We start from the raw sequence: 139,113 nt of genomic DNA, 5'->3' as shown, positions 1-139,113 counted from the left end.
CAGACAATCAGATCAACAGGCCGAAGAAGAGAGAAAACTAACAAACAATCTTTGAGACCCAGATAGATATACAGATCACATAAAGATATACAGTACATAGTTACAGTGAACCTTTTATTTTTGCAACGCTTTCTCAGCACCTCTCCGCCTTAAAAGCATTTCATTTTCAAACCCTACCTTCTTGTGTGGGTTTGTGTGTGTCGCCTCAGCCACCATCACTAAGCAGCAGCCCGCGAGGTGGAGCGGGACAACTTATCTAGTCCTTGAGGGCTCACCCACATGTTGGCGATTGCAGTAAAGAGGTGCGTAAACAGGAAGACGGGAGGACAGACAGACGGACATGCAGACAGACAGACAGCACAAGACTGGGTTGTGGCCACGCAGACCACAACACAACGATATATCTATAATTCCCTAAATATGATAAGGATCACAATGTATTTATATGTAGAAAGGGACTTTGTAATTGGCATTTCATATACAGGGATACAGTGGCTATACTTGATTATCAAGGTACGTTCCCATGAATTATTTGTGAAGTGATATGTGAAATACTCTGGAGATGTGTTCGGAAATATTCTACTTTCTCAATTATACTATACAGCAAGATAAAAATCCTCTCAACACCAGCAGTAGTACAGTCATTCACACAGTTTGGAGAGATGAAAACAACACTCTCTTCCTGACAGCAGAAAGATCTGTAAAACATTCAAAAAGAAGTTGTCTCACCAATTTCACAACAGCTCCAAATGGCTTGGTTGCAATGGCTAAAAGTTATCTCATCACATCAATACTAAAAATAATATTAAACTGTGTCAAGAATGAACAGTGCAACGGGTGAATGAAAGAATGGATGGGGTCAGGAGCAGAGCCTGTGTCTTTGATCTTTGAGGAGATCGTGAAGGAAAGAAGGGTCACAAATGTCAGCAAAGCAACATTCAACACCTGTATCTAACTGGCTCGCCTATCTACATCTAACTGTTTGGCCACATCCCAAGAATGTCGTCTTTTGTGACATGTTTGACGCTTCCTTCCTTTCTTAAAATTGTAAACACAAATTCTGAGCAAACTTGGCAGCCTCTGCATCTGGTTTCCTTTTACCGGCTGTCTTCTCTTTTACTCGACCACCTTGATCCTGAAGGTAACGCGACCCAGGAACTTATCCCTTTCGTCGTCGTTGCGGAGGTTAGTGCCCTCGACCTTGCACTCCACCGGCAGCTCCTTGTTGTAGTCGTCCTTGGTGAGCAGCAGCTTCACAGCCACCAGGGGCTGAACGTAGTTCTCCTGTATCAGGAAAGAGACAGCTGTCTGTCAATAACACATCGAGGTGAGGCTGTTAGCGCACTTGAATCTGACCGGGGATGAATACTTACATGGGCTTTCTTGCCATAGTAGGGGAAATACATCTTATCAATGCGCCCCTCACTGGGGAAATACTGCATTTGAATATGGCTCTCTTTCTGCACAGAAGAACGCGTGTTAATCAATTCAAAGTATACATTAAATTGAATGCATCTTATTGTGGTAAATGAATAGCAAATGACACATTTTCCAAGATCACGAGACAGGACTTGAAAAAAAGGAAAAGCAATGGCCCTCTGTTTGTTAGTGAGGAGATTTAAATGAAGTAGAAAACATGTAGTGTTAATCTTCAAAAGGACATTTTTGACTGCGCCTATTAGATTAACATGACTTGAAAATAGCACTAGGATGGAGGCACCTGCATAATGACTTGTTACATAATAAAAATGTGTTAACACCCCTAATGGCCTTATCCTGATAATTTACATATTATCTTACCCTAACGCCGTCAGTGACAGCATGCAGAAAGAAATCGGACACAAAAAAAAACAAAAAGAAGGAAAAAATGAAAGATCAACAGAAAGAAAATATTGACACTGTTATGGACATCAGGGATTCTTTATATGAAGGAAATGGAAAAAAAAAATACACGTACAAGCAACAACAACATGTGGAGTACAGTGTGGAAAAAGTGTTTACTTTTACTGTGCAGTTGATGTAAGGATTCCCAACAGGCTTCAGGCCAATTATCTAGGAGGTGAGGGAAACAGGAGATGTTGAAGACTGTGTCGAAAGGCTGCAGCATGTGCGGAACCAAAATTAGAAATAAATCAAATTAATCATTTATTTTTGGAACTGTCAGCAGGCGATTGTCAGCAAGAAATGGAGATTAGAAGCTGTGGGAAGGAACGAAAGGTTAAAAGACGGCGATGAAAAGAAAAAACAAATTCATTTGTCAAGCGATTTTTAAAGCAAATTTCAGTGATTTTTCAGGTCACTGAAAGTGGGAGTTACCCTGTTCATTTTCAGCAGCACACAGGGTTTCCCGTCAGAGTATCCAAAGTTGTTGTCAGAGAGGCCGGAGCAGAGACTCAGGAAGCCCCTCTTGAAGAGGCAAGCTTTCTTTGTCATGTCCTCGGTGTTGTCCTGCAGAAAATACTCTCCGCGGGTGCAGTCCTCGTTGCTGTCCTGCTGTGAATCATTATATCCTGAGAGAGAGAGATGAGCAGAGGTTAATGGAATGAATTATTGGAAAACAAATCCGGGAGAAATGGAGCGGAATTTGTTTTATTACGTCCTGATTTCAATCCGTTTTAACATTAATTTCTTAGTGTATCAGCGGGAAGTGCACTTACTTTGCAGGAAAGACTCCAGGTGCTTGACATACTCTACATACTTGAGGGGGTCAGATTTGTTGAACGATAAATCCAGAGAATTTGGACGAATCACCAACCCTGCAACAAAGACATAACGTAAACAAACATAGAGTAAAGTAGTAGATTACCACCAGCAGGAGAAACTAATGCACAGCCTTCATCGGCGTTTGTCTCGAATTACAGCTGGACGGAAAGCCCCACTGCTGACATCACACAGGAACAGGCTTCAAAATAGATCAATACAAAAAGTAGCTGCAATGAAGCACATTATTGTGACAGCATCTCATTGCGAGTATAAATAATGAATGCCCCAAAGAGCAATGCTGCCGGTTACAGGAGCTGAAAGGCCCGGTCCTCCTTTGTGTGCTGTTTGGTGAGAGACACACACCTGGATAGGGAACACGGTCTCGGTACTTCGGCACGTAGTCATCCAGAGTGAGCAGCAGCACCCACATGGTCAGGGCGAACATGCCAGCCAAGAAACAGTAGAAAACCAGGTAGAACAACAGGATGAGGCCTGGAGCAAGGTAGAGGAACAGAAATAGAAAAGAAAGGAGACATAATGACAGGGGTCATGATTGACTACAAGCTTTAACCACACGTGATTTCGGACAAAATTCAGATTTCCTTCAGAAATTCTCATTTGAGTGTACAACCCCTTTGAGAGAAACCATTTAGGATCAAGAGGGAAATGCTACATGCTGCTAACAAATCTGAGGCCATTTTTCGCTGGAGATCCCTCGGTTTCAAATCACTCAAGATTTAGGGATGATGCTGCAGTGCTGAAAGCATCCGAAGCCTCATTTAAGCACAATGCAGGGCGAAGAAAAGGAGCCACAGTTATGGAAACATCTGACTGAAAATGGTTCACCACCATCCAGCTTGCACAGCACGGATGCCCTCTAAGTTGAACAAAAAAGAAGAAGAAAAAAAGGGATGGACCCCTCAGCTTCCTGTTGTACATCCCCCCTTTCTCTCATTCCTCTCCAACAGTATCCCACAATGCACCTGCCTAGTGCTTGAAAAGGACAGAAAGAGGAGAGAGGGAATCCCATTTGACCTTGACAGGCATGCTAATGTGGGCGGCCATGCAACTGCAATGGAGCATCCCACTGCACAGCAGCACAGGAGTCCGGGCAGCCTGACAGCCCGCGCTAGCCTATAAGAACTGGCTGCTGGAGGGAGGGTGGTGTGTTACTCCCTCACTCTGGAAATAACTGGAATCATTATGTAAAATGTATGGCCTGATCAGCTATGGATACAGCTCAGGAATGCTGGAGCACACTCCTCAGATATGATTAGGTAATGGGGGGTGGGGGGTTAACAGCTGGGGGCTGCACTGTGAATACAATTTCCTGATAATGCTATTAATTGAGATGATAAATATCCCCCCCCCCCCAAAAAAAAAAAAAACCTCTGCTGTTATGATTGATCATCACCTGGTTGATCATTGGTGAGAGTATGGTGAACCCCTTTAATAGCATCATTGGTGATCCTCTTGTCAGGCTTCTCTTTTACACCTTCATGTAGGCCTATGATGGCTCCTCCGCTAACCCAATATGTGGCAGGTATTTTTAATTGATCCATGCACAGACATATATAGCAGGCTATATGATCAGGAGGCACGCATCTGTTACGGCTGCATCTTTTGACTGCTGTGTGACGGGGATCCTTACCCCAGCTGCTGCCCGTGCGACCCAGCACCTCCCCGGTCCTCGGGTTGTAGAAGGAGTCCTTCCAGCTGGACGTGTTCTCCTTGTTGGCGGGTTTGTCCTCGGTGCTCGCCATGGTGATACTATTTTGGTCCAAAACGCGCGGTAACCTTTCCCTTATAAAATGCAGAAAAGGGGAGCGGGCGATGTAATGAGGCGAAGAAGCTGGCGAGGCGGCGGTGAGTGGAGTGGGCTGCGTAAAGCCGAAAGAGAGAGATGCTCTGGTGGAACAAAAAAAACCCGAGAAGGGGAAGGAAAGAAAAGCGAAGAAAAAAACCTGTGACGTCGACACCAGCCCCGCCGTGGCAGCTGATGCAGTGCGACCAGATGGATGTACATTGGTTAGTGACGGAGAGACGCACCGTTACGCGCACAAATTATAAATAGAGCGCACAATATATTTTCTGTCACATATTATATTATATTACATATTATATTGTAAAGTGTTTGGGAACAGGCTGGGAAATCCATTTGATACAAAGTGTCTACCGGCTGTGGGATCCTTCAGTGAGAAAAAACAGCAACGGTCGCCTTCTATGGTATCACAATAACATTACACGTCATCCTGATTTATCACAGTTCTTCACAACAGCTCTTCTGCGCACCAGTGGTACACGTTGATTCACCAAACCAGTAACCAAACCTAAAGGCTGCAAGTGTGATTCGACAGCAACGGATGCACTGATTCAGTCTGGAAAGCTATGGTTTGCACAACAGAGACACACACACACACACACACACACGTGTGCGCGTGTGTGTGTATTTATATATATGCCAGTGATCAGCATACTTGAAGCCCACCCATGAAGATGCCATTTGTGACTGACTGGTTGAGCATAGATATTTGGAGCATTTGTCAATCCTTGTTGCTATGGCGATTGAGCATTACTGAAACGTGTGTGTGCGCGCGCAAGAGTGTGAGAGAGAAAGAGAGAGAGAGAGAGAGAGAGAGAAAGAGAGCGAAAGAGAGAGCGAGAGAAAGAGAGAGAGAGAGAGAAAGAGAGAGAGAGAGAGAAAGAGAGCGAAAGAGAGAGCGAGAGAAAGAGAGAGAGAGAGAGAAAGAGAGAGAGAGAGAGAGACTGCGAGTCTGTAAACAGATGTGTCACAGTTAATAGAACATGTTATAGGGAGTAAGGCAAGGATGCTATATTATTACATAATTTCTTTATATTCATATTTAATAAATAAGCTTCAACTGCACAACAAATATATGTAATTGTATGTATATCCTAGTCTCTGCGTTGCCAGTTTGTACACATGATGCAGATTGTGGCAATGACTGAAATGAACTGAGCCGAGAGAGAAGGAGTTAGGTGTAGGCAGCAGGGGGACTGACTGAGACACTGACAGAAAAAAGTAAGACAAAAGCTTAACTTCCAACCTCGGCCCCCCAGCGAACAATCCCAGTGTCTCAAAGCGATTGAGGAAAGAGAAGAGGGAGTTATATAATGACCCTTGATGCAGGGTTCAGCTTGTGTGGGGGAGGGGGACTGGAGTAGTGGTCGCATTGCATCCAGTTCCTGCTGTCAGATTGAATTTGTTGCAAGGCAGAGTCCACTACAACTCATACAATGCGGTACCAAGCACAAAACCGCGCACCCAGACACACACACACACACACACACACATTCTACTGATTAGTGTGAAAGCCGGCAGCACTGATTCATGGGCTAGTCCTGTCAGTCTCACTCACTCTAACACATTTTTCTCTGCGAAGTCACCCCACTGCAAGCCAAACCCACTGGCAAGAAACTGCCCATGTTTGAGTGAGAAAGCTGCGATTGACATGTAGACTAGAGGACGTGTTTGGGATGCGGAAAGGCTGTACAGTATGGATCTGTGTGATGCACATAAAATGTCTGCTCTTCCTCCTAGAGGACAAGCACACAATCCTCCCATTGTTTAGGAAAACCCCCTTTCTGTGCACTCAATTAGCGCCCCCTTCACCATCCCGGCACCATGAGCAGGAAAACACACCCCATTTGTTCTCAGTCACTCCATCCGCAAGCTACCATAGCAACCCTCACAGTGAGGTTGGGCACATCAATGGGAAGCCATCCCTACACTCATCCAACAGCCCGTGTTCCTGATCATCCCCCTGCGGACAAGACAACAGCATTTCCCCAGAGTCTATGTGGAGGTAAAACCCTTTTGGCAGCGTCTGTTCACTCACCATGTCGGTGAAACCTTCTGTAGCCGAGAGTCACTCAAATCACCACAAGCAACTGCTGATCATTTACGGGTTTTTTTAATACTAGCTCTTCAACATCATACAAAAAACTTACAAACATTTTTGATCACACAAATGTATAATTTGTTCTGTCCCAGCAGCTCTGGGACGACATCTGCCATTCAACAACTGAAGGAAGTACAAGTGTTGTGGAATGTCGATTTCATCTGAGGTGTTCATTTTTGCATTATGCATAATGTCACGTTGCATAAGAAACAAAAGACATTAGAGTATTAGGAAAGGAAAAAACATTCAACAATACCCAGAAAGTAGAATACATATAACATTCAGAGTTTACATTGTCCTAGTCATTTGTTAGCATTTTCTTATAACATGATTACAATTCGTATCTTTGTCATCAGAGTTCATCAGGTCATGTAAAATGTCAAAATATGATCATATGACATAAACAAGACGGTACACCAGGGGTCTCAAACTCATTTTCACACAACGGGCCGGTTGGAACTACTCGTAACATATTGTTAAATAACTCTCTGCATTCACAGTTTAAAGTAGTCTTCAATGTACTCACAACATTTCCATGTCAAATGTACAGTAACCAGCCAAAGAGCTGCTTCTATGACTGTGTGTTTAAGTATCTCAGAATTATGACTTTCTATCTCATAATTTCGACGATGGGGATATTTTTATTATCAAGTCTAACTTTAAAAAAAAAAAAAATCTATATATATCTATATATATTTTTTATATATATAGTTTTTGCTGGCGGATTCGCGGGCCACATAAAATGACGTGGCGGGCCGGAAGTTTGAGACCCCTGCTGTACTGTAACTGTAACACAAACGCATATGAAATTATTAGAAAACATGGATTGAAGAGAAATACAGATTTTCATGTTCGCCTATTGTGTTTAATGCCAGTTCAGTACATATTTATATCCCTGATCAACTTGATCTGAACAGAACATGCGTCATCGCAAAATCTGTAATTTATGTGTAAGCGGACTCAAACCACACGACAGATATAACAGAAAGGCTTCATCTTCAAATCCCCACACACTTAAACGAATCCCTCTCACAGTCAACCTAAACAAACACACGTTGCTAGTTATTTCCAATGGAGATGTGAGGAACGCGGCAATAAGCATTTCTGACAACACGGTGCTAAAATACTAAAATCCAGTAGGATTGCCTGACACAGGTCGAAGCATATATGCTATTAGTTCATGTTCCAGTCACATTTAATGTTGTATGTTTTCTCTAGAGGACAAACATTTCCTTCAAAGAGAAAATATTGTTAATTTGAGAAGAAACAACTGTGTTAAAAAAAATCAATGTCCTTATCATGTGGCATGCGGTTACTATGGCGGTTCATAAATGAAGCCAGACATTACCGCCCCCGTGTGGGAACATGTACAAATATTATCCCGGCTGGATAACATACTGTAATAAGATGAGGCACCAGTGGCTTGAGATGTGGATTGAAGGAAGGACGAGGACGCTATGGCATGAAGAAATCAAGTAAAAGGTAGTCTGTATGTAGACAACAATTCAAGGCTGTGAACCAAAAACTCCTGTCTCTGTCAAACCTAGGATCTCCCCGTGTGTGCGTCCGGGCTCAAGGCTTGTACCAATTCATGGAGCGCCGGAGAGCTCTCTCCCAGCTATGGAGGACAGGGATGTATTCCTGACTCGGGCTGCAAGCACCGCCCTTGGGTGCCCCTTGTGGCAAAAACGTCTTGTCGGTGCGCTGCAGCTTCTTCAGCTCTTCCCTGCTCCTCCAGAAGCCTGCAGTGACAGTGGAGGACAGAGGGAGACTTAGGTAAACATTAACACAAACCCTTTACAAGAACAAGTCCTATAAATCCAGACTGTGGCACTGTGAGGGATGAAAATGAGTCCATGCCCACAAACACGGTACTAATCAATGGCTGAAAGTGGTGCAGCTTGTTTACATATCACTCAACACTTTTGGCTGCTGATCCACTAAGAACTAATGTTTCTCACATGATTCACATTATTATTCAGTCATCAGCACCACCTGCTTCTGGCATGTTATACAACAACAAGAACAAATCTATCCTGTGTGTTTGATTTGACTAAGCACTGACTAATGTACAACAATCTAATTACATAATGTGAATAATTAAGAGGAAAACAGGTTACATAACAAACAGCATCATTTCAGTTGGCTTCTTCTGTCTGTGCCAGATATGAAAATAGGGCTTTTGATCATAACTTTTCAATGCAACTCGATGTCACGATCAAGCGTTGTGATATTTTTAGAGAAAGACTAAGAACCACATTGGAAGTAAAGAGTAACGTTGAAGTGTCTAACTGCTTGACAGAGCTGCTTCTCTTCGTTTGTGTGCTGAGCAGCCTCTCTAAGACACACACAGCTGCACACGGCTGGCAGTTGTGTTTCGAAATTTGAAAAGCACATACAAGCATAATGTACGTTTCACGTGCAAGTTGTTGTCTGCGTACCCATTCCAAGTCCAGCGAGAAAAGCAGCTCCTAAACACGACATCTCGTAGTGTTGGGGTCTCGCTACCTTTCTGCCAAACAAGTCTGCAGTCAGCTGCATGACAAAGTCGTTGGAAGAAACACCGCCATCCACCCTGAGACGGAAAGAAAGAAAGATGAGTGCACTCAATTAAACTGCAACTCACTTAACTGTAACAGTATCAGAGAAATATCCAGCCGTAATGCATTGCAATAAAAGCTGAACTGCATTAGTAGAGGCTGGGTACTAAAGAGTACACGTCCAATTTTCTGGAGGAAATCCAAATCCTACAAACACATATTGCACCGTAAACTGGAATATCGAAGGGCTGTGAGGCGACTATACGAGAGCTAAATGCCTTTCTACAGCGAGCTTACATTACTACAATCACATACTCTTTAATTCACACAGAGGATGAAGAAACTGCACCTGATCTTTGTGATGGGAACGCAAGTTTCTCTCAGCATTATCTCATATAGCTGCTTGTTCCTGCAGAGAATAAGAGGCGTGCAAGGAGACAATATCAGTTGGCATGGATGAGAAAAGGAGGTCAAACAGAAACACTTCAAAATGACTCACCGAAAGGCGATGGACTCCAGAATGGCTCGGACCAGATGACTTTTAGTGGTAGAAGGTTTGAGGCCCATGAGGGAGGCACACGCTTTGGGATCATTATGAGGAGCCTTTGGTTAAATAAAGTAGAAACACAACCTGTCAGATGTCTTTCATTGAAAACCGGACCTTGTAAATTAATGTATGAAAGGGTCCTCAAGTGACCCTCAACAGCTTCTGGTCAGCTAGAGCGTAGCTATGCTATTTTACACATTTACTATATGAAGCTCTTAATCATACAATCATTAGAAAACATTAGACATCATATTCACATGCATGTAAACCACAAACATTCAGGGCACACACTTACAAAGGCCAGTTCACAATAGCGGGCAGAGAAAAAAAGAGACACATAACCATGTTACACAGAGACCCAACTGAAAAAACGAAAACGTAAATCCATGCCTGTATTGGTTATATGTGCTAAAATGAATACGATATATATGATTGTCTACACATCTGCATATAAAAGTTTCTCTGACACAGATGGACTGACATCATACACATCTACCTGCAGGCCACTGAAGGAAGGAACAAAACACACTCCGTCAGAGTTGCTGACACTGTAAGCCATGTCGCTGGTCTCCTGGACGTCAGAGAAGAGCTCTGCAATAACACACACACACACACACACACACACACACACACACACACACACACACACACACACACACACACACACACACACACACACACACACACACACACACACACACACACACACACACACACACACACACACCCTCTGAAACATGATCTCTTTCACAAAGGCAACTTTAACTGGTTCCAGCATTGTGTTTTTTGATACAACTTTATGAAGCCCTTCAACTACCGGCCACAGTTTCTATAATAATGTGAAAAACAAATAGTCATCAGAGCTATTCCGTTCATCGCTCACCGAGCTCCTGAGCCCATTTGATTGCAGTGCCGGTGTCGGCTGCATTGCCCTCCATCAGATATACCACCTCAGAGCCACTCTTCCAACCCACCACAGGATACAGACCTACAGAGAAGACACATTGGCTTGTAATGTGCCTGTATGGACAAATCTGCATAGAATCATCTTGTCATCTGTGTATTTTGCTTTACCTGCTGCGGACGTATGCGGTTTGTCCCCGGTGTTGATGTCCATGAAGGTGCCCGTTCCCATAGTGATCTTGACATCCCCGACGTCGAAGCAGCACTCTCCAAACATGGCTGCCTGCTGGTCCGCCATCTATGGCAAAGGGACAGAGGAAGCCGGTTGTATTTTGTGAAAACAAAACCCGAAACACGTTTGGTCTCGTTTGAGCAACACTGGAATTGTCTAAAACACAGATGGTGGGAAATAAGGGGGAATCCAAGTTTGACCCGAGGAAGACCCCCTTTCAATGCCTTTGTGTTCACATGAACTCTACTTCCTGTTACGTTATCCTCCTGCCACACATTCCTTGCTGATGATTAACTAAATATCTCGGCTCGATTTACAACATAATGACGGTGACATCAACTTGGACACTCTGGCATGAATAGGATCCAATGCGATTAGTCCTAATCACACAGATAACAGAGTGCGTGACGCCACAGACCTCGACAACTCACCACTGACATGATGGGAATGGACACTCCGAAGATGGACGGGTCTGTGGAACCAAATTCATGGCTGGTGCATCATGAGGGAGAGACCAGAGACAATGCATCATGTCACACTCATTCATCCAAAATCATTACAAATAACATATCGCACCCAGAAATGATGATAATGTGACAGAAATGTGCTTTTATCAGAGTTCTTCAAGAGCATAAATAAATCGGACACGTCCATAATCAGACATATTTAAAGCAGCTTAAAAAACCTCTTAAGAGCGATGATTTCATGTGATTTCATATGACTGAAACATGAGTTTACATTCACTTAAGTAAGTTAAACCGCTTAATACAAAGCAATAAGTATTGTTGTGAGCAGTTCCACTGAAGAATGATTTAGTTTGAGGCTTGAAGAGGGAAAAGTTTACAGTATTTTAGTAAAAAGTAGATTAAAAGAAGGGCTAGAAAACAGGCCAAAAAAACATAATAATTAATTCAAAAAACTAAATTCTGCTACACAAAAGGAACGTTTATAATGATATTTTGGGGGAGTGGCTTTGGAGGGAGGCCTGTAGGGACAGGATGTCAGTGTTGCCTACTTTCCTTGCTAGATTTAGCAACTTTTGGAGCTTCTCAGGATTACTAACCCGAGCTTTAAAGTGTAGTATTACTGTTGACATCTTGGTAACAGGTCGAAAACATTAAAAAATATAAAGAATTGTGGTAACTGCAATAAAATATATGCATTTATATGAAAGGACTTTTACTGGCTAAGGCATGATTCAAGTGTTGGATGGAATTTACAGAAAATGGTTGACTCACTCTGTATTTTCTACTTTGGGGAAAATAGAGAGCGGCAGAGAAAGAAGAGAGCTGAGAAAGCCACTCCAGCACATCTGTGAAAAAAAATCACATTACAGCGAAATGACAAAAAACAACCTTACACCAAAAACAGGAAGGAACCGTAAATAAACATGATATACACCAGACCTGGTAAGAGTCGAAGATTCCTGTTGAACTGGCATTCGAGTAGTCTGTGGCGTGGACCCGCCCTAAAACAGATTCAGGGACACAAATTAATATTTCACAAAATCACTTTCCAAAAGGTAAAAGAAACCCGTGTCTGAGCTCCCAGTTATTTTTCAACCCCTCCTCTCCCACGGGAGTTAGCTGAAACATTTCAGCCAATCAGTGATGCAACAGGATGTAAAACACAAAGAACATTCTGTCCAGGCCTTAAAATCCTTTTAGACAATGTGAAATGCAATCCACTGGCCAAATTATATATTAATGTACTGTTCTCAAATGACATTATGCTCATAGGGAGACGGCATTCGCATGAGCTTTACATTACAAATTCCACACCCACCTTTCGTGAGTTTGAACAGGAGCCAGGTGTCTATTGTTCCAAAGCAGCAGTTGCCTTCAGCTGCTGCTTGAAGAACCTGGAAGAATAAAGAAACATGACGAGGCCGAAACGAGAAGTGAACGAGTGAGGATTGTGCTGATGATGTGATCCAGCCACTCCCCGTTTGCTGTAAATAAATGCTTTGTTTTTTCTTTTGTATAATTAACCCTTAAACCCCCACAGCCTGGGAGGTCTGCTCTCGGTGTGAGTTTCTGTCAGTTAACTGGTTTGAATTTGATGCACACCTGTTTGTAGTGTGTTAGGGCCCAGACGAGGCGGAAGGTGACATGTTGAGTGGAGAAGACAATAAGACTTGCTGCAAGCGCCCGCTTCTGCCTGGTCAGGAAGTAGAGCACCTTCATCGTGCCCTGGATTGCCTGCAGTTGTCATGAATACAATCAACGCCATATTGAACGAAGGGTCTTGATATTCAGCAATGATCCTACGGTTGCATTCAAATAACTTAGAAGTTCTAGTATTTCATCTTGTCTCCTAACTTCTAAACGTATTCACTAAAAGTACAGAGATGCAAAGCAGTAAAAGACTCACTTTCATTGTGCAGGATCTGTTCCAGGATTTCACCAGGCCTGCAGCCCTCCGATCCTGCCAGCTGATGAAGTTATGGAAAGGAACCCCAGTTTTCCTGTCAAAGTGAAAGAGAGGAAGTAAAATAAACCTGAGATAATGCATGATGGAGAAAAACCAATATGAAGGCAGGTTCAAAATGTGTGCTACAGCAGCTCTCCTACAAGTCCTGTTTTTTTTAAAGGATATTATACCTGTCCCATGTTGTGAAGGTGCCTCGTTGAGTGGAGATGCCCAAGGCGTCTATCTGACGCATTTGTATTCCTGCATCTATATCATGAGCACACACATTCAAATGGATATGGTGAGAAACAGGACAAGGCTTTTGAAACAGGCACTCACACATTAGGATTGTTGTTTGCTGTTTAAGGCAAGGCAAGTTTATTTGTATCGCACATTTCAACAACAAGGTAATTCAAAGTGCTTCACATAAAACCATTAAAAGCATCAAAACACAAGGCTAAAGAAAAGGAGATTTAAAAACAATTAAAGAAACAGTGTAAGAAATAAAATTCAGTAGTAAAATGCAGAAATGCAGGAAATTGATTAATATATTAATTGAACGTGGTTCAATTAAAGGCAGCAGCAAACAGAAAAGTATTCAATCTTGATTTAAATGAGCTGAGGGTCTCAGCAGACCTGCAGCTTTCTGGGACTTTGTTCCAGATATGTGGAGCAGAAAAACTGAACGCTGCTTCTCCATGTTTAGTTCTGACTCTGGGAACAGAAAGTAGACCGGTCCCAGTTTTTTCTTCCTTTAACAGGATATCAAAGTGTTTCTATCTATTGTGGACAAAACAGCCTTTTCCATGTTAAAATAATGTAGTTCAATAAAACAACAGCACAGGATACAGCCTTGAAAATGTGCGCCTATTAACATGTCCAATGACTCACATCCCTATAACTTGTTGATATACCGGTAGTTGTAGCAACAGGGAATGGTGCAATTGTACCTTGCACAGCTCCTTTGACCACAGTGACAAAACCTTCCCAAATTGCATCTGGGTCCATCTCCACATGTCCTACTTCTGGATACAAGGGAACAACCTGGATAGTATTACCAGAATAAGAAACAAAAAGATTTGCCTCAAAATAATCTAGTTTGTGTGTATGTTGCATAAAGACCAGGATGAAAGTGGGCGATGTACTTGAGAATTGTAAAGCCAAATGGACAGCGAGAGGGTGAAGAATACCTTGGTGGAGCATGATCCTCGGACATTTGCCTCCTTGTCATAGATGTGACATCTGATTGTTGTTGTCCCAACGTCCACTGACAAAATAAAGCGTTCCTTCTTGAAACCGTTCCTCTGACTTGCCATTGTAGAAACGTATGTCCTACTAGTCCTCAAATCAGTCCCACATCCTCCATGGTCAGCTCATATTGGTCTTGTTTACCGACTGAATGTATCACCGGAATCGATACCTTATCTGCATAAAGTGAGTTGACGTGCTGAGGTTGCAACGTAACCTTTGCACCACGGATTCCAGTTCGAGTTCTACCTGTTGGATTAAAAGTTTCAGGTTCTCCATGTTCCCTTGCACAACAATTACAAAGAAGCAGTGTTGGCAATGGTAATCTTAGATCTCAGGCTCCCTTCAACAATGCTATAAAAGAAGGGTAACATAATACAGCCTGCAACTTAATGTGTAATTACCTGGATCTTACTGTGTAAGTCCACTTAACTTACAGTGGACTATTGTTATATGAATGAGTACATATAACGTTACGTTCTTACCAGTTCCTATAGGGACTTTAATGTAGGTACAGTGGAACAAGGGAGCAATAAGGGATTAGACCGTAGGATTTAGGTGGAAACAGTGAAGAAAAGGTTACCCTGAAACTGCACACTCCGGTACAGTAGGTCGCGGTATGCACCTATACAAGTTGGTTGCGAGCCGCCAATCAAATTTAAAGAAGAAGAAGGGAGTAATAATTAGGAATTTTAGAGGAAATGCTTTCGTTAGGCAAGTTACACCCACAACCCACACATGTAATATGTTTTTATCTTCTCAAGTGCACAACTACGGAAGGCTTACCGAGTCATCAGATGACGAAATACGAAACTACAGTACCGTAAATACAAAGTCACAAGGTTTATGCTATTCTTCTTTGTACCTTTTACTGACACTGTAAGATGGGGGACGCGTGTAGTTCATGCGTGTTTAACAAAAGAGAAGACGGGAACAGTACATACCTTGTTGTTGTAATTACAATATTGTATTTGGTCTTTCGTCTTTTGATAACAGTACAAGTCTAACATAGTTGTGCACTGTAACACATAAAGCGACCTGATGGGGGAGTTGACCAACTCATGAGTCGGTTTAAGCTAATAAGCTACTTAGCTAACGTTAGCAGTCAGAAAATACAAATTTAGCGGTTAACGTTAGCTGCTAGAAAAACGTCCTCATTAAGCATTTTCTCTCTTAAAATTATTCACCTGCTACCAATATTTACCATATATGTGCTCATAGCAGTGATCCCGTACACTGTAGTGTCACTCTGTTCAGGGGGAGATTCCGAAATTTGTCGTGGGTGAATCGCCAAAAGCTGATATCCCTGTGGGCACCCGTAGTACAGGACACGCTTGCGTACTGCGTAGAGCAAACTGGTCTCATGCGGATGTTTTAAGCTCAACACACGTGTATTTTCTGCTGCGACGCTTACGATCTCGTGGTGTTGTAACAAAAACTATGGCGAAGGAAAACGTAAGTATGACATTACTTAACTTTTATATTAACCAGGCTCCAACTGGCACAGAGTAGATTTTTCCACGGTAAACATGTTTTTAACGATATCTACAAACTAACAAGCTAGCTAACACTTGGTTAGCTTAGCTGGCGATAAACTGGTTATGAACGGTTATGCCAAACGTTACAAGCACTGTTTCAAGTGGGTAACTTGCAGCTGGAAAACGTGTCTGTATGTTTTTAAGTGGGTACATCGTCACAGTAACGTTATTACATTTAAGACTAGAATTTGTTAGTCGATTGACAGAAACTAATTTTAGTTTATATCAGTTTTGATAATCATTACAAGTTTTTAAGTAGTTACTAAGGGATAATAAAATACGTTCACTGGTTTAAGCCTGTAAAATGTGAGGATTTGCTGCTTACCTTCGCTACACGTATAATTTGACTGTGAGGGCCTTTGGGCCCTGTCACGTGGTTATTTTCATATTCCATTACTTTAAGGCATGGTGGGAATTTAATCTTAAAAACTAATTGACAAGTTAATCAGTATTGGACATTTTTGGTGTGAGGCTTGCGCACAAGAACACAGTCTCATTATTTGATTAACGTGTTTGTGTCTTTTTCAGGCTACAAGACGTAGTAAACGACAAAGCAAAGTGGACACCATTGAAGATGTAGAAGAAGTGGACAATGTGGAAACTGGCAAGTAATATCTTTAAAAAAATTACAGCAAGTATGACTACTCAATAATGACAATAACATTATATAATTCAATATATTAACAGTGGAGGGTGCCCCTAAAGAGGACCAAGCTGAACTAGGTACTGTGCAAGAAAAATGCATTACACAAGATGTCCGATTACAATTCTGAGCTGTGCCAGTAACAAAGCTGCATCTTTAGATCATCAGATGGACACTGCCATTAAAGTAAAGGGAAGTACGTCCACTGTGACTATATCCTGGGACAAGAAGAACGAGGGAGGAGAAGTTGATGATCCAGAAAAGGGAACTAATGCAAGTGATCAGATGATGGACAGTGGTAAGGATGTTTACAACAATCAAAAGTTACTATTGCATTATCTTTTTTTATATATATATTCCTCCACTGAAAAATATTCATCATTCATTTTGCAGGTGATATGTTAGTCTTTATGTTTTTAATCTTAAAGATCCTACTTACTCTTCAGGTCAAAAAGAAAGCAAATAAATCTTATTGTTTTTCTAATCAACGGGTATGTGTCTTGTCGTTTAAGTTGCAGGTGTTAGTTATGTTAGTCTAAACGCTGATGATGATGATACTCATCTTGCTCACCTGTGAAACACTCGCCCTCTGTAGGCTTCAATGGAGGCTGCAAACCTGGTTCTCACTGTCTTTAAATCAAATCATGACTGTTTTTGCCAGAAAAACTAACTCAGATCATCTCTTCAGCTGATGCAGTCGACTCCACAGAGGACGCTCCCGTTCAGAGTGCAGATGCAGAGATGAAGGAAGAGGTGCAGGAATCTGGAGGTACTGCAAAAATGCCACCACACAAAAGTGTCTGTGTGAGTGGTGTCAAATGATGTGTCATGAGGATGAGTCTCCTCCTTCTGGCACTACAGCAACACATTTAACATTGAAACTCTGAACATTCATTAAAATACCAAACTGAAACCAATACCAACGCGACAGATTACGTATATCTTGAAGTTGTAAAAATAAAAAAGGTGTTCTTGTGCAGCATAAAGTCTTAATGACAGGTGTCAAGTACGAAAAAGTTAGGAGAGACTAGAAATTGTGAACGCTGTTTACCATTTGAACTCACTTTAGTTAGTTATGACGTAGTTATAACACTTTTTATTCGGTTGCAGTAAAACGGAAGGCCCCCTCTTCTGCTGAGGCCTCCCCGGCAAAGAAAACCAAGCTCATCAATGATGGTATGAACTCAGAATCAGACAGACTGCTAAATGCTTCGTCCTGTAAGGTGCCTTATACTCTTGCCCTCACACATTTCACTCTCTTATTTTGTTGTAGGATATTGTCTTTTTGTTGGCAACCTGAACAACTCCAAAACATTCGATGAAGTCAAAGATTCATTAACAAGTTACTTCATGACACAAAGTCTCCAGGTTCAAGACATCAGACTTCACCGGTCCAAGTGAGTATGCTGTTTAACATTTTACTGTCTGCTCCCTTTAGGCAGGAAACCCTCTAGTAGGTGCATTTGATGTTGTTTGTCTCATCCTTTTCAAAGTAATATTGCTGCTGCTTTAAATACTAAATAAACTCTGATGTAATGTTTTGCTGTTGTAGAAAACATGCACATGTAGATTTGGCCTCAGAGATGGACTTGACCAAAGGTTTGGAGCTAAATGGAGAAATGATGCACGATAAGCCCATGAAGATCGCCAAAGCAAAGGTCAAAAGTGAGGAGATTGTTCAGAAGAAAACTCCAGGAAAAGACAAAAAAGGTAACTTGACGAAATATAATTGTTTGATCACACATTTATTTAACTTCTGTGTAACTTGCCATATTAGATAACGGTGCAACTTGTACTGTATGTTAAATCTACAAGAAGGAAATTCATCGTTTAGTCTATACAACTATTTTTTTCATTAACTGCTAGAATAATGGCTTCATGATATAATGATCTGTGAATGTAAAACAATTAATAGAAAACACAATGTCCAAGGAGGGTGATAAAGATGACATGTCTAACTTGAGTACTGTGCTGTGTTTAGAAAACAAAAATGAGAACTGTTTGCTTCTGAAGAACATCCCGTACAACACAACAAAAGAAGACCTTCTGAAAATCTTCCAAAAGGCCGTCGATGTTCGGTTTCCTAATGGGACTGATGGCCCAAAGAAAGGGTGAGAGACTAAAAACACCTTCGTTAAGGTCCACTTCCTCACTATACATTGGTGTGCAAAAAGATTTAATTTGTTTTAAAAGTATTATATTTAGGAATGCAATGGTTAAGATGATAATCTAAACATGCATTTATTGGATATTTATAATTAATACTACTTGAAATGTCCTTATTTTCCAACAGCATTGCCTTTGTGGAGTTTGAAAACAAAATGATTGCTCATAATGTATGCCAACAAAAACAAGGAGTCGCGATTCAAGGCCGGATTTTGATTGTGGACTCTGTCGAAAAACCAGATGTAGCTAATCCCGACGAAGAAGAAGGTAAATCACTGAACATTTAGAAATCTACCGTCGATGGATGACCTCATACTATAGCTGTTTAATTGTTCTTTAAAAAAAAAATCGGTACATCAATCAATTGAATCTGGATTTTGTGATTTATCTGTGTTTACAAAAGATCTCTCTTCTTTCTCACAGCTCCCGCTCCTCCAAGTAAAACCTTATTTGTGAGCAATTTGCGGCCCAACGTGAGAGCAAAAACCCTCAAGAAAGTCTTTCAGACAGCTCTTAGTGCCACCGTACCGAAAGCCGAAGGCAAATCAAGGGGGTAAGAACATGTACACTGGTCTTTATTTTGTTTCCAGTGAAGAGTATTTAAATATTCTAACGAAACATCTGTAATCCTCTGCAGGTTTGCGTTTGTCGAGTTTGCAGCTGTGGAAGATGCTGAAAAGGCCTTGCAGTCATCCAAAAACTTGAAAATCGATGGCAGGGATACCAGAGTGCAATTCTGCAAATTAGACGCAAAACCAGAGCAGGAAAAATGTGTGTAGGATTGTTCGTTTCATACTGTTCATGAAGGTCTAATATTCAATCGTAAAACATACATTTCAAGTGTTTCAAAAGTCAGTTTGTATTCATGAGTAATGAAAACACGCGTTTTTTCTTTAGTCCAAACAAAAACGCTGATTGTGATGGGCCTCACCGAGAAGACGACCGCAGAGACTCTGAAAAGTGCCTTTGAAGGGGCTTTCACCGCAAGAGTCACTGTAACTAAAAAGAAAGGAGTTTCAAGAATGTGGGTAGCCAACAGTTATCTTTTTATTGTCACAATTGTAATAATTGCTTCATGCTTCACACTGACTTGTTTTATGTTACATGTGCCTCAGGTTTGGCTTTGTGGAGTTTGAGAGCGACGAGAACTGCAAAGCTGTCAAAGAAGCCATGGAGGACTGCGAGATCGATGGCAGCAAAGTGACTGTGGCTTATGCAAAAGCCAAGGGTGCAGCAGCTCCTCTGACACCTGGTGGACAGCCTGCAGGCCAGGAGGCTGGCAAAGGAGGAAAAGGCAAAAGAAAAGGTAACACTTGAGTTTAGTGTATCAAAGTCTCATTGTTGTATTTTTTTTTTTCTCTCAACCCCAAGATCAGCAGGCAACTGCTCTGATAAAACCACATTTTGCCTTCTGCCCAGAACTGATACATGACAGACACAGTTAGCAAATAGCTAACATAGTGGAAAATTCAAAGTGTTTACAGCTTGTTGCGCTGCCCACTTGTGACCTGCAATATTCAGCTGATGTTTTGCTCAAATCCATCAAATGTTTGATACAGGGAGAGCTTGTTGTATCTGGGTATTTCTTTATTTTGCATTTGTGTGTGGTTTCCATCAACGACAAAGGTCAATTGATGTACGCCTTGACTTTACTGTCTTACTTTGGTTCTTTTTGTTTCGATGTTTTTTGAGGAAAAGTAAAACTTTTATTTATTTATTCCAGGTAAGAAACATGGAGCTGGCAAACTACAGGATGCTGCCAAAGAAGTGGAAATTAAAGGCTGACTTGCATGGGAAAAGTTGTCATGTAGATATTTTCCTCTTTATAAACGTACAACAATCTGAAAACATGTATGAACTCAAGGTTGAATGTGCACAGTAATGTTAGTCTACCTGATGGCATGACACGTGACTTCTTGTTATTTTAGTTGACATATTTTGGACTTTAATCCTTTTTAAACCTGTCATGAAATATCTCTGACTTGTTATCACATTATGTCGTTTTTGTTCATGTGACAATTTGATAAAGATATGATCCTCATGTGAAGACAAATAAATTTGAAAACCACACCAGCTGTGTCTTTGAGTCATGTTCTAACATCTGTGATGACGACCCGGAAGGTTTTCCAAAGACTTGCTGAAATCTCAGTCAAGTCAGACTATTTATTCTCTGCCACCGACACGAAATACCATCACCGCACAGGTTTGCCAGACAGTTAGGAGATTAGGGGTCAGTCAGTAGAACAATGTGTCATTCATTAATTCTGAATATGACGCATTCAAATTTGTGCTTTTCTTTTAGGAGAATGCTTGTCTGATGACAGTGACAGTGAGTCTGTGGATCAGGATGAGGATGAAGATATAGTAGAGGTTGAAAATCCACGCCTACCCCGGTGGAGAACATCCCACAATGCATTCTATGCTCACCCAGAATGGCAGGGCCGTAACATTTGGAATGATATCATGTCCCCCCTTAAGTATTTTCAGCATTTTTTCTCTGAAGACATTCTTAAGGATATTGTATGGCAATCAAATTTATATGCCATACAATGTGACCCAAACAAGCCCCTTAAACTCAGTACCCAGGAACTGGAGCAGTTCCTGGGTATTGTGGTCTACATGTCATTGTTTGGATTACCAGGCACCCGCATGTTTTGGAACGAGTCCTGCCGAGTGTCCCAGGTAGCCGATACAATGACACTCAATAGATGGGAGGCCATCAAAAAAGCCCTGCACTTCAATAACGATGACGAGAGGCAGGAGGAAAATGACCGAATCTATAAGATCCGACCACTAGTTACTCATCTAAACTCCAAACTGATGTCCATCCCAATGAGCGAGAATCTGGTTGTTGATGAGCAGATGGTTCCATTCAAGGGAAGAAACAGGCTCAAGCAATACTTGCCATCAAAACCAAAGAAATGGGGGTATAAGATACTCGTCTTGGCTGGCTCCGACGGTGTCCCCCATAACTTTGAAATCTACACAGGAAGAGTTGTGCAACCCCCTGAGCTGGCAGATATAGGAGCAAGCGGCAATGTGGTCCTCCGCCTGGCCCAGTCTATACCCAAGCAAGAGAATTACAAGCTCTTCTTTGATAACTGGTTCACAAGTGTCCCTCTTGTGCTCACACTGGCACAACAGGGAATTCACTGCATTGGTACTGTCCGTTGCAACCGACTACCAGGGGTCAGCTTGAAGAGCGATGCTGAGCTGAAGAGAACAGGACGTGGATCCTTTCAGCAGAAGATGGCCATGGTTGGAGAAACCACCTTGCATGTTGTCAAATGGTATGATAACCGCTCAGTCACTATTCTGAGTGACTACACTGGAGCCCACCCAGTCACAGAGGTTGAGAGGTGGGATCGCAAGAAGAAGATGCTCCTCAAAGTCCCCCGCCCTGCTGTGGTGAAGATTTACAATAAGAATATGGGTGGAGTGGATCTTCTTGACTCCCTTATTGCACTGTACCGCACAAAAATCAGATCAAAAAAATGGTACCACCGTCTGGTGTTCCACTTTTTGGATTTAATCGTTGTGACCGCCTGGCTGCTTTACCGAAGAGATTGTGAAGGGAACGGAATGAAGAAGAAGGAACAAATGAAGCTTTACGCCTTCAAATCATACATCGCTGAAGGCCTTTGCAAGAGTGGAAAGAGCCTGGTGCGCAGGAAAGGTCGTCCCAGTTCCACAATTGCTAGTGAGCACGCGAAAAAGAGGAGAAAAGGACCTGCTGCTCCAATTCCAGTCCCTGATGTGCGCCTTGATGCCACAGCCCACTGGATCATAATGGTTGAAAAGAAGGGGAGATGCAAAGTACCAGGGTGCAGAGGTACACCAAAAGCCAAGTGCCAGAAATGTGATGTCCACCTCTGCTTCACATCCAGCAATAACTGCTTCTTGAGGTTCCACACAGAATAGGACATGTGTTCACGTGACTGGACTGTGAATAGGACAGAATAGGACATGTGTTCTTTGTCACTGATTCAAACCCCAACCCACACAAACTCAAGCTCCCCAAGCTCCCCAAAAATGGGATCAAATATTTTTTACCCCCTAAAATAAAAAGTCATGCCATAGAGCTCCTCCTAAATGCATTCCCTCTATTCTCTCGCAGCTTGTTTTAGAATTTCCTGTGTACTTATATTTTGTACTTTAAACCTTTTTAGACCTGTCATGAAATATCTCTGACTTGTTATCACATTATTTCTTTTTTTTTTCATGTGACAATTTGATAAAGATATGATCCTAATGTGAAGACAAATAAATTTGAAAACCACACCAGATGTGTCTTTGAGTCATGTTCGAACATCTGTGATGAAGACCCGGAAGATTTTCCAAAGACTTGCTGAAATCTCAGTCACGTCAGACGTGGAGTGCGTGGAGAGAGGCAGTGAAAACGAGAGTCCGGTGGACAGGCTCAGCACCCGCCACTGCTCCTCGCACACGTCTCCGTCTTCTCCGATTTGTTGCAGGAATTCAGCCCAAACGCGGTGTCCTTCAGTGACCTCACATCCTGTTTCCCCCCCACTTCCTTCTGAATGGACCGGTTTAGGACGGTCCGATCGCGGCGCAGCGTGGATCCGTGTTGTGTGGGCGCGTGTCAGATCCACAGTGTTGCACGACGGCAGAAGGGCATGCGAGCAAACTTTTAGTGCAGCGGTTCACTCGCCGGTCTATGCAACGTCTCGTGCGTTGATAGAGAGGAGTCGTCGGTAAGTTAATGCGGACGCATTCGTGCTTAATGACACGGTGTTTATATTCGCGTCTGTCTCGTGAGGATATTAAGTTTGATCACAGCTCAACAGCGACTTGCGAAACAGTTACACGAATATGTAACAAGTGGTTCAAACTGCGACTGAAAATGGCTCCTCATTCATTATCTAATGCTGATCCAGTGTTGAAATGTTTGTTTTACGCTCTGATAGGAAACGTCCGATTTGAGGTTTCTCTGTTTTAGCAATTAAAACCAGATCAACAGTACACGAGGCTGTTCAGTGTCTGTAAAAAGTATCCACCTCATTTGACTTAATGTGTAACAACTTTTATTATGCGGGGTTCATTGATTACTTGACACCCACAAGTGTTTTGTCTGTGTGAAATATCTACAAATCTAATTTACGATAAACACAAACCAGGGATGTACTTGCTCCCTGAGGTCAGTGTGCGATAGTTGAGTCTAGGTAGATAAGTTTGCACATCGAGTATTTCTTATGTAAACCTAAAAAAGTTATGGCAAATTGCAATAGGGGACCCTGCAATCATTTCTGGATTGGTCTGAAACCTGGACTCCTCTGGCTCCTCCAGCACTGCAACATAGTTGTTTTAAAGCCAGCCCCGTGTAGCTTTGGCTGTGTTTGAGGTCTTTGTCCGGCTGAAAAATAAATCTTATCCAAAGCCCTGACTGGCTTGCAAGACCGCATTAGGGTTTCGAACAGGATTTGTATTTGTTTTTGCTGCATTTATTTGACTGTCTTACCTCCACTCTTCCATGACCCGCTACAGAAAAGCATCATCACTGCACACAGCCAGCCTTAATGTTTGGGATGCTGCTCAGGCTTTAAGTAAGATGGAGAAAAAGTTCCGCGCCTTACACTTTCACATTTTTCATAGCAGATGTAGTGTATTGTCTTACGTTTGTACCTAACCTGGATCAATTAGTTTTCTTTTAAAAACATATTAAAATATGTGTTCTTGGGATTTGGAGGCAAAACATATGAATCCAGAGGGATGTGAAGTAATCCAAAAATGTTTTGCTTCAAAACAACCTCATACAAGATGGTGCGTATTGAGAGGTCAGGTGTAATGGACTTTGAGTCGAATATTACTGCAGGTGTGACTGTTATTGAACATAAACATGTGTTTATGGTGCAACAGTTTCATTGAACTACAGCTTATCCTGCACTCATCGCTCAACACACAAGTTGCGATGCTCAGTTTACAATCCTACAGATCAAACTTTGACTTAATTTGATCAAGCCAAAATGAGGCTGTACTTCAATCTCCATCTCAGCTAATGCTCGATAAACGATTAAAGACTTTGAACACAGTGTCTGTTTATGTTCAGTCAGGTTGTTAGTTGAAAGAGATATTTCCTTTATTTACCAAGTAGATATAGAAAATTCTGTTTCAACGCTATATGTAGTAAATGAGTGACTGACTTTCTTTCACCATCTGTGTTTCTTTCGGCTTGTGAAGTCATAAAACTGAATATTTTCATACCCGTGACCTAGATAGAAGTTGTAACATCTCAGCTGATCAGACGGAGTCGAAGACTTCTGTGATAAGAAAGCTTCAGCGAGTAAAGCGCCTGTTGGAATCATAGTACATAGTCATCGCTCGTTCTTTTTTTGTTGCAGTAGTTGCACTTGTGACACAATGCAGATGAGCGAGGTGACGACTATAAACCAGGGTCTGGAGGATGAGATGGTAAATATAATTTCTCATTTCAACAATGCTTTCCCTGTCAACATTGTCTCTTCCGTTGACTCATCCAATGCTAACATTTTTATATTGTTAACAAATGATAGCAATAGGAGGTTTGTAGCATTTTGCCTTTGAAATGATATCATTTAAATTGATTATATTTGAATTGACAGCCACAGAACTCACACAAAGTAACTTGGAGAATTTGGCAATTTCACAAGTCAGAATAGAGGGTAAAACGGCTATCTTGACTCTGTCCTCAATAAAATCCACCAATCAGGTGCTCAATTATTTTTCTTATTGTCAACTCCCATGAAAAGATCAACAGTAGATGAATTCTACTGACAAGTAATCTCTGTGTAACTAAAGCCTGAATTATATTGAATATTGTCCTTTTTCATGAAGACATTTTGACATGTCACAGCAGGGAAAGCACAGATTAGCTGCTCTCTGGTGATGTGCATGTTGGCTCACTCACTGTCGTGGCTCACTGGGACTCTAGAATATAGAACAGATCGTTGATGTTATTATTATTATTATTATTATTAACCCTTGTTTGCTTTTCCAACTATAGCAAGTCAAAAGTTCTGCTATTAGAAATGCCTGTTGAGAGAGATGTACAATTACATTTGCCGTGTTTCCATTCACATATTGTTTTGCACATTTTGAAGTATTGCGTCAGAAAAACTCTATTGAAATGTCAATGTGAAGAGTTTTTTTTTTTTTCTTTTTGTCGAAAAAGACTTGATGCGCTAAATGGGTCATGGGCTTTGTTGTCAATAAGAGAAATACAGAACAGTACCAGCTTTATTTTAAGATTGTATTTAATTGTCCCACATGACGAGCCACTGAGCAGGACATTCGTCCCGCTCCTCAGTGTGATAACATGAGTGTTTGGCCGTGCAGGAGGTGTGTGGTTACCAGCCCTGTCTGTGGAAGAGGATCCTGGTGGGTGTAGGTGCTGTGTTCTCCGGGGGTCTCCTGCTGCTCCTGCTCTACTGGCTGCCTGAGTGGGGCGTTAAGGGCACCTGCACACACGCCTCGCTGAGGAACGCACACACACTTCTGCTCAGGACCACGGTAGGAAAACGGCAGAATTTCCGATCTTTTTTTTTTTCACGCAACAATTTTTCTCTGTAAGTTGATTTTCAAACAAGGAAAATAAGTAAAGTAAATTCAGCGTTTGTAAATGAGGCTATTGCTGTGTTCCTCCGCTTTTAAACAAAGAAACAAACGAGCGAATATTTTTACGATAGCTTTATTTGTGGGTGAATCCACTTCTTCTGAGTTTGCTCTTGTGCTGCCGTTACATTTTTTGACACACACAGAATTACTCGCCAAATTATAGATTCAGCATGTCTAACAGGCAAGGCAATTTATATTACTAAACAGGATGAGTTCAAGCAGTGGTTTCGAGCCAAAGTGCACGTGATGTCGGCTCCGGGGAATAAACCCTTTGACAGCTTGGATCTTCAGTCCGCTGCCCAGCTGCCGAACGGAGACGGAGAGCACGGCATCAGCGCTGAGCGCGTGGAGCATCGTGGGACATTTAGACAATCTGTTCAGGTGCCTCAGTTGCTCATCTGATGCTAATTCCAGATTAATATTCAGTTATACCAAAGGCATTAACTTAAGTTTTGTGTCCCGATCACTAATTGGCAGGTTTTGAAGTGTCTGTAAAGTTGTTACACAGTCAATATGTGACCATCTCTTTCCCCCTCTTAGATCCACTACTTCACCCACCACAGCACCAAATACTACTGGAATGATGTGATGCAGAACTTTGAATTGTACAAGTAAGAGTCCAGATGAAAAACAACGTGCTTGTATTTGGAAATAGTTTATTATATCTTTGCTAAATAAACTACATGTCTGCTATTGAACAGCTGGTACAGTATGCACACTTTGTGTGTTGCCCAGTAGAAATGAATGTGTGACTTTTCTAGAGGCTTGGAGGATGTGAAGGTGAGCTGTGCGAGCATCCACTCTGACCACAGCTCTGGACTTTCTCAAACACTGCAGGACTACAGGTACACACGCATTTCTATCTCTTCCTACAGATACCATGTTTCATTTAACTTATGAACCACAGAGCAAGCATCCACAAATAAACTGCCTCTCAGGCATGTGACCATGTTAAAGTTACAAACTGCTTAAAATTCCTATTTTTTTCTATTAGGAGGTTGTTTTTCGGGGAGAATGAGATTGCTGTAAGAGTGCCGTCTCTATTCAAGATCCTCATAAAGGAAGTAAGTTCAGAGCTCTTTAATATCGCATCTACCGCTTTTATTTTTGTTTAGCATACTAACACCGCCAATGCTAATCTTTGACGCGTTTCTTTCTCGTCCTCTATCAGGTGTTGAATCCCTTCTACATCTTCCAGCTCTTCAGTGTCATCCTTTGGAGTGCTGATGACTACTACTATTATGCCACAGCCATAGTTTTTATGTCTGTGATCTCAATAGCTACCTCACTGTACACCATTAAAAGCGTGAGTCATACAGGAACAGCAGTATTTGTAGGAAATGCCTTTGATAATCTTGTCCAGAGAAGTCTCTATTCAGCATCTTGTGTGTCTCCAGAAGCCTTCTATGATACTGTGTCTCTCTTATTCCAGCAATACGTGAAGCTGCATGACATGGTGGCAGCACACAGCGTGGTCCGTGTTTCAGTGCGCAGAGGAAGTAAAGGTATGTTTCACTCTCTGGCTATTCGTGAAAACAAGACTGTCAATTATTCAGGAATGACTAATGTTGATGTCTTAATGTTTTGAAGGCGTTATAGTGTTTACATTTGATGTAGTATAGTATTTAAGTCCTCTTCTTTTATTTCTGTTATTCCGTAATGCATGAATCACATTATTGATCTCCAGTAGCATCCTCATGATTCCCTGCAGAGAGAGCGTGTCTCATTCCCGCTCAACGTTGTTCCTAGATATTGAACTGGCCATGTCAACAGATCTTGTGCCCGGTGATGTCATCGTTATTCCAGCCAATGGGATGATCATGCCCTGCGACGCTGTGCTCATACACGGGACCTGCATTGTAAACGAGAGCATGTTGACAGGTTGTATATCCTTATACTTATAGTGTATACTTCTACTATCACACAAACAAATCTTAACCCAATGTGTACTTGTTAGCGTTTCCTGGTGCTTCTCACTGCATCTCAAGGTCTTCCTCAGCAGACGGCGCTTACTCAGTTTTCATGGAGTTTTCCTGTTGTACATCCTGGGAAAAGCTAGCAAATGGACTTTGAGTTTAAAAAAAAATTGTTTTTTGTCAAACTACTATTTCCAAGGTGTCTTATTTTCATTTGTTTTATTATTTAGACACACACGAGAGAACTGGCCTTCATTTTTATTGTCTTGACAAAGTGATTACCACTGTTTTTGAAAGATGATGCTGCTCAGCTTGTACTATTGGTCCAGCTGATGTATTTTAGTGCTTCCACTGCTGCTACTAACAGCGTTGTAGTCAAGACCACCTAAACCGAGACCTAAGTCACGAGACAAGACAAAGACGTTGAGGGGTCAAGACCAAGTCGAGACTAAGACCAAGTCAGGGCGAGTCCCACGCTGACACAGTTACGATAAAATGTGGAACATGCAAACCGGAGGCAGTTCTCAAATTGATCTGAAAAATTCACGTTTCCACAGAAAACAAATGAAGATTCCTCTACATTCACCTCTTTATTACATGACAAATATCTTGATCAATGAATCAAAAGGCATTGCAGAGGTGAATTAAATGTGTGTGAATAATCATAGTTTATGATATCAACAAATAAATCAGACAATTCACAGGCAATTTAGCGACAGCCCCACAGTTGTGGTCTTGAAAAAGAATCCAGAGTCCTTGACACAAAACCTACTAAAGCTGTGGTAGATTCTGAGAGGGGACAGAGAAAGACCTTCACTAATATGAATATCTGTCACAAATAATAATACAACAAAGGTAACTATGTCATGCAATCAATCGCTCTCTGCCATCCACACAACTATGAATTCATGAAAGCAAACAAAATAAATAGTTTTATCACATTCCGTGGGCAACTTTCTTGGTTTGGTGCAATATTTTGGTTGATTCATTATTTTAAATGGCGCACAACTCTGCAGCTTTTGTTCTGTTTTAAGGTGTTTTTATTTGATTTTAATCCTCCGTCCATCTTCAGGAGAGAGCGTGCCAGTTACCAAGACAAGTCTGCCCAGTTCAGGCGAGGAGGCGTCCATGAGCTTCAACGTGGAGGAGCATAAGAGATACACCCTGTTCTGTGGTACCCACGTCATTCAGACGCGCTTCTACGCTGGAGAGCCGGTGGAGGCTGTTGTAGTCAGAACAGGTGAGACAGAGGGAATAACAGCTTGCGGCCTTCTTTAAGAAAATAGCTTTGATAATTTAGCTTTCGCTGTAGACTGATCGCCCTCGGGGTTGAATGTATTCACAAGAAGATGAAAATAATCAAATGTCATCACTTATGTGTTGCCACAGGCTTCAGTACAGAGAAAGGCCAACTTGTGCGCTCCATCCTCCACCCTAAACCCACAGACTTCAAGCTGTACCGCGATGCTTACCTTTTCTTGTTGTGTCTGGTGGGAGTGGCAGGCATCGGCTTCATCTACACCATCGTCCTCAGTATCATGAAAAAGGTAACCTGTTCTTCTGGGACACGAGAGGAGAAGCTCACATTTGGATGCTGTATCTCACAGAGGCTTTCGGATTCTACTGTCCGATAGAAATCCGTCTTTGTCAGTCATTGATGGTTCCTCATCGATCTCATCCAGGTTCCAGCTAAAACCATCGTCATCGAATCTCTGGACATCATCACCATCACCGTGCCGCCCGCTCTACCGGCAGCCATGACAGCCGGTATCGTGTACGCGCAGCGTCGTCTGAAGAGAGTCGGCATCTTTTGCATCAGTCCTCAGAGGATCAACATGTGCGGTCAACTGAACCTGGTTTGTTTTGACAAGGTATAGTCTGAACCATCATATGTGGCTATACTATCATCTTTTCTAGGATTGCTTAACTTGGACTGAATAAATTCCGAACTTAGAATGCGTGAAAGTTAGTTATGAGGCATCCGAACCCACTTCCAGTTCAAGTGCAAGGAGAAGGACTTCATGGTTTTACGACCGTCAAAATCACAAATTACGATGAGTCATGATGTCTTGAGGCAGTGATGTAGTTGAACATTGATTCCATTTGGCCACAGCACCAAGCATAATGCTTCTTAAATTATGTTAATGGTATCGATTCACTTGGAAAGCATCTCAATCTATAATGTGACTTTGAAATATCTAAAAGAATAAACTTCCTACAGTGTGAAACAGTCCTCATTATGTCGCATTGAGTGAGTATGGAGATACTGTTGGTGCAAAAGGAACAATCAAAGTAGAGCTGAAACGATTCTGGCAACTGATTAATCGTTTGTCACTTTTGTAAGTGAAATGTGAATATATGTCAAGCAAATTGTCAGCTCGGGCATTTTTCAGCATCTTGAACAATTGAGAAATGAATTGAAACAAACATTCATTCATTTACTGAAAACAATAATTAGTCGCAGCCTGAAATCAAAGTTTGGTTCCATAGCTGTGGTTTCACACTGCCTGAAAGTGTCTCTTAACTGTTTTTTATTTTATTTTTATTTTTTTGGACAGAACTACAACATTCCAGCAGCCAAGTGTTGCAGTCAGACAATTTATTTAAAGAAGCTCACAGTTTGAATTCTTCAATGTTATTTCTATATATGTTGTACATTAAGAAAAGAGATTAAGAAAGTTCAATTATTTATTTTACTTTCATGATTCAAACACAAGACAAAGTACATTTCTGTACCTCTTAGAATTGAGGCTTATGAGCATTCATTTCCTACTCTGAGGGCCTGATTAATACGGTTTGTGTTGGTGCATTAAATGTCTGTTTTCCTCCAGACTGGGACTCTGACAGAAGATGGTTTGGACCTGTGGGGTGTTCAGTCAGCTGAAGGTGGCAGGTAAAAGAGAGCCTTTTGTATTTGTTGTCTTTTGCATAAACATCTGTATGAGTTTCTCTGAGAGTAACCACACAACAGATGAGATGACATTTCTATCGGGTATTTCATTTTCTATCTATTCTATCTCTAAACTGTTTCTCAGTTGATTGTTCAGTTTACACACCTGAGAGATCTGAAAGAGAGACTTGTGCCTGCTTTGGCCTTCAGTCCACCGACTGTACCTTCCTCGTACATTAGAGAAAGAAAAACAAAACCTTTGTTTACTGAAATCAGTAAAAGTGCACTATGTTTTTATGTGGAGTTTTTATTAACATTTAGATTCTTAACTCTCCGGAAAAAGGATAGTTTTTAAATTCCCTTCAGTTTGATTCAGCATCATCCATTTAAAATGGTATCCTCCTTCTCTCGTCCCTTCCTATCACAGATTTTCTCCTCCAGAGGCTGATGCAGCTAAAGAAAGTCTGGTCAACACTGTATTTGTGGCCTGCATGGCTGCCTGCCACTCACTGACCAAGATCGAGGGCGAGCTCTCCGGAGACCCTTTAGACCTCAAGATGTTCAGCGCTACAGGCTGGGTAAGCAAAGATTTTCAATGTTTACACCCAACGAGCTTAGTCACTGGCGCTGGGATCCCTGTCTGTACATGAATTATGCAGCACCACGCTCATCGCATTGGCAGAGAAAGCTCTTCTTGGCTAGAGTGGTTACAGTCTGGCTCCATGGATACTTCAGCATGAACAGCAGAAAATGCCTCTTCCTTTGAAGAGGAAGCACGGACTAAGGTTAGACTAAGTGTGAAGGAGTCTACAAGCTCAACGTGTTATTAAGATATCGTATGATCTCATTTTTGTTAGATCCTAGAGGAGCCCACAGAGGAAGAGACTACACTCCACAATCCCATAATGCCCACAGTGGTGCGACCTCCAAAGCACTCCGTCCCTGAAGCCAACCAGAACAATCCGCTAACTCACAACATGGTACAGTACCTCTCCGCGTCATTATTTTGTGATCAGTATATTTCTCTATAGCTGTAAAGATAATGTAGTTGCCTGACCTCAAATTATACCATTATTAAATCCTTTTCCCAGGAGCTGTCTGCATTATCAGTAAGTTGTCCTTTTTTCATGAAATCTTCATATTTCTTACAGCAAATACGTCGACATTTTGGAAAATACCCTTATTCACTTTCTTGCCGAGAGTCACATGAAAAGATTGACGCTAATCTCATGTTTTTATGTTAAATATGAAGCTACTGCCAGCGACTGGTTAGCTTAGCATAACATAAAGACTGGACTCACTAATTAACACGCAACGTCATGTTCGGTCAATCTGTACGTGTAAAAACTGTAAATTGTGGTTTTACAGGGGGGGTTACATGCAGATTGCCTGGCAACCTCGAAGCGATGACGTGACTCCAGGTCCTGGTTGACAGATGGTTCTACAGAGCCAGGCTAGCTGTTTCCCCTTGTTTCAAGCCTTTATGCTAAGCTAAGCTAAGCATCTCTTTGCTGTTGCTCCGTATTTAACGTACAGACATGAGAGGACGATCTTCTTATTCGTTTTACACTGAAGGTGAAATATAAACTGATTTGAAGTTGTTTTTTTGTTTTTTTTGCACTGAACATGTATACATCGTGTCTTCTTCTCCCCAGTCCTGTGAGATCGGTATTGTGCGTCAGTTCCCCTTCTCCTCCACCCTGCAGAGGATGAGTGTGGTGGTCAGGAGGCTGGGTGAAAAACACATGAATGCTTACTTGAAAGGAGCACCGGAGGTTGTGGCCAGCCTCTGCAGACAGCACACAGGTTTGACACGTCCTCTATGTTAAAGGTTTGGGTTGATATTTCCTCCCTTCATTTGGCATCACTATGAAGATACACAAAGTAATGAACAGTCAATAAAACAAGGATTTCAGTGTCTTTGATTCCGGCCTCTATATCTCTTCCACATACTGCACTCGTCTTAACAAAGGCCAGACTGACGTGGCTCTGTCGCTCTCTTCAGTCCCTCAGAGCTTCACAGAGACTCTGGAGACCTACACCAGGCAGGGCTTCCGGGTTATTGCCCTGGCACATCGACAGCTGGAGTCAAAACTCTCCTGGCACAAAGTCCAGAGCCTCAGCAGGTACTCTTCCCTCCACAGATAACACTGCACGTAGCTACTGGCAGAGACCCCAAATCACTGTAACTGTTAAAAATCAGTCCAAATATTTACAGTGCTACTTGCACTAAAACATAAACATGTCTATGATTTGTTGTTTATATTTGTTGCGTTTAGGGACCTGATAGAAACCAACATGGAGTTCCTTGGTTTGGTCATCATGCAGAACAAAATAAAAGAGGAGACAGCTGGGGTTTTACTTGAGTTACGGCAAGCTAACATCCGCACTTTGATGGTCACAGGTGACTCAGTTTTGTGACTTTATCCGCTAATTACGTTTGTTTTAATGTCATGTCATCATCATTGCATCGACAGCTGATATGTTAAGGACATCATTCTGAATTTCAACATCAGTACGTTCTCTTATTTCCCCCTTTTTCTCTCTTTTATCCTCTTGTTAGGTGACAACATGTTGACAGCGATATCTGTGGCTCGAGATTGTGGGATGGTGCGAGCACATGAGCGCGTCATTATTGCAGATGCTGCACCTCCGAAGGATTTCCACCCTGCCAGTATCACATGGCATGACACTGACAACCCAGCTCAGACCAACGAGGACAATCAGGTGAGACAAAAAGCCTCCGGGCCACTGAGTAACAAATAAAATCAATATATGATAAAAAACAGAAGCCTGTTCATGGTAGAGGATATTTGTATTCTCTATCTTTATTAGCCTGGGAAAATTAAAACTGCTCCAAAAATAATTTGAGCCAATCACGATGCCAAATAGGTGTCCCATTGAGTCTTCCACAAGTCATGTAAGATACTACAGTTTGATAGTTTTTTGGTGTTCGAGGGGTATTGACTCATTGATACTCCTTCAGACTGTGGAGATAAACCTGGAGGACGGGGTATATGACAAGAGAGTTACTCAGCAGGAGCAAAGCTATCACTTTGCTGTGACTGGCAGAGCCTTCGCTGTTATCACTGAGCACTTCCCTCAACTCGTCCAAAAGGTACCGGTTCGTCTTCAGACGCAAACACCTGTTCAGATTTGGTATTAGGTTTACATCGGGGGCAGTTTTCGTTTCTGTCTTACCACGGCGATATTGGATGTTGCTGTAATTATGTGTCTCTCCACACGGGGGCGCTGCAGCTCGTGCTCAAAGCCACTGTGTTTGCCCGCATGGCTCCAGACCAGAAGACTCAGCTGGTGGAAGTCTTGCAGAGCATTGAGTGAGTCTCTCATGTGTTTGTGGCTTCAGCTGTTAATCTGTTGATGATCTTGATTTTCGTCTGTTGACGTTCATGTGATTCATCACCACTGGCAAATGTACAACTTTCACCCGCTGTTCTCCTTCCAGCTACACTGTTGGGATGTGTGGTGACGGTGCAAATGACTGTGGAGTAAGTATGGATTATTCATTATTTTTTTCAAATCATGACATCAATGTACTTCATCCCATTACAAGACTGATGACACCTTTGTAAAGCAGTTTACATGCTGGTGTCTGATTGGCTCTCAGGATCTGCAGAAAAATTGACAGAACGCTTGAAACTTTGTAAAAGCAAATGAGTGTGAAGTGGTTTGTTGCTCCTTTACTAAAAAAAACCCATTATCACATTTGAAAAATAGTCAACTATCCAACAATTAAGAAACATTTTGTGTTGAAATATTTTTATAATTTAAAAGTTGTAAGTGGTATATGCAGACCCACATATATCCATATATAATATAATGTCGTGTTTCTAATGTAAAACCTTATATTTCAAAGTTACTAGTATGATACTAGTAAGTCGTTTCTAAAATGTAAAATATGTCTACCGGAAATGTAGTAAAGATCTGAAAAATCTAATTACACAAACACAGGGGTGTCACATTGAAGCTCCCACCTCTTCTTATTGGTAATATTTTAATAAACAGTGAGACCAACTAAGTTTTTTTTTTTTTGTTTTTTTTTTTGTTTTTTTTTCTCTCAGGCTTTGAAGAGAGCTCACTGTGGGATCTCTCTGTCTGAGCTAGAGGCTTCTGTTGCGTCACCGTTCACCTCCACCACCTCAAACATCTCCTGTGTCCCCAACCTTATCAGGTACCAACTCACAAAAAACATACGGATTACAGAATTTGACATTTCAGAAATACACGACAAAGTATGATCATCGTCGCATCAGTTCTGTCAGTAACCACCAGGGGTGTAACGAGACAGACACCGGGTACACGGTTAATAACATTCTCAGTTTTACTTTTACATTTTGGTGCCAACTGTGATAATTGTCCTTTTAACCTTTTTCTATTGACTCTGAATGTCGTTTCTTCGTCAGAGAGGGCCGAGCTGCCCTCATAACATCATTCTGCGTGTTCAAGTTCATGGCTCTCTACAGCATCATCCAGTACCTCAGTGTCACTTTGCTCTATTCGGTAAACGCGTTGTATTGATTTACGTTGATCAAAAAAAAACAAAAAACTTTTTGTTGTAACAATTAATTCTTCCTCTTTGAGACTGTAATATGTTTGATGTTTCCAGCTGCATACTGCTTGGTGTTTATTCATGTCCTTGGTGCTTTGAATGTGATAAGGTGAAAGCAACATGTTTTTGTTTCATGTTATTGAAGGTCCTGCATCTGTTAACTTGCGAGGTTTGTGCCATTGAGTTACAAACACTGTTACGGTTCCCACATGACAGACAGAAGGTTCATCGTGGTTTATTTCCTGATATTGTAGATTCTCAGCAGCTTGGGAGACTTCCAGTTCCTCTTCATTGACATTGCCATCATTCTCATCATTGCCTTCACAAGTGAGAAGCATGAAAAAAAAGAAGCTTTTAATCAACGTTTGAATTTGGTGGGGTTCGACGAAAAGCAAACGATTATTTTAACTTCTGTCTTCAGTGAGTCTGAACCCGGCATGGAAGGAGCTGGTGTGGCACCGCCCGCCCTCCAGTCTCATATCCGGCCAGCTGCTCTGCTCAGTTCTGACCCAGATCCTCACCTGCCTGGTCTTCCAGGTCCTGGCTTTCCTCCTCGTACGACAGCAGAGCTGGTACGAGACATGGACGCCTCAGTCAGAGTGAGTAACATACCTGAAATTAGCTCCAGCTAAAATTATGAATCAGTAAATCACTGGTTGGTAAATATATGTCAATGCTACTATATACAGACTTTTGCAAAGAAAATACACTGTCCATCTCATTTGATTTATTACTAGTCTGACTGGTCTACTGCCTTGTTTTTATTCATATCTGACGGGGAAATTGTGGTTAGATACAGTAACCGATTTTAAATAAGGTAAGCTGGTCAGTAGACAAACAGAAGAAAAACAGTAGAACAGAAAGCCCAAAAAGTCTGACATCTTTTATTGTTTTCTAATTTATGAATGCAGAACTTTCCAGAGGTTTTGCATTGACTATCTGCTTCTCTCCTCCTTTAGCGCCTGTAATGTTTCCAGCTCCGGTCTCTCTCACAGCCGAAATGTAACGAGCCCCCACGACCACAAAAACATCAAGAACTACGAGAACACCACCCTCTTCTACGTCTCCTCCTTCCAGTATTTGGCTGTAGCCATCATTTTCTCCAAAGGAAAGCCCTTCAGACAGCCGAGCTACAAGAACTGTGAGACTTATTTATTCGTAGCGATGATTGATCGTCGGTGTGTTGCGCATGGAAAGAGATTATAATCGGCACACGTATTTTTTACAATCCTGAAAAAGCATTACAGTTAGAAGAGGTATGACTTGAATTAATAAAGATGATAAAGATGTTATGTCAAATAGAAAGTTGAATGAAAAGTAAACTGTCATTTTAAACTCATTTTAAATTCAGTTTTTCAAATTAGAATTCATTTGAGAAATGCATCCATTCCTGTTTTAAAGGCATTTATTTATCACTTCAATACGAGTATTACAATCTCTACTGGCACTACTCACTTATGTTCGGTATTCTTGCAAATTTAAAACAGCCATTCAAGCTGGCGTCACTTCATTTTGTTTATCAGGGCCGTTCATGCTGTCCTGTGTCAGTCTGTATACTTTTGTCGTCCTCATCATGCTGTATCCTGTTCCTGCCATCGACAGCTTCCTGGAGGTGAGCTTGCTTTTTCTAATGTTTTCTCTTTGTTGTGCTGCCTGCTGTAAAATATACAACATGTGTCCCGGTTGTAGATTTGAATAGCAAGAAACGTGAAAGTAGAGAAAAGTTTCGGAAGAAGAGTGAAGGTGTAACAATGGCTGCCGGGAAGGTGCATGCCGTTGATGGTGTGTGTGTGGTTTTGCATTCAGTGCTCTCTTCCTGCTGCTCTGCCTCCACTCAGATCGTGTGTGTTCCCCATGACTGGCGCGTTACACTGGTCATCATTGTCATAGTGAATGCGGCGGTGTCTTTCATGCTGGAGGTACAAGACATCACACCCTGCAAGCTCTCTGTGACTGATCTCCTCTTTTGATTGGAATACTGTGACTGCATTGCATGCATTGATTTTTTTTTTTCCCTGCTTAATCAATGAAATCAATGAATCATATTTATTTTTTTGCTTTTGAGTTCTTTCTCTGTGTGTTTCTGTGGCTGTAACCCAATCTTCATGAGCAGCGTATTCTGAAGTTCCCACTGAAATCTCCCGTAGATTTTGATCCTTGACATCATCTTGCGGAGGCTAGTTTTCAGATGCAATCAGGGGGTAAATCGCCCCGCAGAGCCCCCCTCTGCTGACACGCCTCAGGTTGGGAAGCTTCACTTTTGTTTTGTCTGGTTTCACTTTCATGAACGATTTTGGTACATTAACTTTTAACTCTCTAATTCTCTTGCTTCATTTTTTTCTCCGATGTCCTGTTACATGCTGTATAAATAATCAAAATCTAAAAAATTAATATTAAATGTTATAATCCAATAGCTCATCTTTCAGTCTACGACGGTTCCTTTTGGTCTTTGTGTTTAAAATGTATTTCTGCTGATCTCGTGAATCAATCGGTGGTCCTTTCAGGAATCACTAGTGCAGGAATCTGTGACTGCAACTTGACAAAAAAGGATAAATGAAGGAACGCTCTTGATGATAATGCAATGAGCAGTGTAATAACTTAAAATTGTCAACCAATCCCAATATTTCCTGAAAGTAAAAAAAAAAAAGCACCGTGACTCATCTTGCAATGTGAATAAAATCTAACACATTCGGTGCTTTGGTCACAAAACTGCCTCACTCATGCGTTCAGCAGAGATAACGTAAAGACAAGCATATTGCTGACTTGCTGCCTGGTTTCTCATACTTTACGTGTTCCCAGGAGGCCAATGATCGCTGGGGCTCGTCCTTCCTCTCCTGGTTGTTCTGTCGGAGAAACAAGCCCCCGAGGGTGCGCTACATGCACCTGGCCCTGGAGCTGCAGGACGCCACCGACTGGCCTCCCAGACCCTCCACTGTCACCTACGCCAGCGATCTACAATCCCACATCTCTGCCCGCCTCTGACACCAACGTGACCAACAAGCAAACTACTGCACAGACTAAACCTAAAGCCTTAGCTTGAGTTGAGCTCAGAGGTGTGACGGACGCTCAGATCATGTGTGTGGGACGTGGAACCCGCTGGATGCCAGCAAACAATCCGGGAGCCTCATGAAGGTGAGGCCTCCTAGTGCAACGAATGACCGACATTGTGAGCTCCTCGTACATCAGAATGAACAGACACGCTGCACTTGTCGCACTGCTGAAACTGGAGCCAGAGGCTTCTGTTAAAGGAATAGTTCAACACTTTTGGAAATATGGAACGCTCTCTTGCTGAAAAGAGAAGAAAATTAGCATATATCCCAAAATGTTGAAGTATTACTTTAAGATGACCTGATGTCTTACTCAGTAAAATGTTACTACCAGTGCCATACAAAATGCAAAAACACTTGACATTGAGAATGGCATAAGAGTGTCAAATAAGTCTTTCAATTGTCACCAGCCGTGACAGAGACACACGGTATTGTTTTCTCCTCGTGTGTCTCGTCGTGGCAAAATGTGGTCCTGGAGACACAGGGCTGCGGTCGAAAAGTCCTTTTCGCTTGAAGGTTCCTAACCGAGTGGAATGACCCGGAAGTATCTAAGTGGCCGCCATGATAAGAGCTGTTCGCTGTCTCTCAATGCTGAGGAAAGGTGCTTCAATGCTTCCTTACTTAGCTCCTATAGCACAGGAAACACTGGAACATCCTTCACCAAAGGAAAGTAGATAAAGCCTTCCCCCAATTCCTTGCGGTGGCAACATTTAAAGTGACGCACCATTCGGCCATGAAAACAAACTTCTTTGCACATCTTGCCTATCTTGCACAGGTTTAACAATTATTATCATATACTCATAAAGTAATGGGATTCATGTTGATGAATATGAATAGATGGTGACAATCCTTATGTTTCATTTCATATGTATTTATTTGCTTTGAACATTTAACAAATAAGTAAGAAAACAAATCAAGAATACAAAATATAATGAACTGTCAATAAACAAATTCTCAATAACAAGAAGCATCAGCAACAAAAACAAGCTCGGCCTATGAAAAACTATTAAAAATACAAAACTAACCAAACAGTTGAATCCGGTCATGTTATGCGTTTTGTAGTCCTCCTTCGTTGTAGTTTCGCCATCGTAGACCTGCGTCAGTGACAGCCACCGTTGCATAATAATGATGTAGTTTAGTGAAAGTGGAGTCGTTTTTTCTGGGCAACGCGGTTCTTTCTCTTTTCCGAAATCCTTATGAATTCTCCTTCACATCGGTCCTTGACCTTTATGTTTTCCGTCGAGGTCAAGGAAAAGTGTTTAGGAACAGACGTCAGGAGTTAACTTTTAGATTTTTCGACCGCAGCCCTACTGTAGCAGAATCTGCCACAGAGGCGGTTTTGAGATCAAAATAAAGGTCAAGTTCAAAGAAGGGTGGGTTTGAAGTGGGTTAAGCCCCCCCACCCACACACACACTTTATGCCCCTGGCCCAATTTGGCGTTGTGACTGCTGTGATCCCATCGCAGCATGGTCTCCAGTTTTAAACATTTTTAATCACGTGAACCATTACTATATTCTAAATATGTGAACCACGTCCATTTAAGGCCTGAAAGCACTGGATAATTATTTCTGCTTCACTGTAAATACAAACGTACATTCCTCCACTATCTTTAGCTGCTGCTAAACTCTAAAAGTTGTAAAACAGTTTTAGGTCGTATGGATTCAAAGAAACGTGAAACACTTACGCATTTTAGCAATTTCATCAACATAACTGGTTCTGGTACTGTATTTCTAAGACAGAAAACATTCCACTGCTGCATTTCTGTCTTAGAGTTGCTTCGGTTGAAATTCTTCCTGTGGAAGAGAGAAGCAGAAATTCTGTGTCCCTTTTTAAAAACTGTATTGCCGCTGACGGTGTGTGTGTGTGTGTGTGTGTGTGTGTGGTGAAAGACGGCGCAAGAGTGCGTTAGTTCATAAGAAAATCTAAATTATTTGTCCGTTGATTGTTATTATAAAATCTTTCTGCTCTTTTCCTCAAATACGACTTTCTTTGTTTGCAAGGAAACATAACTACAGCGTCTAACATCACTAAGGGACTGTACATGACTGATGATGTTTTGGTTATTAAAGCAATATAATGAATAAATGAGACACTTGCTGCTGTGTTTTTATAACCGTTGATTTTAACGTTTGATTTGTATGTATTTTCATGTAACTATTTACAGCTGTTGTATCCGGTACATAGTTTTCTAGTTCCGGTTAAAAATGAAATAAATGTGAAACATGACAGTCACCTACATTTCCTCTTTATTACCATAAGAAATAACATTTACTAAGGGAATACGTTTCTTGAAAATTGCAATACAGTATTTGTACTTTTCTTATTTCCACAAAATGTTTCAGTGTTCGGCAACAAATATCCCCGTGTTTGCTCTCCAGAATCTCCCAATAAATCTGTATATTAAGCCACTCTTGCGTGCGTCGTTGGGGGGCTGACCCTGGTCACACTTTTTCAGCCAAGACTTACTGATCAATTATGGGCTTTCCCAGCCTCCTCGCTGCCTGGCATATGGGTGCTTAAAGGCGCGAGAGTGGAGGAGAAAGAGGGGTATCATTTCATGTGGAGATCAGGGCCTACAGGCAGTGAATGGGTGGATTTAAGAGGGACGGTGAAAAAGGGAAGGGGGTCCTCGCTTGTCCCAAAAAGAAAAGAATCTCCCACAGATCAGGGAAGAGCCTTTTTGGGAATATTCATGATGAGGATGAGGAGGCATCATGAATTCATGCGTGTCTCCCTGACTTGCACGGATCATCTTTTCAGTAAACACTGATGTGCACAGAGCCGGGATGTCTTGCTTTCGATCCGTGTTTGCGATGTAGTTTGGTGGATAGTGTTGCCTCTCCACAAAGCAATATGGGTTTTTGTGTACTCTGCTGTATTCCTTTTGTATCGGTAGAGCAACAGATGGAGATTGGTGGAGAGACTTAAAGAAGCTAAAACACACAGCCTTTCTTCCTCACAGCCAGCTACTCGCTCGAAAAGATTTTCTCAAGCTTGCGCTCAGACGTGTGCTATTTCAAAACATTTTGGACTTCATCTCCTTTCTCTTCTACCCATACGGTTTTTTTGTCTGAGTTGTGTACTTTGGGCCGATGCCTGGTCTTTGTTTCTTTACTCACAACAGTCCCCGCCAAGTGATCAGGACTGCTTAGAATAAATTGTAGAGTAACGGCCACTGTCACACACTTTTGTGCAGCGAAAGTTATCATTTCGGGTGCTTTCTCAATGTGCCTTGTTAGCAAACGCATGCCTTCACTTATTCTTCATGAAGTCTGCGAGCAGATGTCAATCTGCTGCAGCTTCTCTGAACGTATTTCAACACTCATAAGGCCCTTGTCTTGATTTATAGTCGGGACACAAGGCCAACCTGATGCTCACTTACGGTTGGCCTCATTTTACAGATGATACAAAGGCAACCACGTCTGGTAAAAGGTCTGTGACCTACCAGACGGCCACAAAGGCCTTCTCCTCCCTCCTGTCCCGTAAGCATGGGCTCCTTCTCCGGCCCTTCGTGGCGTCCCTGTCCCCCTTCCTTTATCAGTCCTACCAGGCCTGAATGGGCTCTGTGGTTGGTCAATAAATTCAGCGATTCAGGGGGTGGACAGATGCAGCCGTGTTAACGTTTGTTCACAGGCTTGTTGGAGGGACGGGCCCCACCCTGCAGCTCTTTGTCCCCCGTGGTCCCTCAACAGGTTAGAAGTCAATGGAGGGCCTTGTGTTGAGGTGGCAGGGGCATGGATGGAGCCGCCTCTCACATGGCGTTCACACAGGGGGAGGACCGGCCCGGATCACTGTGACACTTGTTAGTGTGGGGCCACACAACATTGCTGGGTTGCCTCTCTCGCTCTCCCTCGAGGGCCCGTGCGATATTCAGCACTTTAAACAAACTAATGGTTGAGGCTGCTGGGTTGCGTCGACGTAAGCTGATCTGCACTCAGAGGCCTGGAGTGACCACACTGAAAAGAAGTGCACAAGTGTATCTTACAATCTCAGTTTACAGATCAGACTCGCAATAGAAATGAGGTCAGGCCTTCATTTGGTCCACAATCTGTAGTTTAAATTTAAACTATGCACTTTTGTGGCTCCTGAAAGTGTCACACTGTTGCTGAGTCTGTTTCTCAGACTCGGCATGGGAACAGCCATACTGGGAGAAAAGAGACACAGAGAGCCATAGATGGAGCAACACACAGACAGAGGACGGCTTTAGGAGACACAGAGCAGCGGACAGAAAAAGGCGCACAGAGACTGAAGAGGGACTTAGAGCCATGACTGAAGCCGAACTGTCATGAGAAGATGAGAGTTGCCATGGCCACCCAGGAGCCACCCAGCAAGCATGTGAGCAGGGGAGGCTCGGGGGGCCATGGGCCCGGGCCTGTGGATCACATGCACTAACCAGGGATTATGTGCATAAGTGATGAGCACTAAGCCGGCAGGTGAAGAAGGGAGGCCCTGGGACAAGGAGCGCGCCATCCCTCAGGACAGCTCCCCCTGTAAAGAGCAGGGACTTTTTCCCAAGTGAGGCTGATCTCCCGTGTGAAGGGGACTCAGCCAGAGGTCCTCAAGTGCTGAAAGGGCATCCCCCGGGCTGCTTTCACAGCGTAAGTGGCCAAAAACGCTGGTCTTGTGAGTCATCTTGAGTGGCAAGAATGGGCCATCTTCACATTCATAAATCCGAATGCAAACACTCATGGTTATGGACTAAGCTTGGATCAGGATAAGCACCACATGGCAGTGCATCAGCAGGGCTCTTGTTGAAGCTTTTCGGCTTGGCGCTGGAATAAAACCACCGATTTCGACGGATTTTTATACATCGGAAAGAAAAAAAGAATCTAATTTTAAGCAGTAGCTAAATTCAATTTACAGTATATTTATGGACAGGAGCTTCACTTTATAGCCAGGATCAAGAGGTTGTTTTGATGCAAGGAATCAATGCTCATAATATGCATGGCCTTACAGGAATGTGTTTGAACCCTGATGGCACAAAGAAATCACATTCCCATGGTGCACAGAGGAAAAATACACAGTTAACCAACCTTCCCCCAACACCTTTTCAAGACGATAGTATCCCTGAACATATTAACATGTAAATACACTTAGATACTTTGACAATACACTGAAATGCATATAATCTACATGCTAACGAGTCCTTTAAAGACTTCTCCGCTGCTGAATGTGGTTTGGGAACACTTTCATGTCTGGGTTTTAAAAATTAAATGTGAGGCCTCTCTTAGAATCTCAAAAAGCGTTTTTCAATTTGATGAGGGATGAGGCGATGACTGGGCTCTCTTTTCAAAGGGGGAGACCCAGAGTTCAATAAGACTTCAGTCTCATTGCCATTGCCTTTGCCTCCAAGTTGAAGATCTAAATGCTGGCATCGTCCAGAGAAAGAACCCACCACGTTAAGGTGACAGATGGCAGGTTGTTGTGCTGGAATACCAGTTGCTATGGTCCCCTTTTCCGCCGCAGCTTCACTTGCCATATAGCTCAGCATCCTCTCTGCTGGTGTACTGACTTGGAATAAGCTGACTTGAAACTACTCAGGTTGTTGTTGACAAACATGAGCCTAGATGAGTCTCCTAATCTCCCGCTCCTTTATCCGCTCTTTATTGCCGTATAAACAGGGCTGAATACGCTAAAAGAAACTAAACCTCTGTTTTCAGCCTTCTCTTATCTCACGCGGGGTTTAATCTAATGCCCTCTACCCTTTTTACATCTCTGTCTTCGCTAAATACGACCATATTTTTGATTCAGCGGGTCGCCATGACGACCAGTTATTTCCCATCCTTGAGCCCCCCCCCCCTTCAGCTTCTCTTCTCCATTGATACTGCTACCTCCCCCTTTCCCTTCTTTTTTTTTTTTTGTCCAAATAAAACAAAGCTCGTGGTGAATGCGCTCTGAGGTAGGTAAATGTATTCAGTGACATCAGCCAGGACGAGTCTATTCTGCCGGATTCCTGTACCACTTGTTTCCAGCCTTGTCTGGGGGCCGGACACTCTGTTGGGCCCATTGTCCCACGTGTATTCCACACAGGCCCGCAATTAATGGAGGCCTTGTCTAAGGCTTCTGGAGCAGAAACTGCTGTTGGGGAGGGGGACAAAAGGCAGGCAGAGCCGGGGGGCTGGGAGTTGCTATGGGAAGGCCCCCCTCCCCTTCCCCCTTTAAGGGGGAATTCAAAGGGAGAAGAAGGGACGGAGAGCGAGCGGAGCGCTGGATGAGATGTTTAAGTGACCCCCTCTGTCTGTGCCCTCCCCTCGTGGCCTGAGATGTTTTCATACCAGCAGTTGAAAGGAAAACCTTCGCAGTATTTGATGATGAGGATGGTCATTTCACTGCCCACATCGCGGTGGAGGAGAAAGCATGCCACAGCCTTCAGACCAGGTGAACATTGACAGGAGCTTGGCAACTGTGTAGAGACTGCAAAGAGGTTTATCCAATGCACTCTTTTTTTAAAAATATTTTACCTTGCAATCTGTGAAATTTGTCTACATGAGAAGTAATTCCCAGGTTTAAAGTAATTTCATCCACAATAAAATGACTTTATGCTCATGACATGAGAAAAGTTTGCAGACAATTCGGTTGCAGATGATTCAGCTATCCTGTTGTCTCATAGGGACAATAAAAAAATACATCATTTATAAATATTAAAAATGACAACATCATAGCAGTTGATTAGTTCAATAGAATAAGGACTTGGCTGTCTGAGAATGGGCTTCTTTTTTCTGAGTCTGTCTTGTTTGGCTCAAAGTCTAAGGAAGGACTCTGACCTGGTTATTCAGATTAAAACCAAAAATGATTTACATCTTTCGGCTCCTGTTTTCCTGTACTTGTGACTATCACTCACATGCTAGGCCTTGATATCTTCCTCACCCTTCCTTGGCTCCCTGGAGCCTCCCACCCCAGGGTTTCCCACACTGATACACATCAGGTCTGCGCTATAAACTTCATGTCAACATCACCATCGGCGCAATAAAAGGGTTGTTTGTGGCGGAGCAGCAGGCTCACTGAAAACAGGACTGATGTGATTTATTGTTGTGTGGCCTCTTCTCCAGAAACCCTCTCATCTGCTATGAGCAGGACCTCGGGCTGTTTCAAAGGAGCATCTTGTTAAAACATCCAGTTAGGAGATTAACTTTAGAGCAGCATCACATTTCTCATTACATTTTGGCTCTTTTCCTGCTAAAAGCTTTACTTTGTTAACTCAATAAGCTGTTTTGTTATATCTTGTGAGTTTGACCTAAAAAGCAACAAGTCTGTCTTCATGTTCTATTGCAAATGAGAGCAACCGTCCTCGTATCCTGAATGAGTTATTTTGTTGAAGAAAACATCACCACTGATGGCCATTTATCTTTTGATTTATAACACATTAAACCCATTTCGACTGGGAGTTTGACTTGATTTAACGTCATTTGATATTGACTCAGGTAAAGAAGCCAGTGGTGCTTGAAGTTGTCACTCTCGCACACAGAGAAGAAACTGTGGATGCAAACACTGACCTGGCTTTTGGGGTCATTTGACTTCTGAGGATTTAGGTGCTTGAAGGAGAGCGTTTGAAGTCTATCAGGGGGGATAGAGGCATCTGATGCTAAACCTGGTGAGACAGAGATGTCCGTCAAAAGTATCCGCGCACATGTAGCACATGTTCTGTTTTTACATTCAATTCTCCTACTACTACAGCGAATACTTATTAAAGAGGATTTTGTTCTATACCAAAGAAAAACAATGAGCTTCAAATAAGAGTAAAACATTTCAAATTAGCAAGATAAATGATTTAAACAAGGGAAAGACTTGTTCCAAAACCTTTATCTATAAAAGCAGGGTAAAAAGTGCATTAGCATCATTTGTTTTGTAAGATTCCACGATCTTGCGAATGAACAGAAAGCATCCTTATCTCAACAAATTCAGTGTTCTTAAAAAATATTTTGAATGTTGGTGGAAAAAACCCCCATGAAAAGCATTTTCTATACATACATTTATTAGCCATTAAAATGGGTTTATTTGTGACATTACTTCGACAAAAGAGAAGGAATCTACATGAAAATGAAAAATAAAGGTTTCATGTGCAAAACAACTGGGCTCTTGGAAATATCTGCTAGGATTTTGTACACATAACCTTCCATACAATAAACAGTAACTCATAAGTGTATGTTTGACACATCTGGAGGCTGGTTTTGTAAAGTAACCAGTGATTAAAAAAGAGCAATTAAAGTATAAAATCTGAGTTGAAATGGCGCCATCTAAAAATAAATGGATAATACTAATTTTATATTAGATACACAGACAATATAATTCAGGCCCTAATTCTGAACTCTATCCCAGAGAATATGCACTGTAGATTTGTATTTGTATCATAATCAATATGTCCTTTAAATTTGAATTAAAGCAGTGACATTGATATGAAAACATAACTGTTTTAACTGCTTTTTAAAAAGTGAATGAGCAATTCAGTCATTTATGGACAAAAGAATAAACTTTACAAGCAAACGACAATTCAGGTTTTGATTTTTTTACAAAACAAATGCGGCCCTCTAAAAGTTTTGGGAAGTAAACACAAATATAATATGTCACAAACTTAATTATTGTTATAAGTCTTCAGATGGTTTGAAGTATATCTCTTTATCTTTCCTGCGCTTAACCTGTGATAAGAGACCGGAGGTGTCAGAGTTCACGGCAGGGAGAGGACAGATGAGTGTGTCAGAGATTTTCTACTTCACTGGACATCAGGCCTGGAGTGTGTCAGAGGATGAGGTCTTCACCTCAAAGTCTGAAGCACTCAATGACCCCCGAAGAAGTGTGTGTGTGTGTGTGTGTGTGTGTTAGACATACACACGGATAAAGAACCTGCACAATTGGAAGTGAATAAGTACTCTGGACAGTTTAAAAAAAATAAAAAAGATGTCCTGTTGCAGAAGCTGCATAGCTGAACTTTCAGGCTGTTAAACCACATCATTTAATTGTTAATTAACCTCCATATCAATCAAAGGCACCTTATTAAAAAATGCAGTTAAGTCTCATGAACTGTGACAGAAAACACCAATGGAACAGCTTCTGTCTTTGTTTATTTGAAAAAAGATATGCCAACTGATGAAGAATTTTTGATGAAGAGTTTTGAGTAAAACATGTAAAACTTCTTTAACTTATGGTATTAGGTAACCAATAATGTACTCAATAAATAATGATCTTGTCCATCACAAGGTACAATAGCCCAAAGTGACCTGTCAAAGCAATGCAATCGGAAATAATATAAAGCTAAAACCAAAAATGTATAAATAAATTCAAACAAGTAAGGCATGAGCAAATGTATTATTAGAACAGGTTAAACCACCAAATCGACTAATTAACATTAACATTAATTACAGTTTAATCTGTTGTTGCAGCTGCTGAGCGACTTTTTATTTTTTTTATTCAAGCAAAACATGCGCAAACACGCATGTTTTGTTTCAGCTAAGGCGTCATGATCAGATTAAATAAATCCACTTTGATAACATTTCTACAACACTAACACGAGGCAGTAAACCCATTTAAGAGGAAACACACCTGACTCGCTGCGGGAGAAGCAGTTTTCCTCATAAACCTGCTCAAACAGAGTAACTCTTCTTTGTAAAACAGTCTCTCAGCATCCTGACAGGTAGCCAATGAGAGCGCCTTGTCGCACGAGCCCGCCGCCTCCCCGGCACCGTGTCCCGCGCGCCCATTGGACGGAATGATGAAACCCGGGGAACTCTCACACGAGCCGCTCGCGTGCAGGCTCGCGGGCTCTATAAATAAACCCCATGCGCTGGAAAGAGGAGCGGACTGGATGTCAGTTTGGCGAGGAGACAGAAGTCACTTGTGACATTAGTCATCAGTAAACTGCTCTGTGGTGCGCCACGAGAAAGCGGGACGCACTGCACGAGACTGACTTTTTATTGATGCGTATCATTCTGTTAATGATAACATATTTGTTCGGGCGACTTTTATTTGTAAACCTGAAGATGCCAGCCGGTACTTTAGAGAGAACCTCTCCCAGCGCCGTGGCTGCCACACCGGCAAGTGGGGACCCCACACCCGAAAAACCCCGGAGTCTGTCAGAGAACAGAAAGGTAGGCTATCAGAACAGTTTGTTTTGTAAACATGCTTCTGTTTCACATCTGTCGTTTTATTTTTAAACTGTCATATGAGCTGTTTTACTTTTCTATTTCAAGTCCTCCAAACCAATCATGGAAAAGCGGAGACGTGCGCGCATCAACGAGAGTCTGGGCCAGCTGAAGACTCTCATCCTGGACGCACTCAAGAAAGATGTAAGGATCTCCACACTAAATCTTTGTTCCAAGATTAAGATGGATTGAAATTAGGAACCACATTCAGCATTTAATCGTCACTTTCGTCCGTTTAGAGCTCCAGACACTCCAAACTGGAGAAGGCGGATATCCTTGAGATGACTGTGAAGCACCTCAGGAACTTGCAGCGACTTCAGATGACTGGTATGTAGCTGCCGTTTCTGGATTGATGTTCATGTGTGTGCAATAATTCTTGGATGTCTAACTTTAGATGGTAAACATGTGCAGGGTCTCCAAGATTTATTGCCCACACACAGCTGGTGTGCTTGCCCTTAAGGCTTGATTTCACAAAGCCCCAACCGAGTGAATAAAATATTATTTTCATTATTCAGGTGAGCCAATTTGCCAATTATTTAATGATATTCTTTTTATTCGTAATATCTTAATGTCTTAATATTCCCTTTAGTATTGAACACAATCTTATCTATTTGTGTATTCATTTGTATATGTTTGTATTTCGTCTCCAGCTGCTGTGAACACAGACCCATCCGTCCTGGGTAAATACAGAGCCGGGTTCAGCGAGTGTGTAGGAGAGGTCACCCGTTTCCTCTCTACATGTGAAGGGGTGAACACAGATGTGAGGACTCGTCTCCTCAGCCACCTGGCATCCTGCGTGACCCAAATCAACACCGTGCACTTCTACACACCTCACCCGGTTGCCCTGAGCCTCGGACAGACGGGTACACAGATTCCAGCGGCCTCTGCTCCACAGATGCCGTCCAAAAGTGGCTCGTCAATGCACGCTTCCCCAGAAGCGATAAAGCTGTACGGTGGCTTCCAGGTGGTGCCGACACCGGATGGACAGTTCGCTTTTCTTGTTCCCAGCGCAGCTCTTATGCCTCTCGGAGCACAAAACAGTCATCACATCTCACCTGTCACACCTCGGGTCACCTTAGACTCAGATGTGTGGAGACCATGGTAGGATTTCAGCTCAACTGATTTTTTGAGGAAAAGGACGATCACACACTAAAACGTATTTTTGTACATTTTGTAAATGTTTTAAAAACCGACTTGAGAGGGATGTTTACACACACATTTGTGTGTTTTATATGGACATTAGATATTCCTGGCCTCTTGCTTGCTGTGATTTTCCCTGTTTTTGATACGACACATTTGCCCCAGCAGGTCAGGAACATTGTTGAAAAGCACTGTATTTTTTTGAGATGAATAAAAATATTTCTATGATAGAATACTTGCTGCTATGGCGTCTTTGTCATCTCTCCTCCCTCAAAAACCCCATCAGGTTGTCAAGCTGATGTCGACTCATTTAGAGGCAGATGAGCCTTTGCTGCTTTTGAAAAATGCTATAGAGCTTACACTTTGACTTTATCTCAAAGCTGTACAAATCTTTTCAATTACCATCCCGTGTACAGCAGCCCTTTAATTACAGCCCCCCTCCTGGATACCTTGTCCACACCTGACCGTCCCCTTTGCAGTGACAGTGACACCTGCTTTCTGGCTGAAAGTAAATACCTCTCTAATGAGGTGAGGAAACGAGAGGCGTGCTTTCAGCGCTGGGAGGAGGGTGGGGCAGGGTCTGTTGCAGACGGGTATGTTGCAGACGGGTCTGTTGCAGACGGGTCTGTTGCAGACGGGTCTGTTGCAGACGGGTCTGTTGCAGACGGGTCTGTCTCAGCTGCTGCCAGATTGGAAATCCCGCTGAAATAGATCAGGGCATGATCGTAAAGCTGATGACTGGGCTAAATGAAGACCAGAATAAATCAATTCCCGGGATTACTCAGGGATTAAGTGTATGCTGTTACTTTTTGAGGTGTCTGCCCTGCATTATCTGCCACCAGAAGAGCGATATCTGATATTTATAGAACGATTCAACCTTTTGATAAAGCCGACAAGGATGCTGATTTGATTTGATGTTAAATGTGTGTGCGTGCACACTAGTTTATCAGCAGCAGACCTGCAGAGCCCGTCCAATCATTGCCCATTTAGTGGACGGTTGAAGAGCTGACAGTCCCAGCGTGTGTCCTGAGCGTGGTGCTCACACAGCGGGCCACAAGCAGAGCGTGAACCGGAGGTCACAGGTTCCCCTCATTCACACTCCAAAGACGACGCAGCTCCATCAGCATGTTGTCCTAAATCTCGCAACCCATCAACAGACATGGCAGCCCATCACCAGAAGACAGGGCCTCCCTTTGACGGCATCAAAAGGTGGCACCTCCGGAGGCAAACACGCACACAACCCATTACCATTGGGTTGTTCCTGATTTAATATTCTGGGAAGGGTCATAACAGAAATAAATGCAGGAGTAACTCGTTCTTGTTTCTCAAAGAACTGAGAAACGGGTGCACAATATTCTGCACTCATGAGTAAATGTTAAAAATAATTTTTAATTCTGCATTTCAACACAAGGAGCCATATAAATGTGAAACAAATCATCAATCGGACACTCAAGCAGTTGTTAAAACTCCTCACTTTGTGCAAATGATACAGTCAATTAAGTTTACATCTTTGTTTTGGCACAGCTGAGAGAATACTGGCAGTAACGAGCTCTAAAAGACAAAAATAAGAGCTCCCCCTCCTATCAGAGTATCCTTTGAGAAGACCCTGAACACAAAAACAAAGACGGGCCCCTCAGTGGCTCAATGGCTCCTCTCTTTGTGAGCCTCTCCATCTTCATAAAGGGCCTTCCCCTTGTTTATCCAGGAAGAGGTTTAATGGCTGTGAGGGGGGAGAGGACCATGCTGTCACTTTCACCGTGCTAAAGAAGGCTTATTGTTGGCCGCTCTCAAAGGTCCTGGTCTTAAAGGCTTTTTGAGAACTCGTCAGGCCAGGCTGTTCAGATAAGAGGAGCAGTGAAGTGCTGACAGGTCGCTCCTATCCATACCTCTATATATATGATGCAGAACCTGGAGTGGTTTTGATGGAGGCGCTTCAATAGATGACAGCCACTCTTGAAGAAATGTGCGCTGTTTACCGGTGTTGGTCCCCTCCTTTCCATCCTTTGTCTAATTGTTTCTTATCCCCTCTCCCTGCACCCCCCCTCCCCCCCCCCCCCCCCCGCCCCAATCAAAACCCCAGTTTGATGCAGTATTTTCCCAAACGTTGTAACGCAGGGACGAGTTAATGTGAAGCAGGGTTCGCTGTGCTCCATGATTGATGGCCTCCCCTCACAAACAAAGTGACAACGGTGACAGGTTCCCTGCTTGTAGAGACGGTCTCCCCCTGACACTCACCGGAAACCCTCGCTGCCTCCGCCTCTGTGGGTGAATCGGGGTAGTATTGTTCTTAGGGTTGTTATGGTGTTTGATGGGGGTCGAAGTATTCAGCGATGGTTCACATCAATGCTAATGAATAGATTATGCAGTCGATATAAATAGTGAATGAACAATGCTCTTTGTCCCTTCACTCCAATTCATCCCTTTTTGATTTAGCTGGTTGTTTTTGAAAATCTCAACAACATACTGATGGAAGTGGAGCTTCCGGGGGGGAATTCTAGTATCAGCGTGACACAATAAGTGGAACATTTATCACTTTGGACCCACACAGAGTGATAATGGTGTGACTATTGAAAAACCAAGTAACTCTGCATCACAACAAGTCATGACATCTTCAAAGGAGATGTTGTGTTGAATGTCGGGGTGAGGGAGTGGACGTCTTGTTTTCTTCCCCAACGAAGACCGATGAAGAAGACCGTGAAGATACATTGTCACTGCAGGTGTCCTGTTGAAGTGAGAACTTCCCATAGAACAAATTCTCCAAGTTCAGCCTTAACCTTTGGGCCTGGCTACACTGACGAACAATGTGTGAGGCATGACCTGACAGAGTTTATAAGAAATAAAGGGAAGCCGACAAAATGCATGAATGATAGAAATGTAAAAAGGTGTGTGGGATCATCGTCTATAGGTCATTTTTGGTGGTATCATCATCTTCACAGTCGAGATTTGATCCATGATGGATAGTGGTAATGTCATCCAGCGGATTAAGTCATCTTCTCTTGTTTATACAAACAACATTTTCAAGGTTTCATTGAGAAAATCTATTGAACGCCCTTTCTGCATCTGACGACAGGATAACTGTGTTGGTTTTGGTTGTGTTCCTCAAATTAAAAAGGCGGCGTGTATTATTGGATGTATTGTTGGAGGAATGATTTCATAAATCCTGTCTGATCTGGATGAATAAGAGATGAAGTTATTGATTTGATTTGATTGTTGATACGTTACTCATGATTTTGTAATCTGAATGGATTAATGATATAAGGGTGATATAGCTTGCGCAGAGAGTTGTGGTTTTTTTAGGCTTTGCACTGAGATGAGTGCTGTATACATACGTTATGGGATAGATTTTGATCATTTTATCTTGTTCACCATTTTAGAGAATTTGGCCAGAATTCAGAAGGAATTTCATTCATTCAGGTACTTTAAGGTTTGACTTTTTCTTTGAGTGTGTTTTCATATTCTGTTAGTGGAGTGTCCAAGATGTCAGCCGGGTGTCCGTTGAGTATAAAGTGATTTTATGAAAAACAAACCTATATTTCGGATTTTTTTCTTCTTCATTTTTATAAGATTTACAGTATATTTTGAACCAAAATGAATTCATTCAGATTATGGTTTTGAGGAGCACTGGAGAGGATGCCTAGTTCTGACACTTAAACAAGTCTTTTATCTTCAAACTTGGAACCAAAACATGACAAGCTTTAGACCTGATGGTACTGTATTCATGATATGTTAAATCAAGGATGCTGAGCAGGGCTTTTGCTAAACCATAATTTGTCAAGAGCACTCAAACAACATTTTAGTATGTCGTTCCATTGTGGAATTGCTCTGGATTACTTCTGCTGCTGCTAGTTGGAGTGTGGGAGGTATTTTTTCAATTGTTTTGCAGCAACAAACTGCTAGGTTTGGCAGTGACCCTGCAATACAGGCTGCATGCATGCATAATAAAACATCTCTGAGGGGCTGAAGACAACACAAGTATAGGCGTATAAGAGCAGGGTTTGGCAGGGCCATAGTTCCTGATTCCTCCTCCATAATTGTAATGGGATGATAAGGAGCTTATAGCCTCTTGTTGTCCTCCAATAAGGACGGACAAGACAAAAGCCAGCGTATCATGCAAAAGATTACCATTCTGGTAACACCTCCACGTCCACTTAACACCCACATCAGGTCAGCTGTTCTTAATTTGGTCAGCGAAACCAGTTTAGCCTCCACCCAGGGGCCTGGGTGCACTGAGGGGTAAATATTGACCCTTGTTTGTAAGCAAGGCTCCCATTTTGAGTGCGCAAAATGCCTATTTGTGTCCTTGAGACGTTTAGGTCATCGTGTCATGGAGGATGTGTATCACAATCTCATAGCCTGAGAGAGAGAATCGAATAGACACCTGCCCTCATCATAGCAACTGGTGATGGTTATCATTTCACGGATGACTGAGCTCATTGAAGAGAAGCTGAAACCCTTCCAACACAATGAGCATCATGATCAAAGTAGAGATGAATGTACTATTAGCGTCTATAACTGTTGTCCTCCAGACATATGCACAGCTCTTTTAATACAGTATGATATCATCAATGATAATATTGATGACACACCTGATCTGACATTAGTTTACATTTTCAGATCAAAACCTCTCCTCTTGGATTCTTGCCCCAGGCATTGAGTCTGAGATGACCTCTGCTCTTTGTCCTGAAGACTGCCCAGCCCTTGCCACCTCCCTCCTCACAGACCGGTCTAAACTCTGTGGGAATCCCCCCCCCAGTGCTTTGTGGGTTTTTTTCGGACATTGTGCGTCTCACCAGATAATGTCTCCACCCCTCTGTTTCTTTCCTTTCCCATCTAAAGAGGTGCCGTATGCAGCGTGGTGTCCGGCACTAACGGCCCACTGAGCAGGACAGAGAGATGGGATCTAACCACGGGGGTCAGTGCTGCTTTTCATCGGGCCTCGGGACGGCACTCAGACCCCGCTGCTGTGAGTGTGCGAGGGCAATGAGAGTAATTGGCAGTGACGGATGCTGACGGGTGTTCTGGTTTTGAAGACAACTCTATCAACCTCTAAACCTATGCTGTACCGAACAGTAGTTTAATCTGTACAAATATGTTGTGCGACAAGCCGTTGCTCAAACCCGCGGAACTTTTAAATTCTCCTGCCGATGGCAAATTTATCAAAAAAGCAAAATATATCAACCACAGTTTGTGTGGTAAAATGTAACTTAAGACACAGAATATCCTGAATGCAATATTATCATAATTCCAGAAAAGTTTTTTCCTTGAAGCTTAAACCTGCATTAGTTTATTTTTGGCACAGCAAGGTGTAAATACAACATTGACATATAATCATCAGCTAACAACCCAGTGCTTTACATGTTAAATGTCCTGTTTAGACCATAGTTTTGCTCAAGTGTAGATTACCTTCAATTTCATGCCATCACTCCAAACTTTGGAAGTAAGACAGTCACCTCTTTTTGTCATGTGAATTGTGATGTCATTCAACTCGGACCGAGGACCCAATCGACCCCCTGGCCTTTGACCCTTATTAACCCCGGGTTAGAGTGCTGTATTCAAGGTGAAGCCATCTGTGAGCCTTGCTGCGTCGGGGCATCCCTCCTCCCTCACTCGTTATCGTCCCTCCTAGTGTTCAGGAGCAGTGGAGTGATCAGAGGGTCTTGATCAACTTTTGAAAGCCCTAGATGACGGGATGGTTCACATCTACAATCCTGTGAAAAATATAAAATAACATATGAATTAGCTTCACCGTGGCCAACTACAACGTTAAAATGCTGCATACACATTATTGCATCGGTGATAATAATGAAATCACATAATATTAGGGGTGTAACGGTTCGCAAAATTCACGGTTGGGTTCGGTACGATACAGTGGAGCCACGGTTCGGTACGTTCCGGTACAGTAGAAAACTATAAATACCAGAGAAATGTACTTTATTTTAAAATATATTTATTCATTACAACTAACATCATGAAGTTATTCTTTGACTTTGAACAATGATGGAACTATACCTGAGTGACCCATCTTCTGGGGTGTCTTCTTAGCAACACATAAGCATACAAAACAAAAACTGCTCCTTAATGTCATGTAGTATTGTTACTTACATCTTGCTTACATCTTGTATTGTTACTTACATCTTGCAAAAGAGATTTTTAATCTCAATGGGACTACCTGGTTAAATAAAGGTTTTTAAAACGTATTCTGTTCGTCATGCGTACCGAACCGTGAGCCTCGTACCGAACGGTTTAATACGAATACGCGTACCGTTACACCCCTACATAATATAGAATAATATATATATATCACAACAAGGACAAGAGCTATTCTACTTTTAAGTACATTTTGATGATCTTCCGCTTTTACTCGAATAACATTTTGACTTGAATTTTAGTATTTTTACATTGTAGTATGGAAACATTCAGTTAAAGGAGATATATCATGCTCTTTTCCCGGTTCGTACTTGTATTTAGGGTTTCTACCAGAACATATTTACGTGCTTGAATATTAAAAAAAACCCCATAATTTTTGTCTTACTGGCCTAAATATACCTGTATTCGCCCTCCGTCTGAAACGCTCAGTTTTAGCACCTGTCTCGCCTTGTTTGGGAAAAAACCCAGTCCGCTCTGCTTGGTCAGCGTTTTCAGTCTTCCCCATCTGCGTTTTTGTTGTCTTCACGTATACTCTCATTAAATAAATACCCACAATTGTAAATAATATTAATATTGTTTCACGTTGTCGTGTTGCAGCAAAGTGCTGTAACATTTGTATTTACACTATTTTAAGCCCTTACAGTCTCTCACACTCAACCATTTACCAGGTGACGTCAGTGAATCCCTGAGGGTTCAGGGTTCAAGGCCTTAGGGCAGGGGTGTCAAACTCATTTTCACTCTGGGGCCACATCAGCATCACGGTCGCCCTCAAAGGGCCGGTTGTAAATGTAAGACGGTGTAAATGTAACTACGGTACTCCTAACATAGTTAGTTTAGTTTCCCGGGATATCTGTGACTTCCACAACACGTACTTCCAGTTGTGTGATTTCTCCTCCACCATTGTTTCCTGTTGCTGGTGCAAAATGCATTCTGGGATATTTGGCTGTCCCAAGTACAGACAAGTCACCTCCGATGCATCCCGGGTAAAATGGGCAGAGCGAGCCACATCCGGGCATTAGGGCCGTGCTTGGCTCGATGTGAACTTTGAATTGGAACAGTACTTGGGCTGAGACTGATGACATTTCAGTACAGAGAAGTACGCATGTTGAGAAACTTGTTGGAAATCCTCTTTATGGGCTGTTGCATCTCCTGTCCACCTGTTGTGATAGTTTTAATGTCGGCACACAGACAACATGCCATCTCATCACTTCGACTTTCTATCTCATAATTTCGACCATGGGGATATTTTTATTTTCACATCTAACTTTAAATTTTTGTAAAAAAAAAAAAAAAAAAAATTATTATTTTTTTTTTTTTGCTGGCGGATTCGCGGGCCACATAAAATGACGTGGCGGGCCGGGTCCGGCCCGCGGGCCGTATGTTTGACACCCCTGCCTTAGGGGGACATTGGGATTGGGCCTCATTGTGTGGGTCAACCATGGATGTATAAAGAGAACTGGATGGAGCGTCGGAGGCGGCGGCCCATTCATTCCTATGATATTGCTCAGTGAAGCAAAAAAAGTTTTCGAAAAAAAATCGCAGTATAAAATGCAGATGAAATGATCTGGATCTTCAGGCGAGCAAGCACACGAACATTTCCTTTCACCCCGCCTCCAAAGCCCTGGTCCATCCTCGTCCTCGGGATCATTCACATGAAAGGAGGAAGGAAAATAACTCTGAACTCAGCTACTAGTGCACTTTACTACTTTTAGGACTATTCAAGTGTTCCTACTGGGAAGTTGATTCACCTAAAAAAAAAAAAAGAGATATCTTGTAGGTCTTTGGTCTTTGGTCATAGTTTGTAAAATGAACTGCTCTTCCTGGGGGCTTGTTGTCAACTACCGGTGACTGTGTTGCGACATCACAACCTTATGCAAGTCCTGATTACCAGTTTAAAAGCACAGTTCCTGAATGTGGGCAGTGTGCATCTCTCAGTGGAGTGAGCGTCTCAATACTTGATACAGTATTTATCGCACATAGACCTGAAAGAAGAAGAAGTCATGGAGATCTCACTTTCTACAACGTGGGATCTTTAGGTGAAGGATCTGAACACTGAATACTTCCTCCGACACTGCCTGAAGGGCAGGCTATGTTTCCTGCCTTTTCAAAGTGTTGTACATTTTCAATTCAAACAAATCCTTTTAAGAAGCAAATAATCCATTTTATTGACCTTTTACATTGGCATCTGTTCCAAAACATTCCTAAGTATTCTGTACTTGTTCTGATGATGTTCAGTTTGACAATGCCAGCATACATAAACAAGGGAGCCAGAAGCATCTACTGAGATTCAACATGTTACCAGATGATTACTCAAAGTTCCTTTTAGCAGCGATCTTAAAAAGCAACAGGTTGAACTTTGAACTTCACAAGAAAAGGGTTCATCCACCCCTCTTATCATTCAGCAGCATGCTGATCAAACAGTGAGTGAGTTTGTTTAGAGTATTGACTGTGACAGTCAGAACATATGTTGTGACCCTTTGTATGGAGAAAGGCTGAATGCATGACAATGTATTTGCACAGAGAACAAAGTCTGAATAAGAAGAAAAGCTACTGAACAGGGATCTCGATTATTGTCTCATTGCTACATCGATCACTTTTCAAAATATGCTCCATAATGCTGCCGTCATCCTCCTGAAACTGTACCTTCACTGTCAGTGGAGAGCATTTATCCACTTTACATTTGATAATTACAGTGTCACCGGTAGCTTGAAGGCTACAGCTCCTGAGATCAGGGATGTCATCTTTAGACACCGGACACACCAGCTGGTCCTTTTCGATGGAGACGACTGGCCGTCTTCTCAAATAATCGGGGCTCGCGCAGAGCATTCTGTCAAGCATCTCTATATCTCTGCTGTTTTCCAGCATCCAGTCGTGCAGATATGACATGTGGCAGTCACATTTCCAGGGGTTCCCGTGCAGTCTCACTGTGTACTGGATGACAAAAGGGTCAAAAAGGCCCAGTGGGAGAGTTTCCAGATGGTTGTCAGACAGATAGAGCTGCTGAAGGAGAATCTGGTCCTCAAACAGTTTACTGTCCACCTTTCTCAGGTTGTTCTTGTGAAGATAGATTCCCTTGATGCTAAATAGATGACGAAAAATCATTTCAGGCAGCAGGGAGAGCTGGTTTTCAGACAGATCAAGGTTCTCAAGGGCTGTAACATTTCTGAAAATGTCCTCAGGAAGGTCAGCGAGCTGGTTAGAGGACAAGATGAGGTCGGTAAGAGACGTCAAACTGCCCAGAGAGGACAGCTCAGTCAATCTGTTCCCTCTTAGATTCAGCTCCTTCAAATTTGTTGTCTCGAATCCAAACACTGTATCGCTGAAAATTGTAAGTAGGTTTCCGCGGAGGTTCAGCACCTTCAGTTTGGTCAACACAAAGAAGATATCGTCAGCGAGTTCTGATATCTTATTCCCCTGAAAGTGCAGCTCTATCAGCTGAGACATATTGTGGAACATATCAGATGTCAGATTGCTGATGAGGTTGTTGTTCATTCTCAGGATCTCCAGTCTTGCCAGACCAGAAAAAGTTTCCCTTTTTACGTCTTTAAGCATATTTTGGGACAAATCCAGGACACGCAGATTATGGAGGTTCAGGAAAGGGAATGGAGGCAGAGCTGATATGATGTTGCCCTTCATCTGCAGAGTTTCGAGCTGTTTAAGAGTGTCAAACGTGGTAGGAAGCAAGGTCTTGAACCGGTTGAAGTTAAGCAACAGTTTCGTCAAGTTTCCCTGCTTTGAGAAAGTCCCCAAATATAAATGCTCCAGCCAGGGGTTCCCACTGATTTCCAGCTCCTGCAGCTCAGTCAGATGCTCAAAAGCCTGAGAGTGAACACTTCGTAGTGCATTACTTAGGAAGATAAGCTTGGTGAGTTGGGGGCTCTCCTCGAAAGTGTGGGAGAACAGGTACGATACGGCTGAATTGATCAGGATAAAGTCTTTGACCTGCCTGGACATGTTCCTGGGTAAAGAGGTCATCTGCTCATGAGAACACAGTATTTGGACTGAAGTGAAACATTGGCAATTGTATGGACAAGAGGGTTGTGACTGTGTGTGGCCTCTGTGGCAGAGAAGCAGTGCCAGGAACAGAATCAGGCCCAATTCTTTGTCCATTTTTCACTGTCAAAACATGAAGAAAGTTTCTATAAATGAACAGGAAACCAAAGTCGACTTTACTTTGATATGAGAGCAGAATAAAGGTACAAAAGCTGTTTGTTCCAATGAGAGAAGAATGAGTATTAAAAAAAGAAAGAAATCCAACATACCTGTGTGTTACAGGGATCCCGTAGCATTGAAACAAATCCCGTGTCAATCCGCAGGCCAGCTGACACAAAGTGCAAACGTTTGAGTTAGGCAAGAGAAAAACCTTTGGTCAGCGGCCAGCTCCTGCCATGGTTTCATTTGCTCACAAAAAAAAGGGGACACTCCTTTTGTCCAGCAATTCAACTCACAGAGCAGAAAATAGGAAACTTTTATTTGATACTTTAATATTAATGTACAACATGTCAAAAAAAAAATACGGTCTTCTGGGTGACTGAGTCTTCTGTCTTTTTTATTCGTATTAGTTTCAGCAGAAGTCTGTCAGAGATGTGTCACTATTTACCAAAACAAAGCAAATAGATACGAGCGGGAATGTGCTGTCACGGGAAAAGTTTCCAGGAATTATTTTTGGCCACCAGAAATAATTCTACAACCAGTGCGACTTCTACTTCTATTTATTTAACCTGGAGGTCTTTGAAGACACATCATTTATTTAATGAGAGACCCTGGCTAAAAACAGCCAGGGTCTCACTGAGTAATAACACAGAGAGGCATCAATTAGAGAGCTTGAGCATTGCAAATGATCCGTTCAAATTCGTTTTAATTGCTTTTGAAAGGACAACCTCAGCTGTAGTGTGAATACAAAATGTGAATTGTGTTGTTTTTAGTGTGTTTGAGTCCTGTGAGGTTTCAGTCGTCGAAGGAGACCATCTCCTCCACTAGGTGTCAGCCTGCTCCTCCTAACTTTGAAGTCAGAGTTGATGACATTCTTGGATCCTCCCTCTCCTCTGGGATGTTCCTTGAGGATGCACAGGTCATTGTACACTGTTTAGGATCAGCTCCACCACCCCAAGCCTCCGGGAACGACATCAAGACAAATTTAGGATCCTTTTTATCTTTTTGAACTTTTTCCACTTTCATCGTTTACATTTTCTGAAATCAAACAATGGCCAATGCAGGTATACAGCTCCTCGGGTTCACGTTGGCCTTCCTGGGCTTCATTGGCTCAATAGCATCCACAATCATGGTGGAATGGAAAGCTTCGTCGTACGCGGGAGACAACATCATCACGGCTCAGGCGATGTTTGAAGGGCTGTGGAAGAGCTGTGCATCACAGAGCACTGGTCAAGTTCAGTGTAAAGTGTATGATTCACTTCTACAACTACCAGGTAATGTTTTACATATCATGTTTTCATTATACTGTACTACTGATCATATCATCAGGCCCAGCACAGTGAGCGTATAACAATCACAGTATATTGTGTCGTAAATCATTTCCCTTCATCATCATTTCTTCTTCTACAGAAATATGGGTGTGGGAAGAAAATGAGAAATGGGACAGTGAAACATTGTTCGATTTTTTTCAATATTTTATGAATATATTTAAATATAATACATTTTAAAAGTAAGATTTGTGGGCCTGTATGCTGTAAAAGAGGAATGTGTGAATCTCTCTTCCTAAAAATGGCTTGCAAGCTGAGACATGTCCGTCAAATACCAGCAGATGGCCGAAAAAAAAACACCTATTCTTCTTTTAAATCAATTTAAGAGAGATAGAAGTTATGGATTGTGTTGGATTTCAAATGTAAATGTAGCCTTTTGTAAATAGATGTTTAACTTCTATATGATAAAAGGTTGATATGTGCTTCATCAGAGAGGAATGCTATGAGTACACCTCATGTCCTCTGCACTCCCCCTGTTTTGTGCCTGTTGTAAACAAGAAGAACAATGAGATTTAATAAAGAACTTTCTTCAGCTTAGGTTTTGTTTAAGATACATTAGAAATAGGGGCACAAGTAATCACTGTTTGCAATTAATATGTATCTGAAGTCAGAACAGGAATGACCCAGACGGAAATTAATTAAAAAAATTAGAAAGCTGGGGAAATTGCATGAAACCTGCTCAAATCTCTGATTCTGTCTTTGTTTCCAGGGATTGTACAGGGCACACGTGGGCTGATGCTGAGCTCCATCCTGCTGTGCTTTATTTCTATCTTGGTGGACATGGTGGGCATGAGGTGCACCACCTGTATGGCAGATCAACCGGAGCAGAAGGACAAAGTGGCTCTAGCTGGAGGGGTTATCTTCATTATCGCTGGTCAGAGTCCACTCACTTCACACATGCAGGATGTTGCACCACACTACTGTGTGTTTTGTTTTGACCGCTGTACTGCAACACATCTTTGACATGATTTGGCTTGAGATGAATTCATGGGTTCATATAAATGTTGGTACACGACAGATGACACAGTCTTGCATTTTTTTAACCTGCAAATCTATCAAATGTTTTTCCGTTCATGGTTTTCAGGTGTGCTTGCTCTGGCGGGAACATCTTGGTATGGCCACAGAATAGCCGCGGACTTCTACGACCCATTCACTCCGACTAATTCTAGGTGAGGCCGTCCTTCTCTGCACATTCAGTCAGGAATCCACACTAATTATCACTGTGTCTGTGTGGAATGACACAGAGGACAGACTCTTGCCAAGTAAACTATCTTTTGTACTGTACTGTTGTAATCAGGTATTACACACCTAAAGAAAGTTTTGATATTTTCAACGGTGTAAAAGTTTTTACTGAAGTATCAATACCATTCTGTAAAGATTCAAACAAGTAAAAGTCCTTCCCTCAAGATATTTCTCAAGTAAAAGTACAAAAGTAATATCAGTAAAATGTACTTTAAGTATCATAAGTGGAATCCTTTGCTGGGCAGCAACTATTTTCGACACTATGTTTTGTAAATGGATCCTATATGTTGTTTGTAAAATCTTGATCTGCAAACTAACTGGTAATTATGTGTCACATAAATGTACTAGGAAAATACTCGTAAATATGAAGCTACAACCAGCAGTCGGTTAGTTTAGCTCAGCATAAAAACTGACAAAAGGGGAAACAGTTGACCTGGAGCCGTGTTGTGATCTTTGAATTTTACTGCTGTAAATCATATCCAGCCCCATTAAATACAATACATTCAGCTTGTATTTAGACTTGATGACTTGTAAAGCGTGTCCTTTCCAAATGCCAGCATTCGTATCAATGTGATGTGTGAATAATTCGCAGGTATGAATTCGGAAGTGCCTTGTTTGTTGGATGGGGAGCGGCCAGTCTCATCATCATAGGAGGGAGCTTCCTCTGCTGCAACTGCTCCAGCAAGGACTCTGGGAAGTCTCCCCGCCACCCAGCGTCCCGCTCTGCAGGCCAGCCAGGCAAGGACTACGTCTGAGGGAGAACGTGCTCTTTGCAGGGAATTGTCGTCTGCTACTCAGATATTTTACAATGTGTATATTTGCAGGTGTGGTTTTTGGTGTATGTTTATGTTTGTTTGGAAATACACTCCATTCTTTGGTAGTATAGCTCATAGACAGCAAAAATTTGAAAAAATGAAAAAAATATTGCACTGCAGGGAACTTCCACATATTCACAATGGAAATCAATATTACAGATGACAACAACTATAACCCATTTCATATAGATCTGCTCAGTGTGTCAGTTTTATTTTTGTGAATTGCTTTGTTCGGATTCTTACCACGATTCTATCAAATCATGTAAAATAAAATCCTCATTGTTTTTGTAGTATTGTATGTTTTTATAGCATTCAGGTTTGGTTTGGTTTGATGTGTAACATATGGCTGGTGTACAAATCCTATATAAACCCCTGCAAGCCAACAATGTTCTTGCATCTCTCAGTACTTTTGAATTTTCTTAACTCTGTGTGTGTCACTCATCCACATGCCCACTCGTTCTTTTCATGCTGTTGGAATGGCCACTTAGCAGCCGGACTTCAAAAGCAGCATGCTTGACACAGAGGTTAGGTGCAAACCAACCAGAGATGTATTTCACCAACAATTATCACCAAACATGACAGTCATCGTAAGCGTGGTCCTGGCAGCGACAGCACTTGATTGAATCTGGCAGCTTTACTGGCGAGGACCTCGAACCCCACTGCAGTATAGGTCACCTGACAACACAATTACTTACACCACAACAAATACGTTCAAATACATTGGTATCAGCCTAATAGTATACCAATCATCTGCATGATCTCTATTGGTGTTACACATCCCAACAGAGATCACATGAAGCCCGAACAGGGAATTCAACTTCTCGAACGCCCCTCTACTCATTAATACATGGTAACTCCCGGAACTAATAATTGGTGCTCAGGTACTCTTTTAACCCGAGCACCCTGGAGAGGAAACACAACAGAGGTAAGTCACTTGAACATAATATACATTACATGTTATTGGATTGCATCAACAAACAACAGATTATACCCTCAATCATCATTTTGGCAAAGACAGCCAAATGAGTCATATGTTTGTCTTTACAGGCCCAGCCTTCAAACTATTCCACCTGAGGCTACAACATCTACCAGAACCCAATGATCAACACAGTTCAATAAAACATTCAACCCTTTGAGCGTGTGTCTTATTCCTTGAAGCAGTCCTGTATACAAAGTGCTACAAATGCTTGTAATGGAAATGGAGAACAGGGTTACAGATATTTCAAGGGAATTATGATTTCAAAGGTGTGTGTGTGTGTGTGTGTGTGTGCGTGTGCGTGCGTGCGTGCGTGTGATACTCCTAACCAAGGTTCAGTACCTTTGTCGTCGCCATCTTGTATTTTTGGCCGCAACCAGAAGTGACACAAAAGAATGAAAGTATAAGACGTCTGAACGCTGAGTAAGACATTTGTAGTCGACCAGTGTTCATTTTAACATAAAGTTGTCAAACAAAAACAACTTCCAGACTAGACAACGCAGTGGTTGCAACATGTCAATCACAAGGTAGCCACGCCCTAAAGCGTAGCTTGCTTTATCGTCTATGTTACACCCTGTTGGCTATGACAAAGAATGCAAGTTTAAGGCACTTTCACATTGGCTTCATTTATCAGAACGAGAGGTTGCTGCCTGAGGGTGGCACTAATGCACTTTGCTTCAGTATGGCACCGTTCCATCTGAGAAGGATGTTAATCACGACATGTTTTTTACATTTGAATGATAATGTGTCTGTCATGTGTTTTTTTGCACCTCTAATTTATGTCAAAAAAGGTCCTGAATAAGTAATGTTATAGTAAGAAATTAAAAACAGTAATAATATAGTATGTAAAAAAACAGTCATAGTATAGAATTTCAGAAAAAGTGTAGTATAGAATAATACTCGAAAAGTACAAAATAGTCTTAGTTTAGTAGTAGTAGTGACATTTACTTTTTATGACTTTTTTCAACATACTATACTGTGAGTTTTTTCGACATGTCGTACTATGACTTTTTATGACTTTTTTTCAGTCAGTGCAAGAATGTGCGTGTGTGTGTGTGCGTGTGTGTATGTGTGTATGTGTGTGTCTCCCAAAGTGATGCATTACAGCACATCCCTCCAATGCAATGGCCAAGATATACCGTGCATCTTCTAAGACAGATAGGGATCTATAAATAAAATGTAGGCCTATCTATAGACTAATGTTTCGGAGTAACTAAAATAAATACGAGCGGACAAACAAACACTGTAGAAAAGTGACAGCTCACAGGACCGTCAACCTAACCATTTAACATAACTTTAGAGCAAAATAAAGACGTCAGAGTGAGCAATATTATGTTTAAGATAATTAAAGGAGTCAAAATAATCGGTAAAACGTTTTTAAAAAGGAGAGTTTTCATTGTCCAACATGTGGCGGCAACTGCTGCAGAAATGTGTTGCCTCAGGGACAACAGAACCAATCCAGTCAAAGAGAAAGGAGGCTGGGGAGCGGCTCCTGACAAGCATACCTCAAGCCAATGGCTCTTGTCCAAACATGCCTTTTCACAGCGAAAGGCATCACAGTTTATGAAAACCTGATTCCAAATAATTTACACCCATCTATGTGTAGTATATAATCTCACACTGTGACTCTCTATATGGAGGTGTGATGTTGAATTGCAACCCCCCTCATCCAACCAGCACGCTCACAACAACACTGTATATGTTTTAGTATACTGTATGAACAGAGAGTTGTCTTCATTGTACCTCGCACAACACACACTGTGCAATGATTCTGCAGCAGCGAGCGCCACCATCTGGTAACCCAGGAGTCTGCTGCTCAAATAACAGAAATAACAGAAATGAAAAACAGAGAGAAAATGCAATGGTTTAAGTGTTGTTTGAAATGCTGGATGTCTCACAATAAAGTTCAAATTGATGTTGAACTCGTTTATCCAAAAAAAAACCCAGCCTAAACAAAATACATAAATAAGAAGAGGGACGACATGCAACAAAGGTCCTCATCTGGACTCAAACCAGGTTTTGTTGCAGTAACATCAGCATCTTAACAGCACGGACCATCAGGAGGATGACCCTCCAGATCACATTCTTTGCAAAACACTATTTTAAATTAAAATAGGTTATTCGAAAAAAAAATGCACCTTTGACATATTGGCAGTTTATGTGCCTCAATAATGTTTAACTGATTTAAAAATGCAAGCAGCACAAACGATTGTATTCCTTCATAAGCAACAAGCACACAGTGGTCATTGGCTCCCTCTCCAGAGACACAACTACTGCAACAGAAACTCACTGTGCAGCAAGAGGAAGTTGATGAGATCCAAATGGAGAAAACAAAAGTATTTCTTTAAGATATGAGTAGTCTTCATCATAACATTCCTTCATCAATTCATAATTCCTTCATTAACGATATCTGAAGATGTCATTCAATCATGGCTTGGAAACGTCAATGCCATAACTGACTCATCATTTTGTTAAGAATTCCTGTTGGGGTGCCCTCATATTTTAATGGTTGTGATGGTGACCATTAACTGCATCGTAAAGAAGCTGAAAAAGAATTGTTGAAGAAACAGCTTTTTCTGCGTTTTCATCATTTATTTTTGTGGGATTTTAGCTCATGCAGCTGATCCCAATGACGCTCTATTGACACATCAATGAATCTTCAATGTCGCTTCCCGAGAAGTCACAGAAAAATACAGAATGAATCATCAAGACCCTTCTACTCAAATGCCACAGCCCTCCTTTTCAAGTTCCTGAATTTGAAACAGCGAAAGTGCACTCAAAGTTCAGGTCCAGCGGTTGTGGTGTGGTGATGGGAAGATGATCATTTATTCTTCCTGCCTTACTTCCAGGAACTAAACTGGGCTCATATTACTGTCAGTGACACTGCTATGTATTGTGATGTACAACCACAGTACAGTTAAAGATATACTGACGGCACATATTAATAAAAGGTATCCATAAACAGCAAACTCTGGATGCATTGAAAAGCCGTGAAAGAAGAATCACAATATTTGAAATTGCAAGCTACAAAAACATTAAGATATGATTCAAAGGGAAATTTTAAACAATGTTATGCTGATATAGATTTTATCTTTCCATTCTATTAACGTTTGAGAAAATTACAAGATGAAAGTATAAAGTATCTGTTGTTAACTTAGTCAATAAGTGCATTGTGAAAATATTCTGTAGAAAATGTGTGAAAAGTGATCATGTGTGGCCACTAGAGGGCAACAGAGGCAAAGTTTTGGATCAATTTCCCAAAACCTGCCATACATGAGAGGTATACACATAAAAACTGTAAACGCCATTGATCGTTAGTAAGGTTTAAAAAAATAAAGACGAATAGATAATAAGCGTATGAGGTTTATTCTGATATGTTTGTATGACGGTTGTATTGTTTTGACCTTACACAAATCAACAAAGAGAATCATTTGATGGGAAATGAACTAAACAATGCAATATCACAACTACCAAATATTTCAAATCATTGAAAAATATTATCAATCAACATAAATCATGGATACCACTAGTTTGATAATATCACAGAAGACGCAAAGGAGGACAAACAGCAACGCACATCTCGTGATCTTATAAGCACCGTGACTTTAAAAGGTAAACGTATCATTAGCATCGTTAGCATCGTTAGCAAATAAACTATATTTGTATTCTTATTTTTCTTAACTATTACCCTCCTACTTTGTTAATCATTTGACTTTTCATGACACTGTTTGCACTTCTCTATGGCTCTGACTCTCACTCTAGTTAACATTAATGTCTTTAGAAGTGGTATAAAATCAACAATCATGCACTGTTGCAGGTCAGTGTGAAGAAGAGAGTCAGAGCAGCTCAAATATAAACGTTTGGGATTCTTGGAGTCTCGGCTGCTGCTGTAGGTCAAAGGAGAGGAAGTATGCAAACAATAAACCACAGCATCTGACAACATGTACTCAGATCTGACCTTTGCTCTTCTTCACACTTTATCCTCAGACAACGGTCTTAAAAGAATTGCCCAAATCCGATTTCCCCAAAGTTACGATGTGCACAGCTGCTATGCAGAAGTTACTAAAGGCATGTTTTATATCAGCAAATGATCCATAAAGTATGAAAAAACGCTGCAGTAAAGATCATTCAGAGTGACATTTTTATGATCTTTCTAAAACAACTGCACACTCAGACTGAGGAAGTGCATCGACAGAGCAGCACTTCCAGTAACTCCAGGGCTTTTCCCCTCTTTAGCCTGGGATTGGATCTGGATCTGGACCAAACTCCAACTCAAACTGCTGTAATCAGCAGAGAGCATGCTGCCAGATATCACAGAAAAATCATTGGACGGATACAAAATCAAACAGCAAACTAAGCTGCTGTTGCTAAAAATCGTTTCTTTCTTCTGTGGCCTCTTGAACATTACAGAACTATCCTGAAAGTACAGAATGAGGGGATGCACTTTACTTAAAATAGTGTGTCAGCTACTGTCAACGCTAGCTACAGATCAGCTTTATCTCACGGTGCAGAAATCCAAACCTGATTTATATGAGATGTGTAACTGACTAAAGTTACACTGACGCGCCCTTAAGATACATAATTACTATATATAGAGCGTATATAGAAATAGCTCTGCCTGTTACCAGAGAGTGAATATGAGCGAATCAAATAATCACACAACAGTCTTTAGAAAAGGATATAATGACTTCTTAAAGTCGTTATACAGACGGTGACGGTGAAAGAAATGTCCCTGAAATGTAATTGACTTTTCTTTTTCTTTGCTTGCTTGCGTCATTGTTTTGTCCTCTAATCTTCGATTCTCTCTGAAAGATAGTGACCCTATCTTAATATATTCAACATATTAATGGTATATTGTCTTCTCTGCCTTCTAGGGTTTCAAATTACTGCATGAAAAGTCTTTATATTCTAACATGCTGTACATTTATGGTTCAGGCTCTGATAGAAACACTGGAAATCTATCTCCTTTAATGCCCTTTACAGTATGAACCATCAGTTAGATCCATTTTTTGCTCAGTTGTTATATCGTCTTATTAGCAGGTGTTGAAGGTATCGCAGTCAAGAACTTGAGGGCATCCATTCACATTTAGCTTCTAGACCACTATATATATGTAGATATATATATGTATATCTATGTATATAAATTATATTTGCTGTTAGACATGACTCTGACCTCCCTGTGAAGGCCATGTGCATTTATTGTCCTGATCCGCCTCCTGTTCTCATTGTTGCATTTGTATTTAAATGGTACGTCATAGGAATAAAAGCACTCATTGAAATGAATTGAGAAGATGCACATAAAAGCACACTCACACACACACACACACGCACACACACACACACACACACACACACAGGCAGTGCAAACAACGACGCAGGCAGATAATCCTTGAAGCTTATAATGAGATCACCTCAGTTGTGTGTAGCCGTGTGTGTGTGTGTGTGCATCATATTGACTTAATCAACTCTCATTGCATCTCAGTGCAGCTCGCAGCTCATCAACACTTATTCAACATCCGCTGACCTCCTCAAACACCTGGACCACTTTCTGTACGAAACAGATGACCGTCTCCATGGGAACCATGGGTCTCCTCCTCCATCTTTGTCATGAGTAAACACGAGCGGTGCTTTTTATGTAACGTCTCCATCCGCTACACCACATAGACCACAGAGGGAGACGGAGACGTGTGTATGCCACGCTTGCCTGTGATGCACATGGAAATTCAGCTTTTTGGAGTAATATTAAATTGAACATTTTAAATAATTTTAATCACATCTTATGTTGAGAGTGTGGTAATACACAAAGACAAGCTCGTTAGCAGTCGTTAACAATATGGTAAAATAAAGTAAAACCTCAACAGAGATACTCACTTGCAATCTTATAACCTTCACCAGAAAGCAACAACATGAATACAAACAATTACACCATCTGCAGTGCAATTCTCTCTGCATTGAAGCTGTAACGATCAAAAACAGCGTCCTTCAACTCAGCAACAACAAACTTAAGGCATGTAGTCGGCATTTCTTTATCAGAGTATAACATATATACAAATCTTCACCTTTTCAGCAGTCGACCCTCTCTCGACTTTCACCTGCAAGATAAAACATTTTGCATGGTTCCCTCTGCTTGTATTTTAGGAATATTTCCACATTCTCTCTTGCTCTAGCAGGTGCATACTTTGGATCCCTAGCAGGAGTCTCCAAAATATCCAGAGCAGCATGACCAAGATGTGGACACGAGCGGTTTAAACACAGAGACATTGCCAGGCGTTGCTGCTGTGGCTCCCTGCCTCCTCCCACCTGAAGGAGAGCGGGAGCCAATTGAATTCAAGACCCGTCACCTCTGCTTTCCTGAGTGATGCCACAGCCGACGTCAAGACACATATTCAAGGTAGGCCAAGGGTCCCTGGAGTCATAATTTGTCAAGATATACAATGTATGAGAACATTGGATTTATCAATTTTGTGCCTGAAAGGAAAAGACAGCACGGGATTTCTCCTTCAATGCCCCCAAACTATCTGAATATACAATTATTTTATTTTTCACTGCTCTGTTTTTAAATACAGTTTGATTCAAACCTTCAAAACATGTAAACAGTTAAAACGTTTTCAAAAACATGATAGGGGAGAAATAAAATGTTTCAATGGACAATGTTCCCTTTCTGAGCAGGGGACCACGATGGAAGTACAATTAAAATATCAACCAATATTATTTTACCTGGTCTAATAAAAGCTTTGGTTTTAAGTCAACACTCACTGACATTCATTTATCTGAATCAAGTTTTTTCTTTTACTTTTACTTTTTCTTTGCTTTTCATGCAGACTGTGTCATGAATAAAACTCTAGACATTGACATTATCACATCCACACATCCGGTATTTCTTAAACAGTTACGTAAATATGGTTGTACATGTGGTATCATATGAACTCATATTTTGTCCTCAAAAGGCCGTGGAAATGTTTCTCCTTGAGCCTTAAACGAACACAGCACTCCACGTGGCGGACAGATGGTTCTGATCACGAAACATGGAAAGCCAGAAATGATATCTCTTTTCCAAACACACACAGACTTGAGACCACTGAGCTGCTGGCTTGTGGATTTAAAACAGGTTTTTTTTGTATTTAGTATTTTGTCAATTACAGTACTGCTTCATTACATACATTTAAGTTATTAGTCAGTGTTCTAAATGTCCCTATTGGTCTGAATTTCTAAATATTGCTGTTATGCTTGGCATGAAGGAAGAAGTCAAATGATGGTGCCCAAATGTAACTTCAAACTGTCAGTTAAAAGCCCTGCTCACCATGTTCCCAGTTACTTTGGCTGATTAAAACTTTCCAGGTTGATTTCGGGTGGTGCTTTGCTGAGAGTTGAGTAATTTGATCTGCTCTAACAGGGGCAATAAGACAAAGAGTGCCACCATGCAGGACCATGTTGTCAATCCAAATGCATCTTCCTTCCATGTTAGTGGTTCACAAGGGAAATATATTAGAACGGGTGCGTGAATATCGTACATTTTAACAACAGGCTGCAATTTCATTTACATCTCACTCCTGCTGCTCTGGACAACAACGTTTCCATCAGCAGCATGCAAAAGTTTTCAGCATATTGATGTTTCCTAAAATACCAGAGGGGGTTGGGAGAGAGAGAGGCCACTGAGAACACGAGGAACTAACGGAGACTTTAAGTGAGTAAAAAACACTCAAAGCTCTCTGTGAAAGGTGCCTGGCTATTAGAGGAGTTTTATTCCCGAACTACTGTATGCCAACAGATGGAGATAATAGTGACATGGATGATAGTAATCCATCATCCTGAAAATAAAATTCAGGGGAAATACTTTTATTTTCCTTATTCACCTCTCGTAGTGTTTCAAATTGAAAGGAAAAAATAAGACATTTCAAAATTATCAGTCGCAGTTCTCCAAAAAAGGCAAATGATTGGAATTATTTTTGTCTCATGCCGTCATGTGAAATTTATCCATACATCCAATTTAGTCATTTTGTCTGCGTGGGAAGCTAACTGGAAACATTAAGATAGAAGTTAACTCAGTAAGTCTCTTCATCACTGAAGGACTATTTTACTGCTTGCCGGTATTGAGTTTAATTTTCATTTTTCTGTGAATGAAAAATACACATAATTTCCCTTGTTATTTGTGGGAAATCACATATTAAATATGGATGTTCAACATATGTTCATTTTGTCAGTACTGTCATTTTTCCCTTTGAATCATCTGTAATCAGCTGACAAGTAAAGCCTAGTGAGATTAAATACTGGAATGTATGTCATATGACATGTACTTCAAATATGATGATATGATACCATGGTATTTTACATGTGTAAGTGTAGTTTATGTCAATTAATAAGCATTAAAGTGCCCTTTATTTCCCACCATAAGGATACGGCAGCCCTCCACTGAGGTTTTGAAACAGAAAAATAATAAAAAAACAATTATTCCAACATCTTGGTTGTATACAATATATTCTAATCAAAATATCTCAAAAGGTAACATATTAAGATGTATGAAAATACATTTGATAATACTTCATTTCATCCTGTTCATCCGGCAACCAAACACTGAAGTATATAGTGTGTGTAAGGCCTGATCAACATCGCTACCCTCTGGTCTCTGACAGTCATGCAGGCAGAACCAGTAATAAACATGTGCTGAGGCACTCTGACGTCCGCACATTGAAAAGACACTTCATCATTGTGTTGCATCCCGATTTAAAGGATCCCTTTGAAGTCTGAATAAAATCATTTCAGTCCTGTCAAAGAGCTGGATATCTACCCTTTTGTTGAGTTTTAATTTCAACAGTTTGTGAAGGGCTTTTGCTCTGATTTTGGCAATTTCAATCGTCATTATGCACTGAGATATGAAGGGACTGTGGTGAGAAAAAGACGAGGCTGACAGTTCATCTTCAGTGGTATAATTATTGAACTGAACATTGGTGGCAAGGTGGCATAAGTAAGTATACATCAATCCCATTTATAGCGTCATGCATCAAACAATGTATTATTGGTCGCCTTTGCAGGCGCAGGCTCTAACAAGGCTGCTGATGGTGAAAAGAACATATAGACAAAACTACATTTATTGCAATTTGTTCTAAAGAGATCAGAGCATCCAGATTCAAGCCGGACACGGTGTGTATGTAGTGTTCCCGTCTGATTCAATTTACAAAGAACATGTGAGTGTCACTCAGAGGACAGAACAGAAAATTACAGGAAGATGACAAGAGGAAACTGAGCGCACTGCTGCTGTTATTTCAGTTTGAAAATTGGCCAAAATGTTCAATCTGTATCTGACGATTTGATTTGATTCGACTCCATCCACCCCCAGAAAGAGACGTTCAGAAGTTAGAGTTTGATATTTAAAGGAAACATTCAACATTTTGGGAAATACTCTTATTTACTTTATTGTTATTTCCGTGTTTATTACTGGAGCACTCATGGCATTTGACATGATACACTCGTCAACGTCGGAGAAGGAATCGAGGGGTTTGGATGAATTAGTGGGGAGAGGACCCTGAGACGTTTACCGACCGTGGACGACCACTCAGTCAGAGCTGCCGGACCAAACCACCACTGAAAGAGGAGTCGAGAGGGAGGAAAGCTGAGATGGGCTCCGAATGCAGCAGCAGCGGTAGGTCGGTGACTGTTGTGTCGACGTCTTCACAGAGACCAGGCTCCATCGTGGCGTCCTAAATCAAGCTGCACTTGAAGGGCGGGCCGACAGAGCGCAGGACTCAGGTGGGACTAGCTTGTTGACATCAATTAAGCTTGGTGCTCAAACATAGTCAAAGTCGGTGAACAGTAGTGTTTCCCTGATGTCAAATTCTTTATCTCAAGATGGCGTCCATATTTGTTTCTGCTGTTTGTATTCCTCCTGATTCCAAAAATGCACAACAGGAATGCACAACTGTTTTTGTTTTGTCTTGTTTGTCTTCGCTGTGCAACCCTGTGCTGCATAATCACAGTAAATTGTCCTTGAATCCTTGAATTATGCTACGCAAGCTAACACGCAGCTGGTCTTAGCTTCATGGTTAGCATGAAGCAATGAAAGCGTGTATCGACCTTCTCATCCAACTATCAACAAGAAAGAAAAATAAGCGTATTTTTCTTTTCCCCAAAACGTTGGGTTCTTCCTTTAATGTCCCTTATTCGTGAGCACATCTGATTTTCCAAGTTTGCTTTGTTTACTGGTTGCTTCTTCTGTGCTGAGACGAGGACAGGACGAACCAAGGGAGAGAGCTCGGGTAAACAGCAGGGTGTTCAGTCCCCAGCATCGATTGTGGACCCCAGAGACTGTCGGTTGCTAAGGCCGATCTTGGCCTTTAAGCCACGGTGCTAAGTGTTCATTTAAAAGTGATTCATCCATCTATGAAAAAAATCAAAGTGGCTGCTTCTCTGCACAGCCAGTGGAGATATCACATGAAGAGACCACACGCATGCAGCATGACACACTGACTGGTCGGGGATTGAACTTGTGTAAATCAATACCCGCAATCATTTGGGGATACGAAGCCAATGAGGGGAGATTAATGGAAATCTGTGAGCCTGTTGAGATGTGATGGTGCTCGTGAGACTTGACACCAACACTCTACATACTAGAGTTCCTCTGACATCCAAATGCTGTCTGGATAGCTCTCTGGAAACAAACATGCATAACTGCTTTGTTGATAAATGCTCACAATGTGTGGAGTCTACTTCAGTTCAATGCCTTTTCATGAGTGAGGTCGTCTATGGTTAATGTTCCCTCAAAATATTTTATTTATCACCTTTTAGGGAACAGAATTAGGGATAAGAAGTTTCATGCACATTAATTATTCTAAATTTGCAGACACTACATTTTGGCCGAGTGCACTAAAATACTGTTGAAAAACATTTCTTTCCGATGTGCTGCCTCTGCAGTTAAAGCATAATTAAAAATGATATATTATAACGGATCCACTTACTATATGTAACGTGAAAGGGGTCACTTAGACACATCATTATCACACAAATCTGCAGCTCCCCTCCGCACAATGAAGCGTTTTAACTTCTTTTTAATTGTTTTGGTTACACAGATGACAACTTTAACATCAGTGTTGCTTCCAGATGCAGCAGGCAGCTGTCTTCAGCAAGAAAGCTCTGATGAACCCACTGTACTCTACCTGCTTACCACTAAACAGCTGACAGACAGTTAACCACTGGCTGTGAACACAGTTTAGCATTTTGCAGCTAAAGAGGAGGTTATTTCCCTCAGGAGTTGGTGGGGACAGAAAACCGAGCAAACCACTTTAAATGAATACTAATGTTGCTCCATGTCTGCTGGATGTTGGAAAACAATCAGCTATTTGCTGACACATACACCAATGTGATAATATATCAGTGCAGCACTCAAGTCGTCTGAGATTAGGAAAATATCATAGGAAACAACAGTGACTGCATCCAACACAGCCAAGCTGCAGTCTCCAACGACGATGCAGCCTGAAAGTGTATTTTAGCCAATTTCCTGTATGACATTGAGACAATGCAACAAAGAGAGGTATACTTTCTGCGATGACAAAGACAAAGCTGCCAGGATCCGCAGTCACCAAAAAACGAGTCACTGTGCTGCCGTGAGTTTTGCCGTATTACTGGGCTGGAAAGTATCCAGTAAGACAAACTGAACAAAACAGTTTTGCCAGCAACAAAAACACGGTTCATGTCTGTGTCAATCTCACACCCAAGTCAGCACAGAAATCATTTCGGACATCTTTTCTCATATAAAACTGGACCTGCATGTATATTTCGCCTCCAGTCTTGGGGTGGTCTTGGAAAAGTTTATTTTCCCACCAAACACCTCATGTCATGTTTACTCCTGTTTCCCTTTCCTCACCCTATCTCTCTCTGTTGACCTCTCTGGTTTCACATTATAAAGAATAAATGGCAGTATAATAAAAGTGTGTTTTTCCAACCCATCGGTCAAATGAAGCAATGCTGTTTGTGATGGTTTCCATCCTCTCCTGTGTGGAATGTGATCTCTCAATCCACCCGGATCTCCTGTGGCGGACTGAAAACGTTGTGTGAACTGTTTGAGCCGGACGGGGACTATCAAGCTCTGGATCAAGACTGGACCCTTAAATAAAAGTTTTTGTGTACCTGTTTAGATGTACGCAAGAGATTCAAAGACTGTATTTCATCCACACCTGTTGAAAAGATATATAATTAGTTATATATATATATATATTTATGTAGCATTGCTGTAGGAAAATAATGTTTGCAGTTAGGAAATCATGAATTAACACTACAGTTTCCCCGATGGCTTCTTTCCAACACATACAGTCGAGTGAACAGTGTTGATTACAGCCAGGGGCTGCTGTCTCCAGCAGACGTGCAACGTTATTATGTTTCCTCCCTCTCGTTCCTTGTCCGTTACTGCACCTCGTTGCAAACCGATCCAGCCAGCGAACACCAACTAGTCCTGGAAATCTGTCACCTGCAGGTGCCAAATGCAGAGCAGAGACAGAGGGCCTGCACCTACAACATGGCCAGTACCCAAATAACCCAGGATGATTAGTCTCATGTACGGCGCTGGCCTCTTTCACACCTCCCTGTCATTCCCGTGTGTTTACCTCTAGCTCGGGTTACACTTGTGGTTGTGCCTTGGCTAGTCTTTTGAAACCAAAGCGATAACCTGGAATTCTATCCTTTGACCCCTGTGTGAAAGGTGCACTTGTGACCAAGCTGTACTCACATGATTGGGTTCTTTCTTAACCCCCCCTTCAAACCATTTATGGGCAAGAAAGACTAAATCAACACAGCCTAAAAAATTGAACCATACACGTTACATTCAATGGAATAAACATTTCTGTAATGAAGAAGGAAATCCTCCATTCAACACTTCAGGGCAAAATACGGCTCTATCTTGTTTCAGGTCATACTCTTCAAACTGGATTTACCATCTCTGTGTCTAGCCCAACGTTGAATGGCCAACAGAGTGCATAGCTTCCAAAAACATTGTGGCCCCTGAACAAAGGATTGTTTCGGCTACAAGAAAAGCCTGTTTACAGCATCATGAACAATCTGCTACATTACAATGAGAGAACAGAGCAGCAGGTATAGCAACAGGTGAAACATTTTTAGATTCTTATGACCACAACGGGAAATGTGACAAATATAGCACGTTACTGTTACTTCACAGAGGAATAGAAATAGACTCATCACTTTCTTTGTATCCGTGTGTGCTGGAGCCACTCTGGACAGAGTGAACTGAACAAAAAGTTAAAGGACGTAAGGTGAAGCTCCCTCACTGCCACACACTATTGATGCAACAATGCATATTTGTTAATAATTGATAATTACACAACTCTTTAAATAGAAGTACATGTTTTTGTCAGACTAAACAATAACTTAATGGGACTTGCTTCATAATCCACTACATTGGACAACAGGCTGCATGCTGCACAAGTCAATTGTTTTTGGTCAAGTTTTGCTTCGTTGAGGTTTTTGGTTCCTCAAAATGCTATGTTGTTATCCATGACTTTTCAGATTTCCATGAATGTTATGGACCTCAACTACTAAATGCTGACATTGTTATTTAGTTTTTTTAGCAACAGTGGAATCATCACAACAAGAGTGTTGAGTTTAAGTGCACCTCATTATACGACACGTTTGAAAATTTCAGGAAACTCACTTGTTCGCTTTCTTGTCCACATTGAAATGAGAAGATTGATACTCTTGTCGTTGTCCATTGAATATGAAGCTACAGTCAGTGCCGGCTATAGCTTAGCTTAGCTTAGCATAAAGACTTGACATAGGGGGAAACAACATGGGCCGATGCCAAATGTAACAAAATCTGCCTACCAGCACATGTAAACCTCACGAATTAACTAACATTGAAGAGACACATGTAAAGAGACACAGCAACAGTGAGAACAATTCACAAAAAAATGTTTAACAAATTTCAAAAAATCATCATTTTATTCAAATATTTCATTTAAGATTAAGAAAAGAATATATACATGAAACTTTGGGTTTATTCAAAAAATATATCGACACATATAGATAAGCAAAGTTTCATTGATGAAGATTGATGAGATTGATGAATCTCAGTTTGCTCTCCATTTCTTAAAAACAAGTTGGACATTGAAAACACAATGGTATTTGGTGACGAGGAAGGTTCCAAGTAAAACATCAAAAGCTTCAGCAATATGGATGATTAAAAGCACACCATCTGCTCTGCGTGTGACACTCCCTTTTTTCCATGTTCCACCAGCATTCCTGAAACAAACAGCACATATATTTTAACTGTCAGACAAAAAACAAGCCACGTGTATCTCCCACACAACCCTGCAGAGAGGGGGGGGGGGGGGGGGGGGGGGGTCCACTGCTGGGGAACGTCATATTTTCTGAGCTGCAGTTAAAAAGATTAACATACCCATCTGTCCGACATTAACGCGGGTTCTTCTTAAATACCTCCACTGCAGTAGCAGCATAACTCTCTGTTTGTGTGTTTCTCGAGGGCAGGTGTTACCCTTTTAGAATGTGGAATCAATCACAAGTTGTTGGAGTGACCGAACAGGTTGGTACCAAACCGGATTTTGTGAGAAGATAAAGCGTCGTCTCAGGTGCTGGCACTGCAAACTGAGAGGGAGAAACAAGGACTAGAACCATGCAGTCAAAACCTGTGGACGTATTTGTATTAAAGTTGCCGTGAAGAAAAGGATATATGTTTTAGGGAAGAATTCATTTCACCCCATCACAATACCAACGGGTCATTTTAGACCAGCTGGTCTCAATGAATCACATCAGTGCCCGACACTCAGGTTACACAGTAATGAACACCATTAGCATGATCTCCTGGAGACATCCAATGACAGTCACTGCATAGCTTACATATGTAGCATGCAGGGATGTTCTGTGGTTCACGCTTCAAATGCAACCCCGAGGGCGGATCTGTGCCTTGAACATGCATGTCAGAAAAGGGGGAGGGGGGACCGATGTATTTTTGTTTTTTTTAAGTTGTCTAAGTTTTTTGGGGAGAGAGAAGGTTATCTCTCGAGGCAGCATGTCATTTGTTTTTCTAGTATAGCAGCTCCTTCATTTTTGCCTGCATCTTAACAGAAAGCTGAGCCACTATGTCGTAAAATATGTATCAAACTGTAATTATGTCACATAAAGAGATAATGAAAGGAAGATTATGATGAATGGTTACACTGTTCGTGGAACAGGATTCGTCACTTGTTTGCCTTGATTTTGGCGTTTACTTGTTCCACTTCTATTGGACATGGAGACAGTTAAAAAGAGGTCCCTGAAAAAAAGACTAACATGAAGAAAACTATCTGATTGCCATTGAAAACAAAATAAATGCTCGAAAATATCAAAAATAATTATGATTATAAATAATGATAATAAGATTGTAAGTGCATGGTCCAAAAAAGAACAAGTGTGTTGCAGTCATTCTTTATTGGAAGCTTGGATTATTTTGAATACCAGTGTTTCTTCTTTCAGTTCAGGTTTTGCCACATGTGAAGTCACTGTCCTGGCTCCTGGCAAATCTAGAATGAATGTTTGTCCTCGGAACTCCGTGTTCCCTCTTTCCCTGCAACGTCAGTCAAATCTTCCTGCAGCCAACTCTGTTTACACCATCTGCTTTTTCTCACGGGCTCACCAGCACGGGACGCAATGAAGCTCTGGCTTCTTCACAGGTCACCACCGAGTTGTAGAATTCACACATCACATCCGGATTAGCTGCTCATCGGCGTGTTTTCTTATGACAATTCTTATGACGGCAGCTGACTAATATCGTCAGCTCTGTGCTCTCTTGTCCTAATCTCAAAGGAAAAATCAGGAACAATCAGCAATTTATTCGCCTCTTGCTAGTTTGAGTGTGTCCACTTTTGATGCAAGGGATTTTAGACAAATAATGTAGCATAAAAATGGATAATAATAAAAATGTTGTCAACATAATTACTTACTATTGCATACAGTTAGTTCATTAAATAAAAATCTGGGCCTGGGGGTATTTTAAAAGTGAATGTGTGCAATTACTGTCAGTTTCAAAGGAGGGCACCTGGCTACAGTTCATCTGCACTGTGCTGAACTGTTTAGAGAGCAGGCACAATAAAAACATGTCCACAACATCATGCAGGGAATACATACAATCCTCCGTGTGAAGCTTCTAACGTCTACTTTTCTGTTCTATCAGAGAGGAGCTGACTCAACGCTTTGGGAGTTTTTGATACGATTGTTGGGTTATTGCTCAATCTGGATCACATCGTATGATTAAAGTAGTTCTTGTTTGCACTTAAAATATAATAAAATCCAAGATAACATTATAAACTATGGCCTCATGTTATGCAGCGCCTAAAGAGTGCGAAATGAAATTATTAATTTACATTTATATTGAATTAAAGCTGCATTAACTAATGAGATTAGTTGATGTGTTCAATCTCAAAATAAATCAATAACTTAATTTCGACAATGAAATTAGAACACAAATATATTTTTAGTTTTTAAGTGACCTTGATTTTATCACAGTCTGTTTTCTTTCCCACAGTCCCACGTAAGTGTTTCTCCTGCATTGTTTCCAAAATGTTGCGCAAACATGCACAAAAACCACCAGGCTGCCTTTCAACATCACCCAGAGCCATTGTTTATGTTTCACTGACATTCACACAACTGCCATCTTTGGTTCGTGCTGTGTTTTTGCAGCATCTCTGGTAAGAGCAGAACAAAGCAAACAGGTTTTTGCCAGGTCAATGAGCAAAACAGCACATTGTTCGGCAAACAGCTGACAGAATGAGGTTTCTCGTTAGAAATATGAAAGTGAAATTCAGCTTTAAAATATTGTTGTAGATGATAAAAAAAAGATGGTAATCATTGACTGTGCGTGTGATTGGTCGTTTGACTGATGGAACTTCCTTGTTGCTACAGTATGTAGCAGATAAGGACGGTGTATACGGCTAAGCTATACATAAAACACAGATACACACACAGACACAAAGATGCTGCAGCCACTGTTTTTGTTACATCTTTAATATGTGAGCAAACTTTATTAAAAGAAGATGACTATCGGAGAATTATTAAATCTTAGAACGACAACAAATAACAAGCTAGTTCAGTGGGACAACCTGAACTCAATGTTTATTTTAGAAAACATGTCATTTTTAATTCCATCTTAATAAATGTACTGCAATGTGTGCTTATTTGTGAAGAACCCATATTTAGAGTTTTCTCAACTTAAATATTGACTCGATGAAGAATAATTGATAAAACTGGTAAATGCTGTCATTGTTACTTAAAATGCTGAGTTGAAGAGTCAAGCAATTGAGTAATTGATTTTACAGCAAACTTCAACAAGTACAAACAATTTGGCTTTCATTTTAGTTTCTCTCAATCTATTAGTAGATGTTGAGGGGAAAGATGTCATTCCTCACACAGTTTTCTCATTGAAATATTCCCAGCTGTTCTATTGTGGAGGTAAATTTCCATCCACAATCACATCAATAACTTTCCTGACTCTCTCTCTCTCTCTCTCTCTCTCTCTCTCACACACACACACACACACACACACACACACACACACACACACACACACACACACACACACACCTCTTGTGTCTGTGCAGCCCCCCCCCCCCCCCCCTATCGTCCTCCCTGAGGTTTAGCTGTAAAACAACAGGGGAATCAGCCGTGTTGACGCGTCCCCTGGTACTTTTCCACAGATAACATGAAGTGAGAGGTAGAGTGTTGCAATATGTGTTTATGTTGACTTTGCACATGTATTGCCTCACATTCCCCATATCCAAGGTAAACCATGCTCAAGTATTCCTTCAGGGCTTTAAAAGTGGGCCGGGTTAGGCCACTTCTGTCGGACGATGCTTATGGTGACACGTCTTTGTCTGTCCATTAACCTATTTTCAATAAACTCTGATTGTGAACTGTTTGTTGTCCAGATAAGCCACAGGCTTTTTTACATGTTCGCACAGTTGATGTTTTCACATTTTGGCTTATTTTGGGCGATCAATATTCAAATAAGCCAAATGTATCAATTCACAATTTAAGGGATTTTTGCTTGAAAAATACTTCAACTATCAATCCATGATTAAAACTCTTGCCAATTCATTTTCTGTGGATCGACTTATTCTTTCAGCTCTACAGTCTTGTGTTTCACGTCTGCTTAATTACAATATAGATTACAACACTTCAGCTAATTCACACTTATGGTAACATATCATCTCAGCACTTTACTAGCAGTTTGACACCACAGTATTTGATGGATCCAGTCACCCGAAGTTCACCGGTTACATTGTAAAAACTGCATACCACCAGAAATTTAAATATGTATACTTCAAACTACGTCCCATGCAAGCGGCATGAAGGCAGTTCAAAGTTCACTTTGTTTAGCTCACATGGACGTTCCATATTCAATGTTTAGGGTTGTGTGCAGTGTTGATAAACAGCTGCTGAAAAATGACACTGAACTTTGTGCTATAAATAAGTGAGTCAGGTATTTTCATGCATCTTCTTTTACTTTTAAACATGTTGACCGCAAACAGGCTTCACATTTTTCTTATTCTTTTGCCTTTCTGTGGAACGTTTGTGCCGTGCAAAACTACTGACTCATTATGTTGCAAATTACTTTTTCTCTCATCCATGCTGCTCCCCAAATTCAAGTGCAGTCCTGCTTCAACAGACCTCCCTCTATCCCCCCTTTGGCTATGTGTCTGTGAAGACTGAGCTAGTTTTAGAGTCATATTTTACTGATATGACCTTTGATCCCTGTCAGACAACCATGTACCTGGGTCATGTTTTGGGACAGGCACGTTGATATCCGTCTGCGTCTAGGTCCCGGGTCAGCGGAGTTCATGAGAGGGGGGGAGTGGGGGAGCGCTTGTTAACACATAGCACAGCCTCTCTCACAAGCCGAGAAGGAGACGGGAATGGCAACAAATTCGTTCCAGAGCTGGCTGGAAAAATCCCATGCAGTGCTGTTTTCATGACATGCATTCTTCAGATGGGCCCCGCGGAAAATGAAAAAAGACGGCTGTTGATGTATGACACGCAGGCACAAATGTTTAGAAAGGAATTACTCGTTTTTTTCTGTTGATCTCCAGTGGTTTTTAAAAATGATTCACTCCACCCATTTCACTGATATCAGTTTACTTATCATGGCTACTGCTTGTCAGTCGGTAAAAACAATAAAGAAACATGTGAAATATCTTCTGTCTTTGTCCTCCAAAGACAGAAGATATTTTACATATAACAATGAAGATGTCATTTGTGATGTCATCAGGGTGATACCTTGATTAAAAATCGGAATACATCTGCAGCATTGACTTTTAATGTCTTTTGTAAGCCTCACAACATCAAACACATTGTGGAGGTGCAACAATAAATCACTGCAGTGCCCCTTGACCCTTTAACCCATCTCTGTGACCAACAGCAAAAGCAGACACACTTTTTACATTTTCAGCATCATGAGGAGAAATATTTATTTTGGTGGTGCAAAAAGAATCAGAACCTGTAAGAAATGTATTCTGCAAATCAAAGCAGAAGCAGCATGTTTGTGTGATTATGGACTCTTAAATGAACGACACACAGCAGTTTGTATGTTTAACATCTGCTCTTATCTGCTATTGCACTGCAGCTAACTGCTAATGTGACATTAAAGATGCTGCAGCAATATGAGCAAGAGAAATGCTGACTGACCAAATCTATGCATCATTGTCTGCAACAACTTTTAACCAGGAAATCAGATGTATATTTTCAGCCAAGGCTCTCACTGAACAAGTTTTGCCTCATCTCATTCAGACCAGAAAGTATCACTTCTTTCAAAGGATGTGAAGATGATCAACCCACAGGAACTTGGGCCACTAAAGATAACCGCAGGGGAAAAACATCTAGAGTGAAAACATTAACTAGAAATAGACCTCTTTGTTGCCATAGCCACCTGAACAGCTGTAATTTAGATCTGTTGCGCTGCACTGTTCATGTATCTCACAGGAAAATTCAGTCAGTTTTTCTTTTCTGCAACAGATAAGCATAAAGGAAGGTCTAAATGCTTATTTTGCACTGTTTATGGGTAATTCAAGCAGTGATATAATATTCATACAAGACTTCTCTGAACAATTATTAAGTATCATTTTTACTGTTCCTTGTATTTAATGCTAAATATGACCTACACATTGTAAAGTGTTACTAATGATGTTCCATGCAAGACTCACATTTTCATTGACACTTATTGGAAGCTAGTTTATGACTGGTTAAAAACAAAGGTGTTTGCAATACTAATATGAGCATGTTGTAAACATATACGCACACCACGGTTAATAATGGGCATAAGGTAATATTGACATAATGTATGCTAAATAAAACTGGATCAGTGAAGTCTAAATGTTTTACTTCAGAGACGAACATGGTTCTTGTTAAGTCACAACTACTGGCTCTAGTTCTCAATTACTGTGGTTGTGTCCCCCCCCCCCCACTCACTGAATCCTCCTCCAACCTGCCTGAAGTGTTTGTTCAGCAAAGCCTCGCTGCAGCTCTCCATGTGAGAGTGCAAGGTGATGCCAACGGAGGTTAATTCTACATATTCCAAAACACAGAAAACCCTTTTGTTCATCATTAGCTTTGACTAAATCAGGAAAGTGAAATAGGGAAAAATGATCATGTTACAAGTGGTTCCTTATAACGTGTCATAATTCAACAACAATTTAAATTCATTTACAGAATATAATGTCATTAAAAAATCTAATTTGAAAACGTGAAAACGTCATATTTTGTTCGTATGCTCACGTGCAAAAGAAAAGAAGCCTGCCACTCTCCGATAATGTTTAACATACTGTGCGCACTGTGCAGAGGAGCTGAGGTTATACATATGAATAGGTTACAGATTAGAACACATTGCACAAGGCAAACACAAATCTGCGTAGTTATCAAGGAACAAGTAGGAACACACGTCTTGTCTTAAAGGGACACAAAATAGTAACAAAGATGTAATAAGTACTTTAGAGTTAATCAGGAACGAGTCATTGAGAAAGCGGTCGGATATCTAGAAAATGTCATTACACACTGACACACTGGTTATTTTACATAGTCGATGTAACAGTCTTGTTTTTACAATCTTATCATTATATACTGTTATTGACATTATTTATACATGTACAGTGGAGTTATTCGGGAACTTCTTGTAAAGAACAGTTAGTTCCTGATTTGTTGACTTATTCATTGGAGGCATTTAGGATTTTATATTACCCAGATGAATATACAGCTGTGATGGTGTGAGACAGGAAGTGGTGGGAACACAGACGAGCGCAAGTGAGCCTTTTGGAGAGTTGAAAACGTTACACGCTCACACACGTTGCTTTCTATACCCTACGTGTGACATTTAAAAAAAACCCACACAGCCCCAGCACACACTGCATGCAGGAAGGGCTGCACATGCGAGATCCGTTATCAGTAATGCAGAATTCCCCAGGAAGGTAATCAAATGCTCAGTGCAAACTTTTACAAAACATACTTTATATGAGAAAGTATTCACATACAAATATTGCCAGAAATCAAACACAAGACAGAAAACGGTGGTGGGGAGATGTTCGAGAAAACAAATAAAACGGGGGCATTTTATTGCTACGTATTAGAAAATAAGACGACTGACTTTTCTCAACTCTCCGTGGCACCTCAGGCAGGTTAACTCACATGCTCTCATAATCCCCACGGTATTTATAACTCGGTCAGCTGACCTTGCACTCGGACCCATCCACTACACAGGGAGCTAACCCCACTAGGAAACACAGCTATTAACTGCTGAAACTACTCACACAATACTAAACCTACACAAGTGATTAGTAATGAATTGTAACTGAGCGTCATTGTAATATCGTACAGTATTGAGGGTAGAGGGTGGAAGTGACGCAGATGGGGGCGAGCAGCTCCCCCGTCTCACAGATAATGGTACGGTCCTCTGTTGAAATTCCGAGAATTGAGCTGTTGTGTTTCTTAGAACTGGATTCTCAGAACTGGTGATGCACAGAGTTTCGAGGAAACTTTTACAAGGTGACTTTTTTTCCTTCCTATTCTCCCAGCATTAGGTCAGAAGTGTAGCGAAGTAACAGATGCTCCTGTGACTGCTCCGGGGCTGGACTCTTTTCAATCATTTTGAATATTTTGTCATTCCGTTTAGCTACAAGTGAATTCACAGATTTGAAGTTTGATAGTTGACTTTGATGGCTGTACCGTCTTTGATTGTGTTTTTTTAACGTTAGACGGAAGTGCGACTTTCTAGGCTGCGTGCGGATTTCATTTGACCATTTGTACTTTTAACAGCTGCCTGAAAACAAGTAGATTTTGTTTTTTTTTGCGGCGTTAACCTTTAGCTAAGGCAGCATTCATTTTATTAATCGCGAGCTCGGTATGATTTAGACCGTTTTGTAGTTGTATTTGTTGCAGCATCTGGCAAGTTAGAGGCGCAAGAAGTGGCCCAACAGGACAAGTCGATCTGGTTCAGTCACCCGACTTTTCTCTCTGCATATTTCTTATGTCGAGAAACAATCTTCACGTCACTAAATGTCGAGCAGAGCGGGTGACTTCCTGTAGTTCTAATGAATAAAACAACACATTGCTATTATACAGGACAATCCGCAGACTTGACAGTTCAACGCCGTTTCTGAACTTGAACCGACTTGTGCTGGCCTGCTGGCTGGTTCACAGACGAAGTTACGCAGCAACAACTAACCACTCCTTGGAAATAAAATCCCACCAAATCATTCCGTCTCCGTGTAGCCGAATACTGCTTGCGATAACTGTAGATATGTGTGTAGCAGGAGGCGAGTGAATGTTAATGTGCGAAATGAAAATGAGTGAGTTCTACTTCGGGGGAACAGGAAACCTCTCTGTAACGTTTCTGGCAACTTAATCTGAGCAGCCAGGACGGAATGTGCTCAACGTCAAACACGTTCGCAAGCCCTGTACTCTGCCCTGTAACTGCACGAGGGGAAACACAAAGCATGCAACCTACAGCTACATCATGTATCCTTTATATGCGATGTGGGATTGTGTGTGCGACACATGTACACTGTACATTTACTGTCTGAACGTTGCGAAGATTTTGTCGTCGCCTCGAAAAAATAGGATCAGCGTTGCTCTATAACAACTGACAGATCTCACGATTTTCAAAAGTGCCATGTTGAAATTGCACAATATGTCATAATAACACCGTCATAGCGGCCAAGTAAGAGAAGCAAGGCATGGCTGAGAGGGTTTAGTGAAACTCCCTTTTGACTTTTCTGTTTGCAATGGCGCCGCTCATTGATGAAACACTGTCAAGACACTCGTCAGGCTCAATGTTTTGATCCCTGGCGGCAGGTGGCTTGTGGTAGAGAAGGATGAGTCAGAGGTGATGAAATGAGAGTGTTTATTATCTTATAAGTCTTAAGCGATCTACAATTTACTCATTATAAATCATTACAAGTCCAATTGTTTGGCTTACAGTGTGATTTTGTTCGAAATTCAATTGTAATGCCGCCATTGTTTATGCAGTGCATATATTATTATTGAGTAGTGGTGAAGCAATATCTTTTTCTGAAAACTGCTTATGCTCATATTGGTGCCAATACATTTCCCCCAGCCTGCAGTATGTCACTCCCGACTGTCTCTTTGTTGCTTTTAGAGTCACCAATAATGATGAAACGATTTGTTATTTGTTGCTCTTGCTCAGATTGCGACAGCATGGCCACGACTGCAGATGGCTGCATTCAATTCACGCGCCATGCAGGCGACGTCCTGCTCAACTTCAACCGCCTCCGCAGCAGGAACATCCTGACTGATGTCACCATACAGGTGGACGGACAGCAATTTCATGCTCACAAAGCCATCTTGGTGGCCTGCAGGTATTCACCTTCATGAGTTCAGCAGCATGAGTACTTTGAAGTACTATTTCTGGGACCATATTTTATATGTTTTAGTTCTAATCGCTGCGCCCGACACGACCTCATCCCAAATCAACAATTTTCAATAACATCGTGTCTCCCGCTCTCTTGTTCTCTCGCAGTGGTTTCTTTTATTCTGTGTTCATGGACCCCAAGAATGCAAACCTTAGTGCCATCAGCTTAGACCCCAAAGTGGACCCCAAGGGTTTCTCCATCCTGCTGGACTTCATGTACACATCCTGTCTGGACCTTAAGGACTGTCTGGTCCTGGCCACCATGAACACAGCCATCTACCTCCAGATGGAACACGTGGCCGACACCTGCCACAGGTTCATCAAGTCCAGGTAAAGGGAAAAATAAAATGTTCACACTCTATTGTCTGGGTAAAAATGGATGAGATGTGAGTCGGAGTTAATAACCTCTCATGAATTATGTTTGTGCAGGAATGAGATTGAAGAGGGACAGATCAACTCCTCACATGTGGCTGAGGAGATCCCTGCTTTGATGCCTGTTGATAAGAAAGAGCCAGACTATAGAAACAACCACATGTCAACATCAGACCCTCTCCAGGAGTGCAGGGGCGTCATCCCTAATGTTTTCAGGGGGATCAACACCTCTGGTTCCTATCACGTCTACGGGGACCTTCCCGTCCCTGCTGCGACGCTGGAAGGTAACCATAAGGTCAGCGACCTTCCCAGAGGAGGGGCGTTGTCCCAGAAACAATGCTTGCAGGTGCCCAGTGCCAACATGGCTCACAACGAGTCCACCACCACCTCCCACCCTGTGCCATCCCACACAAGTTTCCCCAGCCCTATCATCCGACCTGCAGGAGCCCACGGGAGCCTTCAAAGGCCCGTCTCTCCCGTGGAGGAAGACGGCATTCAGCATCCCCAAACCAGCTGCCTAAGATTGTCTCCAGGTTTTAGCAAAGGTGTGATTTGCAGCCCTCTAAGCCCCCTCAGATCTGACTGCCAGCCCAACTCGCCCACTGAGTCCAACAGCAGCAGGAACGCCACGCTGAGCCTCAGACAGACCCCAGACTGCCCCAAAGACGCCAAGGCCCGCAACTGGAAGAAGTACAAGTTGATCGTTATGAACCGATCTCCTGATGAGAACGAAAAGGAGGCTCAGGGAGGCAGTGCTGAAGCTGTAGCCATGTCCCCTACGCTGAGCCACTGTAGGCGCGGTGCATCCGGTGGACACAATGAGGTCCAGGCAGAAGACGGAGCCAGCAATCACAGAGAGGAAATCATCATGTCTCAGAGTGTGGACAGCTGCAGCAGCAGCACTTGTAGCAGCATTAGGTAAAACTCAGAATCATTGTGAGAACTTAGTGAGTTGGAACTTAATACAAATGTTTAAGAGAAGAACTCGACTTTATTTGAACTCTGTGGTCGTCTTTCTCTGTTCAGCTACCGCAGATGCTCCTCCTGTGGCTGTGACAGCCCCCAGGGCATGGAACTGGGTCACCTTTCTCCTGACTCATACAGCCGAGATGACGCCACCAAACTGCACTCCGAGTATTCCTCCTCCAGCTGTGGTAAGTGGACTCCACAGGTGGCAGACCATCAGCACAATGATTTCAAACAAAACCACAGAGGTGTGTTGTATTCACATTGATTGTGTCGCCTCTTTGTACAGAAAGCAGCGTCTACTTCTGCAACGGGTGTGACTCCAAGTTCACAGAAGAAGATTCCCTGAAAGAACACATGGCCCAGGTTCACAGCGACAAGCCATACAAGTGTGACTGCTGCCAGGCGGCCTTCCGCTACAAGGGCAACCTGGCCAGCCACAAGACCGTTCACAGCGGTAAGAATAATTATTCCTTTTTTAAAGTACCATCGAGCTGACTTCATGGGTGCGACAGCTTCATTCATTGCACAATCTGCTGATCTTTCCTTCCAGGTTCAAAGCCCTACCACTGCAACATCTGCGGCGCTCAGTTCAACCGGCCAGCCAACCTCAAGACCCATACTCGCATCCACTCTGGAGAAAAGCCATACAAGTGTGAGACATGCGGCTCCAGATTTGTCCAGGTGAGAGAATTTCTTCTTCTTCTCATTTGCAGATATCAAACCACTGTCTTTAACTGTACGTATTTTAATATATGTTTTATTGTCCTCCAGGTGGCCCATCTTCGCGCCCATGTGTTAATCCACACAGGAGAGAAGCCGTACCCCTGCGAGATCTGTGGGACTCACTTCCGCCACCTTCAGACGCTTAAGAGCCACATGCGCATTCATACTGGAGAGAAGCCTTACCATGTAAGCCTCCTCGTCAGTTCCTTCCTCCTTATCCAATGTGTCTGCTGGCTAAAAAGAGAGTAATCCTTTCTCCCCCATGATCCATGTGCCTATCAATAGTTATAAGTCCAGAGTGGTAATCCTGGAGAGCTGTAGCTGTGGGGGTTGGGGGATGAAACTGTTAAAAAAAATTAAAAAAGTGATTATAAATGATTTCTCTCTTTTCTTCAGTGTGAGAAATGTGACCTCCACTTCAGACACAAGAGTCAGCTGAGGCTTCATCTGCGACAGAAGCACGGCGCGGTCACCAACACCAAGGCTCAGTACCGCAGGACTCCTAGCAACATCATCACAGGCCGAGTGAAGCCCTGCTGAGCCCGCTACAGTCCCCGTGTGTGTCACTTTTGTTTTCCTTTTGCATCGCCCGCCAAGTTGTTAAAAGGCTTTTATTTTTACAAACAGAAATATATATATATATATTTTTACATATATATTTATATATATATATTTGTCCTTTATGCATTTGTAAATGATGCACATACTTAAGCTCTTTGGTATTTCAAAGATTGTAGAAGTTTATGCTTTCGTTGTGAATGTCTAACAACAGAATGTACATTTTGAGCGTACATTTGAGCAAATCATTGAAGGACAGTCCGCTTTCTCATTCAGACAGAGAATTACTGTTACAGCTTTTCTGTAGATATTGGTATGAATTTGCCCGGTAATGTGGTCGCAGTTCATGGAGTTATTTTCCATTAGGGTTTTATTTTGTAAATAAGATAATATATATTTTCAGATTGCCATCTGCTGGCAGAGTACAAATATATTTACGTTAAGTTTGTCGTGAACAAAAGGGCTTGTTACTTTTGCCATCTCAGTTTGTGGTACGTATTGTCATTGTATAAATTGCAATGTACATATTTCTTTTTTTTTCAATCATTTCTAGCCTGTTGGTATTTTGCACATACTGATAATGCTGTAATTCATATATTTTCATAAAAGTATTTCTGCTTAAAATGTTAAAATGACACGTTTGAATTGTTGTTTTGACCCCGTGCCCAGCACTTGCTTTTCTCTTATTTATATTCAAAGTTTTATTTGATGTGTTCTATTACATTTTGGTGCTGCAATGATCCATGTTCCTCAGCAGTATAATTTAAATCTGATTGTATTTCATCTGACGATATGTATTATAGCGCACTCGTACGAACCGGTTCAAATAGTGCCTTACATTCACACTTATATATTTGCTACCTACCCGGACTAACCATCAATGTGTTAAAACCGTGACTATATAAAAGCCCCGGTAGTTGTAAACTGCTGTTGTGAAGCATTTTACATTTGGTACATTGTCCTGTTGTCATGTGTGCACGTCTGGTACTGTTGTTTTGTAAGCTGATTATCTGTTGAGTGTTGCTCTTAAAATGCAGATGCATCAGGCCTCAAGCTAAAAAACGCTCAGGAATATTCAATATATGTAAGCAAATTTCTTTGTAACTGCAGATTATATATATATGACATACGTCATATCATACAAATAAAAAAGTATTGTGTAGCACTTGTTGCAATAATGTTCATTATTTTCAAGCGAGTGGTTTGAGCAGAGACGTAATTAAACCTTTCAGTATTTAATACAATTTGAGTGTAGTTTTGTATGTATAAGTAAAGTATACTTGCTTCTCTGTGGCTCACCCTGGTGTTCACTCTTCAGAACCATCATTTATTCTCCTACAGTTAAAAAAGAAAAAAAAAAAAGAGACTTGCCGGGAGCATTTGGAGGAGCACAGATGGTTTAGTTAGCCAATCAATTAGCCTCCATTTGTGTTTGGGTAAAGTGGTGAAACCACAGAGGCCAAAAGATGACTTATCAATAACATGAATAAATTAAGTGACATTTGAAGAATTGCCCATTTGAATTACCGTAGTAAATAACTTTCTAAATATATGAATGAATGCTGAAATAAATCCAGAAATGCTTTACTATTTTATACATGTAAATATTAAAACACTGATATAATTTACTATTTGATGATGAATGAGTCTTTCTTCTTTGTAAAGATCCAACTGACAGTTCATTGCAAAAAAAGGAACCTGGTCAAAATATAGTGGGTTCTAGCGCCCCCTGTTGGATGAAAGGGGTTGAACTCTATTACGTGCATTAGGTATTGTGAGTTTGTAAAACCTTATGCAGCAGTTAAGTTAAGGCGCACGAGCGAGAGAGACAAAATGTACAACCCTCACTTAGTATTTGCAAAATAATCTCAATTAATTGAGGGAAAAAATTCATTTTTACTTTTCCTTCAAGCAGATACAGTACAGATTTAACAAAAAGTAAATTTTCATTTCCATGTTTCCTCTATGATTAGACCCAAGCGTCATAGCTGTGATGAAGCACATGGAGGTGTTGTGGTACAAAGTCAAATATTCATTGAAGAATTGGCCTTCTACCACAGAAACATCGACCGGATGCAATACTGCCCATTAAACACGAGGCCGATGGTTCGCATATTTTATTTGGAGGCTGTTGGATGTTCTGTCAATCTTCAATCAATCCCAGTCTGTCGTCATCAGGTCAAACTATTCGGTCGGAAGTGTTACCGCTGCTTCCAACAACATGATACTCTTGAGGATAACATGTTCGTAGAGAGTTTCACTCCTAGATGCATCTCTAAAAAAAAACAATGTGTCTATCGAAGCTAATGATACACTTTGTTCCTATGCGAAGGCTTCAAACTATGATGAGCGCGCTCTTCTGAGCAGGAACTGTAGTTGATCATAAGGAGCTGCTCAGCAACTCTACTTCTCATTCATACCAATACATATTGTACACACACTCACAAACAAAGCAGCATTTTACAAAACAGATGGCAAAATGTAACCAAAATTATGTTACCAAAAGAGGAAAAAAAGGTAATATGAATGGACATATAAACTTATTATAGTGTACGTGTAGTTTATACAAAGAAAACTTTAAAAAAAAGTAGATAAGTGAATGTTGTTGGCAGCTGGGGAAACTCAACCCTCTTTGTCGAGGATGGCTTTCACATCCGCAAACACCTGAAAGAGAAGAAACAGGTGAGAGTTCCTACATAAACAGACTGAACTGTTCAAGTCATTACGAAACTCAAACTAACAAGAGTAGCCTGAGGTGCCGTCCATATTCAGAACTCACACCACAAGTAAAACGCAGAGGAAAGCATTTAAACATTTCAGATTTGGGGATGAGGTGACACGGCTCCAGTGGTCAGATCATCAGACAGCTTTTAACAAATTCCCTCAGAAGGATTTGAGCCGAGTTAGAGCTGCAACTAAGGATTATTTTTACAATTCATTATAGAGGTAGAGCAGTTTGTCTTAGGATCAGTTAGAATGGGCAAGAAAATAACAAATTCAGGGGTTGAAAAATTTAAATACCCAAACTGTCCCAATCACCCATTATCATACATCCAATGTTACACCCCAATAAAGGTGTGTACGGTTCATGTTCAACCCGATTGTTTTTTTGCTACATCTGATGGATGTTTACAACTATTCAGTTGGGGAATCATTTTGGTTTTCACGTACAACAAAATTCAAATGTGGATTTGTTTCCCTCTTCAGTAGACAAATGTGAAAACAGCCTTCAGTGTCAGACTTAAGCATCCAAGTCATGAAAGAATAAGCAAAACATACTTTTGAGTGGAGGGGGACTTGTTGTTGTTTCCCACATTAGCCAGAGGCACTCAATCCCCAGATGTTAGCAATCAATGCCAAATTAAATAACACATAGGTTAAAAAAGCCATAACAAACTAAACCAAACTGTTTCCATTGCCCCGTTGAGGTTATGCAACATCTTGGACGTAAGTCTATTTTGATCAACTACTTAAAAATCCAGTTTTTTGTTTTCCTGCTCGAGTTTTTAAGAGCATCTAGTGGCCACCAGATGAACTACGTATTAAGGCATTTCCTCTTTCTTTAGACTTGGGGAAGTTTTCCCTTCTGCCTGACTGGAGGAGTTCCCCGCTCTACCGTGGATGTGAAACAGTGACGCCCCTAAGCCCGAATTAAGTGTCAGTCCTCCGTTTCCCCTGATTTTTTCTCTAAAGCCTTTGCTGACAAATAGAACAAACTACTTGACAACTATTTGGCCACTAATGTGAGACTGAACTCAATCTGGTAAATGCTGCTACCTGACATCTTATTTTTTTGTATTATATTATTTGGTCCAACCTCATTAACATGTCTAACACCCTGATGTGCAAGCTATTGTGGAACTGCCTGTAAGCTGAATGTCTTCAAATTACCACAACAAGCTGGAATTAAAAGAAATGCATTAGACTGAGAATATTGGTGGGAAACCCCTCTCGTGTCTTTTTAAGGACTTCTTTGCTCCAACCACAGAATGTCTCTTAAGAAATATATGGATGGCGCTCATGGATGCCTTTTACTCACCGTATCCAGAGAGCGAGAGGCGTCTACATTGCGCACCTTGCCTTGTTTCTCATACAGCTCAATGATTGGTCGCGTAGACTGCAGGTAGGTTTGGATTCTGCATGAAAAATATGCCTGGTTATTGGGGCCAGATGACACAGGGGACTCACAAGAGACACGAATTAGGTCAGAAACAGACGTGCAGGTATCCGACACTCAGCTAAATGGGTCAGACAACTCCATACCAGTCATATGCTTGATGTAGTTTGTTACAGACAGAAAGTGACGCATCTTTTTTATGTTGCACGATTATACCTTTTCTCCAAGCTTTCTCTGTTGTCGTCTGTGCGTCCACTGCTCTTCCCTCTTTCTAGACATCTGTCGATGCAAACCTGTGGACAAAACACAAATAAATCTAGTGCTCAGTGTAAGATGTCTCTGAGGATTTCACCTCAGTTCTCTGTATTTATCTGAAAAAAAGCTGCAAGAGTTTTAGCTTTCAAGTTTCCATGACGCACCTCGTTGCTGCAGTCAAAGAAAAGCACAAATTTGACATCTGCTTTGTCAACCATAACGGTATTCCACCCCGTAAGGTTGTCCTCGTTGCGGGGGAAACCGTCTATGAGGAAACGGAACTGTTTATCGTCTTTGTGCATGGTCTCTTCCATTGCCTTAGAAAACAGGAAACAACGTGAATTCATTAAACAGCCGTTTATTCAACTGACCAATCAAAATAAACATTGATGCACAAATTCTACTCAATGTTCTCTGTATACGTCTACATTAAAAAAAACCTAGTCTTGGATTGGAAACCTTACAATTTTATCAAGAACAAATATAGAGCTGCAACTACTGATCATTTTCTTTAATTATTCTTAATTTCATTCTTTCATGTCAAAAATAATAACAGCAAATCACAATTTACCTTTTTACCATTACATTTTGCACTACCCTCATTCCCACTAAACCAAAGTCTCTCAAGGAACATAGTATAGTGTGAATATAAGTAACTTATATATTATTATTATTATAATATATTATTCTGTGTGTAGAGCATGAAGGGGCTACAACTTACATTTTATTGTGTCATTGTGTAAATACCAAATACAGTAAATGAACCATGTAACGTAAACAATGTCTTCAAATTATACGTTATGTCTCACCAACAGTCCAAAAACATAATCCTACTGATATGAAACTGGAAGAAACACCGAATAAGATAAGTGCTGCCCGGATACTGGCATTATTAACCAAGAGAGTAGAATCAAATTCAAATATTTTTTTGTATAAGTCCGTGTCAGAGTTCAGTCGAGTTGTGCTAAATTACAAACAGGTCCTGAATAAAAGTGTCTGCGCCCAGGCAGGCAGACTGGTTAGGATTTGTGTCTCGCTAGGCCAACACAAACCTGATCTACAGCATGTTTTTGGTGCATACATTTCTGAGTAGGTTGATGGTGATCTCCACAGGGACAATGTCACCCTCCTTGATGTAGCGGTCAATGAGCTGTCCAAACTCTGATCCCTCTCGGGCTCGCTCTGCCCGCAGCAAGTCCCCAGCCGACAAATGGGTGTAGCTGTAATTCTGGGAGAAAGTGGCAGATGGTCATTAAAAATAAAAAATAGTTTGTAGATTTCTATTAACACTAAAGATCTGTATTTGACAAGACGGCTTTTACAGACGGATTAAAGTCGTCTCACTCACAGGCCAGAAATACGTGTACTGAATGAAAGGAGCCTCTATGGATCGCTTCCATTCAGGTCTAACCACCGTACATGAAGCACAACGGCCAACACCCAATGACATCCCCGAGCAGAAATAGTCTCTCTCTCTCTCTCATATCAAATAATCCACAGTGGGCGGAGTGAGTGCATAACAACTTCAAAACAGACGAGATCAAATACAATTTTTCATGAATGGAAACTGTAATCATTTCTTGAATTTACAGTCCGCATTGCGGTGGATTACAGATGTTAAAGTATGACTCGTGATCCCTTACACCTGCATGGGTGTACGTTACCTAGCAGGTAAATGCCTACGTCACCAACTGCTTCTGTTTGTTCAAAGTCGATGGTGGAGTGACCGAGCCCAGTCCAGACTCATACTGACCATTACATAACGTCATAGATGAGTCAAACACAAGGTTACAACATAGAGGAAATGTCAATAGAGTATCTCTCTGACTCTATCAGGTATGTGTGAAGCTCCTTAATTTAACTTATTCATTAAGGCCTTTGACTGCATCCGCCATCTAACAGTGGGACACATTTTAATTTCACTGCTTTGACTCACATATGAGAAATTAATACTGTGGAGTTTCCGAAGAATGAAGAATATTAAAACTGTACTTTGTAGCTCCTGTATTCCTGCACAGGGCTGTATATGGGCGCATAAACTGAAGGCTATAACCTGTGTGGCTAACTAGCTAGCTGGCTAACACACAGGTTCATTAGAGGACAACCGGAAGTCAATGAAATCTAGATATTACCTTATTAAAAGGCCCAACCACCCTGAAATCATCTTAATAACATTTTCGTCACGGCATGCTAAATCTTAACCATCAAAGCCGGTAGTTGTTATTGTCCTTTCTCTCGCCATCCTTCGTAAATTACCTCCACGATTTTGGAGCATTGGGTCCCTTTGCCGGCACCAGGCCCGCCCAGCACGAACACAACCTGCGGCTTCATCATCAGCGACACCCGGTACAACAAGCTGTGCGCCCTCTGAGACACGTTACCGAGCAAAGAGCCGATCATAAACCAGCGCCAGCAGCTACAGAAGTGACCCGGCTGGGGTGGGGACAAATATAACGAGCCGAGCTGAATGCGTGTCAGTTTTAGTAAGTAGGAAGTCGATGGGCCAAACGACACCACTTCCGGTGTTGACTTCAGCGACCAATGGGGGTTTCACACAGTAGTGATGCAGCGCTGTAGCCACGCCCACTTGCACTTGTTATTTTTTTTTTCAATGCAGAGGTCGGGTGACGCCCCTCCCCTGCCTCTCTAGCATCAGCACCTCCAAATTGAACAAGGCGGCTGGAAAAAGGATGCTCTCCGGTCCGCGATGCTCACCAGCTCGAGGAGACGTAGCGATGAGACGACACACCGCGAGACGCTCGGTATAGTCACTGTTTGTGCACGTTTATGCTGCCTCGCTGCCCCCATTCATGATGCACCATTCATGCATCCCCAAGAATGGAAGCACACTGCGAGGAAAACATTAAAATAGCCTTTTACAGCCCTGTTTTCTCGAATTTATAAGACACATTATCGCTTTCTTTTTTTTATGAAGCTTCTTTTCATGTCGATCAAGGTGATGAAGAGCCCGATTTTGTCTTTTGAGGGCGCCGCGCGAATGTGGGGCTAATACAGGAAAGCCAAGCAAACAAAAGGCATCCAGCCCCCCTCCTCTGACGCACCTGGCTGCCCTGTCGCAACTTGACATGACAGCGCAGAGCCGGGAGCAGAGCAGCAGGATCAAGGGGCACCGACGTGCAGCCGGACGTGTGGACTCGACGAGGAATAGAGGAGCATCCGGACGCACGGCGGAGAAGCAGCAGCTGCCCAGGGGAGGCCGGATTGCAGTTTCTGGGGACGAGCGCCAAGGGCAGTGCGGCAGTCAGCAGGCAGACCGGGGGGAGGAGGCTGCGGAGATCTGTGCTACTTCCCCCCCAGGCCCCACCGCGCTCTCACCTCCGTATCATCCTGAAAATACGATGGTGGACGCTTTTATGTTCAATCTATGGTGACTCTGATACTCCCCGTCATTTTCTTTCCTTTTTTTTTTCTCCTCCTTCCCAACCAATCAGTGGTGATGGGCAATTCAAATATTTAGATCTGCTCTTCAGGCAAGGGTGGACCCCGGAGGGGACTGATGTGCATACTGGCCAGGTATCATTTGCTCCCCACTTCTCTGGTTTTGCTCATTTTGCTCGTCGCCTGCACTATGGGCTGTATTCAGAGCATTGCATGCAAGCCCCGCATCAGACGGGAGAACATTGTGGTGTATGAGGTATCCGCCTCTATCGACCAGTGTCCCACCATCATTGAGGAGAACTCACCGATTGTGCTCCGTTACAAGACGCCTTACTTCAGGGCCTCAGCAGGGGTTGTGATGCCACCAGTGCCCCGCAACGAAACCTGGGTGGTCGGCTGGATCCAGGCTTGCACCCAGATGGAGTTCTACAACACCTATGGTGATATTGGCATGTAAGTATATAAAGCAGACCCTGATCAGACACACTTTTTGCCACTGAATGCGCTCAGTGTGGGTGTTTAGGTGTGTTTAGTGTTTGCATGTGCACACCTGTCTCCAGTAATATAACACACTCAGAACATCTATAGATCACAACCCTGCACCTGCAAAAAACGCTGTCCTCTTCCGTCCACTGCCGCAGGTCCAGCTGGGAGTTACCAGAGCTGCGAGAGTGTCGGGTCAAGGCCATCAGCGACTCAGATGGCGTCAGCTACCCCTGGTACGGCAACACCACAGAGACAGTCACCCTGACCGGACCCACGTCCAAACCGTCACGCCTGACGGTCAGCATGAACGACAACTTCTACCCCAGCGTGACCTGGGCTGTGCCCATCAGCAACAGCAACACGCCCATGCTGACCCACATCACCAGGGACCAGAGCTTCATCACCTGGCTGGTGGCCATGAACTCCGTCACCAAGGTAGGACAAAAACATGAGCAGCTCGACATTGGAGATATGTCAGTTTGCTCCCACTTGCATCAAACTCGTATCTTCATAATGCTGCGTTGTTTCTCCGGCGTTTTCACAGTTGTTTTGCAGATTTGTCCTGTGCAGTTTAATATGAAGAAGGCTGGCTATGCATCTTCAGAGACTGCTCTTGCATTACACACACAGACTGTCTGTGATGTAATCATCTCCCCCTACACTTTCTCTTTCTGGTGTAAAGTTACAAAGTACCTCCTCATTGCCTTCAACTCTGCTGAATAAAGCCCCCGTAATGGCCCAATAGGAGTCAGTCTAGCTGACGGTAAAGCGTGTATCAAAACACTTCCAGTATTCATGTATTGGCTTTGTGGAAGAGTTGTATTCTTTTTAGGATGTTACAGAGAAGGTTGTCAGGCTTGTTTGCTTCATTGTTGGTCAATAAGTTAGAAGCAGAAGAAGAAGAGTACGGTAAGAAAACTGGTGTTAAAATTCTGCATTTTAGCCAATTTGTCTTTTGTGTAATTTAAGATAAAATTACATTTAACAAAGCTGAAGTAATACATTAGGGTCTACAATAACTACATATCTATTAGCAGTAGAATACATGATGCACAATCAACTTAAGCTTCAACAAAACACTTTTCATGTACTTAATATAGAATGTACCATGCACAAATAAATGTATACAGTACTGACCAATATAACATTCCCCTCCTCCAGGAGCGTATTGTGTTGCAGACGGTGCGGTGGCGGATGCGGGTGGACATTGCTGTGGACCCTGACATGCCTCTGGGCTCTCGGGCCTCGTTGCTGGGTCGTCCCTACCAGGAACAACCGCACATCCTCAACTACCAGGAGCCCATCCCTCCCAACGCGCTGGGGAGGCCGAATGCCAACGACGCCCAAGTGCTTATGTGGAGGCCACGGAGAGGAGCGCCACTAGTGGTCATACCGCCAAAATGAGAGGGTGAAATGGTTGCACAGACAAAAGAATAATTGTTCCCTCCTGCAGAAAAGTGGGCACGATGAAGGCGATGAAGTCATGAAGCCTACGTGAGAAGAGAGAAGTGACGGTTTCACTGCGCTCAAGATGCCAGTTACTCATGGTCCCTGAAAGATTGAAGTGGGCCATTATAACAAGCCAGAGTGGATATTACATCGGCTTGGTGTCAGAATGGAAGTCGACAACAAACTAATGTCAAGGGCCTGGGGTTGCATCAAGGCTTTTTTGGCCCCCAACAAGTTTTGGACTGCATCAAAGAGTTCTGCCTGCTTTTTAGTGAAGAAGGAACGCTGTTTTTAGACGTACCGCAAAGGTATTAGTACACAACGAGAACTGCACCCTGCATCCTTATGTAGATCGTATTGCATGAGAGAGTGAGCGTGACAAGAAAAACTGTCCTTGAGAAGTTTAAGAATGGCATTTGTTTTGTATAACTTGATACCTGAAGACATTTTGATTGAAAAGTCAGCCAAAAAAAAAACCCCTGTGGGCTGGTTAAACCTCGTCAGTGCCAACAATGGCCTTCAGCACACTCAGCACAGAGTTAAAGGATGTATTCAGAGAATTTAAAAGAGAGAAAGTATTATATGAATCTTTTTAGGTTAAGATTAACTCATGCATCAATCAGATTGTATTAAGAGCACCCACCTCGCATAAAAGTCTGGAAGAAAAACAAATATGCTGTAGTTTTCACTGGAGCTTTTCTAACACACCAAACTTATGCACCAATTTATCAACTCCCTTGCCTCTTGTCCTGCAGCTGATATTTTATTCAGATGGGTGACAAACTATCAGAGAGGGGAGTTGGAGCTGTTACCACACTAGATACATAATGTCAGCTATGCTTTCAATAAGTGCAGTGTAAATGACTTGGATTAGTGCCATACAATGAATTTTAAACAAGAGGGTGACAGCTGGAATGGGGCCGAATTGTACTCAGGACTGAGGTAGATTTGATGTGGCACTAAGCAAGCCATGATGCACTACCAAGTTACATAACTCTTCCTACAATCAGGGAATCTAAATGTACTCTTAATAGTTTCCTTGGTGTTGAATTAAACCAGACTGAATTTTGAAAATGATTCATTTGAATTAGTGCCATTATTTAACATTGGTTTGTATGAGGTCATATCTCGGTTTCTCCTCACGTCATTTCATGAAAATGATTTGCAGTAGTTCTAGATTATCTGCAGATAATCCTCGACGAAGGTTTCCTGTGTCATGGAATGTCCAGTGGCTCATCCTGGGCTCAGTCCAAGTTCCTGCCTGCCACTCCACACAGGAGTCACATGACTCATCCTCCATCTGTGCTTCTCTCCAGGTTCACCCCTCACCTTCCCAGTCTGCCTGCTCGTTTTTCTCCCATCTGTCCACCTCACCACACTCACTATCGCCATCCAAATACACTCATTCGCTCTGAAATCCACAACTATGCAAAGATCATCTGTGTCTGTAAACAAAAGCAGAAAGAGAAAGATGTGTATTTTTGTGCGTCTGCCTCGATCTCTTTCTTATTTGTCAGGGTCATTGTTGAACAAAAATGGCTGTTGTAAATGTAAAATACTCAGATATTAAAATAGGTCATATTAAATCAGTGTGTCTACATGTGTCGCCGCGCCAAAGCTCATTCGGCCATCTGTTGCTATAGAGACATGGTTTGGTTTTGCAGAATGCACTGCAACTGGAACTGAAAGAAAGCGGTTCAAAATATTCATGGGTGTGCCCGGCTCTGTGTGTACGCATTCGTGTGTGTTGGAGAGAGTGTGCACACATACACACTCACAGCTCCAACGTATCCATTAATTTCACTTTGAAGTAAGAAAAAAGATCAAGGCAGAGCTGGTTGCTTGAACATGGAAATATGCCTTAATTTATTCATTTGTTCTCACACAAAGACCCTTTTTGTTTGCATTTAAATAACAGCAGAATGAGCGCTTATGATATGAAAACTCAGACTGTGAGCAGCAAGGTCAAAGCAGTCATATCCCATCTCATCTCATCTCATATGAAAAAGGACATTCAGCATCTCTGACCAAAGGTAACCCCTCCTCTTTGCAGCAAGTTTGCTCCTCATTCCACCACTAGATGGAAGCTCTGTCGAGGAGTTTCCTCTCTCCGAGGAAGCCGCTGTCAGCAACATCAATAGACTGCCCTTTTTATTCAGTAAATACATTTCCCCATATCAAATCACACATAATTACACATACAGTATGTTGAACGATAAAATAATGGCTTCATCACAATCTCCTCCTGGTCCCTGTAAATTGCACTTATAGAAAGCTACGTTTCGATGGGATCATTCTGTCGTACAGTATGTGAGTTTTACTGCAACAGTCTCTGTTGGAATGGAAAGTTAGCTCCACTGTGAGAAGAAACTTCAATAAATACATCGACAAAGGACTAGTACATATTGTTGAACCCCATCTTTTGTGCATAGCAGCATTTCCCCAGGAGTGACGGGCAGCCTTCAGCTGTAATTGTTTGGCAGTAACAGGTTTCAGGCTGAACTCTCTGTCACAGTGCATTGAGTCCTGCTCGGGTTTCTGTCGTCCCTTCTGTCGGGTAGCACTCTTCACAGAGCGTCTCTGTTTATACTTTGATGGTGCTGCCACTGGCCGGTTTGTGCTGTTTGCTGTAGAGAAATGTGGCAGCCATAACCAGCCCTGCCCCGAGGAAAAATACACTGAGCAAGGCGGGAACAGGGAAGAGAGAAAATAAAGAGGCATTAAAAAGTGAATTCAGTCAACAAACAGTTGTGTACTCGGCTCCTGTCATGTAAACAAGTCAACAGTTTGGACACTGAACCTAATGCTGCTGACAGCATGCTAACATGTTCACAATGACAATGCTTACATGATGAACATTTCCTGATGTTTAGCAGGTGTTGAGTTTGCCATGTTGACCATCTTAGTTTGGCACATTACCTAGTTGAGGCTAATTGGTTTAGCAGCTATCTAGCCATAAACCAAAGTATTGGAAAACATGAAACTTTGACCTCCTGTTGCATTAGATTAAAAGTCAGAAGATCATGAAGCCATGCAGCTCACTAGCATTGTAAAAAAATAGTGAGCGAATTATTAGTCATGAGGAACTCATTTCAAACCGTAATGAAGCCTTGTGGGGGTGTTCATGAGCATGTATATGTTTACCATGTAGGGTTAAAGTCCTCCAACAGGAAATATGAAATAAGTGAGGACACGATGATGGACACAGAGGCGGCGAATCCCTTGAGGATGTTGTCTGCGTATTTAATGACAACTGCTACGATCAACCCGCCCAGAGCCTGCAGGCAGTTAGAAAGTAGTAGTAGTTTCAATGACAATTTGACAAATGTGAGATTGAAGAGAAACTTAATGATCAAACCTGCAAGGCCACGACTGTGCAGGTGACGGTGTTGTAGCCCTGAAACATACCAAACTCCCTCACCATCTGGCCGTCATACACTATCATTCCTGCCAAGCCAAACACAAAGCTGAATAAACCTGGAGGAGACAAGGAGACACACAGAGGTTAGGTTTGGGTTGAAACTGCAAGGTAGAGTGATGTTTCAACTGATCCTAGACAGGAAACATGAATAAACCACTCATTAACTCTTAATAGGTCAGTAATAAATCTCCCCGGGCGCCTGTCATTGGCAGCCCACTGCTCCCTATATACAGGGATGGGTCAAATGCAGAGAAAGATTTCCCCCTCAAAGGGATAAAGATAGTATAAATTCTATTCTATTATATTCTAAAACATTAATAAGACCAACTTTTGGGATGCCAGGTTGCGCAAAATCCCTTTCCCCAGCCAAAACTTTTCAGTTGAAATTTGTTTCTTTCAGAAACTATTTTTATTTAGGATACAATCAAGAAATAATTTGGAAAATGATGACACCTTATTCCAGTTTATGTTTGTGACACACGGAATATGAATTTCTGTGAGTGTGAGATGAGGATGGGTTAGTTAAAACGTCTTATTCTAGTTTATCTATCTAACACACACCATTATTGACTCAACACATGTCTCCAAGTCATCTAACCAAGCAAGCGGAGGTCATAGTTACCCACCCAGCTGTATGTTACGGACCCACACGCTCTGTTTAGTCTCCTTGAGCATTTTCTCAAAATAAACTCCAGCGAAGCCACTGGACACACAGGCCATCAGCACAGCCATCAGTCCCACAAACTGGGAGGCTGTCGACAGGATCTTCTGCTCAGGGCCACCTTCAGACTTTGTGGGCCACTGTGGAGGTTACAACACTGATCATAACATGCAGGGACAGGCACAGACGGGAAATCTGTCAATTAGAGTAATACAACTCATTTAGGACTAAAACATCTGATGAGTCAAGATAGTCATATTCCACATTCATGCAGCAGATGAAACGGTGCAGATGTAAATTGCTCAGGGACTTTGCAGGCTCAGTGTCAGCTGGTACCTGCACTAGAGTGACTCCTGCCATGAGGAAGAGCAGGGACAGCCACTGGTAGAAGCCCAACTTCTTCCCCAGCATGGAGATAGAAAACAGTGCTGTTGTGAGGATCTTCAGCTGGTATGTGACCTGTGTGGAGCACAGCACAAACGCACCACGAAGCAATAGTTGGGTATGTGAATATGACAGAACACTTATACATCATCCTGAGCAAACTTAGAAAAGTCAGCTGGTTAGCTTAGCTTCCAGTCAAGGTAAATTAACCAGCTGTTGGCCGTAACATTAATTGAAGACAGATATGAGAGTGGTATCAATCTTCTAACTTTCGCTGATTGCTACTTATAGAGTTATGAATATGGTACCAATCGTTGGGTCAGCCACTTTTCACCGAAAACTTTCTATGGTGTACGTATTTGATTCTCAAAAGGGGATTTTGCATATATGTCTTTATGTTATTTGAGGTTACAAACTGATGGAATAAAAAAGGTATAATTAACACATTTCATGGAAAGTTTAGGATATTATGCATTCTCTTTAAAGAGAGACTTTATGTCTCTCCAGACAGCAAGCTTTAGTGCCTTATGCAATGACGAAGGACAGAACAAGATAAGATGGTCTTCATTGTTCTGTGAGATGCTGTTTTTATACCACGAAGATAATGTGTACTCGACAGTCTCCAGTGTATAAAACACTGGCTTCTCCTCTGTCCTTTGCTCATTTTAATTAATTTGACTGTGCTGTGAATCCGACTGCAGGAGCTTGAATTACACTTACAGAAAGGCAAACGTTGCCTTTGTTCTTTATTCAACAGAAATTGCAACGTTACACAAAAAATAATGGAGAATATATTTTAAAGGATTTATGTAAAACTATTAAAAAAAAAAACATTTCCCCCTGACACATACCAAGCTCTGTAAATTCATGGCTACACAGTAAGGCAAATACCAAACCATATGGAAATCAATAACACACACACACAGTGAACTTGAACCAGTACATTCATGTGCTACCTGATAGGTGGCTGCGTCCAGGTTGGATAAGGCAACATAGAGCAGATTGTTCTGCAGAGTGTAGATCCCTGCAGGAATAGCCAACTTCATGGTCTCCACAGGCTTGTTAACAATCTCCTCCTTCAGCAGCCGCACGCTGAAATCTGGCAGAGACAGAGAGGGTGTTGTCAGTAATTTAATCAAGGGACCACCCAAGGACTGAAGAGACATTGAGCAGAGACAGAGAGAATCTGACAGCCAGTCTGGTATTAAGAGGAAGATTTGAGGACATTTATATGAGATATTGTGCCCTGTAGAGCCTTCAAATAGACTACTAATGAAAAACAGAAACTGCTTACTGTCACCCTTCTAACTCACTGTTCTCCTTGAAGACGAGGAGGGTGCAGACGAAGATCTTGAGCAGCTCGGCCGACACCACGGCGGATGAGGCCAGGTAGCGGGGGCCGTCTTCCTTCAGGGTGCGGGAGTAGCGCATGGTGAGCACCAGCGTGGTGGTCTGCAACACCAGCACCCCCAGAGACAGATACTTCAGCCTGACGGAGTGTGGCGGTGACACCACCATCGTGGGGGACTCTGTGCCAGAGTCAGCAGACAACTGAGGAGTCTTTGGGATGGACAAAAAAAAAGGAGGAAGATTGAGTGAGCCTGTTTCAGTCAGAGACAGGGATTCCCCTGCAGCTATATAATTTAATAATATTAAGAAAAACCTATAGAGGGAGCGTGAAAGTGAAAAGTAAAGGAGAACAGTGGAGGGTGTCTCAAAAGAGTCTGAGAGAGGAGCAGTATCAGACAAGAAATAATAATTATGGGGTCAAGGGGGAAAATATGGTATTTTACAGTACAACTCAAAGTACAAAACAGCTGTTATCTTCTGTATACTTAATAAAGAAGACTGTCCACCAACAGAAACAAACTGCTTATTCAGGAAGGAGGGACTGGTGAATTATGAATGAAGCTTCAAGTGACCAGTTTGTTATCAAAAACCACAGCCTTCTTTTTCTTTTCATACCAAATTTTTATTAAACTTTTAAAATTAAAATGTGTCTGTTATATTCCACTCATCATCTGGTTGATGACAGACCTGTTAGTTAGTTCTGCCTGTTTTAATGTTCTAAGAGAGGAAACGTTTTATGTGCTTGTGTTTGTGATTCTGACATCCACAAGGCAAATTTGTCCACTGAGGCAATACAGGTAAACTATATTTAAGTATCTCATGAAAATCAAATTAGAGCAAAAACTGTCTGTGATCAGTAGAAGTACTCGCCAGAGTATTAGCTGCTATTTTACATGGATCTTCTTAATAACATTTGATAATGCTATCAGTGGTGTAACAGTCAGGGGGTAGAATATGTACTCAGATCCTTTAGTTAAATACAATTACCAATACAGCAGTGTAAGATACTATACTCCAAGTCCTACATTAACAATAAAAGTACATAAGTATTATATACTGTCGAGTGTTCAGTCTAGTTGTTATTCATAACCTGTCATGCATTAAAGGTTAGGTCGAGAGAAATTAGGTAATTATTACCAGTCTTGTGACTATGGTGTCCTGGAGGCTTGAAGACGGACATTCTTCACTCTTTTGCCTTCCGTGACAACTTGACTGAAGCATCGTTTCATCATCCGAATGCCCCTAAATTAAAAAGAAATTGCAGGCAGAACATGAGGCAAACCATACTCAACTTCTGCAGCGATGTCACTTCAGTAGGTCTGCTACAGCCCCCTTGAAGAGGTGAGAGGAACTGAGGGACCGTTGCTGGGTTTCTGAGGTAACTGAAGCGTGTGAATGGCTCAGGTGGATTATTCGTTCTAGCTAATGTGTACCTGGATCTGACTTACCATAACACTGGTCTTTCCGTCCCGCAGTTAAATCATTGTTTTCTTATTTCAAGCACACAAACTGTAAAAGTGATTTGGTGAAAGTACCGCAGGAGGGACTGTGTAAATATGTGTGCTCTTTTACTGAGAGATAAAGTCCACTGAGTCATGTCATAAAATGGTTGTATATATATTCTACTATAGTTTGTATCTTTTGATCGAAAGAGGCTGTACAGCAAGCCACGAGGGCCAAAGAAGTGTTGACAGTACAAGAGGTGTGGTGCGTTCAACACACTGACCTCCCTATGTAGCAGCTCTGCTTAGCTGAGGGCCACGGCTACACAATCCCTCTCTGTTGGTGTGTGTCAATGTGTGTGTGTCCTTCTACACACACCTAAAACAAACTCTCCTCTCTCTCTTTCTAAGAACATTTTCAGAACACTATCAGCTTTCATTTGCAGTTGCCACACTCTCAACAATTTCACCGTAAAATAACGGTAACTTACTGGCAGCACGGACGCCAGTAATTTACTGTTTGTTTACGGTGAAACTACCGTAATTTACTTTTACGGTGTCTTACAGTATACTGGATTATGTTATGTGACAGTAGGATAACTGGGTTTTTACGGTGATTATACAGAATATGCCAGAATGTTACCGTTTATTTACAAAGGGTAATGCAACCCAATACTTTTGCATTTAATTCCCAACAAATAAAATAATAACAATAGTAATTTAACACATAATTATTGCAGTTCAATACATGTTCTCAAGACAAATAATAAAGGGACATTTGTATTACATCACAAAACTTACAATGTACTACATGTTTAGAAGAAAACAAATAAAACCATGAAATCGTTAATGACCGTCTTAACTGAACTCATGAGGAACTCAGACCAGGAGCGCCGAGATCGAAAGGTGGCCGATGCTATGCTACTGTTGTTCACTACTGTTGTCCCTGGAGTGGTATACTATCAGTAGGTATCCCTGGAGTGGTATGCTACTTGTTCAGTGGGTACATCCTTGGAGTGGTAGTTCACTGTCAGACAGGCACACCAGTGCCGTCTCTTGATGCATATGCACATTTAATGTAAACTGGTTTGATTCACGAACAGTGATGCCGTAAATATATATTTTTTACTTTATTGACAAAGTAGCGCAACACAGCGTCATAAATTAAGGAATGTATCTATTTTATCTCGTCCATTTTCTTGTTCGGATATATGAAATGACAATAAAGTGATTTAGTATTTACTGATGTGCCCTGAAACTGATATTATAGCCAATTTATGTATGTATATACATCTATATATATGTATACTGATATAAATGGCATACCACTCATAGGTACCTGTGGTGGCTGGGCGTGGTTAGGCGCAGCTGCAGAGGGGACAGAGTGTGGGGGGGGGGGGGGGGGGGACAGTAGAAGTACCCCCTCAGCTCCGCAGCTTCTTGACGGTTGCCGAACTATGCTCGCCTGCCACAGCTGACTCTTTCCGCTGAACTGACACTGAGTGCCGCTGAGATGCAAATAGGCTCTGTGTCAGATACCGCTCTTCCCGCTTCCTTCCCTTGGAGGACAACCGGTTATAAAATGACTCAACTGAGGTCATAATCATGAATGCCACGGTACAGTAATTTCCTGAAACAAGAGAACAATACTACAATCGTCTGATAGGCTGGAGCTTTGGTCACATTGAAGCTCTGGCAGCCTCAGCACCAATCAGTTGTGAGCAGCTGAGCAGAGAGCATGGGAACCCCATCAGAAGAGAACTGATGGATGCTCTGCAAGACGTCATTCGCTAAAAGCGTTTTGTTCTGATATATTGTGTCTGCCGTCACAAATTAATTGCATGGCATTGATATCTGAAGATCCAAAGTGGTTTATTTGTAACGCTGCATCGTCACAAACCAGGTTCCCTGTAAGTGTCAGTCCATTATCTCCTTTTTCAAAGCAGATGTGTCATCAGATAACATGGAAAACAGATACGTGGTGGACTCAGGTCAAAGAAAGCAGTGTCCCTGGTGGCTCTGGGTGGGGCGTCCACCAAGGTGTGGTCCATCTTTGGGACATTTGAGACAACTATACGAGCACAGCTGTTATTCTGATAATTCAGCCTGCAGGATATAAGGTAACACAACACTACTGAGATAAACAGGTCAAACTGCTGTAGATATAATAGGAGTGTATTGAGTCATAAAGCCACCCCTGGCAAACACTCACTCATGTTTGACTTGAACAAATATTGAACGTCACAAATTCATCAGGATGTGGATCCGGCAGAAAGAAAAGTGGTAAGGAGAGAAGTGAGTGAGTGAATGAATCCAAGAAACCTCTAATTTAAAGGCTCATCCTATGGCTATTTTAAATTGCTTTCTATTTCTGATGAGTAGCATTTGATCAAACTGTCCCTGAAGGGATCTTGCCAGATTGAAAGAGGCAGGATATAGAGACTAAACTAAAGACAAAAAGAGACCCCTCTCAAACTCTCCATCATACAATAATTTACCTGTTGGACTGGAGCTCAGCTGAGGACGTGGATGAAAGTGTCCGGACACTCAGTCGCTGGATAGTCTTCTCCTTTTTGCTCCACTTATTCCAACGCTCAAAACGTTAATCCGACCCCTATGTAGGGCAAACCATGGCCAAGACACAGACTATCTCACAGCTGTAAACTGGAGAATGTTGCGGTAAGCGCTGAGTCTATACAGTCCCGACTAACTACAGTATATCCCTCTGTTCTCATGTAGGCCACTGACTATACACCAAACGTTGAGCGACTCCTGCTGGAGTAAAAACGTACTAACAAAACGTACTAAAAAAAAAAGTAAAACCATATAACAGCGAATTAAAGCAATCTTTATCGAAACAAAATGAAAATAGATCAAATATCATCACCAAAAATGTATATTTACACAAGCCAACCAGGAAATAAAAGTAGCAGTCTCTTGAAGTGTAACCTCAGAGGTTGTATGAACATACAACAGGTTTCTGTGAGGGGGTACATTACTTTTTTTTAGGTAACATTAAGCACTAACGTGCCGTTTGATGTGTTGGGAGTGATATCGTTGATGTTCTCGAGGTTATGAGGTGAACAAGTCATCATTTAATCCAGCTGCAGATCAGTCTGGGTTAATTACGCATCCACGAATCTATATGGACAGGCTCACATTCATGCTTTCAAACTTAATAAAAAATAAATAAAAAATAAAATAACCTTAATAAAAAAATTTAAAAAATGTAAAAAAAGAGTAATGTGGCTTTATGAAATATTTGAACGTACATGGACTTTGATTTGCTCCCATGCCTTTTTTGTTGTAGATACAATAAGTGGATAAAGACTGAACACGCTGTGAATATGTAGCTGTATCGTTTTAATTAAAAGGAGAAACGTGTTGTTGTATTGACTGGGAAAGGACTGTGTATTTTTACTGTGGTTCATTAAAAGTTGTTCATCGATCAGAATGCACTCCAGACAAGATGTTCCTTTTGAGAGGTTTATTGACAATAGTCAAACATGTGTGTGGTTCTGAAACAGACATACATAAAATAATGCGGTTCTATAATAATAATTCCTGCTTCTCCGAAACCCGTCTGAGGTCGTCCTTCGTCACACGTGTAGTTTAATATCAGGGTTTGAGATGTTAAATGTTGAGCCCTGTGGGTGAGCCGCGGTAGATGGCGCTGCAGCTCACGTGGACTCGACGCACGACGTTAAACGGTCGCCGAAGAAGAAGAAGAAGAAGAAGAACACGTGTTTCCTCTTCAGCCTGCTGCATGGGAGCGAGCATATTGTAAATACATTATATTGAGCCAGAGAACGTTTTAAAAATGGTTCGTAAATTAAAGTACCATGAACAGAAGTTGCTGAAGAAGGTTGACTTCATCAACTGGGAGGTGGACAACAACCTGCACGAGGTCAAAGTTTTGCGGAGGTTTCGCATCGAAAAGAGGGAGGACTACACCAAGTAAGACGCGTAATCTATAATAGTGCTGCTGGCTACAGTCAGCAAACATAATGCTGTGTGAAGACTGGGAAATCAAGCTAAGCTACCATAACAACACGATAAACCGTTTCATTTTGATTTTAAGTAAAACAAAATGTAGCCGAAATAGCTAGGTTGAAACTCAAAACACAAATGTTCATCTTCTTATTTGACCTGATTAGCTACACCACGTGAAATACCAGATATCAGAGCTTATAACCCTCAGACTGTTTTAAACAGTGCGTCAATATTTTTCAAACCTTTAATTGTGTAATTTGAGTGAAAACATTCAATTTGTTTTCAGGGAAGCAGCTGACCAGTGAATAATACAAATGTGTACACCCAAATTCATATCTATGGTAGTGTACAGTACCGGTGTTTATCTCTCCTGTGTCTCAGGTACAACAAGCTGAGTCGTAACATCAGGGATCTCGCCAAGAAAATCCGTGACCTGGATGAGAAAGATGGCTTCAGAGCCCAGAGCACACATCAACTACTGGAGAAACTGTGAGTGTCTCCGTGTGATGTTGTGTCTTACAACTTTCAGTCAACACCTGGCGCCTGAATCACAAAGACATAAAGCGGCGTTTGTTTTCCATTGCTGCTTTAGAGCAGTCTTGGTTTATCCGTTTTGAAATCACAACAACAAAACTGATAATCTTCTTGGTTCTTCACACAAGGTACTGCATTGGTCTCTTGCCCACCAGACAGAATCTGGCCCTCACAGATAAAGTCACAGCTTCTTCATTCTGCAGGTAAATCACAACACAAACATTTTAATCGAGTCCTTTTTGACGTGAACATGTATCACGACTCTTGTTTTCCGTCGTTCATTTCACCTTCGTGGCTCCTGCAGGAGGAGGCTGCCGAGCATCATGGTGAGCCTCCGTATGGCTCAGAACCTGAAGACCGCCATCACCTTCATCGAACAAGGACGTATCCGTCACTACTTCCTCATTGCAAGAGTTTATATTTTGGGAGTAAAGTTTTACGCCTTGAGTTTCCTTTGAGTGATTGGTTAGTTTTGTCTACGTCTAAGTGTAGGAACTGTTTAGACCTTGACTCAGTCTCAGATGTGCGTGTTGGCATAGACATCGTCAAAGACCCAGCGTTCCTCGTCACAAGGTTAGTGTTCACATTTAGTTTTGTCTTCTCATAAATTGTGTTGAACCACTTTATGCAGCCAGGTGTCTTTTGGACAAAACTGTCCATTCTGCAGAAATTGCAGTGTAGATACATGTGAAAAGCATCTCAAGTGATCAAATACTAACTCAACATGGCCACTTTCTCCAGAAATATGGAAGATTTTGTCACATGGGTGGACTCCTCCAAGATCAAGCAGCATCTCATGAATTATAATGATGAGGTGAGTTTGAAGTCAATCAGTTATGAAACCTACACGTTTCATCGGCCATTTTTTCTGGACTAAAGCATGATCCTGATGTCATACAACCACTGTGTTTCTTTTGCAGAGGGACGACTTTGATCTGGTGGCATAAGCCTGTTGTCTATCATCCATTCATCACCCTGGAGAATCACTACAAGAGGATGGACCATGTGTGTGCGCACATATCCAGGGACAGATACTCGGGTGCAGGACCAAAAGCTTAGCTGCAGGGCACAGAGGAGGTCGGCACACTGTCAGGCTCCAGGCTTTTTGGAGTTTTAGAGTTTGAATAACTCAACAGTTCAAATTTTCTATCAACTGGGAAATTGTGAGAAGAAAATAAATGTCAAAACTTAAGTTTCATCTGAGCAAGGGCAGAAGAAACGCCCAGGCTTTACTTTGTGCACCGAACACTCGTGAAAATTAACGACTAAAACCTGACTAACCTGATCTATTAACCATCCAAAATATGTGGATTCATCCGAGACTGTATTTGTGACTGACAATATTACCGGCGCCTTCAGCTGCATAGATTCTCAGTTGTTTTTTTCCTCATGTCTCAATGTTTACGTGAACATTAGCAGTCATCACTGCGTGTACAGAGCAGCTTTTAGCGTTGTGTAGGTGACTGTCACCTGTATCCCCCCCACACACACACACACGTTTGCTTTTCATATTGTGTGAGCATGAACTGGCTTAACAGGATATGTATGTGATCATGGAAATTCTGGTTTGTAGGTGTGTGTACACCATAAAGAGGACTGTCGCTGTCTGTTCATGATATTAACATAGCATGTCATAAATACAATTTGATAAATTTTAATATTTTCAAAAAGACTTCCAATGTAAACTTCGTGAACAATAAACATTTTATCACATTAAGACCTTTTCACAACACTTCTGCATATTCATACGTGGTTTCTCCTCAATGCTGAAACCCCAATTTCCAGTTAGTTCATTTATCAACACCCTGCTCTTAATATCCCTGTAAACATGAACTCGCCACAAAGCATTTGCTCCAATCCATAAAGATGTCCCGGCACAGACCTATGTCTCAGTTTATACTCTATACATGTCATAAATCAAAGCTGGATAAAGCATAGAAATTGTTTTAACCTTCAATAAGGAAAGACTACGATCCCTTCAAGGCACCCGGGTATATAACAAATGTAACCGGATCAGTTAAAGTGCTTGTCTTGCCAAAATGAAGCACCCTCAAAGTCCTTGTTGACAGTCCCCTCAGAGCCACCAGAAACGCACGTAGATGAGGAGTGTGATGAAGAACACAGACACAGCAGCCACCTTGGCATACGTGGAGCGGGTATTTAGATATTTGGCGTCGCTGCGGTACTTCTTCGACAGGCTGGACAGATTGCTGGCTTTTGTGTCAAGAGCTGAGGGAAATAAAGTATCGCGATGAGGTGAACTGGATATTTACAAAGCAATCAAAGAACATTACATCGAGTTGTGCAACAGTACTGACGTATTACTGTGAGCAGTAACAGCAAAATAGATTTCTGTGTTCTTGGTAATTTGTGTTTTGTGCAGGTACTCTGTGCTTTTTATTACTGTACTCACCAGTAAGAGATTCTCCTCTTTGCAGAACTTCCTCAATATTTGCCACCATAATTCTCTGGACATCCTGCAGCTCTGTGTTGATACTGCCAAAGTTCCTCCTGGCCCTGCTGTCAACGAATGATTTCTTGGTTTTCTGGATGTACGTGTCTGAAACAATGCATGTATGACATCAGCTTAGTTAAAGATGTTGTTCTTTTTGCATAAAGTTTAAGACAACATTTTCTTGAAAGTCCCGGATCACAAATTCTCTTACCAAACTCGATGAAAGAGTACGGCCTCGTTACTGTGGGCACCTTCTTTCCATACTGCTGATTGAACTCACTGTGGAGGTCTTCAAGGTATGCAAAGACCATCTTTTTGGGAAATGAAGCCTCACAGAGGAACAGGTAGCACACACCCTGCGCTATTAAGTAGCTGAGAACATAAAACAGGTCAGTCCGAATCAGTGGTAATGTAACTATGGCAATACCAATGTATGCAATATCACAAAAGCAACGTTGAGACGACACGCAATGAACCAGAGTACTTTGAGCTTCTGGTGACTTACTGGAAGTTCATGTCCCCAGCCTCCAGGGTGCAGCGGTCCGGACTCTGAGCGTTCAGTTTACGGCACAGCTGCTTGGCTTGGCTCTGGTAATGCTGGAGGTCTCTTCCTGACTGACATAGATAAGCAAAAAACATAGGTGAAGTTGTAAATGATGTTTTAAATCAACCTGAAACAACTTGTCGGCATTCAAACCGACGACAAACATTCATATACATTTTATTTAGCTAAAGTTTGAAATGGTTCTTTTTACTTCTACAGTTGTTTTCAGTAAAATAACGTCCTGTTACATAGATGGACAGTAGGAATGTTACTACGTTTGTTGTTAGCTGACCGTAACATAACCAAAATAGGTTATAGATTTATTATTGCGTCATCGATTACCAGGTTACATGCCAACTTTCCCAATATATCAACGTCACCAAGAATCACATCAAAGTCTTGATTCTTGTTTGGGTATATCTAAATCTCAGCGGATAAGCTAGCAGACGTCACACATGATATTTTTGAATGGAGTTAGTTGTAGTTCTCTTCACACGGAGAGGCTACATGGTGGGAATGCTAGCTTTCATTCAGACCTGTTCATCCTCCTGAATGGACGCAGTGAGCGGAAGTCCGTCCGTTAAACGAGTGATTATCGTCAGTGAAGTCATAACGACACAGGTCAACAATCGGCGAAGTCAGTTGTCTGTCTGAGACTGTGAAACTTAAAAAAAAAACTTCTCGTCTGTTTTTGCTGTCAACTTTGGTGACGCGTAGGAATGAGCTGGACGAAGTTCCTGGTGCGCCGGTAAATTAGGTCCGAGTGGCAACGGGGTGCAATTTCAACTTCGGAGTCGAATTTCCATCGCATGAAGAGGTAGGATGCTTCAAAAAAATCGTATGGAAATTGTGATGAGCGCTGAAAAATAATAGCAATTAAAAAAATATAAATATTTTGGAAATATTTCACTCGCTTCTTTATTTTCTAAGAGGTCGCCACTATCTTATCACTTTAACAGAGTGTCGGGCCATGCGCTCCGACCAGACAGCTGGCAGACGTACTGACTGCATCTCGACTGCTGATGCCTGAGCCGAGAGGTGCAGATGCGGTCTGGGTCCTGCTTCAGGAGTGAAGCCTCTCTGAATTTAAACCAGAGGAACCATGGACAAACCGGAGAGGTAATAATGCCCCCATTGTTGTACCTTTATTTTGCGATTGTTCGTTTACTTGGTTTCCCTTTTGCCATGTCGCCTCGGCGTTTCCTGCTGGCCGTAGAATGGCTGCTCTTTTCGCACCTTCCTTTTGTTATTACTTGTTTAAGGAACCCTGATCGTTGTCCCCTCTCTCCGATGTTGTGAAACGAAACGATGGTTGAGATTTTGCAGCTCAAATGGAATGCATTTCCCCCTCACCTCTTCTTTCTTATTGGCTTGCCTAGAATTGTACAAGATAGCCCAGCAATGCACCGTTCATAGGCTGCAGCGATTAATCTATATACATGTACAAATGTGAGCTAATTGTGAGCAGGATAGTGATGTGTGCGGTTCAGCTGAGGAGTAAGTGCGTTTAAGATCATTTATATCACATGGATTTCAATCACTCTGCGTTTTCCTAGAGCTGACGCAAAATACTGGTCAAAGATTGCGTTATGTTAGCCATTGCTGCGGGTCTCCCAAGTCAATATGACGGTGGAGATGGGAGCACTTGTGCACGACCACACTTTAATCCTGTGAGCGCCACAGAAAACCCCCCATTCAGTCATAGAAATGAGCCGGTGGCTCGCTTGGCACAGTGGTATCCTCACAGCTTGAAAGGCCTTATTGTTGCGGTGCAGCTGGCACAACCACGCGCACGTTCTGATTGGTGTTTTCCCAGACCGGCGTGTGCATGATTCACACCAGGCTAGACCGTCTATTTTACGGTCTTTTCCAGAATCGGTTGGGATACCCGCGTGTTTTAATGCTGGGGTGGGGCTCTTCATAACTAATTGATTGTGGAAAAAAAGAGTGATTCCCAAGCTGGAGTTCAGGGGAGTCCTGCGAAAGGAAGACTAGTTTACTTCCTGTAATGATAATTACAGAGACCACAGTCTCCACTGGATGTCTCTAATAAGGACAAATGCTCCTCAGATGATTCCCCCAGGGACCAAACCTTCATCAAGGGGCCTGTTTGTGTTCTGAGGCTTTTCTGCTCGTGGGGTCTTGCTTAAAATAATACGTTTGTGAACTCCTGTATCCAACCATACTCTCCTCATACCTGCGCCCCCAGGTGTGGCTGTAATGCTCAGGGGTGAGAAGGAGAGCAGCTGAGGAGGAGGAGATGGGCTGCACCTCCACCAAGCAGGTGTCTGCGGTGCCCAACGGCGAAGAGGGCCAGAATAAAGCCTACAGCAACGGGGACCTGCTCTCTGGTCAGTCGGTTTACTTTTGATCTCATTTCCAATGCGCCTCTATTATCAAGTGGCTTTCCACTTGCTTGATACTCTTGCTTTATAGTTGGGGTCAGACTGACCTTTTGATAAATATGAGGTATATTTTTCTGATCATTTTTGGAAGTTGTGATGAATGTTAAATAATGTTGATGCTCTCGATATAATGAAGGAACCATTGACGAGTGCTTTATTAAAGAGTGTGAATTAAAGGTCAGTTAGGGTTATATATTACTGTGCATCGTTACTGTATTTTCATTTCCTTCTTTCTAAATGCGTGGGAGTGAGATAGAGGAGGGGGCTGTGCATGTGTGACGGGAAAAGATGGAGAGGCAGAGAAAAGAGGAGAATCAGGCCGACAGCTCGTGTGTTCGCAGATTGCCAACCATTGTTCAGAGAGGATTTAGTCTGGAGCGTGAGAACTCGAGCACATAATTACTTTGCCAAGTACTGAACTGTGAGAACTATGAGCCCGGAGGATTGTGCCGTGAGCGGCTCGTCCTCTGCCGTCGTGTATTAATAAGAGGAGATGTGCTCCTCTCTGTCACAGATGAATACAAGATGAAAGGAGTGGAGAAAGTCAAGTTCATCAGTGGAGAAGAGGGAGTCATGGACGGCCAGGACAGCACAGTGCGTCATTCTGTTCTTTTTTTGTCTTTTATCGAGTCTGTCGCGGGACATTCACCATATAGTATGATGGATTCTGTGCAGCTGTAAAAATAGTCAATTTTTAATCGAAATGAGTAATGACATGAAACTTCATAATCAGACTTTTTCTTTCAGGATTTTGGTGCTCCGTGCTGCATATATCTGCATATTAATGAGGAAATACTGAATGCTTTTTTGTATTCATACCACACATTTGTTATGTTAATATTTTTTGAAAACTAATTTGGAAGTGTAATTAGTTCATTGTGTGCCGTGTCTCATGCTGTGTTTCCCATTCTGCTGAATGATGGGACATAAGACAACTTTTGGATCAGATGGTTGATTGTGTGTGCGTGTGTGTGTGTGTGTGTGTGCGTGTGTGTGTGTGCGCTTGCTCGGATGTCCTGCAGGAGAAAAGTGCTCTCCTTGGTAAAGGTCAACACATGGATGAAACGGGGTCAAACGGGAATGGAAAGATTCTGTAAGTGTCACCGACTGACGATGCTGTTTCAATATCATTTGAAATGTGTTTATATGATGTGTATCAGTCGTGTGTTTGTCTGTGTTGTTCATCTAAACTCCTCGCCATGCCTTACGTAATACTGCAAGGCTCTAAGCCGCTGTACCATTTTCCTTTTGCAGGAGCATCCACTCCTCAGAGAGTCAGCAAGAGTTCTTCAGGATGTTGGACGAGAAAATTGAAAAAGTAAGAAATGACAACCCATCATTGGAGTCACTGTTTGTTTCTATATTTCTGCAAAAAGCTCCTGCTAAGTGACATAATGGAGGTTAATCCTATCACTGCATCAAATCGGTAGCAAGTGGGGTCACAGCAGATGCCATACTTAAAAAAATAAATTAAAAAAAAGCCTCAATCTGTCGTGTCCTGTGCTTTCCACTGTTGGAAACATGTTGCGCTGAGTGCTGCAGTGGGATTGGATCTGATGAACCAGAGGAGCGGTTTAGACAAACTGGGCCTCTTAATGAGTCGTACGGCTTTGTGGCATAAAGGTCAAGTGATTGATGATATCATGTGTATCAGAGTATAAGGCCTCCACTGTTATTAACAGTTTGTAAGCCTTAGGAATATGAAATGCATATCATCAAATAAGACTAAAACTGTAACGTAGACTAACATCTCTGTTTTCTTTACAGGGCCAGGACTACAGCTCAGAGTAGGAAGATGTGATGTAGCACTGTGGTTGAGTATCCACCGGCCCCCGATATGAAAGAACCGCCATCGCAGTGTTACGGCCGGATCGTACCATGTGTCACCATGAAGGAGGACTGTCCCTTGTATGTACACGCCTGAGAAAAATGGAGTACTGACTTGAATCAAGCACCTTTTTGCCCTCCTGCTTACAGCATTAGTTCCTGCTTCGTATATCAACCAAGAGGGAAAGGGCCACAGATATCAAAGATGGTTTCATATTTTTAAGTTATTGAGGTTTTTCTTCCTTAACGAAGCCATGACAGGATGACGACATACATGGCTTTTACCGAGACTTCCTATAAACATTTGAAACGTTCAGACTGTGACACACACATTTCCAACAACGGAGGCATCCTGCAGACTCTCAAAGTGAAGATTATGTCTCCACCTGCATCATTTTGAACATTTCATTCTTGAATGCCTCCCTGAAAAGTCAACAGGTTGGACTCTTCCTGCATTCCAAGACACAGTATGAACCTCTTTTCTACAGTACAGTGTCCGTCTGTCCATGTCCGGTTCTGCTATGATGTAGAGTATTTATGTTGAATAAGGCTCAGGGTTGAAGTGTTGTAATCTCTGTCTCATGTATTCAAGTCTCTCCTTTCATTAGGACACTGTTGCACCATTAAAACTACACACTCATGCACTCAAACAGCAGGGGTATCGATGGCCACTGCTTCAGTATCTGTCCCGCGTTGAACCGACAGCGCGAACTCTGCTACGTCACATAATAAGTCTGTGTATTGCGCTCACCAGTGTTATGTTGTTGTGTTCAGTTTCTTTGTTGACTTTTTGGTTTTCTAGAAAAATAAAGTGTTTTCAGTAACTTATTCACACAGCTGACAGAATTGTGTTCCTGTACAGAAGAGCCAACAGAACAACATGTCACATGAATCATTTGGTCGGCAAAATCGGCGACTTATTGAAGCTCGAGTCAAACGAACACACCGTTGCTGCATTAACAAATGGGATTAAATATGCTGCACCGTATCATACGAAGCTGTCTCACCATAAGGCCCTGGAGCTCGTAAAAAATACCTAATTTGGGTGATAAGATTATTATTGGACAGCTCAATGCGGTTGGTAATGAGAGCCCAGTTGATGGCTGATATTATCATGATATTAAGAAACAAGAATTTTAAGTACAGAAAATCGAAGGATATCATTCCGAATGTAGCATTTTCCGATGAAGACGTGAGATACGCCGACATTATTCTGGTTTCAAGAGAAATCTATGAACAAATGTGACATTCGGAATATAAGTTACATCTCAGTTGGGAGTTTGACCACAGTTTGCGACACACACGGACTCTTGCCTGTTTACAGCCGGCTCTTTTGTAAACAAACTATGTACACAAACCAACATGAAACTAACCAGCCAAAAGTTGGCAAGGCTGGAGCAGAGATGCATGCCAAAGATAAAAGTCCACATTTCTGGTCGGAAGGGAAAACATAAACATTATGAAAGGGCGTTTTAAAGTATGCGCCGCTGCATGCAATCAGGAAAACTATTGTGGAATATTCATGTCCATGAGCATGTAAACTTAGTGGGAATATAGTCTTTTGTGCACGGGAACATAACGTCAGTCAGAGCGTCACCGTTACACATTTTAAAAAGAAAAGAACAAAACTTAACGTGTTAAAAAAAAAACATGAATTCATTCAACATAAATTACACTTTTGTTAGCTTTATTCATTGTTGTTCTGGTGTCTGTAGATAACAATATTTCCGTTTTTCACATCGGTCAATGGTCCTTTCAAAATAAGATACTTCTGTTTTTGAGAAAGTAACTAAATAAAAACCAAACAAATGACACAAACGTTACATTAATTCGGCAAAAAAACCCTTTGTTTGTTGAATTGTATGTCTTTACGAAAACAGCAAATATGTCTTGATAATTAATTCAACTTTCAAATATCAATATTTGTCAAATATCAGTCAGGCTCTAGTACTAATGTATCCAAAATGTTTTGTGGATCCCCTGGGGGATCCAACTCATCAGGTCCCGCAGGAATGTTTTGAGGAAGGCAGGTCACCTCACACTGTCAAGTGCAGGGTTGCGTGAACACATCCCTGACCGCAATGAGGGAGTACCTCGTCAACAAAGCTCTCAAACACGGCAGGTTTGCGTCAAAAGATTGAACGAATCACAAGCCAAAAAAGTTGCAAACCCCTGAACTAGACTTCGCAGGTTTAGTCCTTTCTCACCGACAGCACCTGTATGGGCCCTGTGGTTTGGTCCATTTGCACCTGCTGCCATGTTCTCTGTGCACCTTTTTTTAGGAGCAGCTTACACAGACAGACCAACTGACCGACTGCCCGTCTGTCCCATTCCGCTCTTCTATGTTTCACCAACAACACCGAGATGACGTCACACTCCAGCTGTGTCAGGGCTTCTGCCGTCTCTTCCGGTGCTGCCGACGTCCCAAATCCTGGAAGGGGCCAGCAGGAGGGTCCGGTGTCACCAACCCATCGGTCATCCTCTGGTAGACCAGGGTGGAGTCAGAAGCCACGGCACACAACAGCATGGGGAAGCCTCTGTCCAGCACGTGACGTATGCTGCACAGCAGAGAGGAGGAAGCTGTGAGTTTGGCGAATACATTTTGTGATGGGGGAAAAAAAAGGTGTTGAAACCAAAAGAAGGAAGGGGCGGTAGGTCTGAGAGCTGCAGCGTCTTATTACCTCTTGTGGCTCAGAGATCGGTGAACAGGCAGTGGAAGAACTGTGTGGACGGGTGCTCCTTCTTTCTCCCTCCCTTCCAGCAAAATCACCTGCAGCTCAGGACTCTTGACACTGGACACCTCTTTCCACTGACGCACTGCGGAGAACAGGAAACACAGAGTACAGTGAGAGCGGCAGCTACCGTCAAAGACACCACGCGCATGTCCTCAGCACTGTTTGAGTGAAATGATGGACCTGAGGAGGAATTCACCATCTACTACACATTGAGGGATTGAAAGGCTGAATCTATTACTTCGTCCCCCTCAAAATATGTAAAGACAAATAAAATGAATTCAATGAAAATTGTATGAATGGGTTTCTCATTTCTTCATTGTAATCATCTGTTAGGGCTGAAGCAGCATTTTGACCATAATTGGGGGGGGGGGGGGATACAATTTACAGAAAACACAACTCATCTTTGTTAAAAAACAATTGATTCATGTGAAAATAAATAATATTCAAGAAATAATATCACCCTGTTAGATCACCCTGTTAGATGACAGCCCCCCCGCATGACACACAACAAGACAACAGTAATAGTTGAACAGGAATAATAATCCTGCTAAACTCTTCGTAAATCTTGTCAAACTGACCCTCAGTAAGATCCATGAACACGAGGAAAGCTGCGTGTACTTGTGCACTGTCCTCAATCTCCAGACTCTTCATTTGTTGATACTAAAAAGAAGGAAAAACATTGTGTTTTTATTGCACGGTTTAGCAACAGAACTCTGAATGCATCGCGGAGGTCCACCAACACTCACTGCAGGGTGCTGAAGGATCCAGTTCGCAGGTGGAGGTTTCTCTGCGCTGTTTGACGCGTCCGACATTTTATTTACTGAACGAAATGACTCAAACTACTGTCTCATTAAACGCGTGCTAATGCCAGGACACACCGCTGCTGTCACGAACATGTGAGAGTTGTGTTTTCAGGTTTGCCGGTGTGCTACAGTGTAAGTCGTCCGGGTGGAAAATCGTAGTCATTCATTTCAGCAAAGTTTCAGTTGCCTTACAGACTGACAAAGGGCACAAAAACCCAGGCAGTTTCCATTTATGGTAAATTGATTAAAATGTACTCCTTTTTTTTGGATAATTTAATTTTAATATTATTATAGTCACTTTGCTTTGTAGACGTTTTTTTTTGTTTCCAATGAAAAGGTTTGATTTAGCAAACTGACACAAAAAATAAGTAAGTGTTAATTTGTCTAAACTGACCAATTTTGGCAAGATTAACAGCAATGTGTAAATTTCATTCCTCACATTTTACAATAATGTTTATCCTTCAACTCAGAAAAGTGAGAAAACAACACAAAGATGGGAAATAAAAACAGAACGAAAAACAGAAAAACAGAAAGGAAGACAGAAAGAAAGACAGCACAGAGCAGTGAAAACAAAGGGCTGAAGTCAGTGATGTCCCTTGTGATCTCAGGGCAGCCTCTGACCAGTGTGGACTACAGCACGGCCATGCTTCTGGAGTGGCACAAAGGAGTTCAACACTTTTACCACTCGGTGGTGGAGTGGAGGCCCATGGAGCAGCTGAGGTGAATCATCGGAGGCAGCAACTTCATTTATAATCCACCATCCTGATACTGTTCAATCGTAGATTTGATAGCGTAGTAAACCTAAAACATCCATATCATTATTCCGTCCATCTTTCTTTCAGCTCTTATGCAGACGAGCAGGGTCCCAGACAATGGCCCAATTCTCGGTTCACCCACGTGATGAAGTTAAAGACGACAACTTTGGACTGACGACATACTGGTGAGACAGAAAAATACCATGAGGCAGAGAGAATTAAATGTCCTATTGTTCAGAGGAATGACCCATTATCACGGTATCTGGTTAATCACTATCACTCTGTCGTCTATTCATGTTTCTTCTCTGTCCCTCAGTTTGTGGACATTGGCAACCTGCAAAAAAATCAAAAAGCCTTTATTCCACCTTCTGAGACGTGATCTGTCTGCTCTGCTGCAGGAGCTAGTTGACTATAAAATTGACAATTCGTAGTAACAGGAGGAATTTCGAGGCTCTCTTTCTTCAGTCTTTGCTCTCTTTTTTTCTTGTTCCAATGAGCATTTGGTCCTTTTGGCTCTCACAGTCCTGACACATGCCTCACTCCTCCGTTAAAGCCCACTGCCTCTCATTTCCTGTTCTTCCCTTCTTATTTGACTGTTTCACATCGGTTAGATGTTGAACTGATCGAACAAATCCCCTTGAAAGATCGGCTGCTTCCTCAGCCACTACAACATCTGGAAACAGGTAGCTCTGTATAGACTCAGCTGCGTGCAGTGCAGCTGGTGTGGCAGTTTGATGAAGAGCGACAGTATGAAGAGGTTTAGGTCCTTCAGAGCTGACCGCTGTTACGTGTCTCCCCCTAGGTGGTGCAGCAGGACCTGCTGCAAGTGATTGTGCTGGAGGATGATGTGAGACTTGAGCCCAGGTTTTGCAGCAGGCTGGTGACTATCATGGGAAATGTACACAGGGTGGGCCTTGAATGGGACCTCATGTTAGTCACTTTGTGCAGTTTGTGGCAGCCGGGGTGGGCGAGCCCAGGGAGTAGTGATGGCAGGAAGGTATTACAGACTACCAGAGAGAAATGGATTGCACTTTGCACACGCCCCCTTAGTGCCAGCAGGCAATCAGCGCAACCAGGCACACCTGAGAGAGCCGGCCAGGGGAGCTTCATGGGCGGAGATAAAAGGAGAAGGAAGATGTGAAGTCGGGGGAAGTAACTTAGGTGAAACCATTCAAGACGGTGAGAGATTGTGAGACTACTTAGCCAACGACCCTGGAACGGAAGACTACCCCCACTGGATTGCCCCCGGCTACTGACCCCTGCTTGGAGGAGAACGACGCCCCTGCCCCATCCCTGGACCGTACGAGAATTGCGCCTTGTGTATCAGACCCCGGAACTGCACCTAGACCCTTCTCTTGCTTAACGGACTTGTATTGGCTGTGTGGCTGCTGTGTCGTTCCCAATATCCCAGTAAAGTATTTCATTGCCACGTCTTTACGTCTCCGTGTCTTTATAAGTATTGCATATTGTCCAGTAACACCCCTGACCACCCCGGGGCTGTTACATTGGTGGAGAATGTGGGCATTCTAACCCGCTTCTGGACAATATCTAATATTTATATTACGCGTCGTATCGACATCAAAATGTCCGCGCCCAACCCTGTGCAGGAGCTTCTCGCAGGTCTCATAGCCAGCAATGCGGAGACTCAGAGGAGGCACGAAGAGGCACTGCAGCTGCAAGTACAAATGCTGCAACTTCAACAGCAAACACAGCACCAACACCACCAGCAAATGGAAAAATATATGGAGGTGCAAACCAACCAACAGGAAGTGAAACGACTGGAGCGAGTGAATCCCTCGCGCTTCCTGGTCAAACAAACAGCCAGTGACGAAGTGGAAGCTTTCCTTCTGACTTTCGAAATCACGGCAAAACGTGAACAATGGCCCGAGGAACGGTGGGCAGACTTGATCGCTCCTTTTTTGACGGGCACCGCGCAACGGGCGTACCAAGACCTAGCCAATATTTCACCCGTCACCTACGCAGCACTGAAGGAGGAAGTGCTTCAGCGTAGCGGGGTGACTCTTCTGACAAAAGCGCAGCGATTTCATGAGTGGAATTATGATGCCACCCTCTCTCCAAGGGCGCAACTGTATGATATCACGCGGATCACTACCGCCTGGCTGATGTCGGAGCCCCTCTCCTTTTCCCCCCTTGATCGGGTAATCATGGATAAATTACTGAGGTCATTACCGTTTGAAGCAAAAAAATTGGCAGGACAAAAAAATCCCCGCAGTCTCGAGGAACTGACTGAGGTAGTGGAGGGCTGGCAAGCGGCGCAGGCTCTGGTGCGTGGGGGAAGACCGCCCAAGATGGAAATATCCCCCCGGCCCCGACTGTTGAAACATGGAGATTCCCCACGAGAGCCGGCCATGAGGACCCCTCCCGTGGAAACCCCCCAGCGCAGATCCCTGTTAAACCCCGACACCCGCAGGTGTTATGACTGTGGGGAGATGGGACATATTGCCTGGAACTGCCCACAGCGGGGGGACGCCCCCATGCCCACAGCTAGCGAGACTAGTCACCCCTGTGGACTACTGACCACCTGTTGGGCCCAACAGGGCGATTTGGCCCCACTCACCCCAGTACGAGCGAACGGGCATGACGCGACCGCCCTGGTCGACTCCGGCAGCGCCGTCACCCTCGTCCGCCCCGACTTCGTCGAGCTACCCTATCTGAAAAGTACCGTATCAGTCACCTGTATTCACGGGGAGACCAGAGACTACCCCACCGCGATCCTAGAGCTTCACACCACCCAGGGGAAGAGCACCGGACCGGCAGGGGTGGTACCCGACCTACCGGTGGACCTCCTGATCGGAAGGGACTCCACTGTCTTCCCGGGGCTATGGAGAGGCCTGGCCAACGGGAAGAAAGCCCCACCACGAAAACCACACCGCACACCAGGAAAGTTGTGTGGGTTCCAGGGGGCCGACCCCCTGAGCTCCACGTCCCCCCTCTCAGAAGGCGCCGCCAGCGCCGCCGTCCGGGCCGCGGAAGCCGCCATCCGTCCAGCCAGGGAGGAGGACCCTCTTCCAGCCCCCGAAGAAAGGGATCCCAGCCAGGCCAGTGAGGACGCCTGGGCTGATTTGTTCCCACTAAACCCCGAGGACCAACCCCTGCCTGCCCCTCTAGCGGGACGCTTCGGGACCGCCCAGCTGGAGGACGCCAACCTCCAAAATGCCCTGCGACAGGTGTCCGTGGTGGACGGCAAACCCATGGATGGGGTAAGACAACTAATTTACCCTCACTTTGCCATTAAAGCTAATCTGTTGTATCAAGTGGTAATGAAGGACGGGGCACCCCTTGAGTTGTTATTGGTGCCCCGCCCTTTTGTGTCGGTGGTGCTCCAGATGGCCCACACCCACCTGTTGGGGGCCCACCTGGGGGTGGAGAAAACCCTGGACAGAATCAAGGCCCGGTTTTACTGGCCCGGGGTGAAAAAAACGGTGGAGGACTACTGCCGGAGCTGTCCGGACTGCCAGCGGGTCGCCCCCCAGCCGCACCATCGCAATCCGCTGATCCCCTTACCCATTATTTCAATTCCCTTCAGTAGGATTGCGATGGATTTGGTGGGACCCCTCCCAAGGTCCAGTAAGGGATTCCAGTACATCTTGGTGGTGCTGGATTACGCCACTCGCTACCCAGAGGCCATTCCCCTTCGGACCATGGCCACCAAAGGTATTGCCAGGGAATTAATGATGTTATTTTCTCGTGTAGGCATCCCGGACGAGATCTTGACTGATCAGGGGACCCCCTTCATGTCAAGAATCATGAGGGACCTGTGCGGGCTAATGAAGGTAAACCAGTTAAGAACGTCGGTATACCACCCGCAGACAGACGGCCTAGTAGAGAGGTTTAATCAGACCCTGAAACGGATGCTCCGGAAAGCCATGGAGGCAGACGGACGTAATTGGGATCAGCTGCTCCCTTTCCTCATGTTCTCCATTCGGGAGGTTCCCCAGGCCTCCACGGGATTTTCCCCCTTCGAGCTGCTGTACGGAAGACGGCCCCGGGGACTCCTCGACCTGGCCAAAGAGGCCTGGGAACACCAGCCATCACCCCACCGTACGCTGGTGGAACACGTGGAAGAGGTAAGAGAGAGAATGGCAACAATTTGGCCGATGGTTCGAGAACACATGGCCGAGGCCCAGACTGCCCAAGCCCGGGTCTACAATAGGGGAACCCAGCCCAGAGAATTTAGCCCGGGGGACCGAGTCCTGGTATTAGTCCCCACATCTGAGTGCAAATTCCTGGCTCGGTGGAATGGACCCTATGAAATAATGGAAAAAATAGGAGAAGTGAACTACAGGGTAAGACAACCAGGGCGACGACATCCAACAAAGGTGTATCACATTAACCTGCTAAAAAAATGGGTGGCCCGTGAGGCCCTATTTTCCCTCTCTCTCTCTTCCCCTCCCACCACAGGAAAGACGGAGGCAGTAGAGGTCCCCATGGGAGAGCAGCTGACCCCCAGCCAAAAGCAAGACCTCCGCGAGCTAGTGGACCGATTCCGGGACGTCTTCTCCCCAGAGCCGGGGTACACCGACCTCATCCACCATCACATACATACCGAACCTGGGAAGAAGGTACGTCTCAGGCCGTATCGGGTGCCAGAAGCCAGGAGGACCGCCATTGAGACAGAGGTACGCAAAATGTTGCAGGCGGACATAATCGAGCCCTCCAGAAGCGAGTGGTGTAGCCCCATCGTCCTCGTCCCCAAACCTGACGGCTCAGTCAGGTTCTGCAATGACTTCCGCCAGCTCAACCAGATCTCCAAATTCGACGCCTACCCGATGCCACGAGTGGACGAGATGATCGAACGGGTAGGGAGTGCCAGATTCATTACCACCCTGGACCTCACGAAGGGCTACTGGCAAGTGGCCTTGGCCCCCGAGGCCCGAGAGAAGACAGCCTTCGCCACCCCCGAGGGGCTGTACCAGTACAAACGGCTCCCCTTCGGTCTCCACGGGGCCCCACCTACCTACCAGAGGCTGATGGACCAAGTCCTTCGGCCCCACCGAGAGTATGCCGCGGCGTACCTAGACGACATCGTCGTACATGGGGAGGAGTGGGGGACCCACCTGCGTCGGGTCGACGCCGTGCTCCGAGCCCTGAGGGGAGCGGGGCTAACAGCTAACCCCAAAAAGTGTCGCCTCGGCCTCCGAGATGCGGATTACCTGGGGTACACCATTGGGCGAGGTTGCGTCAAGCCCCAGGTAGGGAAGGTCGAGGCGATCCGGGAATGGCCCCGCCCCCGCACCAAGAAACAAGTAAGGGCATTTATTGGACTGGCGAGCTATTACAGGCGATTTGTCCCCCACTTTTCCTCCCTTGCAGCTCCCCTGACGGACCTAACAGGAAACCGGCTGCCAGAGCGGATCCAGTGGACAGCAGAGACAGAGGAGGCCTTCGAGAACCTCAAGAGGGTGCTGTGTTCAGAACCAGTGTTGGTGACCCCGGACTTTGAGAAACCGTTGGTGGTCCAGACCGACGCATCAGAGACCGGGGTAGGCGCCGTCCTGGCCCAAGTACAAAATGGTGAGGAACACCCGATAACATACATCAGCAGAAAACTCTTGCCCAGGGAACAGAAATATTCCACAGTGGAAAAAGAATGCCTAGCCATCAAGTGGGCCCTGGGCGAGCTCAAATACTACTTATTGGGACGAAAGTTCACTCTGGTCACCGACCATGCCCCATTGGTATGGATGTCAAGAAATAAAGAAAATAACGCCCGGGTCACCCGCTGGTTTCTGTCTCTGCAGCCCTATGCCTTCTCTGTCGTCCACAGATCCGGTGCCGCTCACGGAAACGCCGATGCCTTGTCCCGCAGGGACGCCTGGTGTTCCTGGAGCAGTCCTCCCCCCAGGTCAGATTTAAGGGGGGGGGTGTGTGGCAGCCGGGGTGGGCGAGCCCAGGGAGTAGTGATGGCAGGAAGGTATTACAGACTACCAGAGAGAAATGGATTGCACTTTGCACACGCCCCCTTAGTGCCAGCAGGCAATCAGCGCAACCAGGCACACCTGAGAGAGCCGGCCAGGGGAGCTTCATGGGCGGAGATAAAAGGAGAAGGAAGATGTGAAGTCGGGGGAAGTAACTTAGGTGAAACCATTCAAGACGGTGAGAGATTGTGAGACTACTTAGCCAACGACCCTGGAACGGAAGACTACCCCCACTGGATTGCCCCCGGCTACTGACCCCTGCTTGGAGGAGAACGACGCCCCTGCCCCATCCCTGGACCGTACGAGAATTGCGCCTTGTGTATCAGACCCCGGAACTGCACCTAGACCCTTCTCTTGCTTAACGGACTTGTATTGGCTGTGTGGCTGCTGTGTCGTTCCCAATATCCCAGTAAAGTATTTCATTGCCACGTCTTTACGTCTCCGTGTCTTTATAAGTATTGCATATTGTCCAGTAACACCCCTGACCACCCCGGGGCTGTTACAAGTTTTATACACATTTTCCATCGCTTGTACCTTGCATACTCATATTCAAAGCACCACAGACCTGTCACTCGCGTTTCTGTGCTCATAAAGTTATGTAGGCCGTGAGCGGCTGCAGGAGAAGAAGCCGGAGCGCTGGGTGAAGGGAGTCAGTAACCTCGTGTACCCAGGTTACTCCTACTGGACCTTGGGTTACGTCCTGTCACTGAACGGGGGCCCAGAAGCTCCTGCAAGCGAAACCTTCTGAACAAAATGCGGCCTGTTGATGAGTTCCTATACCTCTACGTCAGAGACACAGACACCTCCACCATCGCCGACGAGGCCGTGGAAACAGACTGGAACAGAGATGGTGAAACTGAGAAAGAAGAGTCTCTACTTGTGGCTCCTCTCTCTGTCAGTGGAAACAGAGATGAACTCTGAGGGGATGTCATATTACCCAGCATGGCCAGTTTAAGATCCTCAGGGGGGCCCAGGGGCACAAATTAGCAACTGGGCCCCTAAACGCTCCTCCTCCTCCTCCTCTCTATGCCATGTGAACAGTTGTTCTAAGATGGAGCAGATTTTACGTGTTCATTTGAAAAACTTGTGTATAAAAGTGAAATGACGGCATAAAAACTACCTATTAGTAAAAAAAAAGACTTTCTCCAAGCCTTACTAGTCATCTCAGTTGCTATTGGGCTCTGGTGGTTTATTATATGGTGGCATATTTCAACCAATCTTCATTCAAATTGGTTTGGAGCTTTTGGGGCCCCTAGAGCTGTGCGGCCCCAGAGCAGCTGCTTCCACACATCAAGAACACGTCGAGATGAAGACTGGCACATTGTAGTGCGTCTTTCCAAAAGTACAATGTCTTCAGGGTGAATATATTCCATGTAATAACTATTCAACATCAAACTCAGTTTAAAAGATACAAGTCCATAAATACACCTGTTTTTTAACTGCATTTTTGTGTCTACAGTTTCTAGTTAAGAAAGTTTCTCATTCTAACTTTTCCACATAACGTTCCATGTTATCATGACATTCTCTTGCTCACATACTAACAAGATGGAAGTTGTCATAAAACACATCCCCATTATCATGTTATAATGTTTTATGTTTGAATGAGTCCACAGTATGAATACAAACTTTGGACTTGGATAAAATAGTACAACGCTTCTGCCACTAATATTGCCTTCCATGCATTACTGGGACAAGATGTCACGTCGGTCAACGATGGTGACACCACGTTTCCTTTATTTAAGAAATATGACCTTTCACTCATCAAATAAACTCATTTCTGTTTAGATCTTATCTAGGCCGATTGTTATTTGTAACTGCAACTCTTCAATGAGCCGAAGAAAAAGACACAAAAATCAACTTAAATGTTTTAATTCCTTAAAAAAAGCACAGGTATTTTCATGTCAAGCAAACAATGGAACCATTGTATATTAGCACTGTTCCATATCACAAAATGAGTAATGAAAAGAATATTTAAACCCCACACTTTCTTGGAATAAATTAATCAGCACAACAAAAGAAGAACATGCTTGTACTTAGGTGTTGCACAGGAACTATTGAAACGCCAATGCTCAAAATGTAAGACACCTGAGAATATAAATATCAAAACAACTTGCTGCAGCAGTTATCTAGTTCCACAGTTCCTCCTCTTTACCTTAACTAAAGCGTTGACAAGTTTTCCAAAATTACATTAATGTAAAAATTAGGCATCAATTTAAAAAACTTGTTGTACAATGTGCATATCTGAATTTGTGTGGTGACGAGCGAAATCATCGCATCTTTTCTCAGCAAGGCCGCAAATAATCAAATCCAAAGTGGACAACGCTCGTCTGCCATCAAGCCACATTCAGTGATATGAACAGAAGGATTTGGACTGAGCTCTTTCAATTGAAATCTGCAGTGAAGTGACAGTTTACAGATATTTGTTCTTTACATTTTTAATAACCCTTTTAAGCCTCTGCCCGAGGCAGCAGAGAGCCTCTCCCTCCACAACCAAGACTCCTGCTGGGCTTTCATGACAGGGGCTCGATTTATCCCAGAGATTCATTTGCTACTGACTATTAACAGAAGTTCATTGAGGCAGGAAGAATGAAATTCTGCTGCTATACAGGTAGTAGTGATGTTGCATATAAAGACAAGATAAGGAACATAGCAGACAATCTAGCTGATTAAAAACTAATTTCTGAAATCCAAAGTTCGATAGCTGTTGAGGACTTTCTGAAAGACGGTTTGGATGGATTTTGTAAAGAAAAAATAATGAGTGAGGTATGTTGTGTTCCTTAGTTATTAAACAGTCCATGTGTTCGTGGTTACTGCCAGCAGCAACCGTGAACAGTCAACAGATCAAATTTCTGAAGAAGAAATGTGTACAAAATTTCAAAGTATCGCATTCACGCCAATGAGCACAACTCCCATGAAAATGAGATCAACAGTGAAGTGGTGAAGGTGGTTTGACACATGGATGAGGAAGACGTCTGAAGTCTGAATGTGGAGGAGACGAAGTTGAAAGATCGATATAGAAAATAAAAATACATATTCCATAACGAGAGATGGTCTGGATGCCTACGCCACACACACACAAACAAAATAAACTACCACTAACTTATTGTATCACGTTTTCTAAAGCACTTGGACAAAAAAGGCGTTTTTACAAACCATCGGTTAGCAACACATTAGTTCCACAGTGCAAGCAATCACACTATTCAGCCAAACACACCTGTGAGGAAAAGTGCCATATTGCATAATGAGCATCTGTGATGAGCCCACATGAGGGCATGTATACAAGCATCCAACTGTAAACATGGTGCGAAGTAGTTATGACATAGTTTAAGGCTTTAAGTGTTGTTCACTGAGATAAAGGAATATGTCCATGCGCTGGACAAACAGTGTGGAAACATAGAAAACTAATTAAAAAAAGATTCTCTCTATAATCAGACCTGCCAGATAAGTCATTGAATAGATTTGAAATCTCTAAATTACTTGAGGTTTGCTGATGAATGTTGTTTTTCCTGAAATACATGGCTGATTATTGAATGGACTGAACAGGTTCTTCACTGTTTCGCCAACATGCCATTGGATATTTTGACTTGTCAAACACAGATGTAACCAATAATAACACTGTATCCTGTTCACGCGTGCCTGCTGGTTCAATGACACGCCTTCATAGAATAGTCATCATTCACGTATTATTTAGATTAGTTGCACCTGTGCTTTTGCTGCTTTGACAAATCAAAATGTGCACCTCACCAAATGGGAGCATAGTACCGGTATTAGTTTTTGAGCATTTTTGTTTGTTTTTTTCCCAACGCCATGTGTTAGACTTCTGGTTATTTTGCTGCTGAAACTCAAACCACACAGAAACACCTGGTACATCGGGCTTCACACCCCTGATGAGCAGGATGAAGACTTTTACTTTGAAGGCAGCAGGCTGAAAGTCAAGCTCAACTGGTGTCATCTTTTAGCCCCAAAAAATATTTTTGACATCATAGCATACACTTTTGCCAGTTCTGTCGCTAACAAAAATGTAAATAAAAATACACAAACAGACGCTCACAGGCAATGCCATCCTATCAAGAGTATACCATTACCCCTAATATAAGGACTACAATTCATCACACATTAATTCTGCCGCTAGTAGCATTACCATTTATCTACATTAAAAGCTTATATACAGTTGCATCAGTATTAGACACCATACTACTGTGTATTATGTGCCAGCATTTCATGAGTGATAACTGATCTTAAGGATGGCGTGCAAACAGCTCCGATACAATTTGATCTACTTTCTGGCAAAATCAACATGTGATCATTAGTTAAACTGGATGTAAAGAGAAGATTACATAATTGACTCAATGATGGTTACCAAAGCAATACAAAAAAAATGAAGGAATATGTCACGACTAAAACGTTTATATGGAATGAGCAAAGCTAAAAACAAATACATCTAAAAGGCTTCTAGTCACCGCCTCGCTACCTAACATCACAAGCTTGTGTTACTCGTGGTAAATAAATGGTGCTGAAGAGCACAATAATCTACAGATGAACCACAAGAAAACAAGAGGTTTGGCTTCTGATGAACGCAAAGACTGTTACAGAACATGTGAAAAATCCCTGCAAGTTGTGAGTTTGAGTTATTGTTAGGGTTGGGTTTATCGATTCAAATCTGCTTAATGATTCCTTTTTTAATCGAATCCTGAGTAAGAAAAGAGACCAAAGTATGTCCAAAGTAAAAAAACACATTTATTTTCATAAGGTTTAGGCTGCCATATACAAGTAATACATGACAACGGATTTAGCGATTTGTTTTTGGTTAAAAACAGAAAAATATATAAATAATCTCTGTTGGGCCAAGTTGAATGGTTTTACATTTGATTTTGCTCTCTGAGGCATTAATATTGTTGTTTTAGGCAACGTGAGGCAATCAATGAGCATGACTGCTTTATGGTATAGTTAGTTTTACAATTTTGCATCAATGTGATGAAGTACCTTGATTTTCCCTGTATTGAATTGAGTGGATTAAAAACAAAAAGTGACGGTCTCATCTGGTCATGTGATCTATAAAATTGTTCCATTTGATTTAATTGTCATGATACAGGACATCTAAAATGTTTAATTCTTAAACCATTCTGTAGTAAATGTGTCGGCATATTAGACAGTCTTTGTCGCCTTGCATGCATGTATGTATCGTCATGCAGTGATTACATTTCAGTGCCTCACTGCGGTCTTGTCTGAAGCGTCGCCGCACGTTTAAAAGCGAGCTCCAGTCCGTCATATTGTAAACATTATACACGTACTTTGATACACGCGTAACCGGCAATGCAAATTAAGTGCATAGGTCCAAACTTAGATTTCAGGAAACGATACGTGGAATCGAAAAGCACATTTCTTAACGAATCCCCACCTTTTATGGATTTGGAGCATTCTAGATACCCAACCCTAGTTATGTTGATCCGGTGGATAGTGGTCACATGACTCGTCTATGTTGATGGCGGGATGAAGCTGCTTCAACCTCGCATCCAGCTCTGCGTGTGTGTGTGTTGTGTATGTGTGTGTTATGTGCATTTTTTGAGTCCAACACAGCAATGCTAAACCCTAATCAGTGGATCTGATTGTAGCTGGTTAACTTGAAACCAATGTGACCTGCTGTGCTCATGCTAGGACCCCCCCCCCAAACCATTCTAATGGTGCATGACTGGGCTGGGAGAGGAGGAGGCGCCCTTGTTGCGGCCCAACATGGAGGGCTGGAAGTCAGGATGGCGACGGGCGTGCTTGATCAGGTGGTCGCTGCGCATGAAGCGCTTGTCGCATAGTGGGCACAGAAAGCGTTTTTCCCCCGTGTGGGTGCGGGTGTGGCGGGCGAGCTCGTCGGAGCGGGCAAACTTCTTTTCGCAGTCAGGCCAGGTGCACGGGAAAGGCCTCTCACCTGCAGCGCGGAGGCAGAGAACAGAGGGGAGAACCATTTACCAACATGTACTTCATCACACCTTTGACTTTGCAAAACAAGCACGCATTACATTTTTTTGGATGACTAAAATATGTTGCTGACACATGGGATGGGAGACAATCACTTATTCCCATTCTGCACAACTATGAAGAACTAACAAGTGTTGCACCAATGCAGTACATCGGTGAACTAGCAGCCGGTATATGTATGACTTCCATCATCGATAATCTGCAAAATACTAGAGACATTGATTAATCATTGGGTCTTTAAAATGTCTAAAGCACAAGGTCTTCAAATAGCAGATTTTACATTCAGTTCAAACCCTCAAATTATATGATTTACTATCACAGAGCACAAAGAAAAGCAGCAAATTCTCATAATTGATACTAAATTAGGCAAAGATTGCAAATAATTGTAATTAAATAATTGAAATAACCAATTATCAAACTAAGATTTTATTAATTTTCTTCTCATTTTAATTGAATTTTTGATTAATTTATCGATTGTGCATTTATTTAGGTTTGTTTACTATATTTTAATTGAACAAATGTCCTCCTGGATAAAATATTATTAAGAAATGTGTGATTACATCCCTGGAGCAAACATTTAATAGCAATTAGGGTCACAAATCTACTACCTGCATTACTTCTATGAAATATGGTGTGTAGACAAATACTCTCTTCATTGTTAAATACGTGACAAAACATATCTGGGTTTTGGATTCTCCAGATTAGTTTTGCTAAGCCACTACTAGCCTTAATCTCCTGCAGGCAACATGAGCAAAACCAGGATAAGCGAGTAGGATGCTCGGTGCCATTTTCAAGATCACAAAGCCAGGCCACGTTGTTGTTGCAGAGTTCTTTGTGGGCGTTTCCATCGCAGTTTCCTGTCGTTAATCCGTTTGCGCCTGCTCACTGACCCTGCACACACCGATTTATTTCACGTGCACGTTTCAGCTCTGTTTTCATTCTGACAGGTGGATCTACTCCCAACCACATCAGTCTCTTACATCGTGGCAATGCACGGTGGAAGAGGTGAAGTGCAGCTACACATTCGGTGTTTTTCCTCAGCGAAACACGCAAAAAGAAATGTAAACGTGTTCATTCGGAACATCGGGGTAACGCATCCATTATCGGACGCACCCTCCGCAGCTCTCCCTCCAACGTTTTATTAATAATTTACACATCGCAGAGAATAAAATCGTTTTAAACTCGTTAGCAGACGCCAACAAGGAGTTGATGCCCAGAGAGGGAAACACAGCTTCAGTCAAAACATCAAGCACTTGCTGCCGTCAACAGGACCAACTTTGCCCGACAATAAACTCTCTGCTCTCGACGTTAAGGTTTCGTCTTACGTTCATTTCATATGCAAATGCAGCGGGAGGAAGACCATCGTCACCGATTTTAACGTCCAGCCCAGTTCTTTTGTTAGTTTACTTCTTTGTCACAGTCTCTGAGGGGAGAGTTTTTCTGTCTTTCCCTCTTTGTTTGGCCACGTTATTGGACCAAGCGGGGGGTAAATGGGGAAGCATTTTCCACCACTATTAGACAATTAAAAAAAAACACACAAAGAAGAGCACAACACTTCCCATATATTCCCCATGATTAGTCCCGTAATAACAATACGAGTTTGCATGTCACCGACACCGCAGAAGTCGGGGACCATGTTTATATATTTGGGGGTTAGCTAAGCAGCTACACAACATGTGAACCGCTGATGCAACCAAACTGTTGTTGTGTCTCCGTACCTGTGTGTGTCCGGATGTGTGCCTTCAGGTGGGACGATTTCCCGTAAACTCTGTCGCATCCGTCAAAAGTGCACTGGTGTCGCTTCACCGGGGACCGTGGGGCCCCCACGCATCCTCCCCTAAACTGTCCAGGGACAGGGGTAGCAGAGGGGGTCATGGTAGGGGTGGTGGGGTCGGACAACGTGGTGTAACCGCTCTCCCCACCACACGAGGAGTTGCTGCTCTCCGAGTAGGCCGACATGGGGCGGAACTTGCCGTGTAGGTCGGTGAGGATACCGGCCACCGCCATCATGTTGGCCCCCTCCAGCCTCAGCGCCTCCCGCACTTCCCTGTCCTCGCACGACACCTCGGGCTCCCCGGGGAGCGGGCCCACGGTGGTCGGCAGACTGGCGGGGGCGAGCGGGATGGGTCTGTGCAGGACGGGACCGCTGGATATCGACACGAGACACTCGGCAGCAAAATAATCAGACGAAGCAGTCAACGACATTGTTATCTGCTTTGTTTGGGTGGAGTTATCTTCTTTTTTTTTTTTAAACGAAAAAGATTCCGCCAGGAGGGGCTAACGGTAGTCTGAGCCTGACCTCGTTTTCATCAAACTCGACGAACCAACCGTTTCCAGCTGAGCCTCGTTACAGCCATATAGCGTGTCGGTAGTTTATAAAAAAGACAAAAGTTAACCAAAAAAAAGATACAAATGAGAATAATAATGTGCTAAAACCGTGCCAATGCCTCCGGGCCAACACGCGTGTCCCTCACAGTCTGACGGTTCATTGTGTCTGAGCCGCGGAGAAGCCGGTCAAACCTACGCCCCCTGGTCCGGACTGAAGATGCGTTCAATACCTGTCAAATAAAACAGGATGGAGGATTTGATGAGATTACATTTCTATAAATGCCGCACTGGTACGGCTATTTTATTCTTTCACTACAATTGCTCCAATATCGATTTGATTTATACATTTGTGTCACTGTCACATAGCAAATCACAAATCCAAACATTAAACTCAAACATCTAACGTTAGTTGTGTTCTAGTTGCGTAATTTTCTATATCACCTCTAAAATACGTGTATAATTGTTTTTGTTTTAGCATAATATTTAATATGTGGCATACGTACTGTAACGTAAA

General features: G+C 42.5%; 17 protein-coding genes across 23 annotated transcripts in view; 9 read left to right on the top strand and 8 right to left on the bottom strand.

The window, feature by feature from the left end:
- atp1b3a (ATPase Na+/K+ transporting subunit beta 3a) overlaps positions 1-4,716 on the bottom strand; it is a 4,957-nt gene extending 241 nt beyond the window's left edge. Inside the window, exons 1-7 of the mRNA XM_079284369.1 lie at positions 4,355-4,716; positions 3,067-3,195; positions 2,658-2,756; positions 2,317-2,510; positions 2,002-2,052; positions 1,374-1,460; positions 1-1,284 (exon numbers count right to left, since the gene is read on the bottom strand). The exon at positions 1-1,284 is cut by the window's left edge and continues 241 nt beyond it. Coding sequence (XP_079140495.1) covers positions 1,117-1,284; positions 1,374-1,460; positions 2,002-2,052; positions 2,317-2,510; positions 2,658-2,756; positions 3,067-3,195; positions 4,355-4,466 — 840 coding nt within the window. The 5' untranslated portion in view covers positions 4,467-4,716 and the 3' untranslated portion in view covers positions 1-1,116. The remainder of the gene's footprint in view (positions 1,285-1,373; positions 1,461-2,001; positions 2,053-2,316; positions 2,511-2,657; positions 2,757-3,066; positions 3,196-4,354) is intronic.
- Positions 4,717-6,619: 1,903 nt separating this feature from the next.
- gk5 (glycerol kinase 5) lies at positions 6,620-15,779 on the bottom strand. 4 transcript variants are annotated; one of them, XM_079284366.1, is made up of 18 exons: positions 15,713-15,750; positions 15,092-15,133; positions 14,451-14,757; positions 14,211-14,304; positions 13,452-13,527; positions 13,222-13,315; positions 12,918-13,049; positions 12,634-12,709; positions 12,255-12,316; positions 12,087-12,160; positions 11,280-11,340; positions 10,788-10,914; positions 10,597-10,701; positions 10,210-10,304; positions 9,666-9,769; positions 9,516-9,575; positions 9,068-9,201; positions 6,620-8,368 (listed from the first exon to the last, which is right to left on the bottom strand). In XM_079284366.1, the coding sequence occupies exons 3-18, from the start codon at positions 14,574-14,576 to the stop codon at positions 8,199-8,201; spliced, it is 1,590 nt and encodes a 529-aa protein (XP_079140492.1). In that variant the 5' UTR covers positions 14,577-14,757; positions 15,092-15,133; positions 15,713-15,750; the 3' UTR covers positions 6,620-8,198. The 4 variants fall into 4 exon arrangements, with proteins under 4 accessions (XP_079140492.1, XP_079140491.1, XP_079140493.1 ...); XM_079284365.1 differs by lacking the exon at positions 15,092-15,133 and having other exon boundaries at positions 15,713-15,779; XM_079284367.1 differs by lacking the exons at positions 15,092-15,133; positions 15,713-15,750 and adding an exon at positions 14,994-15,054 and having other exon boundaries at positions 14,451-14,753.
- Positions 15,780-15,838: 59 nt separating this feature from the next.
- LOC306788744 (nucleolin-like) lies at positions 15,839-20,925 on the top strand. Its single transcript, XM_079284364.1, has 15 exons — positions 15,839-15,963; positions 16,575-16,650; positions 16,734-16,769; positions 16,850-16,987; positions 17,378-17,458; positions 17,800-17,865; positions 17,963-18,086; positions 18,242-18,399; positions 18,671-18,800; positions 18,983-19,122; positions 19,279-19,408; positions 19,493-19,626; positions 19,753-19,879; positions 19,971-20,161; positions 20,579-20,925. Exons 1-15 carry the CDS (start codon positions 15,949-15,951, stop codon positions 20,638-20,640), a joined length of 1,608 nt encoding a protein of 535 aa, XP_079140490.1. The 5' UTR covers positions 15,839-15,948; the 3' UTR covers positions 20,641-20,925.
- Positions 20,926-21,549: 624 nt separating this feature from the next.
- Positions 21,550-22,776, top strand: LOC306789801 (piggyBac transposable element-derived protein 3-like; the record flags this gene model as incomplete). Its single annotated transcript, XM_079285870.1, has 1 exon — positions 21,550-22,776. One exon carries the CDS (start codon positions 21,550-21,552, stop codon positions 22,774-22,776), a length of 1,227 nt encoding a protein of 408 aa, XP_079141996.1.
- Positions 22,777-25,233: 2,457 nt separating this feature from the next.
- On the top strand, positions 25,234-40,092 carry LOC306788772 (polyamine-transporting ATPase 13A3-like; the record flags this gene model as incomplete). The annotated part of the gene is given in 32 exon segments (XM_079284415.1): positions 25,234-25,284; positions 26,188-26,361; positions 26,674-26,847; positions 27,007-27,077; positions 27,228-27,311; positions 27,461-27,530; positions 27,638-27,772; positions 27,899-27,971; positions 28,216-28,349; positions 29,460-29,622; positions 29,772-29,929; positions 30,065-30,253; positions 31,214-31,275; positions 31,700-31,850; positions 32,130-32,252; positions 32,364-32,381; positions 32,928-33,078; positions 33,278-33,398; positions 33,552-33,676; positions 33,836-33,999; positions 34,259-34,390; positions 34,531-34,610; positions 34,739-34,781; positions 35,355-35,464; positions 35,697-35,793; positions 36,097-36,169; positions 36,264-36,441; positions 36,802-36,983; positions 37,366-37,454; positions 37,681-37,761; positions 37,990-38,085; positions 38,642-40,092. Coding segments are annotated over 32 exon segments (3,735 nt in total). The 3' UTR covers positions 38,825-40,092.
- An 8,671-nt stretch (positions 40,093-48,763) lies between these two features.
- Positions 48,764-50,209, top strand: LOC306789379 (transcription factor HES-1-A-like). The gene is made up of 4 exons (XM_079285303.1): positions 48,764-48,969; positions 49,072-49,167; positions 49,263-49,350; positions 49,674-50,209. The coding sequence occupies exons 1-4, from the start codon at positions 48,799-48,801 to the stop codon at positions 50,126-50,128; spliced, it is 810 nt and encodes a 269-aa protein (XP_079141429.1). The 5' UTR covers positions 48,764-48,798; the 3' UTR covers positions 50,129-50,209.
- An 8,648-nt stretch (positions 50,210-58,857) lies between these two features.
- Positions 58,858-60,420, bottom strand: LOC306789420 (uncharacterized protein; the record flags this gene model as incomplete). The annotated part of the gene is made up of 1 exon (XM_079285354.1): positions 58,858-60,420. One exon carries the CDS (start codon positions 60,418-60,420, stop codon positions 58,858-58,860), a length of 1,563 nt encoding a protein of 520 aa, XP_079141480.1.
- A 980-nt stretch (positions 60,421-61,400) lies between these two features.
- On the top strand, positions 61,401-64,233 carry cldn1 (claudin 1). The gene is made up of 4 exons (XM_079285512.1): positions 61,401-61,736; positions 62,500-62,664; positions 62,875-62,959; positions 63,625-64,233. The coding sequence occupies exons 1-4, from the start codon at positions 61,514-61,516 to the stop codon at positions 63,785-63,787; spliced, it is 636 nt and encodes a 211-aa protein (XP_079141638.1). The 5' UTR covers positions 61,401-61,513; the 3' UTR covers positions 63,788-64,233.
- Positions 64,234-86,802: 22,569 nt separating this feature from the next.
- On the top strand, positions 86,803-92,749 carry bcl6ab (BCL6A transcription repressor b). 4 transcript variants are annotated; one of them, XM_079284490.1, is made up of 9 exons: positions 86,803-86,840; positions 88,501-88,672; positions 88,834-89,055; positions 89,155-90,015; positions 90,124-90,251; positions 90,353-90,520; positions 90,617-90,747; positions 90,838-90,975; positions 91,186-92,748. In XM_079284490.1, the coding sequence occupies exons 1-9, from the start codon at positions 86,810-86,812 to the stop codon at positions 91,327-91,329; spliced, it is 1,995 nt and encodes a 664-aa protein (XP_079140616.1). In that variant the 5' UTR covers positions 86,803-86,809; the 3' UTR covers positions 91,330-92,748. The 4 variants fall into 4 exon arrangements, with proteins under 4 accessions (XP_079140616.1, XP_079140617.1, XP_079140618.1 ...); XM_079284491.1 differs by lacking the exon at positions 86,803-86,840 and adding an exon at positions 86,899-87,643 and having other exon boundaries at positions 91,186-92,749; XM_079284492.1 differs by lacking the exon at positions 86,803-86,840 and adding an exon at positions 86,899-88,179.
- A 680-nt stretch (positions 92,750-93,429) lies between these two features.
- Positions 93,430-98,218, bottom strand: cmpk (cytidylate kinase). The gene is made up of 6 exons (XM_079284288.1): positions 97,976-98,218; positions 96,801-96,947; positions 95,884-96,036; positions 95,681-95,757; positions 95,387-95,483; positions 93,430-94,011 (listed from the first exon to the last, which is right to left on the bottom strand). Exons 1-6 carry the CDS (start codon positions 98,117-98,119, stop codon positions 93,970-93,972), a joined length of 660 nt encoding a protein of 219 aa, XP_079140414.1. The 5' UTR covers positions 98,120-98,218; the 3' UTR covers positions 93,430-93,969.
- A 1,075-nt stretch (positions 98,219-99,293) lies between these two features.
- On the top strand, positions 99,294-101,008 carry fam78ba (family with sequence similarity 78 member Ba; the record flags this gene model as incomplete). The annotated part of the gene is made up of 3 exons (XM_079285610.1): positions 99,294-99,571; positions 99,760-100,039; positions 100,766-101,008. Exons 1-3 carry the CDS (start codon positions 99,309-99,311, stop codon positions 101,006-101,008), a joined length of 786 nt encoding a protein of 261 aa, XP_079141736.1. The 5' UTR covers positions 99,294-99,308.
- Positions 101,009-102,982: 1,974 nt separating this feature from the next.
- Positions 102,983-110,950, bottom strand: slc35a3b (solute carrier family 35 member A3b). The gene is made up of 9 exons (XM_079285748.1): positions 110,810-110,950; positions 108,007-108,111; positions 106,833-107,079; positions 106,476-106,618; positions 105,472-105,594; positions 105,101-105,275; positions 104,412-104,530; positions 104,198-104,331; positions 102,983-103,731 (listed from the first exon to the last, which is right to left on the bottom strand). Exons 2-9 carry the CDS (start codon positions 108,088-108,090, stop codon positions 103,638-103,640), a joined length of 1,119 nt encoding a protein of 372 aa, XP_079141874.1. The 5' UTR covers positions 108,091-108,111; positions 110,810-110,950; the 3' UTR covers positions 102,983-103,637.
- Positions 110,951-112,040: 1,090 nt separating this feature from the next.
- imp3 (IMP U3 small nucleolar ribonucleoprotein 3) lies at positions 112,041-114,896 on the top strand. The gene is made up of 7 exons (XM_079285268.1): positions 112,041-112,268; positions 112,686-112,793; positions 112,967-113,041; positions 113,143-113,222; positions 113,360-113,411; positions 113,580-113,652; positions 113,759-114,896. The coding sequence occupies exons 1-7, from the start codon at positions 112,132-112,134 to the stop codon at positions 113,783-113,785; spliced, it is 552 nt and encodes a 183-aa protein (XP_079141394.1). The 5' UTR covers positions 112,041-112,131; the 3' UTR covers positions 113,786-114,896.
- Positions 114,525-116,552, bottom strand: sec22ba (SEC22 homolog B, vesicle trafficking protein a). The gene is made up of 5 exons (XM_079285267.1): positions 116,374-116,552; positions 115,799-115,908; positions 115,505-115,665; positions 115,252-115,398; positions 114,525-115,067 (listed from the first exon to the last, which is right to left on the bottom strand). The coding sequence occupies exons 1-5, from the start codon at positions 116,446-116,448 to the stop codon at positions 114,913-114,915; spliced, it is 648 nt and encodes a 215-aa protein (XP_079141393.1). The 5' UTR covers positions 116,449-116,552; the 3' UTR covers positions 114,525-114,912.
- Positions 116,553-116,854: 302 nt separating this feature from the next.
- Positions 116,855-120,835, top strand: LOC306789614 (uncharacterized protein C1orf21 homolog). Its single transcript, XM_079285637.1, has 6 exons — positions 116,855-116,956; positions 118,047-118,188; positions 118,757-118,836; positions 119,265-119,335; positions 119,497-119,560; positions 120,010-120,835. The coding sequence occupies exons 2-6, from the start codon at positions 118,098-118,100 to the stop codon at positions 120,031-120,033; spliced, it is 330 nt and encodes a 109-aa protein (XP_079141763.1). The 5' UTR covers positions 116,855-116,956; positions 118,047-118,097; the 3' UTR covers positions 120,034-120,835.
- A 945-nt stretch (positions 120,836-121,780) lies between these two features.
- On the bottom strand, positions 121,781-123,706 carry tsen15 (TSEN15 tRNA splicing endonuclease subunit). Its single transcript, XM_079285516.1, has 4 exons — positions 123,551-123,706; positions 123,383-123,464; positions 122,751-122,886; positions 121,781-122,627 (listed from the first exon to the last, which is right to left on the bottom strand). Exons 1-4 carry the CDS (start codon positions 123,614-123,616, stop codon positions 122,456-122,458), a joined length of 456 nt encoding a protein of 151 aa, XP_079141642.1. The 5' UTR covers positions 123,617-123,706; the 3' UTR covers positions 121,781-122,455.
- An 8,448-nt stretch (positions 123,707-132,154) lies between these two features.
- Positions 132,155-138,741, bottom strand: LOC306788852 (Krueppel-like factor 9). The gene is made up of 2 exons (XM_079284525.1): positions 137,990-138,741; positions 132,155-136,221 (listed from the first exon to the last, which is right to left on the bottom strand). The coding sequence occupies exons 1-2, from the start codon at positions 138,474-138,476 to the stop codon at positions 135,977-135,979; spliced, it is 732 nt and encodes a 243-aa protein (XP_079140651.1). The 5' UTR covers positions 138,477-138,741; the 3' UTR covers positions 132,155-135,976.
- Between the last annotated feature and the right edge of the window lie 372 nt (positions 138,742-139,113).

This window comes from Melanostigma gelatinosum, assembly GCF_949748355.1.
Source record: "Melanostigma gelatinosum genome assembly, chromosome: 15".
In the NCBI taxonomy this organism is placed as follows: domain Eukaryota; kingdom Metazoa; phylum Chordata; class Actinopteri; order Perciformes; family Zoarcidae; genus Melanostigma; species Melanostigma gelatinosum.
This window is presented reverse-complemented; position numbering and strand designations above follow the sequence as displayed.

Bases quoted from the DNA above. Each gene is read 5' to 3' on its own strand.
- gk5 (XM_079284365.1), bottom strand. From the start codon at position 14,576: ATGGCAAGTCAGAGGAACGGTTTCAAGAAGGAACGCTTTATTTTGTCA. The intron at 13,050-13,221 runs GTGAGTCTTTTA...TGACAACTGCAG, and splicing joins ACAGATCCTGCACAATGAAA to GCAATCCAGGGCACGATGAA. The intron at 12,317-12,633 runs GTGGGTGTGGAA...AATCTGTTTTAG, and splicing joins CCTGTTCAAACTCACGAAAG to GGCGGGTCCACGCCACAGAC.
- LOC306788744 (XM_079284364.1), top strand. The intron at 17,459-17,799 runs GTACTGCAAAAA...ATTCGGTTGCAG, and splicing joins AGAGGTGCAGGAATCTGGAG to TAAAACGGAAGGCCCCCTCT. The intron at 20,162-20,578 runs GTAACACTTGAG...TATTTATTCCAG, and splicing joins AGGAAAAGGCAAAAGAAAAG to GTAAGAAACATGGAGCTGGC.
- LOC306789379 (XM_079285303.1), top strand. From the start codon at position 48,799: ATGCGTATCATTCTGTTAATGATAACATATTTGTTCGGGCGACTTTTA. The intron at 48,970-49,071 runs GTAGGCTATCAG...TTCTATTTCAAG, and splicing joins GTCTGTCAGAGAACAGAAAG to TCCTCCAAACCAATCATGGA. The intron at 49,351-49,673 runs GTATGTAGCTGC...TTTCGTCTCCAG, and splicing joins GCAGCGACTTCAGATGACTG to CTGCTGTGAACACAGACCCA.
- cldn1 (XM_079285512.1), top strand. From the start codon at position 61,514: ATGGCCAATGCAGGTATACAGCTCCTCGGGTTCACGTTGGCCTTCCTG. The intron at 61,737-62,499 runs GTAATGTTTTAC...CTTTGTTTCCAG, and splicing joins TTCACTTCTACAACTACCAG to GGATTGTACAGGGCACACGT. The intron at 62,960-63,624 runs GTGAGGCCGTCC...AATAATTCGCAG, and splicing joins TTCACTCCGACTAATTCTAG to GTATGAATTCGGAAGTGCCT.
- bcl6ab (XM_079284489.1), top strand. From the start codon at position 88,419: ATGTCACTCCCGACTGTCTCTTTGTTGCTTTTAGAGTCACCAATAATG. The intron at 89,056-89,154 runs GTAAAGGGAAAA...ATGTTTGTGCAG, and splicing joins CACAGGTTCATCAAGTCCAG to GAATGAGATTGAAGAGGGAC. The intron at 90,252-90,352 runs GTAAGTGGACTC...CTCTTTGTACAG, and splicing joins GTATTCCTCCTCCAGCTGTG to AAAGCAGCGTCTACTTCTGC.
- cmpk (XM_079284288.1), bottom strand. From the start codon at position 98,119: ATGATCGGCTCTTTGCTCGGTAACGTGTCTCAGAGGGCGCACAGCTTG. The intron at 96,948-97,975 runs GTAATTTACGAA...ACTTTCTCCCAG, and splicing joins AATGCTCCAAAATCGTGGAG to AATTACAGCTACACCCATTT. The intron at 96,037-96,800 runs GTATGCACCAAA...CTGTTTTCTAAG, and splicing joins CCATCAACCTACTCAGAAAT to GCAATGGAAGAGACCATGCA.
- slc35a3b (XM_079285748.1), bottom strand. From the start codon at position 108,090: ATGCTTCAGTCAAGTTGTCACGGAAGGCAAAAGAGTGAAGAATGTCCG. The intron at 107,080-108,006 runs GTAATAATTACC...TCCATCCCAAAG, and splicing joins ACACCATAGTCACAAGACTG to ACTCCTCAGTTGTCTGCTGA. The intron at 105,595-106,475 runs GTAGCACATGAA...TGCTCCACACAG, and splicing joins TGGACGCAGCCACCTATCAG to GTCACATACCAGCTGAAGAT.
- imp3 (XM_079285268.1), top strand. From the start codon at position 112,132: ATGGTTCGTAAATTAAAGTACCATGAACAGAAGTTGCTGAAGAAGGTT. The intron at 112,794-112,966 runs GTGAGTGTCTCC...TCTTCACACAAG, and splicing joins CATCAACTACTGGAGAAACT to GTACTGCATTGGTCTCTTGC. The intron at 113,412-113,579 runs GTTAGTGTTCAC...CACTTTCTCCAG, and splicing joins CCAGCGTTCCTCGTCACAAG to AAATATGGAAGATTTTGTCA.
- sec22ba (XM_079285267.1), bottom strand. From the start codon at position 116,448: ATGACTTCACTGACGATAATCACTCGTTTAACGGACGGACTTCCGCTC. The intron at 115,666-115,798 runs GTAAGTCACCAG...TTATGTTCTCAG, and splicing joins GCTGGGGACATGAACTTCCA to CTACTTAATAGCGCAGGGTG. The intron at 115,068-115,251 runs GTGAGTACAGTA...TATTTCCCTCAG, and splicing joins AAGAGGAGAATCTCTTACTG to CTCTTGACACAAAAGCCAGC.
- LOC306789614 (XM_079285637.1), top strand. From the start codon at position 118,098: ATGGGCTGCACCTCCACCAAGCAGGTGTCTGCGGTGCCCAACGGCGAA. The intron at 118,837-119,264 runs GTGCGTCATTCT...GATGTCCTGCAG, and splicing joins TGGACGGCCAGGACAGCACA to GAGAAAAGTGCTCTCCTTGG. The intron at 119,336-119,496 runs GTAAGTGTCACC...TTCCTTTTGCAG, and splicing joins AACGGGAATGGAAAGATTCT to GAGCATCCACTCCTCAGAGA.
- tsen15 (XM_079285516.1), bottom strand. From the start codon at position 123,616: ATGTCGGACGCGTCAAACAGCGCAGAGAAACCTCCACCTGCGAACTGG. The intron at 123,465-123,550 runs GTGAGTGTTGGT...CCTTCTTTTTAG, and splicing joins GGATCCTTCAGCACCCTGCA to TATCAACAAATGAAGAGTCT. The intron at 122,887-123,382 runs GTCAGTTTGACA...TGTTCTCCGCAG, and splicing joins GTTCATGGATCTTACTGAGG to TGCGTCAGTGGAAAGAGGTG.
- LOC306788852 (XM_079284525.1), bottom strand. From the start codon at position 138,476: ATGTCGTTGACTGCTTCGTCTGATTATTTTGCTGCCGAGTGTCTCGTG. The intron at 136,222-137,989 runs GTACGGAGACAC...TCCGCGCTGCAG, and splicing joins ACACATCCGGACACACACAG to GTGAGAGGCCTTTCCCGTGC.